Raw genomic sequence first — 144,179 nt, 5'->3', positions numbered from 1 at the left:
CACAACAAGCCATCTGCAAGGATGAACCAACCACAGGCCGTCCCAAAACTCTTCTGGAGACTGAAAAAAGTGAATAAACGAAACATGCGGATTTATATTTTGTACAACACAAAAAACTTAACAAAATTATGAACAATGTCACATAAGCTAATTATAGCAGAAAAGCGAAATTTGATATGATAGATAACGAAAATTATCGTGATACCTGAGCAAACATCAATCCTTACACTATTTCCACAATCAGTTCAGAACACGATAAAGCAGAAAGTTATGCAGTTAGTGAGAAAACCACTAAATCTTCATTAATCCTCAATAATTTAAATACTCGCAGCTTGAGCTCTTTCGAGATTTGGCCGTACGTGATAAGTGATTTAGGATTCCCCGCATAATTTTCTGGATGAACCGCCACTTGCTCAGCGTAACTGACTCAATGTTTCTCAAATAAGCACTAAAACCCTAGGTTTATTTTTTTGGGAGATTTTCCTACAAAATTTTAAGCTAAGTTTTGTCCGGGACTTCCCGTTCGGAATTTTATTTCGCTGACGTGTACTTTAATTGTTGTGGTTCATTTTCTTCTACATAAAATTAAACCACATTAATTAAAGTTCACAGCAGGAGCTGAAAATTAAGAATGCAATGTCCGAGATGTAATAGATGAGTAAGGTGATCAAGGGGAGTGCTTGGCTGACCCCTTGTTTTAAGATACGTCATGAATTTCCGGTCAGCCAAGAAATAAAATAAAATTGGATATTAAGTCCACCTTGAATTACGATAGAAAATAGAATTGACAAGGTTTCATGGTTCGAGCAATGGTAAGAGAAAGGTATGAAAAAAGTTATTTTTTTTGTTTTTGCGTAGCAATTTGTAGTTTTTTGGAAAATTTTTTGACGCGCGTTAATTGGTAAAAATCAATAGTGTAATACTAGTAGAATGGTGCTGTCTTGTTTTTTGAGTTTATGGTAAGTCAGTGGTAATAGTGATTGCACGAAAATTGAGATTTGAAAAAAAATGTTTCCAAAAATTTGGGTTTCTGATAAAAAAAATCATCAAAAAACAACCCTGATGTAATTTGGGTTTTGACTTGTTTCATAAGGTTTTTAAATTTCTTTTATTCTATCTAATTGAAACCTGGTGAAACATCGAGATATATTCAGTTTTTATGAGAAAAAAAATAAATTACAGAGAGTATTTAAATCACTGTATTGTGTATTAAGATTAGCGCAATTTTTAAGAAAAAAAAACTCAAAATAACTACGAATTCATACAAAATTCAACAAGATCAGAACCTGTTTTTCACTTTCAATGGTTTTGTTTGACTTCCATCATCTTGATTTTGTTGTTTTTTAAGCTTTTATGATTGTTCATATGTAGCAACAAAATGTTTTACAGTTCTGACCCCTCTGTTTGCAGAGGTAAGATTTACTGCTTCATCCAGAACTCTTCTAATTTTTTGTCATAAGCCCGGCTCCAGAATCTTCTAGAATCCGATTGATTAATCCCTTTCTGCTGATTTTGACTTGTTTCGACGTGTTTTCATAGAAGCAATAAGTCTTGCAACATAAATATAGCATCTTGGTACACCTAAACCTGTCTTTAAACATTCCAAGTTTCCATTTATTGTGTTTTTTTTTACCAGTGCTGCAACTAGCTCGAGGAAAGGTGTTAGATTTTCTGCCTTCAAAAATTCTCTGCAATCTTTTTTTCTCAGTTCTTGCCAAATTGCTCTCTTTTCTGATTGAACAAAATTGTACAATTTTTATGAAGAGCTAAATAGAGTAAGTCTGTAACCATTTCCTTTTTCTCAAACGTATATGCATCACAGATTTTGTCAAAGATTTTTTATTAACGCTCCAACAATCTCTGTTTTGCATACTGCAGTATAGAGAGTCCAACAGGGGTTGGTTTTCAGTGCTTAAGTAAAGATTTAGCAATTCCACCTCGTATAAGTCTTTCTCAAATGTATTTAGTCTTCTGAGTAGTGTTCATTAAAAAATTTTGAGTATTCTCGTCATTCATTTAGTTGGTAATTCAGTGTCTAGTTCGATCTATTATTTGATGACTTTAAGAAGAGTCACCTAATAGCTTCATGGTTTTGACTATTACCCCTGAAAAGTTTTTTCATCTCCTTTTTTTTGTAGCGTTAATCAGTGAAGTTATTGAAGCCTTTTGAGGAGATTACTGATCAAATTGGTGGATTTTCAGGCACTGCAAATCGAGTATCATATAAAAAAGAAAATTAGAGTTTTTTTGTTCCAATTTCCAGCTTGAATATAGGTATTAGCATTCTCTGAGGAAGTTTTAACCTTTTTATTCTCCATTGCATAGTTTTTTGTGTATTCTACAAAATCATTTTTTCCAACTTGAGGGTTTTCGAGAATTGCAGAAAAATATTCAGTTTCCGATTTCAGTTTATCTGGAAAAACTAAATCGCAGTGAAATAACCAAAAAACCCAAGTTATATTTTCTAAAAGGTAGTCTGTAGAAAGATGTCTTTTGTACCGAAAATGGGTTGTGACATGAGTTTTGTTTTTTTCCGTTGTTTTTAAAGTTTCCCACCACTCACGCTATCCAATTTTTTCAATTTTGTACCCTTCCGCTTTATTGTAATCTCGTCTCATGTCATCTATCTCTATCTTCTTTTTACCTCGCTCAATATCCTGATCTGTACAGGAGACGCGAAATTCTTGACAGGAGCAGATGTGATGATAGCATCCCTTTGCTTCGAATACTTTTCACAGTGATCACAATAACCAATCACATTAAAACAGTCGATTGTCTTCTGTTTACCAGATGTGAAAAGATCTCAATTTTGCAATCTGGTCTTGTTTCCTGGTAAAAAGACATGAGCATATTCTCAAATATGCAAGTACTGTTATGTCTAGCTTGGAACTTCTGCATATTAGTGTCACGTTCTCATATCTCTTACAGTTCTGATGGCTAGCTTTGGAAGTTAACCACCAAGGTTTAACATATCTATCCCCTTGAAAAGATAAAACTGAACAAATTTTTTTGCCTTTTATTGAGAGCAACCCAAAAATTGAGATTTGGATCAATTTTGGAGATGTTTGGATAGATTTCTTAAGCTACCAAAGTCCATCCATGCATATTTAAGTCAATTTTTCTGACAGTTAAATCGTCTTAATTTTTTTGTTGATTCAAATAAAACTGTTCTTTTTTAAGTTCTTTTTAGTTTCTAAATGAGCATGGTTCACCAATTTGGATTGATTTAAGTCGTTTCAAAATGAATTTATTTTGATCCGGAACAATTTTTGCAGCGCACGAAGGGTACCTTGGTAAAGACAATTTAGTTTCATTTGCATCTTTTTCAATTGTTTTGCTTTTTAGCATAAGAAGAACAAAAACTAATATTGTGAATGCAAGGGTTATTTAAATCCTAGTTAGGCAGCCTTTATATTTCAGACCTATAAAGCATAAATTATCACAAAATGAGTTGTATACATAAACACTTCCTTGCCAAGGCTAGAAGGCTATACATCAAGCTTTAAATTGGTTATAAGTTTTGAATGTTTTTAGCAAACCTTTTAAGGAGCTTTTTAGAAAATATTTTTAAAGGTTCCTTTGGAAAGTTTTTGTACTGGACAAGTCAAACCTGATGATAATGTGAGGAAAGAAGCTGAACACCACTGGAATGTTTTCTCCCCATTCAATGGCAAGCTATCTCGTGAAAGCAGGAAAATGGATAATTTTTACACGGAGGCATGTTTCTAAAGCATTCCTGAAAACATTTTTCTATATTCAAGAAACTGGTTTTGGATTTTGGATATATATATTTATATGATTCTTCATTTTGGTTCAGCAGGCAAATCAACTCCTTGTTCAATGAAGAAGAATTCTTATTTTGTGAAGTTGTCATGGTTATAAATAGATTTGAATTCTACAACAAAATGAGGAGGAACTCTGATAGTGCTTGAACTAAATGTATTTCCTCGACGTTATCACTTTTGACTAATTCTTTCAGTTCAGGTGGAAGCTGTTGGTCAAGCAAATGGATTTGTCTTCTCTCTCCTAGCTGAGGTTACAGCCCTTCCAGGTTGAGATTGAACAGCTGAATTGACTGGCGAAATTCCTGGAGTCTGGACATTGTACAGGTGAGAGTAGTCAAGAACTGTGAAGAGTTTCCGTAAATTATCGATTTCGATATCGCTCAGTGTAATTTGCTTGAGTTTCTGCAGAAGAGGTTTTCCTCGACAATCTAATATGTCTGTCCGCTTAAGAGTAACTTTAATTCTTGGTGTTAAATTGTTTTCAGGACTCTGATTGGTCATCGAAGCGTAAACCATCAAATTTGACGATAAGGTTGTTTGCATCAATGGACAGTTCATTTGGTATCCAATCTACAAAAAACTTTGAATTTTCCACGGGTACAATGCTTTGATAAGTGATGCGAGGGAAGTAAAAGAGAATGTCGTTTGCAAATATATTTTTCTTGACCCAATAACTGTTTAATCTTTGGACAGCAAAAATCTTCCAAATTTGTCACGGGTTATTTCAAGTATTCAGCTAATAAAACAGATTTTGTAACTTTCATTAAAAAATTGGCAGCTTGGTTTCCTCAAACGAATGCTGTTACAAATTTGAACCAAATAAGAGTAAGCGTATTCACCTTTGTCCCAACGAATCCCCTGCAGAGTTTTAGATACCAGTTGTATGCTTTTTCTCTTCTTTCGATAATTTGTTGAATTGAACTGGTGGAAGAAAATGAATTGTATCAATTGTATAAGCAGAGCAAACAGAAAATTTCTTGACTATGAAAGGTTTCTTGCCGCATTTAAATCCCTCAATATCTACAATAATGGGACGGCTAAAAAACAAATTTTTGGTTTTCTTTCTTTGGGTTAATATTAATTGCACTCAACATTCCAACAAATGAAACAACTTTTGTTTGAATGCTTTAAGAAATGATCAAAACGCAATACCTGTGATCACAATAACCAATCACATTAAAACAGTCGATTGTCTTCTGTTTACCAGATGTGAAAAGATCTCAATTTTGCAATCTGGTCTTGTTTCCTGGTAAAAAGACATGAGCATATTCTCAAATATGCAAGTACTGTTATGTCTAGCTTGGAACTTCTGCATATTAGTGTCACGTTCTCATATCTCTTACAGTTCTGATGGCTAGCTTTGGAAGTTAACCACCAAGGTTTAACATATCTATCCCCTTGAAAAGATAAAACTGAACAAATTTTTTTGCCTTTTATTGAGAGCAACCCAAAAATTGAGATTTGGATCAATTTTGGAGATGTTTGGATAGATTTCTTAAGCTACCAAAGTCCATCCATGCATATTTAAGTCAATTTTTCTGACAGTTAAATCGTCTTAATTTTTTTGTTGATTCAAATAAAACTGTTCTTTTTTAAGTTCTTTTTAGTTTCTAAATGAGCATGGTTCACCAATTTGGATTGATTTAAGTCGTTTCAAAATGAATTTATTTTGATCCGGAACAATTTTTGCAGCGCACGAAGGGTACCTTGGTAAAGACAATTTAGTTTCATTTGCATCTTTTTCAATTGTTTTGCTTTTTAGCATAAGAAGAACAAAAACTAATATTGTGAATGCAAGGGTTATTTAAATCCTAGTTAGGCAGCCTTTATATTTCAGACCTATAAAGCATAAATTATCACAAAATGAGTTGTATACATAAACACTTCCTTGCCAAGGCTAGAAGGCTATACATCAAGCTTTAAATTGGTTATAAGTTTTGAATGTTTTTAGCAAACCTTTTAAGGAGCTTTTTAGAAAATATTTTTAAAGGTTCCTTTGGAAAGTTTTTGTACTGGACAAGTCAAACCTGATGATAATGTGAGGAAAGAAGCTGAACACCACTGGAATGTTTTCTCCCCATTCAATGGCAAGCTATCTCGTGAAAGCAGGAAAATGGATAATTTTTACACGGAGGCATGTTTCTAAAGCATTCCTGAAAACATTTTTCTATATTCAAGAAACTGGTTTTGGATTTTGGATATATATATTTATATGATTCTTCATTTTGGTTCAGCAGGCAAATCAACTCCTTGTTCAATGAAGAAGAATTCTTATTTTGTGAAGTTGTCATGGTTATAAATAGATTTGAATTCTACAACAAAATGAGGAGGAACTCTGATAGTGCTTGAACTAAATGTATTTCCTCGACGTTATCACTTTTGACTAATTCTTTCAGTTCAGGTGGAAGCTGTTGGTCAAGCAAATGGATTTGTCTTCTCTCTCCTAGCTGAGGTTACAGCCCTTCCAGGTTGAGATTGAACAGCTGAATTGACTGGCGAAATTCCTGGAGTCTGGACATTGTACAGGTGAGAGTAGTCAAGAACTGTGAAGAGTTTCCGTAAATTATCGATTTCGATATCGCTCAGTGTAATTTGCTTGAGTTTCTGCAGAAGAGGTTTTCCTCGACAATCTAATATGTCTGTCCGCTTAAGAGTAACTTTAATTCTTGGTGTTAAATTGTTTTCAGGACTCTGATTGGTCATCGAAGCGTAAACCATCAAATTTGACGATAAGGTTGTTTGCATCAATGGACAGTTCATTTGGTATCCAATCTACAAAAAACTTTGAATTTTCCACGGGTACAATGCTTTGATAAGTGATGCGAGGGAAGTAAAAGAGAATGTCGTTTGCAAATATATTTTTCTTGACCCAATAACTGTTTAATCTTTGGACAGCAAAAATCTTCCAAATTTGTCACGGGTTATTTCAAGTATTCAGCTAATAAAACAGATTTTGTAACTTTCATTAAAAAATTGGCAGCTTGGTTTCCTCAAACGAATGCTGTTACAAATTTGAACCAAATAAGAGTAAGCGTATTCACCTTTGTCCCAACGAATCCCCTGCAGAGTTTTAGATACCAGTTGTATGCTTTTTCTCTTCTTTCGATAATTTGTTGAATTGAACTGGTGGAAGAAAATGAATTGTATCAATTGTATAAGCAGAGCAAACAGAAAATTTCTTGACTATGAAAGGTTTCTTGCCGCATTTAAATCCCTCAATATCTACAATAATGGGACGGCTAAAAAACAAATTTTTGGTTTTCTTTCTTTGGGTTAATATTAATTGCACTCAACATTCCAACAAATGAAACAACTTTTGTTTGAATGCTTTAAGAAATGATCAAAACGCAATACCTGTCACCTTACCTAGATAACAACTTTTTATTGGACAAGTCAAAACATTTTTGTACCCAGGTCCGGTTTTTTTCTTGAAAACACCCTGTTTCGTCATGCAATATAGCATATAGTCTAGGAAATTTGAATTGTTTCAAGATTTTGTCAAGCGACGAACTGTCTATTCCAATTAAACCACAAAACGGTCTGTTTTTTATAACAAAATCCAAATTAATATTGGCATCCAAATACAAGCAAGTGGCTAGAAAAAACTAAAATCTGACTGGTTTGTCTGAATACTGAGTTTTTATGTTGTTACAAATTTCATGAAAAAGTTTCAAACCGAAAGTTGAAATCATGTCTACTGAACTCAGCATAACAAAACAGGTGAAATGAAGAGTATCAATTAAATTTTAACTTTCTCTTCAACAGTAAATTTAACAAACAAAACATTATTATCTGAATCAAGTTTTCCAAGTCCATTTGTCAATATGTCCATTATTTTACAAAAAGCGGCAAAAGGAAATCCAATAATTAAACTTTCAAATCTTTTCAAAATTTTTGTATTCATTTCATCTGTTTGAACATGTCTGCTTTCTGTGTGTTTCTTTGAAACTGCAGTCGAAGTTCTTGCGGATTTTTTTGACGTCGATGATGCAGCAGGCGTAACTGTACTATCAATTCGTTTCTGGACCCCAACTGCAGGATTTTTTTTTGCTTGCGTTTTGCTTTTTTGGAGAAGTTTGTTTATTAGTTGATGTTGCAGAAAGCAATAAATTGGGTAAACGTTTTTTGATTGCCGTGAAATCTAACAAATCGAGATTGGCTGCAACAGGTTGTGCTGAATACGTGAGAGCTAGTTTAAGCTTGTCAAATAACTCACCGTTTCTTTTGACATCTTTAGCAGAGGAAACTAAGTATTTGAAGCAAGTGAAAATACAAGGAACAATGAAACATTTTTGAGAAAAAAAATTGGTTTAATTGTTCCTCTGAATCTACTTGAATCAATAGATGGTAGTGAGATTTTTTCAATTTCAACTGCGAAAAGGGCAAAACTCAGATTTGAAGTGGCTTCCAAAAGCATAACTTCTGAAAGTAGATAAAATAAAAAAAAACTTTTTCAGTAAAAAAAATTTGAATTTTGGTTGTAATTTTTTGAAATAATTAGGTAACACAACTTCAAAGTTAGCTTCTGCCATTTTCTGAAGAAAAATTATTTCGAGTCGTGCTGAAATCGTTTGTGTTTGAGGAAAATTGAGATTTCCTGGCACGTATACAATTAGACTGTGGTTTGTCGTTGTTTTCAGCAGTATCAAAATTTTCACCCGTTTGCGCTCGGATTGTCTTTTCCGATTTTAGTAATTTTGAAAATTCTTCGTTGGTTAAGGAAAGTTGTTGTACGCATTCGAATTCAGCGTCATCAGTTGCTTTTTTTGAACATTTTCAAGAATACATAAGTTACAGTTTGGCCATATGTTTTCAATGAAGCACGCACTAATCTTTTGCTGTTTTCCTAATTATCGAAATGGCAATCGCCAAAATCTTTATCTGCAGTTGCTGTGGTGTTTGTTTTTGTTTTATTCATAGTAACGAGTAAAATTTCTAAATTTGATTTTGAAATTGATTGATATGAAATGGTTTGAATTGATTGTATATGTTTGCAAAAGAAAGCGTTGTATCTATTTTAACATAAACACACATGTACTTGATATTGCAAAAACGTATTTGGTTGCAATTTGCTTAAAGTTGATTAGTATTTTGAGCATGTGCAACTGATAAAAAATCTAATGGCCGTCAAAGGTCACAATGTTTAAAGGTAGTGTTTCAAACTAGCCATTTGTTTGAAAGCAAAGTAGATTTACAAGGAATAAAGTGCAATGTACAAATTTTTTATTTATTCAGTAAACTTTCTTTAAAACTTTCAAAGGAAGACGAAGAATTGAATATGAAGTATTTGATTTACCTCACAGATTTTGGTAATTATACGAATCCTGACGAGCTTCTTGCTCTTCAGATTGATAATTCAACTTTATCAAAACCAGTAAAAAAAACTTTTGTGTAAAAACGGTTGTGATGTTACTCCGATGTGTGAAAACCAGGTACAATACTTTGAAAAAATTGAATTTTTTTGATAGTTTAAGGGGAATGGAATAGATTGACTCACCTTTTTTAGTTATCCCTAAAGCTGATCCGTCTCCTAGAGTGTCGCCATGGCTTGATGAACCAGAATCTTCAACTCCAACGCACACCCCCGAGGCGACAAGGAGTAATCACATGGAAAACTTGACTCCTTCTCTATGCCTTGCACCAAAGAAAAAGCGAAAGCTAACAACACTAGAAAAAAACTCAGGAGTATTTAGATCTTATTTAACTTTAAAATCGTGATTGTGTTTGCTTCATTTTCTTTTGGTTTTATTGTGTAAAAAGATTTATATTTGAAACTCAGACTGAAATTTAAGAGCTTTCAATTGGTGTTTTTACTTATAAACAAAAGTAAATTAAAATTCTCTGCCTATCAATGCTTCACTCGTCGTCAAGTTGCTAGGAAAAGGAGAGCATAATGAACCACTTTATAAGCGATTGTTGGACAAGTCGTTAACCAAAATACAAAAAAAAACTAAAATTTTTAAATCTCGGATAAAATTGTGGTAATTGATCTCGTAAACTTGAGGTTCTTTGTCTTTAGACTTCCGTACAAAAGTGATTAACTTGTTGAGAGAAGCATTTTGATATATCGCACGACTATGTTCAGAGACCGTCGATTCAAGAGATACAGACTTGACTTTTTGAAAAAGCCTCATCCCATGCCAAGTTTCTAATTTTTTGTTACAAGGTCCGAATATAGGCCTCCGACCACTCAACGATGTGCGGTTAAATGTGTCCTGTACCAAAAAGGAGACTTGTTGCTTGTACGAGCCTGCAACACTTTTGCGGAGGCCAAGACTTCAACCACAAAAAAATAGCCTTTTTAAGATTTTTTTGTCTACAAGTAAAGAACATTGGAGGTTTCTAATAGAAAAATGGTAGGTAGTTGAACGTCTAAAGCAAACAAAAGTTAACTGACTTAACGAATCTATCTGTAATTGAATAACTCTTTTGACATTTTCAATCGGTTTTCAAACAAGTCACTACACTAGTTTGTTCAGACATTACATGTAAGACTAGATGCTCAGTACATGAAATAAGACATGCTCAGTTTGGATTTGAAATTTCAAAATAATCCGTACTTCGTGACGTACAATTTGAAATGTGAAACTCAAGACTATGTAGACGGTTTTGAAACAATTCCCTATATCGCGTAACTCTGATCCAGTCATTTTTAATTGAAATTGATCGTTGTTAGTAAGATTGCTTAAAGCATTCACGTTAATCAAGCTATGCCAACCAATAGTATTTCAGCAGGTACATTAATGCGGAAAATTTGAATATAAATTGAATTTTGGCGAAAAGTTAGTTCGAATTCAATTTTATGCGCCCAAAATACAAACCGTTTTGTCTGCAATTGGTAGAGGAACAGTTATTTTTTCCTACTTTTTGTTGTACATGATTATATGTTGAGATCACTCGTCTCTGCTTCTTTCTAGTAATCAATTGCTTTAAAAATTTCAAAAATTGTTCAAATGCAATTTTTGTTCGCTAACATATGCAAACAAGAGCAATAGAAGTTGCCATGAGCGTGACAAACATTTTGTTAAAAAGGGTCTGATTGTTTATCGATGCAATGAGCGTTCATTCACACCTCAAATGCTTTCAAATTTACAAAAACATCTTCTTCATACTCATGGTCAATTGAAGGTGTTTGTGATTTTTGTCATTTGGACTTTCGTTTGCCAAAAAACTTATCAATTCATTTACTAACAACACATGTTCTACCTGTTATGAGAGCTGCCTCTGCTGACTTAGCTTTTACAAGTGCCGCTGTGGATGCTGCTCTGATTGATGTGAATGCTGCTGATGGAGACGAAATCAACGTCACAAGCCTTCAAAAAAGTGAGTTTGCATTTTTGGTGTTCTTGAGACATACGTGATTGGCGGAAACCAACCAGCGGATGAAAATCAGTCGATTGATCTTTTGCAATTTATGCAAGACAAAAAAAGATCAGCTTCAAAAAATCATAATGGAGCGTGCTGCAGAAGGACCTAGAAAACTCAGGTCATTGCTAATTTGGGTTTTGTCAAACCCAAAGCAATAATCGATTCTACTACTAAAGAACCCGACAAGCGGATTGACATTTATGCAAACTCCGACATGAAACCAGTGATGAGCTTGGGATTAGAAGATGACGAGTTTTTGAAATGGTAGAAAAAATGCCAGCAGTTTTGGAGACTTTTGCATCTTATGGAAGAGGTTGGGTTTTGCAACAGGTAATTCAACATTTGTTAAACTTGCAAAATTTTCTACAATCCGTGGATCATCTTTTAATGACTTGCCTTTTCGAATTCGAGAATCCCAGAACTTGATAAACATTAGAAATCACCACGATCATAATTGCTTCGAACTTTGCCTTACGGCAGCTTATAGTCTGAAGCATGGTATTGACCTACTTCTGACTGATCAACAAAAAGCAAACCCAGCGGCTGGGCTAGCGCAACGTGACACATACACTGCTGCAAGTGCACACAAAGCCCAAGGTACCTTTCATTTGCCCATTAGTTTCGCATCAATTGGAAATTTTGGAACAACTCAACGATGTGCGGTTAAATGTGTTCCAGTACCAAAAGGGAGACTCGTTGCTTATGTATATATCAAAACGACCAAACAAGGATAGCAACATTGAAAAAGATATATTTGACATGGATCTCCTTCTCGTGTACGAGCCTGCAAGGCATCACTATGCACTTATAACCGATTTACTAAAATTCATCTATGAAATCAAAGGATATAGGCATCGTCCATGCACGCGCCTACGTAGAAACTGTTTTCACATTAGCTGGAGTGAAGAACCTCATGAGCAACACATCCAGTCTTGTAAGGATCATGAGCCTGCCCTAGTAGTCATCATGCCTTCAGAAGAAAAAGGTACAAACCGATACGAGTTCAAAAACTTTCCGTCCATGTGGTTCGTACCACTTGTGATTTACTTCGACTTTGAATCGTCTCTAAAACTGGTACATTCTTGCCCTGATAATCCTTCGCGATCATCAACCCAGGTGGTACAAAAATATGAAACTTGTGGAGACTCATTAGCTATAATTGACCACGGAAACTCACAGCCCTACTTCTTTGACTATGACAGTCTGATTAATGCATGAAAACGTTACTCATCCAGTTGTATCAATTAGCCAGAGAGATATATGATCAAAAGCGACGGTTTCCTCATTTCCTTGGAACCAAGAATCGTTGAACAAAAAAAACACATCAACATGTTGGATTTGCTGTATACATTTTACCAATGAGCACGAAAATTGTCTTTTCCATTGTCTTTTTTCCGGAAAATGTCCGGGATGGTCACATGAAAAATGCAATCTAGCAAAACCAACTGTGATTTTTACTCCAGTCATTTGACATAACATCCAGAATTATGACCTTCACCATATTTGTCTCGCATTGCATGAATGCGAGCCAACCAGTACAATGAGTCTTATACCCAGTACCGACAAAATATATATATCGATAAGCACTGGAGTCCTAATTAAAACTATAAAAAGGAAGAACGGGACTGATCAAAGCGTTTTCGAGTACCTCAGGTTTATTGACTCATGAAAGTTCTTCAATTCTTCCTTGCAAAAAATTGGTTGATATTAAACGAGTTTAAACGAATTTTCTGCAAAAGAGGCGGACGAGCAATGACGTCTGATACGAAAAAAAAAATTCTACCCTTATTCGTACATGACTAATAGAGAAACATTTGCAGAAAAAAAACTGCCTTCCTTGCAACATTGGTCCAATGTTTTGAATGGAGGAAAAGTAGCAGTTACAGAAGCGATTCTGGAACATGCACGGAAATTTTTTGGAGAATTTAAATGTCAGAACTTGGAGGATTATCACAACTTGTATCTTATGTGTGATACACTCCTGCTTGCTTGGTCTTTGAAGAGTTTGGTCAAATAAGTCACCAAACTTATGGCCTGGACTGTGCGCACATCTTTAGTGCTTCCAACCTGGCTGGAGACGCCTTCAAACGTATCTGCAAACGTTCAAATGTTCAGCTCATATCAGACCGCAGGCATCTCGAAATGGTCGAGAATATGATGCGAGGTGGCACTGCATCTGTGTTCCATTGTCACTTTTTCAGAGCAAACAACAAAGATTGCCCTGACTTCAACCCAGATCAAGCTAGCACCTACGGGTTTATGATCAACGCGAACAACCTCTATAGCGGCGTGCAAACGGAAAAACTACCGGTGCGTAACTTTGAGTTAATAGAGCATATCGAAGACGAGGTAATTTTGAACCAAATCCTCGAAACGTCTGAAGAATCTCTGATTGGACTTATTCTAGAAGTTGATCTAGAGTACCCAGAACAACTACATGACACTCATTGAGATTACTTTTTGGCTCCTACCAAAAAAACAGTACCCCATGATTGGTTGAGTCCCTACCAAACAAATTTACTTGGGCAGATGAGAAATCATGAAAACTGCAAGACGTTCAATTGGTAAGTTCAAGAAGTTACTACAGACGTTGCATTACAAGTCGAACTATACAGTGCCTTACAGGCTTTTACAATTTGCAATTGTATCTTCGGTTAGGAATAAAAGTTAAAAAGTGCACCGTGTGCTGAAGTTTGACCAAGAAGCATGGTTGAAACCTTATATCACTCTGAACACGACTAAACGCCAACAAGCCAGAAACAAATTTGAGGAGGATTTGTGCAAACTTTTAAACAACTGTGCTTATGGGCAAACATGCGAGTCAAAGCGCAAACGGATGCTTGTTCTCTTAGTTAGAGATTATCAAGCCGCCTTGCGGGAAAATAGTGCAGTCCAGTTCAAATCCTGCAAAAAATTTTTGAGCAAAATTTGGCAGCGATCACTTCGAATCCAACAAAAAATTATTGGGATGTGCCGACAATTGTGTGAGCTAGTGTTTTTGAATTATCAAAGTTTCACATGTTTAAATTTCATAATGATATCATGAAAACAAATTTAAAATGTCAACTTCTCTATTTTGATACGGACAGTCTCCTGTACGAATTCAAAAGTGAAGATTTATACCGCAAAATTTCCGAAAAAAAAACAATTTGAATGAACTTGACCTGTCAAATTACCCGAAGAACTACCCTCTCTGCGGTTTAAAAAACAAAATGGTTGTTTTAAAATTCAAGGAAGAGTTTCCAGGGGACATAATAACCGAGTTTATATCCCTCAAACCCAAGCTTTTTTCAATTTTGTCCAGAGGTAATCATTTTCATCTGATTTTATTTCTTTGATCTTCTTTTTCGAGAAAATAGTTTTTTTGAAAGTTTTTTCATTTTGGCAGAATTTTTTTCGGTCGGTGAAAAAAATGTTTTGTTTGAAAGAAAAACTTTTTTTTTGTTTAAACAACTGTGCTTATGGGAAAACATGCGCGTAAAAGCGCAAACGGATGCTTGTTCGCTTAGTTCGAGATTATCAAGCCGCCTTGCGGGAAATTAGTGCAGTTCAGTTCAAATCCTGCAAAACTTTTGTGGAAAATTTGGCAGCGATCACTTCGAATCCAACAAAAATTTATTGGGATGTGCCGACAATTGTGTGAGCTAGTGTTCTTGAATTATTAAAGTTTCACATGTTTAAATTTCATTATGATATCATGAAAACCAACTTTAAATGTCAACTTCTCTATTCTGATACGGACAGTCTCCTGTACGAATTCAAAAGTGAAGATTTATACCGCAAAATTTCCGAAAAAAAAACAATTTGAATGAACTTGACCTGTCAAATTACCCGAAGAACCACCCTCTCTACGGTTTAAAAAACAAAATGTTTGTTTTAAAATTCAAGAACGAGTTTCCAGGGGACATAATAACCGAGTTTATATCCCTCAAACCCAAGTTTTTTCAATTCTGTCTAGAGGTAATCATTATCATCTGATTTTATTTCTTTAATCTTCTTTTTGGAGAAAATATTTTTTTGAAAGTTTTTTATTTTGGCAGAATTTTTTTTGGTCGGTGAAAAAATTGTTTTGTTTGAAAGAAAAACTTTTTTTGTTTATACAACTGTGATTATTGGAAAACATGCGAGTCAAAGCGCAAACGGATGCTTGTTCGCTTAGTTAGAGATTATCAAGCCGCCTTGCGGGAAATTAGTGTACTCCAGTTCAAATCCTACAAAATTTTTGAGGAAAACTTGGCAGCGGTCACTTCGAATCCAACAAAGTTTTATTGGGATGTGCCGACAATTGTGTGAGCTATTGTTTTTGAATTATCAAAGTTTCACATGTTTAAATTTCATAATGATATCATGAAAACAAACTTTAAATGTCAAATTCTCTATTCTGATACGGACAGTCTCCCGTACGAGTTCAAAAGTGAAGATTTATACCATGAAATTTCCAAAAAAAAGAAACATTTTGAATGAACTTGACCTGTCAAATTACCCAAAGAACCACCCTCTCTACGGTTTAAAAAACAAAATGGTTGTTTTAAAATTCAAGGACGAGTTTCCAGGGGACATAATAACCGAGTTTATATCCCTCAAACCCAAGCTTTTTTCAATTCTGTCCAGAGGTAATCATTGTCATCTGATTTTATTTCTTTAATCTTCTTTTTGGAGAAAATATTTTTTTTGAAAGTTTTTTATTTAGGCATAAATTTTTTTGGTCGGTGAAAAATTAGTTTTGTTTGAAAGAAAAACTTTTTTTTGTTCGGAGATTTTTTTTTGTGAAAAAAAAATATTTTGACGGCGAATTTTTTTTGTAAAAAAAATATTTTTTGGGCGGGGAAAAAATTTTGTTTTTGAAAACAAAAAATTTTTTGGTCCGCAAAAAATTGGACGGAGATTTTTTTTTTGGAAGGAGATTTTTTTTTTGGAAAAAAAAAACATTTTTTTTGTCGGCGAAGTTTTTTTGTGATGACCGATTTTTGATTTTTTGGAAAATTTTTCGTTAAATGGGTATGTTATCACTTAGTTATAGGTTTAGACTGCAGAAAACTGTCAGCCAAAGATGTATTAAAAGCTGCTCAGAAAATGTTGACTCATCAGCGATATCGAGACACCTTGACCTCTGGCTCGTTATTCAAAACTGAGAACAGTCGAATCGCATCCGAATCACTCAATCTGCAAACTGTGGCTTCGACAAAAACATCGTTATCAGCATTTGATGATAAACGCTAGATACTCGATGATGGCCAGCGGACTCTTCCATACGGTCACAAAATCATCGTGGATCAAACTGCGATTGGCATTGATGATAGCGATGACAACGCCGCCGCTGCAAATTCGGGCCCAACTGATGATGACGACTTGGAAAAATGGATGGCATTTTTTGAAGATGGTCAACAGCCAGTGTCGTGGGACTGTGACGATTTCCTAGATGGGATGTCTGAAGAATTCGCCAACACTGAAAACGTTAATTGGGATCATCCGGAAATTGATGATGACTACTCTGAGGATAGTTTTGCTGTTGAAAATATACAATCACATCGTTATGAAACTGTTTGCGGTAATTTTGTTGCAATATTTAACGAAGAAAAAATTTTTAATTCTGATGAGTGGACTTGTATTAATCATATTATATATAAAAATTTTTTTTAATTTATTCAGTAAACTTTCTTTAAAACTTTCAAAGGAAGACGATGAACTGAATATGAAGTATTTGAGTTACCTCTCAAATTCTGGTAATTATACGGATCCTGACAAGCTTCTTGCTCTTCAGATTGATAATTCAATTTTATCAAAACCAGTAAAAAAAAATTTTGTATAAATACGGTTGTGATGTTACTCCGATGTGTGAAAACCAGGTACAATACTTTGAAAAAATTGAATTTTTTTGATAGTTTAAGGGGAATGGAATAGATTGACTCACCTTTTTTAGTTATCCCTAAAGCTGATCCGTCTCCTAGAGTGTCGCCATGGCTTGATGAACCAGAATCTTCAACTCCAACGCACACCCCCGAGGCGACAAGGAGTAATCACATGGAAAACTTGACTCCTTCTCTATGCCTTGCACCAAAGAAAAAGCGAAAGCTAACAACACTAGAAAAAAACTCAGGAGTATTTAGATCTTATTTAACTTTAAAATCGTGATTGTGTTTGCTTCATTTTCTTTTGGTTTTATTGTGTAAAAAGATTTATATTTGAAACTCAGACTGAAATTTAAGAGCTTTCAATTGGTGTTTTTACTTATAAACAAAAGTAAATTAAAATTCTCTGCCTATCAATGCTTCACTCGTCGTCAAGTTGCTAGGAAAAGGAGAGCATAATGAACCACTTTAGAAGCGGTTGTTGGACAAGTCGTTAATCAAAATACAAAAAAAAAACTTGAAATTTTCAAATCTCGGATAAAAAACTGATAATTTATCTCCTAAACTTGAACTTCTATTGTCTTTAGGCTTCCGTACAAAAGTGATAAAATGGTTGAGAGAAGCATTTTGATATGTCGCACGACTATGTTCAGAGACCGTCCATTCAAGTGATACAGACTTGACTTTTTGAAAAAGCCTCATCCCATGCCAATTTTCTAACTTTTTGTTACAAGCTCCGAATATAGGCTTCCGACCACTCAACGATGTGCGGTTAAACGTGTTCCAGTACCAAAAGGAAGACTTGTTGCTTGTACGAGCCTGCAACACTTTTGCTGAGACCAAGACTTCAACCACAAAAAAATAGCCTTTTCAAGATTTATTTTTGTCTACAAGTAAAGAACATTGGAGGTTTCTAATGGAAAAATGGTAGCTAGTTGAACATCTAAAGCAAACAACAATTAATTGACTTAACGAATCTATCTGTAATTGAATAAGTTTTTTGACATTTTCAATCGGTGTTCAAACAAGTCACTACACTAGTTTGTTCAGACATTACATGTAAGACCACATGCTCAGTACATTAATTAAGACATGCTATGTCTGGATTTGAAATTTCAAAGTATTCCGTACTTCTTGACGTACATTTTGAAATGTGAAACTCAAGACTATATAGACGTTTTTGAAACAATTTCCTATATCGCGTAACTGTGATCTAGTCATTTTTAATTGAAATTGATTGTCTTTAGTAAGATTGCTTAAAACATTCACGTTATTCAAGCTATGCCAACCAATAGTATTTCAGCAGGTACATTAATGCGGGAAATTTGAATATAAATTGAATTTTGGCGGAAAAGTTAGTTCAAATTCAATTTTGCGCGCCCAAAATACAAACCGTTTTGTCTGCAATTGGTAGAGGAACAGTTATTTTTTCCTACTTTTTGTTGTACATGATTATATGTTGAGATCACTCGTCTCTGCTTCTTTCTAGTAATCAATTGCTTTACAAATTACAAAAATTGTTCAAATGCAATTTTTGTTCGCTAACATATGCAAACAAGAGCAATAGAAGTTGCCATGAGCGTGACAAACATTTTGTTAAAAAGGGTCTGATTGTTTATCGATGCAATGAGCATTCATTCACACCTCAAATGCTTTCAAATTTACAGAAACATCTTCTTCATATTCATGGTCAATTGAAGGTGTTTGTGACTTTTGTCATTTGGACTTTCGTTTGCCAAAAAATTTATCAACTCATTTACTAACAACACGTGGTCTACCTGTTATGAGAGCTGCCTCTGCTGACTTAACTATAACAAGTGCCGCTGTGGATGCTGCTCTGGTTGATGTGCATGCTGCTGATGGAGACGAAATCAACGGCACACGCCTTCAAAAAAGTGATTCTGCTTTTTTGGTGCTCTTGAGACATACGTGATTGGCGGGAACCAACCAACGGATGAAAATCAGTCGATTGATCTTTTGCATTTTATGCAAGACGAAAAAGATCAAATTCAAAAAATCATAATGGAGCGTGTTGCAGAAGGACCTAGAAAACTCAATTCATAGCTAATTTGGGTTTTGTCGAACCCAGAGCAATAATCGATTCTAGTACTATAGAACCCGACGAGCGGATTGACATTTATGCAAACTCCGACATGAAACAAGTGATGAGCTTGGGTTTAGAAGATGACGAGTTTTTTGAAATGGTAGAAAAAATGCAAGCAGTTTTGAAAACTTTTGCATCTTATGGAAGCGGTTGGGTTTTGCAACAGGTAATTCAAGTTAAACTTGCAACTTTTTCTCCAATCCGTCGATCATCTTTTATTGACTTGCCTTTTCGAATTCGAGAAACCCAGAACTTGATAAACATGAGAAATCATCACGATCATAATTGCTTCAAACTTTGCTTTACGGCTGCTTATTAAAGAAAATTTTTACTGAAAGTTTTTTTTATTATGGCAGAATTCTGTTTGGTCCGCAAAAAATTTTTTGTTTTGAAAAAAAAAAATTATTTGGACGGAGATTTTTTTTCTGGAAAAACAATTTTTTCTTGTCGGCTAAGTTTTTTGTGATGACCGATTTTCGATTTTTTGGAAAATTTTTAATGATTACTGTTTTTTAAGGTCACACTTGACCTTCAGGTCATCGTTTGTTGCACCTGGACTTCAAGTTGATGTAGCAGCCACAAAAAAAAAGAATCATTTTTTCACCACACATTAAATATCATCGTTAAATGCGTAAGTAATCATTTAATTATATGTTTAGACTGCAGAAAACTGTCAGCCAAAGGTGTATCAAAAGCTGCTCAGAAAATGTTGACTCATCAGCGATATCGAGACACCTTGACCTCTGGCTCGTTATTCAAAACTGAAAACAGTCGAATCGCATCCGATTCACTCAATCTGCAAAATGTGGCTTCGACAAAAACATCGTTATCAGCATTTGATGATAAACGCTACATACTCGATGATGGCCAGCGGACTCTTCCATACGGTCACTAAATCATCGTGGGTCAAACTGCGATTGGCATTGATGATAGCGATGACAACGCCGCCGCTGCGAACTCGGGCCCAACTGATGATGACGATTTGGAAAACTGGATTCCATTTTTTGAAGATGGTCAACAGCCAGTGTCGTGGGATTGTGACGATTTCCTAGATGGGGTGTCTGAAGAATTCACCAACACTCAAAACGTTGATTGGGACCATCCGGAAATTGATGATGACTACTCTGAGGATAATTTTGTTGTTGAAAATACACAATCACATCGTTATGAATCTTTTTACGGTAATTCTGTTGCAATATTTAACGAAGAAAAAATTTTTAATTCTGATGAGTGGACTTGTATAAATCACATTATATGTAAAAAAAAATTTACAATTTCTTCAGTAAATTTTCTTTAAAACTTTCAAAGGAAGACGAAGAACTGAATATGAAGTATTTGAGTTACTTCTCAAATTCAGGTAACTATACGGATCCTGACGAGCTTCTCGCTCTTCAGATTGATAATTCAACTTTATCAAAACCAGTTTAAAAAATTTGTATAAATACGGTTGTGATGTTACTCCGATGTGTGAAAACCAGTTACAATACTTTGAAGAAATTGAATTTTTTGATCGTTTAAGGGGAATGGAACAGAGTGAGTCACCATTTTTAGTTACCCCGAAAGCTGAGCCTTCTCCTACAGTGTCACCATGGCTTGATGAACCAGAATCTTCAACTCCAACGCACACCCCCGAGGCGACAGTGAGTAATCACATGGAAAATTTGACTCCTTCTTTACGCCTTGCACCAAAGAAAAAGCGAAAGCTAACAACACTAGAAAAAAACTCAGGAGTATTTAGATCTTATTTAACTTTAAAACCGTGATTGTTTTTGCTTCATTTTCTTTTGGTTTTATTGTGTAAAAAGATTTATATTTGAAACTCAGACTGAAATTTAAGAGCTTTCAATTGGTGTTTTTAATTATAAACAAAAGTAAATTAAAATTCTCTGCCTATCAATGCTTCACTCGTCAAGTTGCTAGGAAAAGGAGAGCATAATGAACCACTTTAGAAGCGGTTGTTGGACAAGTCGTTAATCAAAATACAAAAAAAAAACTTGAAATTTTCAAATCTCGGATAAAAAACTGATAATTTATCTCCTAAACTTGAACTTCTATTGTCTTTAGGCTTCCGTACAAAAGTGATAAAATGGTTGAGAGAAGCATTTTGATATGTCGCACGACTATGTTCAGAGACCGTCCATTCAAGTGATACAGACTTGACTTTTTGAAAAAGCCTCATCCCATGCCAATTTTCTAACTTTTTGTTACAAGCTCCGAATATAGGCTTCCGACCACTCAACGATGTGCGGTTAAACGTGTTCCAGTACCAAAAGGAAGACTTGTTGCTTGTACGAGCCTGCAACACTTTTGCTGAGACCAAGACTTCAACCACAAAAAAATAGCCTTTTCAAGATTTATTTTTGTCTACAAGTAAAGAACATTGGAGGTTTCTAATGGAAAAATGGTAGCTAGTTGAACATCTAAAGCAAACAACAATTAATTGACTTAACGAATCTATCTGTAATTGAATAAGTTTTTTGACATTTTCAATCGGTGTTCAAACAAGTCACTACACTAGTTTGTTCAGACATTACATGTAAGACCACATGCTCAGTACATTAATTAAGACATGCTATGTCTGGATTTGAAATTTCAAAGTATTCCGTACTTCTTGACGTACATTTTGAAATGTGAAACTCAAGACTATGTAGACGTTTTTGAAACAATTTCCTATATCGCGTAACTGTGATCTAGTCATTTTTAATTGAAATTGATTGTCTTTAGTAAGATTGCTTAAAACATTCACGTTAATCAAGCTATGCCAACCAATAGTATTTCAGCAGGTACATCAATGCGGGAAATTTGAATATAAATTGAATTTTGGCGGAAAAGTTAGTTCAAATTCAATTTTGCGCGCCCAAAATACAAACCGTTTTGTCTGCAATTGGTAGAGAAACAGTTATTTTTTCCTACTTTATGTTGTACATGATTATATGTTGAGATCACTCGTCTCTGCTTCTTTCTAGTAATCAATTGCTTTACAAATTACAAAAATTGTTCAAATGCAATTTTTGTTCGCTAACATATGCAAACAAGAGCAATAGAAGTTGCCATGAGCGTGACAAACATTTTGTTAAAAAGGGTCTGATTGTTTATCGATGCAATGAGCGTTCATTCACACCTCAAATGCTTTCAAATTTACAAAAACATCTTCTTCATATTCATGGTCAATTGAAGGTGTTTGTGACTTTTGTCATTTGGACTTTCGTTTGCCAAAAAATTTATCAACTCATTTACTAACAACACGTGGTCTACCTGTTATGAGAGCTGCCTCTGCTGACTTAACTATAACAAGTGCCGCTGTGGATGCTGCTCTGGTTGATGTGCATGCTGCTGATGGAGACGAAATCAACGGCACACGCCTTCAAAAAAGTGATTCTGCTTTTTTGGTGCTCTTGAGACATACGTGATTGGCGGGAACCAACCAACGGATGAAAATCAGTCGATTGATCTTTTGCATTTTATGCAAGACGAAAAGGATCAAATTCAAAAAATCATAATGGAGCGTGTTGCAGAAGGACCTAGAAAACTCAGTTCATAGCTAATTTGGGCTTTGTCGAACCCAGAGCAATAATCGATTCTAGTACTATAGAACCCGACGAGCGGATTGACATTTATGCAAACTCCGACATGAAACAAGTGATGAGCTTGGGCTTAGAAGATGACGAGTTTTTTGAAATGGTAGAAAAAATGCAAGCAGTTTTGAAAACTTTTGCATCTTATGGAAGCGGTTGGGTTTTGCAACAGGTAATTCAAGTTAAACTTGCAAATTTTTCTCCAATCCGTCGATCATCTTTTATTGACTTGCCTTTTCGAATTCGAGAAACCCAGAACTTGATAAACATGAGAAGTCATCACGATCATAATTGCTTCAAATTTTGCTTTACGGCTGCTTATTAAAGAAAAGTTTTACTGAAAGTTTTTTTTATTATGGCAGAATTTTGTTTGGTCCGCAAAAAATTTTTTGTTTTGAAAAAAAAAAATTGTTTGGACGGAGATTTTTTTTCTGGAAAAACAATTTTTTCTTGTCGGCTAAGTTTTTTTTGTGATGAACGATTTTCGATTTTTTGGAAAATTTTTAATGATTACTGTTTTTTAAGGTCACACTTGACCTTCAGGTCATCGTTTGTTGCACCTGGACTTCAAGTTGATGTAGCAGCCACAAAAAAAAAAAGAATCATTTTTTCACCACACATTAAATATCATCGTTAAATGCGTAAGTAATCATTTAATTATATGTTTAGACTGCAGAAAACTGTCAGCCAAAAGTGTATCAAAAGCTGCTCAGAAAATGTTGACTCATCAGCGATATCGAGACACCTTGACCTCTGGCTCGTTATTCAAAACTGAAAACAGTCGAATCGCATCCGAGTCAATCAATCTGCAAAATGTGGCTTCGACAAAAACATCGTTATCAGCATTTGATGATAAACGCTACATACTCGATGATGGCCAGCGGACTCTTCCATACGGTCACTAAATCATCGTGGGTCAAACTGCGATTGGCATTGATGATAGCGATGACAACGCCGCCGCTGCGAACTCGGGCCCAACTGATGATGACGATTTGGAAAACTGGATTCCATTTTTTGAAGATGGTCAACAGCCAGTGTCGTGGGATTGTGACGATTTCCTAGATGGGGTGTCTGAAGAATTCGCCAACACTCAAAACGTTGATTGGGACCATCCGGAAATTGATGATGACTACTCTGAGGATAATTTTGTTGTTGAAAAAACACAATCACATCGTTATGAATCTGTTTACGGTAATTCTGTTGAAATATTTAACAAAGAAAAAATTTTTAATTCTGATGAGTGGACTTGTATAAATCACATTATATGTAAAAAAAAATTTACAATTTCTTCAGTAAATTTTCTTTAAAACTTTCAAAGGAAGACGAAGAACTGAATATGAAGTATTTGAGTTACTTCTCAAATTCAGGTATTTATACGGATCCTGACGAGCTTCTCGCTCTTCAGATTGATAATTCAACTGTATCAAAACCAGTAAAAAAAATTTGTATAAATACGGTTGTGATGTTACTCCGATGTGTGAAAACCAGTTACAATACTTTGAAGGAATTGAATTTTTTGATCGTTTAAGGGGAATGGAACAGAGTGAGTCGCCATTTTTAGTTACCCCGAAAGCTGATCCTTCTCCTACAGTGTCACCATGGCTTGATGAACCAGAATATTCAACTCCAACGCACACCCCCGAGGCGACAGTGAGTAATCACATGGAAAACTTGACTCCTTCTTTATGCCTTGCACCAAAGAAAAAGCGAAAGCTAACAACACTAGAAAAAAACTCAGGAGTATTTAGATCTTATTTAACTTTGAAACCGCGATTGTGTTTGCTTCATTTTCTTTTGGTTTTATTGTGTAAAAAGATTTATATTTGAAACTCAGACTGAAATTTAATAGCTTTCAATTGGTGTTTTTACTTATAAACAAAAGTAAATTAAAATTCTCTGCCTATCAATGCTTCACTCGTCAAGTTGCTAGGAAAAGGAGAGCATAATGAACCACTTTAGAAGCGATTGTTGGACAAGTCGTTAATCAAAATACAAAAAAAACTTGAAATTTTCAAATCTCGGATAAAAAACTGATAATTTATCTCCTAAACTTGAACTTCTTTTGTCTTTAGGCTTCCGTACAAAAGTGATAAACTGGTTGAGAGAAGCATTTTGATATGTCGCACGACTATGTTCAGAGACCGTCCATTCAAGTGATACAGACTTGACTTTTTGAAAAAGCCTCATCCCATGCCAATTTTCTAACTTTTTGTTACAAGCTCCGAATATAGGCTTCCGACCACTCAACGATGTGCGGTTAAACGTGTTCCAGTACCAAAAGGAAGACTTGTTGCTTGTACGAGCCTGCAACACTTTTGCTGAGACCAAGACTTCAACCACAAAAAAATAGCCTTTTCAAGATTTATTTTTGTCTACAAGTAAAGAACATTGGAGGTTTCTAATGGAAAAATGGTAGCTAGTTGAACATCTAAAGCAAACAACAATTAATTGACTTAACGATCTATCTGTAATTGAATAAGTTTTTTGACATTTTCAATCGGTGTTCAAACAAGTCACTACACTAGTTTGTTCAGACATTACATGTAAGACCACATGCTCAGTACATTAATTAAGACATGATGTCTGGATTTGAAATTTCTGGATTTGAAATCTACAAGTAAAGAACATTGGAGGTGTCTAATGGAAAAATGGTAGCTAGTTGAACATCTAAAGCAAACAACAATTAATTGACTTAACGAATCTATCTGTAATTGAATAAGTTTTTTGACATTTTCAATCGGTGTTCAAACAAGTCACTACACTAGTTTGTTCAGACATTACATGTAAGACCACATGCTCAGTACATTAATTAAGACATGCTATGTCTGGATTTGAAATTTCAAAGTATTCCGTACTTCTTGACGTACATTTTGAAATGTGAAACTCAAGACTATTAAGACGTTTTTGAAACAATTTCCTATATCGCGTAACTCTGAGCTAGTCATTTTTCATTGAAATTGATTGTCTTTAGTAAGATTGCTTAAAACATTCACGTTAATCAAGCTATGCCAACCAATAGTATTTCAGCAGGTACATTAATGCGGGAAATTTGAATATAAATTGAATTTTGGCGGAAAAGTTAGTTCAATTTCAAAGTCCATTTTGCGCGCCCGAAATACAAACCGTTTTGTCTGCAATTGGTAGAGGAACAGTTATGTTTTTCTACTTTTTGTTGTTCATGATTATATGTTGAGATAACTCGTCTCTGCTTCTTTTAGTAATCAGTTGCTTTACAAATTTCAAAAAATGTTCAAGTGCAATTTTTGTTCGCTAACATATGCAAACAAGAGCAATAGAAGTCGCCATGACCGTGACAAACATTTTGTTGAAAAGGGTCTGATTGTTTATCGATGCAATGAGTGTTCATTCACAGCTCAAATGCTTTCAAATTTACAAATCATATTTTTGAGACTCATGGTCAATTGGAGGTGTTTGTGACTTTTGTCATTTGGACTTTCGTTTGCCAAAAAACTCATCAACTCATTTACTAACAACACGTGGTATACCTGTTATGAGAGCTGCCTCTGCTGACTTAGCTATAACAAGTGCCGCTGTGGATGCTGCTCTGATTGATGTGCATGCTGCTGATGGAGACGAAATCAACGGCACAGGCCTTCAAAAAAGTGAGTCTGCTTTTTTGGTGTTCTTGAGACATACGTGATCGGCGGGAACCAACCAACGGATGAAAATCAGTCGATTGATCTTTTGCAATTTATGCAAGACGAAAAAGATCAAAATCAAAAACTCATAATGGAGCGTGTTGCAGAAGGACCTAGAAAATTCAATCCAGTGCCAATTTGGGTTTTGTCAAACCCAGAGCAATAATCGATTCTAGTACTATAGAACCCGACGAGCGGGTTGACATTTATGCAAACTCCGACATGAAACCAGTGATGAACTTGGGTTTAGAAGATGGCGAGTTTTTTGAAATGGTAGAAAAAATGCAAGCAGTTTTGAAGACTTTTGCATCTTATGGAAGCGGTTGGGTTTTGCAACAGGTAATTCAAGTTAAACTTACAAAATTTTCTCCAATCCGTCGATCATCTTTTATTGACTTGCCTTTTTGAAATCGAGAATCCCAGAACTTGATAAACATTAATAATCACCACGATCATAATTGCTTCGAACTTTGCTTTACGGGTGCTTATAAAAGAAAAAAAAATTTTTGAAAGTTTTTTTATTTTGGCAGAATTTTGTTCGGTCGGTGAAAACTTTGCTTTGTTTGAAAAAAAAACTTTTTTTTGTTCGGAGATTTTTTTTTGTGAAAAAAAAATTTATTTTGGCGGCAAACTTTTTCTGTAAAAAAAACTTTTTTGGGCGGAGAAAAAATTTTTTTATTGAAAAAAAAATTTTTTCGGTCCGCAAAAAATTACTTTGTTTTTAAAAAAAAAATTTTTTTGGACGGAGATTTTTTTTTGGAAAAACAATTTTTTTGTCGGCGAAAATTTTTTTGTGATCACCGATTTTTGATTTTTGGAAAGTTTTTAATGATGACTGATTTTTAAGGTCACACTTGACCTTCAGGTCATCTTTTATTGCACCTGGACTTCAAGTTGATGTAGCAGCCACAAAAAAAAGATTCCTTTTTTCACCACACATTAAATATCATCGTTAAATGCGTAAGTAATCATTTAATTATATGTTTAGACTGCAAAAAACTGTCAGCCAAAGGTGTATCAAAAGCTGCTCAGAAAATGTTGACTCATCAGCGATATCGAGACACCTTGACCTCTGGCTCGTTATTTAAAACTGAAAACAGTCGAATCGCATCCGAGTCACTCAATGTGCAAACTGTGGCTTCGACAAAAACATCGTTATCAGCGTTTGATGATAAACGCTACATACTCGATGATGGCCAGCGGACTCTTCCATACGGTCACAAAATCATCGTGGGTCAAACTGCGATTGGCATTGATGATAGCGATGACAACGCCGCCGCTGCAAATTCGGACCCAACTGATGATGACGATTCGGAAAACTGGATTCCATTTTTTGAAGATGGTCAACAGCCAGTGTCGTGGGATTGTGACGATTTCCTAGATGGGTTGTCTGAAGAATTCGCCAACACTCAAAACGTTGATTGGGACCATCCGGAAACTGATGATGTCTACTCTGAGGATAGTTTTGCTGTTGAAAATACACAACCACATCGTTCGCTTCGACAATTGATGGACGAGGTCAACAGCAGTTGGCAAATTCCAGACCCTGGTCTGATTCGGGCAGCAGAAACCAACGACAGTGACATAGATAGCGGTGATATCGCCGATCTGGAGGCGAAAACTTCCGACGATGACGAGTCGTCATTTTTCAACGATTCACTTTTCGTTTATTAAGCAGTTGAACCACGGTCAAGAAAACGACGAATAGATTAAAACAAAAAAAACCATAATAATTTTCGTACAGTAAAAAAAATCAGTAATTTGATAAGTGATTTTTGTGTAAATAAAATTTTACCTACCGCTATTCCGTGTTTTTTGCGTATTTAAGTGCGAGATTTTGTTCCAGTTTTGGAACTCAGGTAATTGTGGATATAATCATTTTCAATTAAACGAAAGAGTTTTCAGCATATTTTTGTATCTATTTGTACCTCAATTTAAATTGAATCAAAGTGTTATGAAGAATTGAGCAAACTGGAAAAAGCGCAGTGAAACATATCAGTTATTATTGGAACGAAGTTTTAGCAAATCCTTTCCAACACCAAACATGTAAACACAACTTCAGTGGGAATACTCAATAAAATATCGAAACTTTACATCAGGACTATTAGTTATAAAAAACACGTGGTGACTATTTGGATTTTTCAATGGTGACCATTGGTCGTCAGATAATACATAGTGACCATTATGATCTATACCTAATTGTCATACATGTATGACAACCCACCCCGATCCTAATGCACTATATACTGATGCACTATATACTACTGCTGGTTGAAAAATCTAATAGCGAAGTTAAAACATCTTTATATCAAAACAAGACTGCTCGTATCAGGGCGAGGCCCTGAATGTTCCGACTGCCTCTTAAGGTCTATGGAGCAGTAATAATATGGAAAAATTATTGAAACAAAGTGAAAAAAAATTCCTAATAGTTGCAATTTTTTAATAAAATCATCCCCCCACACAGCATATAAAGTACAAAAGGGTAGATCTCGCTCCTTGTAACAAAACAATTATGGCAAATAAGCTATTTTCAACCAATTTGGAACAATTTCTAACACGGATTAACTCTCCGCTTACGCGTTAGTAGCGCGAAATATATCGCCTGTTAATTGTCCCAAATTGGTCAAAATATCAATCTTCACCCCCGTGTCTTTACGAAAAAAGATCACAGGTGAAATATCTTTTTAATTTTGAGCTCAGGACAGCAATACTTTTCGAATGATATAAAAAAGTTCCGTTAAAAATGGCTAATTAAAAAGTCGAAATTTGTCTGAAGAAAAAAAAACCCACCCGGAGCACAAATAATCCGTTACTTTTGTATCAAAAGTCGGAACAATTAAAGAAACACTAATTCCTATTACTGATTCAAATAAATTAGCTAAGCTATTTTGTTTTGAATTTATTATGATTTTGCTCATTCATGATCTTGATTATGGCAGAGTGTATAGTCAAAGATTGGTCGAGCAGTGTGAAACAAATATATAAAGCACCTAAAAAGACTAATCTATTTTAAAGCGAGATTTTTTGAGTTTTGATTTAATCGTGAACAAGAAAACTGGTCTTTAGAGCTTCAATAAAATCAGACAAAAAAACTTGAGATGTGGTCAAATGACAAATTCCAAGAAATCGTTTCAGTTGAATTTCAGGCTAAAGTGATACATTTCTGAGGACTACCTCAAAGTAAAAAAAAAACCAACGAAAAAAGTGGCCTACTAAATTCTTATTGGAACTCTGATAACTGAACGAACGCAATTTTAACTGACAGTAAAATTCAATTTTAGTAAATTGTTCTGTTCTCATGGAAATCGCAAAATTAGCGCAAGAAATCAGGGCGACTAATTTCAAAAAAGGAAACAAAATACTCGCACAGATGTCACGTTGAGCATTATAGATTATAGTCGATTTGCATATTTAAAACTGTTGTCATTATAAACGCTTATAATTACCATGTGATCAGTTATAATCCATTATGTTTTATTACTTTTAAAAGTTTTAATAACCAATTAAACGTCCATTTCAGTTGATTATATCCCATTTGAAAACTAATGTCTCTGACACGTTTGACATTTTTAGCATCCAAATTGAACAATCATATACTAATCCCCTCCATACTTACCCCTTCTAGCAATTTTCCCGACACCTAACCTCTCATTCCCATCAACTAAATCATCCCCAACCCACACCCTCATCCCCAAATCTTGTTGAGGGACAGGTGGTTGTAAGTGAGTGAAGTAAGAATGGTGGGGATACGTGTGAGACAGTCGAGGGGGTATACTTGACCGGGATGTCTTAAGCTCAATTCATGCTTGTTTTTTTTCTTGTCTTCATTTTCTGCATGGAGGTTTGAAAAAGCCAATTAGGATTATTAATTTTGGATTTGTTTCGCGCTATTGACGCGTGAGCAGCTATTTAATCATGTGCAGAAATTATTTCAGTTTGGTCTGAGGCAAACTAATTGAGAAGTACAAATTTGGAAGCTGAGAAGTGACCCTTTTTTCAAATAATTACCGTTATTTCCGAACATAAGATTTCTGCATTCAGTAATTTCGTCCTCATCTATGTCTACTATATGCAACACCTGCATAAAAAGTGTTTACAAATGTATTTTTTTACTGTCCAGTATTTTTCCTTAATCAGATTGTTTCATATTTAAAAGACCATTTAAACAGTTTTTGACCCTAAACTTGCATTTCTTGTCGTGTTTTCCCAAAATCACTACACATTGGCTAATTCGAATTAGTTTTATGCAGAATTTTTTTCTGAATTTGAAGACGCAGAAATAATTGCACTTCCAAATCAGACCAAAACCTTAGACCAGTCTAGGTCTTGCTCAATCTCATTCTTTGATTTCGTTGAAAAGTTCCTAAGATTCTGAAAAATTCCATTTTGGATTTTTTTTATTAGAAAAGTTTCAAAGTTCTAGGTGTAAGAATTTAAATAAGATCTTATTTAAACAAGAACTTAACCGAATTTTTTTCGGTTGAGATCAAATGATTGCTTACCTAAACTTCGACAGAAGAGACGAACTATTATTGCTCGGGTGATTTTTCTCCCGTCCAGGTTCCGACAAAATTCAATTTTTTAATCAGATACCTCTGTGCAGTTTTTATACGACTTGAAATAAATTTGTACACAGCTCGATATAAAAAGCAATTCCACCTAAGACCATTTGTGTTCAAGTTATGTGGAATTGGTAGTTAGACTACTACAACCACTACAAATCATTTTTGTGATAATTAAAAGGCGCGAAATGTTTCGTCCTATCAAAGCGCAAAGGGTACTGTAAATTATTCCAAAATGAACAAGACGGCTCGTATCAGGGTGAGGCCCTGAATGTTTCGACTGCCTTTTAAGGTCTATGGACCATTAATAACGTGAAAAATATAATAAAAGAATTTAAAATAACATGAAAAATTAAATGTAAAAAAAGTATAATATTTTTTGAACTTAAAATTTTTGCAAAAATCATCCCCCCCGCACGCCGTATAAAGTACAAAGTGATAGATTTCGCTCCTAGCAACAAATCAACTGTGGCAAAAAAAGCTTTCTTCAACCAATTCGGAACGATTTCTAAGACGGATTAAATCTCCGCTTACGCGTTAATAGCTCTTTAAATTGTTCAAAAAGGCTATCTTTAAACCCCCACAACTTTACAAAAAACAATCACAAGTTAAATATCTTTTCAAATTTAAGCTCAGGAAAGCAATACCTTTCGAATGATGCACTACAAACATTCCGTTTCTTTCGTTTCAAAAGACAAAACCATAATTGCATAATGTTGGATCTAATTTATACGTTGCTGTGTGTTTAAAAGTTTGTTGGACTGTAAAACACTTTTGGGGAATGAATTAATGAAACTCCTAAACTTTTTTGGTGATATATTACAATAGGTGGTAGGTTCGATTTGAATAGCTGAATCGCTTTTTTGTTTTATTTCGAACATCGTTTATAATTTGTTTCAAAAGCCAAATTTTTTGGCAAAAGAAGTATAAATTTTGAATTTTTCAATAGCATTTCAAGTGGCAGAGTAATGTATTTACAAAAACTATCTTAGTAGTAGAATATCTGATTGAAAATGAAATGACTACCTTATGCATTATTGTTCTCAAATTCAATACATGCACAACACTCAAAATTACCACCTATTGTAACAAATCACTCTTCTTTAATCAAGAATTTCATCTATTTTTAAACCCAGCCAAGTTTTGGCAGTCGAGTTTTGCAAAGAACTGTTTTGAAGCGAGCAGTCTTGTTCATTTCTAATTTCTTTTGCTAGCGTCAAAAAAAGGAAAGTCTTAGTCTTGCTTGAAAATTTTTTCAGGAAGTTTTTTTTAGCTAAACGGAGAAAACATGAGTAATTCTGTAGAAGAAGTTGAAAGAAACCATTGTTAAACTCTGTTGACTCTGCCATCAACTTTGTTTCACGCTGACTCGAAGACTTTTTGTTGGCATGTGCATGTATTTAGCTTCACCTGAATGTTTTAAGCAATTTTTTTTCAAAGTTGAATACACTTGAAAACAAACCTGAATACAAGCCTTTCATTGAACGTTGGTACAAAAATCATTAAAAAAAATTGTCTCGGGTTAAAATTGCATTGCTGAACAGATACCTGGCTCAATGTGATTCAATAACTGTAGAAGTAGAAAAGTTGCTCCTAAAATTCAGACTTGCACGAGGTTTGCTTTTTGTTGATAAAATTTTATTCCTGAGAACCACATGACTTTCATTTTGTGATTCAGTTAGTTTTATTGCAACCCAATCTTGTTGCTTTTTAAAATCTAGATTTGGAATTGAAAGTTTTTTATTTACTATTTTATACTAATTCGCATAAATTTTCACCAAAATTACTTGATCAGATTTGATGAGATAAGCGGTATGATTGGCAAAAAAGCAAGTAAAACCTCGCCTGGTGGATGGGGAGGTGGAAAAAGCCAAAACTTGACCCATGTCAGGAGAAAGCAAAAATCAGCAAATTTGAGACCCCGAGATGCCGGTAATTCAATTGACACTTTGAGCTTCAAAAAATATTTTTATAGACAGATATTGTGTGCTGCTCAGAGCTTTAGATGAGTGTTCAAAATTATTAGCAATCAGTTTTCTTTTATTAATTGCATCATAAGTAATTGCTGACGTTGAGAAGCGCAGCTTTGAGTGAATGTGTTATGCTTTTTTGTGTTATTTCAAGTCTTATACCGTGAGCTCACCTGTACAATTCGATTTTTGAAAACAGCAGGTAAATGCATGGCTGCGAAAACCGCTGAGGTCTTAATAAAGTTTCTAAGCGAAGCTAAGAAAACTATAAATGTTCGGTGTGTTTTCAAAACTGCGCTTAATTTTTCTGTAGTGATTACGTTTTCATTGTTGAACTCGCGTGCTTTTTTAACTAATTTGTGTAAATCAATCTGAGCATCATTACAATCAGCCAGAAACAAAGAGTTACGCAAACAGGTATGAATTTTTTTATTTGAGGGGATTGGAATTCTTCCATTCTTCAAAATGCAAAAAATTAGTCTCGAAAAAAAAATAAATAATTTGTTCAAATGCACCCTCGTTTTTTTGTGTAATTTATTCGTATAAGACTGATATCAAAAAATGTCTTTCCTGTCAAAATCAAATTCCTCTTCATTTTACTCATTTTAGATGGAAGGAAGAAACATTTTTTAAAAAAATCAGAGTGTAATCTGTATATAAATAGCATATGGTCTGTATGTAACCTGATTACAATCTGTATATAATGTATATATGACCTGTACACTCTGCAAAAAATTTGTATAAAATATGTATGTAAAAAAATAAAAATGTAATAAGTATATAGTCAGTATAAAATTTATAAAAATATAAGCAAACAGTGTTTAGAAACTTCAAATAAAGTTTAGTTTGTATGTACGAAACTTTTTCGACAATAAAATGGTTTTGTTCAGGCCATTTGAAAAAGGTGGAGGAACTTTGTATTCGAGTGTGTTTTAGTTTTTTTTGCTTTTTGTTTTCAAGCAAAATTAGGTACCACAAACAATCAGTGGGCTGGGTTGAGTGATACAACATATTAAAGTAGTTTCAGTTGCAATTGGAACCACATTAAAAAACGTACCAAAAATTTTCTCAGTGTCGAGCAAAACCGGTTTGAATTTTTTTATTTTTCGCCCTAATTCGAGCAAACTAAGCAAGCGAGCAGACTTACAACAACTGAATAATGCCTAACTTAAGACCTTGGAATTTAAAACGAGAAACTAGCAAGTAAAGCTAGTTTTTGAAAATTTTTACTTTCATTTTGGGAACCAATAACTTCAAAAAATTGAAAATTTACTGCAAAAAAAAATTGAAATATTTTTTTAAATTTTTTTTATTTTCTTTTGAAAATTTTGATAGAATTTGCCTTTAATACTATTTTTGTCTAATATGCCTAATTATTACACCAAAACCTTTTGATCACATCGAGTAGAAAAAAACTACACTAGTTTGGAAAAAAAACTTTCAAACCTAGTTTTCCAAAGGTCATGGTCGGAACATTTTTGGCTGCTCGCACAGAAATGGGCTATCCTTTTTAACTATTGATTCAAATGACTCGGTTGCAAAACGCAAATAATTGAAATTAATTTAGATTATTAAAGAAAAATTTCACACCTTTGTTTTTGCTTGCGATTAATGTTGCAATTTTTGTTTTGCCATTGCGGGATAACTTAAAGCGCTAGTCATCAAAGCGATGAATGCCATGCAGAAAACTGGACATCAAAACACGCGCTTTGTTGTTCAAATTTATTAATTTTTATAGTTTTTACTTCTGTGCAAAAAATTTTAGAATGTTTATAAAGAACGACAAGGAAAGCACAACTAACAAAAACCCAAAAAAAATTACGAATTGGTTTTTTAATGTTGTGTTCGTTCCTCAAAACACAGTATCTTAACATTGGGTACCGCTGTTCGAACGATCAAATTATTGCTTGTACAAACTGATGGCCTTCTTATTTAGCTTTTTCTGGATTTATTCCCTATTTATGAACACACTTTTATTTGGATTTTAGTTTAAATCTAAATCATAACTATTGCAACGCAATTTCACAAAATTTAACAGCTCATTTCCAGAAAAACAATACATTTCTTAAGACGTTCAAGACTAATTATTATCGTTAGTCTTTTTAAGAAATTGCTCGACGAACTTCGTGTCTATTGCGACTCACTTTTAAAAATCAATTGCGTTTCAGATCCTTTAAAAAATGTTTTGCAGCCTATTTAATTGCAGCCTATTTTCAGTCAAAGTAGCTTGTTTAGAGACCATCTAGTCATGTCACAGAAATGAATCGGGCTAGTTTAAAAGATTTGATAAGAACTTCATCAGCTTGTTATCAATCTCACACTGAAGTTTCTTTTGAAGCGTATACTTGTCCTTAAAATTATCCGCCGTTTTCTTGTTCTACATGGAGTAGTAGCATTAAACAAAGCAAAAGTTTAGGTTACCCGTACCAAATCTTCTTAGATAAATATCGATTATAATGAATTTGTTGAACAAAAGTTTGTCCTAATAAATATTCTGTTAAATGCCAAACAAAGCGACCAAATTTCTTCATGCAAGAAGGAAAATTTTTATTGGCATATATCATTCAGTTTCAACTGAAGCTTATTAGGTACCTATTTTGCAATGTTAAAAGCATTTGAAAATAAACTTGATCAAAAAATTTTCATTAACTTTTGTTGTTGAATTCCATAAAAAAAACGGTCTCGGAGTAAATCGCCATTGCTTAGTAGGTATCTGGCTTATTACGTTTCAATAACTCAAGTAATTCTATAGTTTGCTGCATTTTTTTTTCATCCTGTAGTGATGAAGCAACTATTTAGTATACCAGCACTGAAATTTCATGGGCAATTGTTATCCTTTTTGGTGTTTCGAGAAAACAAGTTGTTTAGGTTACCGTTAATCATGGCAAATTTAGACCAAATTATGGACTGTCCCTGCCATTAAAATCAAACTGTTCAACATAGCTATATTTTATATTAAAATTTGTTCAATCCACGATAAATTTTAAGATCAAAAATAATTTTTGACTTATGAAGTCCATAGTATTCGAATACGAACATCCCCTGCCCAACTCCACACCCCAACGCTTCCAAAAACACACACACACACACAAACATCCTGTCCCTGTCCCCCTACTTTATCCCCTCCCCTCATGTCAGTAATAAATCTTGGAGCCAAATTGCCCCGGGCTCCAGACCCCCATGTATTAAGATAGGCTATAGAGTATCCGTTCAGCACCCTGTGTAATAAGATAGGCTATAAATTTCCCATGGTTTAAGATAAGTAATTTACTTGTCCTATAGTGATGAAGCAAATATTTAGTATACCAGCACTGAAATTTCATGGGCAATTGTTATCCTTTTTGGTGTTTCGAGAAAACAAGTTGTTTAGGTTAACGTTAATCATGCCAAATTTAGACCAAATTATGGACTGTCCCTGCCATTAAAATCAAACTGTTCAACATAGCTATATTTTATATTAAAATTTGTTCAATCCACGATAAATTTTAAGATCAAAAATAATTTTTGACTTATGAAGTCCATAGTATTCGAATACGAACATCCCCTGCCCAACTCCACACCCCAACGCTTCCAAACACACACACACACACACACAAACATCCTGTCCCTGTCCCCCTACTTTATCCCCTCCCCTCATGTCAGTAATAAATCTTGGAGCCAAATTGCCCCGGGCTGCAGACCCACATGTATTAAGATAGGCTATAGAGTATCCGTTCAGCACCCTGTGTAAAAAGATAGGCTATAAATTTCCCATGGTTTAAGATAAGTAATTTACTTCAGATATTTATACCCTTTCAGATGGTAAGATGGTAAGTTTCGAAAAAAAACTTTGTTTTTCGAAAAAATTTTGGCGCCTGATTTTGCCAATACAGCAATGTTTAAGATCATAAACGTTTTCTGAAACGAAAAAAAACACAATATTGTTTACCCAAGCGCGGCGTTGAGGAAAATTGTTTTGGGAATTTTGTTTACAGAGAAAATGTTTTAATTTACAGCGTCGTATAAATTTTACTACATAATCTCTTACAATTTTAGAGGTTTAGTATGTATTCAATCAGATTCAACTTCATGTTTAAAGTAAAAACAGCTCAGTCCACTTTTAGTTTGTCCATAAAGTGCTACTGAATGTCAAATCGTTTTAAATCCTTTATTAGTTGACTTTAACTCACTGCCTCATCCAGTACTTATCAAAATTTTGTCATCGAGCCACCTCCAGAATATTCCAATACACATTTGTTCAGTCCTATTGAAGAACAATTTCCCAGCAAATTCAATGTGTCATCTACCAGATCGGATAAGGGATTTTCATCACAGCTCGCCTAGCATCAACAACAGATTGAACGAAACTTTTGAAAATTCTTAGCGGTGTTTCTAGTACAAATCGATGAATTTTTGTACACTGCAACCCAGGAGCTGAACAGAAGGTGAAGAGTGGTGTAACAAATGTGCCGTTGGTTACGTTGAAGCTCGATATCTCCATTCATTGTGTTTATTTTAACAAAATGTGCTCTTACGCATATATCTTTATTTATTACCGAGTATCTTTTCTGGTAACAAGGTTGTTTTTGAAAATAGGCAGAAAACTGGAGAGCTTTGCTTTTAGCTCATCTGGTATAAAAAGATCAAGTTGCATATAGCCAGACATAGTTTCATCTTTAGTTTTTTGCAGTAGTTAGTTGGAGAAAAGAGGTATTTTGAAGGGAAATTGAGTTGTAACGTAATTTTTTACATCTACACTGTCTTTAGATTGATCCCACCAACTACACTATCTTATTTATTTTATCGAGTATCTTTTTTCTCGAATGTCATCTTTTCTAAGATCATCTATTTTTCTTCTCCTGGTTTCTCGTTTGATATCATCAACAGTAAGGCTAGACCTAGCTTCTTGAAGAGGACAGAATAGGGAATAACCAACCATTGCTTAGAAAACAGTTTAACAATGGTTGCAATACCTATCAACAATGAAGTAATCACTTCATCCTCCATATGTTCGTCTTCGTATTCTCTGGTTTTACTTTTATGGAAACTGACACTTTCATTAGGGATGCTAAATATTGTCTGTTGTCGCTGTTGATGATATCTTCAATTTCCAGACACTCAGATAGCATCTCCGCTTTTTTCCAGACACTTAGATAGCATCTCCGTTAAAAAATTTCAACATTGTCAAAATTTCAATGATAAGGGACTTTGGATCTTTGTCACACAAAAAATGGGGTAGTTAAGCAAATTGGATGAAACTGACACTGATTGGGGTTCATCATTCTCATTCCAGGTTAATGTTTCTGTAGGTTCTAACTATTCACTCGGTACGCAAATTGATTTAAAGTCAAAAATTGCGATATTTTTGAATAAAGACGGTTCTTTAATAAATTCATTTTTGTGCCCATCCAGTTTCTCAATCAACCTCGATAGTAGATTATAAATATTTTCCAGTTTGAGTTTTCGATTCGATCTTTGCATCTTAAAATATGCCTTTTGAACTGGTCTGCTCTGTGAAAAAAAATCGCAAAATGGGCATCGAACCATTCGAAGAAAATGTCGATGTTTTTTGGCTTGAATAATGTGGTAGTTGTATCGTAGAAGCTTCACTGTGTTCTCGTAATTACGATACTTCTTCGAGCTAATTCTCCAAGTAAAAATCCATTTCCAATATTGATCTAGGTGAGAAGACGTTTTTCTCTACTAAATCTTCAACTATCGATAATTTATCCATCAAAACTTCAAGAAACTGTTTCGGTTCACAACGCGAAATTTCCAAAAAAAACTATTTCAGATCTTGATGGTGAATGTTTCAAGATTAATTGTTCCATGCAAATGAAATGTATGTGCTCGAAACAAAAACAAATTGTCAGTGTATGGTTGTTTTGGGTGCTCATCCGAAATGAAAACAACTTGAAATTTTCAGAAGCGGTTTGGTAATCTTTAAATCTGGAAATTCCAGAGGTACATTTTTGAGCAGTGCTGCAAAAAATTTTACATTAGTAATCAACTTGAATTGTCATTTTGTATTTTGTCTTTTTTATGTACAAACTTCATTGATATCTTGATTGTTGACCTTGTCAAAAAAGAAACAGGGGTTTATCAAAGAGTGCGTTATTCTCATGAGCATACGAATAACGATGTTCACCGATTTCTAGTTTAAGTAACACGAATCCCAAGGCAATGTATATTTTTCATGCGCCATCAAATTTTTAAAAGACTTGATCCAGTTTTCCATTAACTAGATAATGATCTAGTTTGAAAAAAGGAAATTTGAGCACTTTAGCATGTCCATTTTCCGTCTCGGTATCTGTCAAGAAGTGCTGGGAGGCATTCAACTCAACTTGTAGCTGATCAATCTCCTTGTTTTCCAATTTTTTATTCGAATCAGTTTAGACAAATCACTCAGTTTTCTCTCATTCAACCCGTGATCTTTTTTGCGATGTTGTTCAACTGAATATTAGCTTGTTTATAGACCATATTGTAAAAAAACAATGAATCTAAGGGAATTGGTAAGCATTTGAACAATTGATAGGAGTTTCAACCTGACTATCAACCTTACTTGATAAAAAATTCAATCTGTTATCAAGCGCGCATTGAAGTTTCTTTCAAAGGTTGTACTTGTCCTGAAAATAATTGGAAGTTTCTTGTGCTACATGAAGTAGTAGCACTAAAAAAGGCAACAATTTAGATTACCTGTGCCAAACCTTCCTTGGGTAAAAATCGAATATAATGAGTTTTCGTTGACTAAAACTTTGTCTAGTTTTTTGTTCATTATGGCAATTCCAAACGACTTAAAACTTCTTAAAGTCAATGTTAATATAAGTTTTCAAAATCTAGTTTAATTCTTTTGATTTTACTGATCTTTTGTATGAAATATTATCATTTTCCATACAATTCGAATGGTGGTCAAAGCATTCAGGGTTTTGCCTTGATGTGATTTGTCTTGTTCATTTTTTATTTTTTTTTGTAGCAGAAAACAAAACTTGTTTTAGAAAATCTTGAAAGTTTTTCCAGCAAAACAAAAAAAAAGATTTTTGACAAACATAGATTTGCCAAACAAAACCGACCAATTATCTTCATGTTAGTAGAAAAACTGTTTTTGGCTTAAATCATTCAGTGTCATACTTTGAAATGTTGAAAGCAGTTAAAACTGAAGTGGATCAAAAGCTTTTCGTCAAACCTTGTTGCTGAATTCAATAAAAAACGGTTTCGGACTAAATCTTCATTGCTTAGCAGGTATCTGGTTGATTAAATTTCAGTAGCACCATTGATTGAAAATTTTGCTCATCATGTAGTATTATTAGTATGTAAGGAACTATAATAGTTTAGTGCTAGAAATCATTTTCCATGAAAATCATTGTTTCATCTATCACTCCAACAATATCACTATATTTTATCATTGATTGTTTTTTCATAATCCCCTAAGTTTATTTTAATAATGTGGTAATATGGTTCTTTTTTCATTCGTTATAACTAAAGTCAGAACTTTATTAAATAAACAGTGATGGATCCTCAGGTAAATGAACGGCTTTTTTTTGTGTAATTTTATCTACTGATACATACGTATTCCGTTATACTCAAAAATTCTCGCACCTAGATGTTTTCGGATTTTGTTGTTCGTGGTTACAAAAATATTAATAATACTTGAAGACAATTCTGGTTCAACAAAAATCGGTTCAACCGTTATTTTCTCGTCAGTTCAACCGTTTATTTTCAGTTCAACCGGGTACAAAGTTTAGAAAAGGACTCAAACTTTTAATTGTGTAACAATTAGAAATAGCGTTGGAAACTAACTAAATACTAAAAAAATCCATGACTACTGATCGAGAGAAATTCATTTTAAAAAAAGATTTACCTATAATCTGAAAATTTTCTCAGCTTGTTTTCGTAAGCTTTTTCCAGAACTTTTTCCTTGTCGACGTCTTTAATGATGTATTTAAGAGACTTTTGTAGACATGCATAAGTTTTTAAACTTTCACCTGTAAATGGTGTTTTCTATCTATTTCGGAAAGGAAAATTAATCTTTGAAATTTTCACACAATCTCCAACTTGAGCATTGGTTTCTTATAGGTTGTTATACAGAGCTGAGAGCAAATCAGTGATCTTTACATCTCCCAATGAGTTTTCTCAATAGATTTAGGTGATTTCCCAAGAGATCTATTAAGGCGACAATTCATTGTAGACTCAAATTAAGGTACCTTGTGAACGATTTTTTTAAAATGTTATCTATGTAGCGGTGAATTATGTGTTTTTTTGATTGAAAGGCTCTCTCTGGAAAGAGAGCTTTTGTTTCGTTCAATGTTGAGTAAATTTGATTTTTTTTCTCCTAGCCAAAAGTTTTTTGGAAATTCTCCCCTATTTTGTTCCTTCATCAATTCCAAGTTTTTCAGGGGAGCTTTTTTGCAAAAAAAATTGAAAGCTTGCAAAGTGTCGTTTTTGTTTTGATAATTTGAACTCTGACAAATTACAAGAAACATCAACAGCAACCAACAAATATTTGACTCCATTGTTTTGACACGCTAGTTTATCCGCAAAAGCCAAGGCCATACACCGAAGTTCTTCGGTGTCTATTGAAAAAGCTTGAAGCCTTCAAGTCTTTGGAAGCATCTGATTGGAGGATCAAGTTTTTGTTACAATGTCTTGGTATGTGAAAACTGTTCTTCTTTCTTTTTTGATAAATCGCTTGCTTAATCAAGTTTCGCTTAGAACCATACTCCGCTCAACTACTGGAATACAGTCTTGTTAAGACTTGCTTTTCAGATTTTGAAAACGAGTCAAGTTCCTCTGTCTTTTCCTGAGGCATTCTTAATAAAAACAGGTTTAGGTGGAAATCGGGTTGCTTCCAAAATCATAATTGAAATAGCCGGAAAACCGACTTTTTTTGTTTTAGTGCAAACTCAAACACCTACAAAAGATCCTTCTGCATCAAAAATGTTTTTCTCTGACTGGCTCAGTTTATTTCTGAGAAAATCTAAAATTAACTCAATAAGTTGCCTATTGAAACGTGTTCTCAATCTTGCGTTTAAAGCGCTGTAATTATAACCAAAGTCTCTTTGGTACAGTTTCTTCTTTTCCTTGTAATTGTTTCAATTTCGTTTTTCGTCCCTGTGATTGAAAAACTCAGTAATAAATTAAAATTAACTGATCCATACTATGTCAACCGCTTATTGACATAAGGTAGAAAAAAAGATTTTTTTCGTAAGCCTTGAAGCGAGCCTAAAATAGTTGTCTTTTATGCAAACAAAATCTTCTTCTTGGGAGTTCTGATTTTTCTCTTTCACGTCTTTTTTCCGGAGGTCCTGTAGCTCCCCTTGCAGTAAATTTCTTAGACATTCGCTGAGGAATTGATTGAAACTTTTTGGGCAATGGATATGAATTGGTTTTGAAGTTTTTGGGAAAATTTCTAAAACATTGTGAGCATAGAGACGTATTGTACTCATTGTCCAGAAACTTACTTTTTTTCGTACTGGTAAATAAAATTTTGATAAAAGTGAACAGCTATTTGGGCAACATCTTAACGAATCAACTCTTTTTGAAGTTAAATCAATGATAAATTGCCCATAATGAATAGATGTTGCATCTTTATACTACTCTTTCAATTGAGATCCAGGACTTAATTGCTGACTCACTGTTTTGATTTGTATTACATCTCTCCGTAGTTGGACTACAAGTTTTTTTTCATTTTGCATATCTTCTCAATTTGCTTGAGTGAAACAAGTTATGCTAAATACACCTTGTTTTCAGTCCGCGGTGTCTTCCAATAGCAGCAGCTTTCATAATCTGCTTAGAATTTGAAGTTTCTTCACATGAGTCAACAAATAAAAACGGGTATTTTGTTCTTTAATGGTATTGGTTATCAATCAACTCAAAGTTAACTCTCTGGATAAATTCAAGGTGTTCTTTTTTTTGTCCATAATTAGGTTGATAGCGTTGGTCAAAATAAAAATTTCTGCCCAAATTGGGTTGTATTGTACCAGTCTTTAACCGTACAAAAATTTTTGAGTCGTTTTTCCAGATCCACTTGGACCACATAGCGAAATGAAAACACGTTCTTTGGCAGATTTTATTTTTATTCATAATTTTGGAGACCGTTTCAGGTTTTCTATGCCATTTTTTTGTAATAGTTTTGATACTAGCAAGTGCTATCGTTTGAATAATATTTTACACAAAATAGAAACAGGAGTAGTTGATAGAATTGCTATCCAAACTGTTGTTTCTTCACCTTTAATGGATACCTTATTCGAACGATTGCACATGCTAGTATCAAGACTACGACAAAAAATTACACACAAAAACTAAAAGATATCTGTTACAGGCATATCCTAAAAACTTCCAAGGTTTTCGTTCATGGTCCTCTTCGTCAAAAACAAATTTTTCCAAAAAAAGTTGCTTGTCACATTTATCAATCGTTTTATTTTCGGAAACTAAAAATTGATAACGATTAAAAATTAAACTGTTAAATCAACAGGTAAAACAAAATGATTTATTTGGTTTACTTTTTATTTAAAATCCAACGAGTCCAAATTTTGTATGCAAAGTTTTTTTTCTGCACAAGGAACCATCTACACCTCCAATCATGAACTTTAAATTCAAAATCTAATTCAGCACTTAGGGGCTTGCGTAGTTATCGATGTTTATAACCATTGTTTCTGAGAGAATTTCCGTTTTTCATAAGCTTTTGCAAAAAGCATCGGATTCTGAAGTTTTTAGTTTTTTAATATTACTTCAAGCTGAATATAATTTTTATAACCATTTTTCCAAATGATTCTATGAAGATTTTTTGTACATCAAGCAGATATAGATGTTGCCTTGATTTTTTTGGGAGGAAGAAAAGAATACACCTCAATTTTTTAAACTCCTAATTCTTTCACTATTTTGTTTTCATTACACTCATGATTCAAAACAACCAGAATCCTGTGTTAATTTTTTTAGCTGAAGTTTTTGTTAACAGGACAAGGAATATACTGTTGAAGCTAAAAATTTAAAATAAAAACAGAAAAACAATCTAGTCACGTGACCACGAAAACAAGAATTAGGAAATCTAGGTTCATCATAACAATAACCAGATACCTAATGCGAAGTGAAACTCAAAATCCAGCAGCATCATTTATAACTGCATTCAATTTCTGAACACTCATTTTCTACAGTGCATTCGTCAATAATTTTACATTTTTTTGTATACCTCTACATAAGACAAGGGAGGGGAGAAAATCAATCAGTTTATCATACTCCTATTTGATTGTTTTTCAAAGTATTTTTTTCCTACGGTATTCTACAAGATCTAGTTTTTTTTAAATCTCTGAACGTTAAATTTTTTTTCAAAATTTCCGACTAGCATGATGCAAAACCCACTCAAATTGAAAAATTTGTGATTCTGTGTCCAAATTTTACTATTTTGTAAGTTTTGATATACGAAAACTTTTTTTGTAACACGATATGGATAAATCCGACGTTCATTCGAGGCTGTAAAATAAAATATAGACAAGTCAATGTACCAACTCATACTGACCAGCTCAAAGCAAAATTAAAAACGGTTCAAGAAGATGAATATTTGAATTACAAGAATGTAATAACCTTACTCAAAACAATTATTGAACATTACAGCTCTCAACAAAAAGTCATTCACTTAGGCAACTTGCTTCTAGTCTTTGTTCTCCTTTGCCGTGAAGACTCCAATCTGATGTAGGGTGATATGTTCACACTGTACTTTTTGACTGTGACACGCACCCTCCTCCTCTTGCATGATGCTATGTCATACACTGTAAGATCCTGCTCCATGGCTGAGTCCTTGTCAGAGTAGGGTTTCAATATGAGAACGAGTCCAACGTTTTCAGCATCGTAAATGATAGTATTCCGTTTTGATCAAATCCTTTCTCATACTTTCTTACCAATATCGACTTGCTGAGATTTTTGAACTATTCCGATTCACTTTTCTTTAGCAAATGGAAGCAAGGTTCACAGTAAGTTTCTCCGTTGCAGGGTTTTTGAAACCAAAAAATCTCCCAATTCCCAATCCTAGTTTGATTTTCAGAAATTTTAATTTAGTTGGTAAGGATATTTTTTTTCGTAAACACATTTTCGATTTGATACTTGTAGCTAAATGATCAGTAGTAGAGATTTAGAAGAATTGAAAGCTGGAAACTGACAGAGAATAAGACTTGTAGATGAATCACCGTAGAATCTAAATAAGGTGTTTTTACCTTATATGGCATGGTAGTACATGATGATCCAGATACGGACAAGGCCTAGGTCCTAGAACTACTATGTAAGCAATTCATTGTAGATATGAATCATTTTCAACAAGTAACCGAGGATGAAATCTGATATGTGTCAAGCATATCCCACTTTTTATTCGGAATACAATGCAATTCTTTTTTATCTTTATCTCTTTTTTATGAAGAAAGTTTTTATGAAGAATTCATTGTTACTCAAGACTACTGTATGTCTAACCATTCGTCATTCTCCTCAGTCAACATTTGCAAGTTTCAAATAGTTTTAATTGGTTTATCACTTGATCAAATTTTGCAAGGATTAGATGAAAATCCTTTCACTTACCAAATTGTTGACTGTAATTATAATTCGTAATACAGATTGTAAGATTTAGAAAAATTAAAAACTCCACGTATGAGCCTGACTTTTTGAAAAATGTTGATTATTTTATGGTTATAGCTCTGTAAAAAGTGAGCTTGTCAGTTTTTCTATTGATAAATGGGTACTTGTTTATAAACATCTTGCCAATTCTTTTTTTCCAATTCGACAGCTTTTTCAACAAATGTGTTTTGGTAATTTCTAAAACGTATGCAAAAAAACTCTTGTTTTTTTTGCAAGCAGCAAACTTGATTGCATTTTTCAACTTGTTTGCATATATTATATTAAGTTTTTTCTAAGATACGAAAGTCATTTTTTCGACAAATGTGCAAAATTTTTTCTGAAAGAAGCACTTTTTTTTGAAATTTTCAAAATAAATTTAGCAAAAACCTAACTTGTTTGTCTTTAACCCATAAGAAAAAAACGCAAAACTTTATTCAAAAAACACTTGGTGAATTATTGCTACATAGTCTTGATAATGCTGACTTCGAGTGCTATTCCCTATTTTACAACTTTGTTTTTCTGATATTTTTCAGAAACATACCGGCAAAAAATTAATTTCTCAACGATCAAACAAAGAATAAAGAAAAGATGAAAATTTTTTCAACATGTTTGCTGATAATAATTTGTTAACCTTCTGCAAGATGCAAAAATGTAATGGTATTTTTCTTGTGTGTGCAAAACACACAGCACAAGACAACTACCAAAAAATTTACAAACCAAAAAGCTTTCGAGCAGCTGAAGTTTCCAATGGTGTGGAAATTGGTCTTACCGCTATCACCGGTGAATAACTTGGTGGTTCGCTCACTGGAGTCCTTGGTTCATAGAAGCCCTGATCATCTCCGATTGTAATTGGGTTCCCACAGATCCTTCTTCTTCTTCTTCTTCTTCTTCTCACTTAAAGAGGAAATCATTCACAGGTGAGCCACATATCTGGAGTTAGGAACCTCGCAATAATCCAAATCAATTTTTTTGCAATCTGTCACATTATTCCCATCGTTTCAAATTGGCTCTCGGTAATGGGAACCTGCATCTGGTAACCTTCACTGAAGTCTCTCCTCATGATATCGATCATGTGCCACGCTTGAATTGGGTCATCAGTTTGAGCCAAAAAATCCCAGAGACTGACTCGAGCACCTTGATTGTCTTCAGTTCTGGTAAAAAATCAAACGAGTAAGTAAGATCGTTATTCTGAACCGAGAAGATCATACTGAGAATTAACTTGAAAAAACTGATTGAAAACAAAGATCATGTCTGGCTTAGAGCTGAGACAGGAGCTAGTTGACTGTAGTTGAGTTGGAAAAAGAATGATTTTTACTTAAGTGTAAGGGTATCTTCAAATGCATGGGTTATTCGATCAGATTAGATTTTCCGTATACGGACTAGTCGAGTTCAGTAAGAACGTAGCTTACTTCTAGGGATATTCTGATAAAAAGTCCTATCTAATTAGAAAAAAGGCTCCATTTATGGCATTTTTTTCAATTTGATGTTTCCAATCACGAAAAATGTTCTTTATCGCAGCTTGTGGTATTCAATCAGAGAAAACTTTGAAAGAATAAAAACTTCCAAATAAATAGTTTTGTACACACAAGAAATTGCAAAATTAAATAACTGGAAATTTTTTGCCAAACCTAACCAGTCAAGAATTTGAACTTTGAAAACCACTTAAAATGTTTTGACACACTTGGGACAATTTGACAGTTTTGGGAATCGAGTGTGGGTTAAACAAATCTTTGAAATTTTATCCAAAGACTTTTTGATGAATTTCAAACTCTCTAAATTCAACAAACTTTCTTTCATTGTCGGGTGTAACTCAGCAGTAAGTTTAAAGCTTTGCTACTCAGTACTCGGTTCAAAAACAAACCTCTTCCTTGAGTAAGTGTCCCTAAATAGGTCTCTACTTAGTTGTATAACTCTATTTTGGACAACATAAAAAACCAAAAACTCTGAACAGTTAAGAGTCTACATACTTTTCATCAATAAAGAAATCACACGGAATTTTTTTTTTGTTCCTGTAGAGTGAATCGAGAAAATTGAAATGTTTTTTAATTGATAGTTTTCAAAGAATGATTACTTTTCATTCAAAGTTTTTTGAATAAACTGCTGAGTTCCTATTGGTTGAATATTTTTCGAAAAACTCCATAATTTTTGTCATAAAACCATAGATTTTCTAGGCGATGACGTCATTACCATGTAAGGAAAGTCACTTGAGCAATGACGTCCCTTCTGTTTAAAGAATGACGTCATTAACATAAAACGAAATTTGAGTAGGTGTTGACCTGATTTTTGTAGAAGAGATGACGTTATAACCATAAAAGGCAATTGGCTCTCGGTAATGGGAACCTACATTTGGTGACGTTCACAGAAGTCTCTCCTCATGATCTCGATCATGTGTCACACTTGAATTGGGTCATCCATTTGAGACAAGAAAATCCCAGAGACTGACTCAAGCACCTTGATTGTCTTCAGTTCTGGTAAAAAATCAAACGAGTAAGTAAGATCGTTTTTCTGAACCGAGAAGATCTTACTGAGAAATAAGTTAAAAAAACTGATTGAAAACAAGCATTATGTCTGGCTTGGAGCTGAGAGAGGAGCTAGTTGACTGTAGTTGAGTTGGAAAAAGAATGTTTTTTACTTAAGAGTAAGGGTATCTTCAAATGTGTGGGTTATTCGATCAGATTAGATTTTCCGTATACGGACTAGCCGTGTTCAGTCAGAACTTAGCTTTCTTCTAGGGATATTCTGATGAAAAGTCGTATCTAATTAGAAAAAAGGCTCCGTTTATGGCATTTTTTCCAATTTGATGTTTCCAAAAAACGAAAAAAGTTCTTTATCGCAGCTTGTCGTATTCAATCAGAGAAAACTTTAAAGAATCAAAATTTCCAAATAAGTAGTTTTGTACACACGAGTAATTGCAAAATTAAATAACCACAGGTTTTTGCTGCAAAAATAAAAAGTTCATTCCCACACACTCAGACACTTCCTCCATCATTTGCATTGATGCAAGTTGGTTTTCTGTGATGCTTGCAAGTTGGTTTCCTGTGAAGTTGGTTTCATATGATGTTCATCGAAACCCCTTCACATCACTTCCGCCATGTGCCAGACTTGAATTGGGTTAGCCAATTGTGCCAAAAATAAATCAGAGAGTAATTTTCGCACTTGGGTAAGCACTAGATCAAGTGAAAATTCTACCGTTGCTGTTTTGCAGTGAGAAAATGAATTGAAACATTAAGTTGGTAAGAAGAAAAAAACTGAATAGAAACAAGAATTCTTAATGATTTAGAGCTGCGAGAGGAGGTAGTTATTGGTAATTAAATTGAAAAAAAAAAACATTTTTAGTTTAGAGCGGGGCTACCTTCAACTGAATTGTGAAGGTTTGACCAATTGAAAAGATTTTCTTTTTTTGGTCTGTACCCGTGTCTAATCAGATTTCAGCTTTCTTTTAAGGAACTTTTACATAAAAGTCGTGTTTAATCAGAAACAAAGTTCCATTGATGTTTTCAATTCCAAGAAAAGACCATTTATGTTGTGTTGGTGTACCTAATAAGAGAAAGTTTGCCTTTATTGGAACTAAGTCTTTCAAATGAGTAAAAGTATCCAATGACTTTTTGATGAATTTCAAACTTTCTAAATTCAACAAACTTTCTTTCATTGTCGGGTGTAACTCAGCAGTAAGTTTAATGCTTTGCTACTAGTATTCGGTTCAAAAACAAGCTCTTTCCTTTAGTAAGTGTCCCTAAATAGGCCTCTACTTAGTTGTATAACGCTATTTTGGAAAACATAAAAAACCAAAAACTCTGAACAGTTAAGAACCTACATACTTTTCATAAATAAGGAAATCACACGGAATTTTTTCTTTTCTTCCTGTAGAGTGAATCGAGAAAATTGAAATATTTTGTAATTGATAAATTTCAAAGAATGTTTACTTTTTATTCAAAGTTTTTTGTAGAAACTGCTGAGTTTCTCTTGGTTGAAATTTCTTCGAAAAATTCCATAATTATAGATGTTGTAGATTTATACACCAAGCAGATATAGACGTTGCCTTGAACTTTTTGGGAGGAAGAAAAGAATACACCTCAGTTTGATCAATTTTTTAAACTCCTAATTCTTTCACTATTTTGTTTTCATTACACTCATTATTCAAAACAACCAGAATCATGTGTTAATTTTTTTGCTGAAGTTTTTTTTAACAGGACAAGGAATATACTGTTGAAGCTAAAAATTTAAAATAAAAACAGAAAAACAATCTAGTCACGTGGCCACGAAAACAAGAATTAGGAAATCTAGGTTCATCATAACAATAACCAGATACCTAATGCGAAGTGAAACTCAAAATCCAGCAGCATCATTTATAACTGCATTCAATTTCTGAACGCTCATTTTTTACAGTGCATTCGTCAATAATTTTACATTTTTTTTGTATACCTCTACATAAGACAAGGGAGGCGAGAAAATCAATCAGTTTATCATACTCCTATTTGATTGTTTTCCAAAGTATTTTTTTCCTACGGTATTCTACAAGATCTAGTTTTTTTAAAATCTCTGAACGTTAAATTTTTTTTCAAAATTTCCGACTAGCATGATGCAAAACCCACTCAAATTGAAAAATTTGTGATTCTGTGTCCAAATTCTACTATTCTGTAAGTTTTGACATACGAAGATTGCAGAATAGTGTCAGGAATATCCCATTTTTTATTCGGATTACAATGCAATTCTTTTTTATCTTTATCTCTTTTTTATGAAGAAAGTTTTTATGATGAATTCATTGCTACTCAAGACTACTGTATGTCTAACCATTCGTCATTCTCCTCAGTCATTATTTGCAAGTTTCGTTTAGTTTCAATTGGTTTATCGCTTGATCAAATTTTGCAAGGATTAGGTGAAAATCCTTTCACTTACCAAATTGTTGACTGTAATTATAATTGGCAATACAGATTGTAAGGTTTAGAAAATTGAAAACGCCACGTATGAGCCTGATTTGTTGAAAATTGTTGATTATTTTATGGTTTTAGCTCTGTAAAAAGTGAGCGTGTCAGTTTTTCTATTGATAAATGGGTATTTGTTTATAAACATCTTGCCAATTCTTTTTTTTTCCACTCGATTGCTTTTTCAACAATTATGTTTAGGTAATTTCTAAAAAGTATGCAAAAAAACTCAGATTTTTTTTGCAAGCAGCAAACTTGATTGGATTTTTCAACATGTTTGCATATATTTAATTAAGTTTTTTTTAAGATACGAAAGTCATTTTTTCTGAAAGATGTAATTTTTTTTGACATTTTCGAAATAAATTTAGCAAAAACCTAACTTGTTTGTCTTTAACCCATAAGAAAAAAACGCAAAACTTTATTCAAAAAACACTTGGTGAATTATTGCTACATAATCTTGATAATGCTGACTTCGAGTGCTAATCCCTATCTTAATACTTTGTTTTTCTGATATTTTTCATAAACATTAATTAATTTCTCAACAATCAAACAAAGAATAAAAAAATCAAAAAACTTCTTCAACATGTGTGCTAATAATATTTTGTTAACCTTCTGCAAGATGCAAAAATGTAATGATATTTTTCTCGTGTATGCAAAAAATGTTTCTAAATTTTTAAAAGATCTCAAACTTATTTCAATATTTTCACCATGTTTGCTAGATTTTTGTGAAAAATTTTGCAAATTGCAAAATTAGGATGATTTTTTAACCAGTTTGCAAATTGTTTTCACGAATTTTTTTAGGAAAACTTCTAACAATTACATAATTTTTTAATTTTTTTGTTTTAAACACTTGCAGGTAAAAAAATAGATGAAAAAAACACACAGCACAAGACAACTACCAAAAAATTTTTAAATCAAAAAGCTTTCGAGCAGCTGAAGTTTCCAATGGTGCGGAAATTTGGTCTTGCCGCCATCACCGGTGAATCACTTGGTGGTTCGCTCACTGGAGTCCTTGGTTCATAGAAGCCCTGATCATCTTCGTTTGTAATTGGGTTCTCCACAGATCCTTCTTCTCCTTCTCACTGAAAGAAGAAATCTTTCACAGGTGAGCCACATATCTGGCATTAGGAACGTCGGAATAATCCAAATCAATTTTTTTGCAATCTGTCACATTATTCCCATCGTTTCAAATTGGCTCTCGGTAATGGGAACCTGCATCTGGTAACGTTCACTGAAGTCTCTCCTCATGATATCGATCATGTGTCACACTTGAATTGGGTCATCCGTTTGAGCCAAAAAATCACAGAGACTGACTCGAGCACCTTGATTGTCTTCAGTTCTGGTAAAAAATCAAACGAGTAGGTAAGATCGTTATTCTGAACCGAAAAGATCATACTGAGAATTAAATTGAAAAAACTGATTGAAAACAAGGATTATGTCTGGCTTAGAGCTGAGAGAGGAGCTAGTTGACTGTAGTTGAGTTGGAAAAAGAATGATTTTTACTTAAGTGTAAGGGTATCTTCAAATGTGTTGGTTATTCGATCAGATTAGATTTTCCGTATACGGACTAGTCGAGTTCAGTAAGGACTTAGCTTACTTCTAGGGATATTCTGATAAAAAGTCCTATCTAATTAGAAAAAAGGCTCCATTTATGGCATTTTTTTTCAGTTTGATGTTTCCAATCACGAAAAATGTTCTTTATCGCAGCTTGTCGTATTCAATCAGAGAAAACTTTAAAAGAATCAAAACTTCCAAAATAAATAGTTTTGTACACACAAAAAATTGCAAAATTAAATAACCACAGGTTTTTGCTGCAAAAATAAAAAGTTCATTCCCACACACTCAGACACTTCCTCCATCATTTGCATTGATGCAAGTTGGTTTTCTGTGATGCTCGCAAGTTAGTTTCCTGTGAAGTTGATTTCATATGATGTTCATCGAAACCCCTTTACATCACTTCCGCCATGTGCCAGACTTGGATTGGGTTAGCCAATTGTGCCAAAAATAAATAAGAGAGTAATTTTCGCACTTGGGTAAGCACTAGATCAAGTGAAAATTCTATCGTTGCTGTTTTGCACTGAGAAAATGAATTGGAACAATAAGTTGGTAAAAAGAAAAAAACTGAATAGAAACAAAAATTCTTAATGATTTAGAGCTGCGATAGGTATTGGTAGGTAAATCGGATAAAAAAAAGATTTTTAGTTTAAAACGTGAAGGTTTGACCCATAGAAGAGATTTTCTTTATTTGGTCTGTATCCGTGTCTACTCAGATTTTAGCTTTCTTTTAAGGAACTTTTACATAAAAGTCGTCTCTAATCAGAAACAAAGTTCCATTGATGTTTCCAATTCCAAGAAAAGACCATTTATGTTATGGTGGTGTACCCAATAAGAGAAAGTTTGCCTTTATTGGAATTAAGTCTTCCAAATGAGTAAAAGTATACACAAAAGCAATCGCAAAAACGAATGATCAAAAAATGTTTGCTGTAAACATAAGAAATTTTGCCGTGATAAGAGTAAAAAAGTAAAACAAGGAAGTTTTCTCCAAATTTTTTCATAAAGTCAGTTGACTTTTAGGTTTATAATCATTGAAATAATTCAAATTTTGAATTGATAGTCAAATTATTTGATTTTGATGTAAATTTGAGAGGATAGCTCAAAGTTGAAGAATTTTTTTAAAGCGATTCTCTGGAAATTGTTTGCCAAACCTAACCAGGAATTTGAACTTTGAAAACCACTTAAAATGTTTTGACACATTTGGGAAAATTTGACAGTTTTGGGAATCGAGTGTCGGTTAAAAAAGTCTTTTTAATATTATCCAAAGGCTTTTTGATGAATTTCAAACTTTCTAAATTCAACAAACTTTCTTTCATTGTCGGGTGTAACTCAGCAGTAAGTTGAAAGCTTTGGTACTCAGTACTCGGTTCAAAAACAAACTCCTTCCTTGAGTAAGTGTCCCTAAATAGGCCTCTATTTAGTTTTATAACTCTATTTTGGACAACATAAAAAACCCAAAAACTCTTAAAAAACAATCAGTTAAGAACTTACATACTTTTCTTTCCTTGTTTTGTAAAAATTAAATGATACATTGTAGCTTAGTATCAAACAAAATATTTTTACGCTCTCAGATAAATCCTGTGCATGATTTTCGAAAAGAAAATCACACGGAATTTGTTTTTTTGTTCCTGTAGAGTGAATCGAAAAAAATTGAAATGTTTTTTAATTGATAATTTTCAAAGAATGATTACTTTTCATTCAAAGTTTTTTTTAGAAACTGCTGAGTTCCTATTGATTGAATTTTTTTCAAAAAATTCCATATTTTTTGTCATAAAACCATAGATTTTCTAGGCGATGACGTCATTACCAAGTCAGGAAAGTCACTTGAGCAATGACACATCTTCTGTTTAAAGAATGACGTCATTAACATAAAACAAAATTTGAGTAGGTGTTGACCTGATTTATGTAGAAGAAATGACGTCATGACCATAAAAGGCAATTGCCTCTCGGTAATGGGAACCTGCATCTGGTGACGTTCACTGAAGTCTCTCCTCATGATCTCGATCATTTGCCACACTTGAATTGGGTCGTCCATTTGAGCCAAGAAAATCCCAGAGACTGACTCGAGCACCTTGATTGTATTCAGGTCTGGTAAAAAATCAAAGGAGTAAGTAAGATCGTTATTCTGAACCGAGAAGTTCATACTAAGAAATAAGATGAAAAAACTGATTGAAAACAAGGACTATGTCTGGCTTGGAGCTGAGAGAGGAGCTAGTTGACTGTAGTTGAGTTAGAAAAAGAATGATTTTTACTTAAGTGAAAGGGTATTTTCAAATGTGTGGGTTATTCGATCAGATTAGATTTTCCGTATACGGACTAGTCGTGTTCAGTGAGAACTTAGCTTTCTTCTAGGGATATTCTGATAAAAAGTCTTATCTAATTAGACAAAAAGGCTCCACTTATGGCATTTTTTTCAATTTGATGTTTCCAATCACGAAAAATGTTCTTTATCGCAGCTTGTCGTATTCACTCAGAGAAAACTTTGAAAGAATCAAAACTTCCAAAATAGGTAAGTTGTACACACAAGAAATTGCAAAATTAAATAACCACAGGTTTTTGCTGCAAAAATAAAAAATTCATCGCCACACACATAGACACTTCCTCCATCATTTGCATTGATGCAAGTTGGTTTTCTGTGATGCTCGCAAGTTGGTTTCCTGTGAAGTTGGTTTCATATGATGTTCATCGAAACCCTTCACATCACTTCCGCCTTGTGCCAGACTTGGATTGGGTAGGCCAATTGTGCCAAAAATAAGTCAGAGAGTAATTTTCGCACTTGGGTAAGCACTAGATCAAGTGAAAAATCTACCGCTGCTGTTTTGCACTGAGCAAATGAATTGGAACAATAAGTTGGTAAAAAGAATAAAAACGAATAGAAACAAGAATTCTTAATGATTTAGAGCTGCGAGAGGAGGTAGTTATTGGTACTTAAATTGGAAAAAAAAAGATTTTTAGTTTAGAGCGGGGCTACCTTCAACTGAAACGTGAAGGTTTCACCAATAGAAGATATTTCATTTATTTGGTCCGTACCCGTGTCTAATCAGATTTTAGCTTTCTTTTAAGGAACTTTTACATAAAAGTCGTGTCTAATCAGAAACAAAGTTCCATTGATGTTTCCAATTCCAAGAAAAGACCATTTATATTTTTGTGGTGTACCCAATAAGAGAAAGTTTGCCTTTATTGGAATTAATTCTTCCAAATGAGTAAAATTATACACAAAAGCAATCGCAAAAACTAATGATCAAAAAATCTTTGCTGTTAACATAAGAAATATTGCCGTGCTAAGAGAAAAAAAGTAAAACAAGTGAGTTTTCTCAAAATTTTTTCCTCAAGTCAGTTGAATTTTTGGTTTATAATCATTGAAATAATGCAAATTTTGAATTGATAGTCAAACTATTTGATTTTGATGTAAATTTGAGAGGATAGCTCAAAGTTGAAGAATTTTTCTTACAGCGATTCTCTGGAAATTTTTTGCCAAATCTAACCAATCAGGAATTTTAACTTTGAAAACCACTTAAAATGTTTTGACACATTTGGGACAATTTGACAGTTTTGGGAATCGAGTGTGGGTTAAAAATTTTTTTGAAGTATTATCCAAAGACTTTTTGATGATTTTCAAACTTTCTAAATTCAACAAACTTTCTTTCATTGTCGGGTGTAACTCAGCAGTAAGTTTAGAGCTTTGCTACTCAGTACTCGGTTCAAAAACAAACTCCTTCCTTGAGTAGGTGTCCCTAAATAGGCCTCTACTTAGTTGTATAACTCTATTTTGGACAACATAAAAAACCAAAAACTCTGAACAGTTAAGAACCTACATACTTTTCATCAATAAGGAAATCACACGTTATTTTTTCTCTTGTTCCTGTAGAGTGAATCGAGAAAGTTGAAATGTTTTTTAACTGATAATTTTCAAAGAATGATTACTTTTCAATCAAAGTTTTTTGTATAAACTGCTGAATTCATATTGGTTGAATTTTTTTCAAAAAATTCCATAATTTTTGTCATAAAACCATAGATTTTCTAGGCGATGACGTCATTACCATGTAAGGAAATTCACTTGAACAATGACGTCCCTTCTGTTTAAAGAATGACTTCTTTAACATATAACAAAATTTGAGTAGGTGTTGACCTGGTTTATGTAGAAGAGATGACGTCATGACCATAAAAGGCAATTGGCTCTCGGTAATGGGAACCTGCATCTGGTGACGTTCACTGAAGTCTCTCCTCATGATCTCGATTATTTGCCACACTTGAATTGGGTCGTCCATTTGAGCCAAGAAAATCCCAGAGACTGACTCGAGCACCTTGATTGTCTTCAATTCTGGTAAAAAAAATCAAACGAGTAAGTAAGATCGTTATTCTGAACCGAGAAGATCATACTGAGAAATAAGTTGAAAAAACTGATTGAAAACAAGGATTATGTCTGGCTTGGAGCTGAGAGAGGAGCTAGTTGACTGTAGTTGAGTTGGAAAAAGAATGATTTTTACTTAAGAGTAAGGGTATCTTCAAATATGTGGGTTATTCGATCAGATTAGATTTTCCGTATACGGACTAGTCGTGTTCAGTCAGAACTTAGCTTTCTTCTAGGGATATTCTGATGAAAAGTCGTATCTAATTAGAAAAAAGGCTCCGTTTATGGCATTTTTTTCAATTTGATGTTTCCAATCACGAAAAATGTTCTTTATCGCAGCTTGTCTGTTCAATCAGAGAAAACTTTAAAAAATCAAAATTTCCAAATAAGTAGTTTTGTACACACAAGAAATTGCAAAATTAAATAACCACAGGTTTTTGCTGCAAAAATAAAAAACTCATTCCCACACACTCAGACACTTCCTCCATCAATTGCATTGATGCAAGTTGGTTTTCTGTGATGCTTGCAAGTTGGCTTCCTGTGAAGTTGGTTTCATATGATGTTCATCGAAACCCCTTCACATCACTTCCGCCATGTGCCAGACTTGAATTGGGTTAGCCAATTGTGCCAAAAATAAATCAGAGAGTAATTTTCGCACTTGGGTAAGCACTAGATCAAGTGAAAATTCTACCGTTGCTGTTTTGCAGTGAGAAAATGAATTGAAACAATAAGTTGGTAAGAAGAAAAAAACTGAATAGAAACAAGAATTCTTAATGATTTAGAGCTGCGAGAGGAGGTAGTTATTGGTAATTAAATTGGAAAAAAAAACATTTTTAGTTTAGAGCGGGGCTACCTTCAACTGAATTGTGAAGGTGTGACCAATTGAAAAGATTTTCTTTTTTTGGTCTGTACCCGTGTCTAATCAGATTTTAGCTTTCTTTTAAGGAACTTTTACATAAAAGTCGTGTTTAATCAGAAACAAAGTTCCATTGATGATTTCAATTCCAAGAAAAGACCATTTATGTTGTGTTGGTGTACCTAATAAGAGAAAGTTTGCCTTTATTGGAACTAAGTCTTCCAAATGAGTAAAAGTATACACAAAAGCAATCGCAAAAACGAATGATCAAAAAATGTTTGCCGTGAACATAAGAAAAATTGCCGTGATAAGAGAAAAAAGTAAAACAAGTGAGTTTTCTCCAAATTTTTTCATCAAGTCAATTGAATTTTTGGTATATAATCATTGAAATAATGCAAATTTTGAATTGATAGTCAATTTATTTGATTTTGATTTAAATTTCAGAGGATAGCTCAAAAATGAAGTTTTTTTTCTGTTGTTCCTGTAGAGTAAATCGAGAAAATTGAAATGTTTTTTAATTGATAATTTTTAAAGAAATTTCTTAAAAGTGCTGAGCTCCTATTGGTTGAAAATTTTTCGAAAAATTCCATAATTTTTGTCATAAAACCATAGATTTTCTAGGCCATGACGTCATTACCATATACGTAAAGTCACGTGAGCAATGACGTCCCTTCTGTTTAAAGAATAATGTCATTAACATAAAACGCAATTTGAGTAAGTGTTGACCTGATTTAAGTAGAAGAGATGACATCATGACCATAAAAGGCTATTTGCGTAGTTGATGACGTCGTTGTTTGTACAAATACGCTCATTTGATCGAATTAAATCTTTAATTATGTTTCCAAATCAGAAACAGTCAATTGAATTTTACTTTAAGTTTTACTTATCTCGATCATTTGCCACACTTGAATTGGGTCGTCCATTTGAGCCAAGAAAATCCCAGAGACTGACTCGAGCACCTTGATTGTATTCAGTTCTGGTAAAAAATCAAAGGAGTAAGTAAGATCGTTATTCTGAACCGAGAAGTTCATACTAAGAAATAAGATGAAAAAACTGATTGAAAACAAGGACTATGTCTGGCTTGGAGCTGAGAGAGGAGCTAGTTGACTGTAGTTGAGTTAGAAAAAGAATGATTTTTACTTAAGTGAAAGGGTATTTTCAAATGTGTGGGTTATTCGATCAGATTAGATTTTCCGTATACGGACTAGTCGTGTTCAGTGAGAACTTAGCTTTCTTCTAGGGATATTCTGATAAAAAGTCTTATCTAATTAGACAAAAAGGCTCCACTTATGGCATTTTTTTCAATTTGATGTTTCCAATCACGAAAAATGTTCTTTATCGCAGCTTGTCGTATTCACTCAGAGAAAACTTTGAAAGAATCAAAACTTCCAAAATAGGTAAGTTGTACACACAAGAAATTGCAAAATTAAATAACCACAGGTTTTTGCTGCAAAAATAAAAAATTCATCGCCACACACATAGACACTTCCTCCATCATTTGCATTGATGCAAGTTGGTTTTCTGTGATGCTCGCAAGTTGGTTTCCTGTGAAGTTGGTTTCATATGATGTTCATCGAAACCCTTCACATCACTTCCGCCTTGTGCCAGACTTGGATTGGGTAAGCCAATTGTGCCAAAAATAAGTCAGAGAGTAATTTTCGCACTTGGGTAAGCACTAGATCAAGTGAAAAATCTACCGCTGCTGTTTTGCACTGAGCAAATGAATTGGAACAATAAGTTGGTAAAAAGAATAAAAACGAATAGAAACAAGAATTCTTAATGATTTAGAGCTGCGAGAGGAGGTAGTTATTGGTACTTAAATTGGAAAAAAAAAGATTTTTAGTTTAGAGCGGGGCTACCTTCAACTGAAACGTGAAGGTTTCACCAATAGAAGATATTTCATTTATTTGGTCCGTACCCGTGTCTAATCAGATTTTAGCTTTCTTTTAAGGAACTTTTACATAAAAGTCGTGTCTAATCAGAAACAAAGTTCCATTGATGTTTCCAATTCCAAGAAAAGACCATTTATATTTTTGTGGTGTACCCAATAAGAGAAAGTTTGCCTTTATTGGAATTAATTCTTCCAAATGAGTAAAATTATACACAAAAGCAATCGCAAAAACTAATGATCAAAAAATCTTTGCTGTTAACATAAGAAATATTGCCGTGCTAAGAGAAAAAAAGTAAAACAAGTGAGTTTTCTCAAAATTTTTTCCTCAAGTCAGTTGAATTTTTGGTTTATAATCATTGAAATAATGCAAATTTTGAATTGATAGTCAAACTATTTGATTTTGATGTAAATTTGAGAGGATAGCTCAAAGTTGAAGAATTTTTCTTACAGCGATTCTCTGGAAATTTTTTGCCAAATCTAACCAATCAGGAATTTTAACTTTGAAAACCACTTAAAATGTTTTGACACATTTGGGACAATTTGACAGTTTTGGGAATCGAGTGTGGGTTAAAAATTTTTTTGAAGTATTATCCAAAGACTTTTTGATGATTTTCAAACTTTCTAAATTCAACAAACTTTCTTTCATTGTCGGGTGTAACTCAGCAGTAAGTTTAGAGCTTTGCTACTCAGTACTCGGTTCAAAAACAAACTCCTTCCTTGAGTAGGTGTCCCTAAATAGGCCTCTACTTAGTTGTATAACTCTATTTTGGACAACATAAAAAACCAAAAACTCTGAACAGTTAAGAACCTACATACTTTTCATCAATAAGGAAATCACACGTTATTTTTTCTCTTGTTCCTGTAGAGTGAATCGAGAAAGTTGAAATGTTTTTTAACTGATAATTTTCAAAGAATGATTACTTTTCAATCAAAGTTTTTTGTATAAACTGCTGAATTCATATTGGTTGAATTTTTTTCAAAAAATTCCATAATTTTTGTCATAAAACCATAGATTTTCTAGGCGATGACGTCATTACCATGTAAGGAAATTCACTTGAACAATGACGTCCCTTCTGTTTAAAGAATGACTTCTTTAACATATAACAAAATTTGAGTAGGTGTTGACCTGGTTTATGTAGAAGAGATGACGTCATGACCATAAAAGGCAATTGGCTCTCGGTAATGGGAACCTGCATCTGGTGACGTTCACTGAAGTCTCTCCTCATGATCTCGATCATTTGCCACACTTGAATTGGGTCGTCCATTTGAGCCAAGAAAATCCCAGAGACTGACTCGAGCACTTTGATTGTCTTCAATTCTGGTAAAAAAAATCAAACGAGTAAGTAAGATCGTTATTCTGAACCGAGAAGATCATACTGAGAAATAAGTTGAAAAAACTGATTGAAAACAAGGATTATGTCTGGCTTGGAGCTGAGAGAGGAGCTAGTTGACTGTAGTTGAGTTGGAAAAAGAATGATTTTTACTTAAGAGTAAGGGTATCTTCAAATATGTGGGTTATTCGATCAGATTAGATTTTCCGTATACGGACTAGTCGTGTTCAGTCAGAACTTAGCTTTCTTCTAGGGATATTCTGATGAAAAGTCGTATCTAATTAGAAAAAAGGCTCCGTTTATGGCATTTTTTTCAATTTGATGTTTCCAATCACGAAAAATGTTCTTTATCGCAGCTTGTCTGTTCAATCAGAGAAAACTTTAAAAAATCAAAATTTCCAAATAAGTAGTTTTGTACACACAAGAAATTGCAAAATTAAATAACCACAGGTTTTTGCTGCAAAAATAAAAAACTCATTCCCACACACTCAGACACTTCCTCCATCAATTGCATTGATGCAAGTTGGTTTTCTGTGATGCTTGCAAGTTGGCTTCCTGTGAAGTTGGTTTCATATGATGTTCATCGAAACCCCTTCACATCACTTCCGCCATGTGCCAGACTTGAATTGGGTTAGCCAATTGTGCCAAAAATAAATCAGAGAGTAATTTTCGCACTTGGGTAAGCACTAGATCAAGTGAAAATTCTACCGTTGCTGTTTTGCAGTGAGAAAATGAATTGAAACAATAAGTTGGTAAGAAGAAAAAAACTGAATAGAAACAAGAATTCTTAATGATTTAGAGCTGCGAGAGGAGGTAGTTATTGGTAATTAAATTGGAAAAAAAAAACATTTTTAGTTTAGAGCGGGGCTACCTTCAACTGAATTGTGAAGGTGTGACCAATTGAAAAGATTTTCTTTTTTTGGTCTGTACCCGTGTCTAATCAGATTTTAGCTTTCTTTTAAGGAACTTTTACATAAAAGTCGTGTTTAATCAGAAACAAAGTTCCATTGATGATTTCAATTCCAAGAAAAGACCATTTATGTTGTGTTGGTGTACCTAATAAGAGAAAGTTTGCCTTTATTGGAACTAAGTCTTCCAAATGAGTAAAAGTATACACAAAAGCAATCGCAAAAACGAATGATCAAAAAATGTTTGCCGTGAACATAAGAAAAATTGCCGTGATAAGAGAAAAAAGTAAAACAAGTGAGTTTTCTCCAAATTTTTTCATCAAGTTCATTGAATTTTTGGTATATAATCATTGAAATAATGCAAATTTTGAATTGATAGTCAATTTATTTGATTTTGATTTAAATTTCAGAGGATAGCTCAAAAATGAAGTTTTTTTTCTGTTGTTCCTGTAGAGTAAATCGAGAAAATTGAAATGTTTTTTAATTGATAATTTTTAAAGAAATTTCTTAAAAGTGCTGAGCTCCTATTGGTTGAAAATTTTTCGAAAAATTCCATAATTTTTGTCATAAAACCATAGATTTTCTAGGCCATGAGGTCATTACCATATACGTAAAGTCACGTGAGCAATGACGTCCCTTCTGTTTAAAGAATAATGTCATTAACATAAAACGCAATTTGAGTAAGTGTTGACCTGATTTAAGTAGAAGAGATGACATCATGACCATAAAAGGCTATTTGCGTAGTTGATGACGTCGTTGTTTGTACAAATACGCTCATTTGATCGAATTAAATCTTTAATTATGTTTCCAAATCAGAAACAGTCAATTGAATTTTACTTTAAGTTTTACAGTTTGTTTTTTCGCGAAAAGGAAAAAGTAAGTAAGTTTTTTCAATTATTCAATTGGTAATTTAATTTATCATTTTTGGATCATTTGCGAAATCAGTTTGATTGTTTCCGTCGTTTTAGATAAAGCCTGTTTTAAATTGAACTGAGAAAATTAAGTGCAAGAGCTGTGGTAAGGAACACAGGAAATCTGATGCTGCGAGACTTCGCAATACATGTGAAAAGAAAAAAAATGTAGGTTTCCGAATTGTCCTTTTCATACGAAAAGCAAAGAAGGGATGGACTACAGTGTTGCCAAAAAGCAAGCCAAACCAATTTCTAAGCAGTCAACGGTTTGTTCTTCTTGTGAGCAACAGTTCCCATTTACTACTCTGTTCAACAAAATCGAAGGATGGAACATGGAGCTAAGAAACAGGAACCTTGTGATACGTTGGCTGACTTGATTAAGAATGTGGAGGAAGAAGGGGGGATGAAGAAAAATTGAAAGAGTAATAAAGTGATTTCTAAAAAGTTCTGGTGGATACGGAGATGGATAATAGGAGACATAAGACATTTAATTTCCAAAAGCCCACGTTAGATACTAAAATAATCTACGAGAAATTTGAAAAAGTCTTCAGTCTTCAACAAGCTCGATTCTGCCGCTAAAATTAAAATTGCTCTATGTTCTTCAAAATTTTGAGACCGGTGAATATCGATAGTTTTTCCCCATAAAAACAATACTTTGTTTGAAAAATTCCATTTGCCGGGTACTGAAGTAGACTTAATAGCAATCCAAGGAAAGTAGAAAAGTTTGATATGGTTGAACATTGTGCCCAGTAATGTCAAAATACGAAATGGAGATTCAAGTTGATTACTAACAAAACAATGTTGGCTGCTTTGCTCAAAAACATTCCAATGGGATGTCCGGACTCTTTATTACCTAAGTTTTTTCTATGACATACGCAAGTTAACTATCTTTTATCTAACGGAGACAGGGAACCATACAGAGGTCATTTTTTTTTGCGCATTGTCTAGGTTCAAGAATGGAAATAATGATCTCCACTATCAGACTTCTAGATATTTTACAGAATTCATAACAAAGTCTGGTCATGGTCTTAAAAATTTTAGCGGAGTTTGCATGAAGACTTACCTGTTGTCGAGAGTATTGAGCGAAGAAACATTTTTATTTACGATTTTGATATTCAATAAGGAGAATATGTAGGAGAACTAGCTCGACGAAGAATGGGAAGATTTGATAGAACAGTTAAACTACTGAGGTTTAAGAGTCAAATCATTCACACAAATGATAATGGCGGCTTCTTCAAGTTTTTACGGTGTACCGGTTGTTGCAGTTCCTTCAACAGATCAGAGAACTTCGAGAAGCATACTCTTACTAGTAAGGATCGAGTGCGACAAATTTACCCAATGCCCTGTTTCGCAAATCATTTCTTTCTGTTTCTGAAGATCAATTTTTTTTAAATTAAATAGCAATTTTCGATTTTGAATCGATTTCAGTTCCTGCAGAAAAACTAAGAAAGACGCAAACTACAGACTGGATTGGAAAAAAACTCCAATTTCAGTCTCTAATTTATCGAAGCTGATTGTTGAACATTTTTTGCACACTAAGTATCCACAAAACTTGTTTTTGATTTTGCAAACAACCTCCTTACGTGGGCTGAGAAAATTAAGCTGAAGATGATAAAAATTTCCAAGATATTGAAGCAGCTGTCAATGAACGAATGAAAAAAATCTTTGAGCAAGCGAGCGAAGGAGGTGAAAAATTTTTACCTAAAAAATTTGAGCGCGAAGACGAATGCCATAAAGATTTGGAAGAAGTAGATATGCCAACCCAGTTTTTGAGAATTCAGCAAAATCAGCTCATTGATTTGAACGAATATCTGGAGAGATATGTTAAGAATTTAATTGTTTTTGGATGTGCCATTAGCAGATAATACTTGAGTCTGATCAAATCCTACTTAATCTCCTATCTGATTCATAAAAAAGAACAAGAAACATCAGTTATCAAAAAACGAACGTTTTCATTTCCCTCAAGAATTTTTTGAGAGGAGCAACAACTCTAAACTCTTTTCTCAAAGTCTAGAAAGCCAGCGAAAACAAAGAAAACTTCCGATATGAGTGGTTTATAACCAAGAAAAATTTGATTTTTTTTTCGAATTGCCAGCGTGTGAAACTTTTTCGGGAAACTTAGAATCCTGGACAAAGACATTTAGGATACCTTTAGGACTATGAGAAGCTGAAAAAGAGCGGGCTTGATGTGTAACAAGCACTGAAAAACATTCGAATCAGGACTCTTCTGGTATGGATAATTAAAATTACTTACAGAGACTTTGCAGAAAAACGAAATGACTGTGCAAAGAATTTTTGAAGGGGTACAACAACAAGGATGTTGTTTCAATTCTGGAAGCACGACAAAAAAATCGGTTTCGTCATAGCAAAGAGGAAGATACGTTGAAACTTGGATGTACACTTCGGAATCTAGCAAAACATGTCCACACAAATCTACAATTTTAAAATATGTTTTTTTTTGCAAAAAAGATAAAGATTCGAGTGAAAAAATAAGAGAAGACATGACAGGTGGTCCTTCGATTGTGTTCACCCGAAAAGCTGTAGATCATGAGATGTTCTTCAGAAAATCGTCAAAAAATATAAATCGATCGTTGGAATTGATGCAAGCTAGCTTAGCTTTACCCATTTTCAAGATGTCAAGATATGCCAATAGGACTGCACACCAGATGGGAACTTGACACCGATAGAGAGACATTTGAAGCTAAACGTAAAGCTTCACGTAAAATTGAGAATTTGGTCAAATCATTCTACCAGGAATGAAAACCAGAATGCAAAATAGAGCTTCTCACATTTGAAGAACAGAAGATAATCGACTGTTTTAGTGTGAACGGTTATTGTGACTTTTGTGAATTAGTATTTGAAGCAATGTGTTGTTATTTGAAGCAAATGATTTTTTGAAATTTCAATAGATTTGAGCTAGGTCAAGCGTAAGAATCTCCTACTAAACAATTCATTATCGTGTTTTGGTAGTTTTTAGAAAAAACTTTATTTTTTTTTTGACAGAAACTCTCAATTTTTGCGCAAAAACTTTTAGCATTGACTTACCATGAACCTTGAAACAAAATAAAAACCTGCATTACACACTCTACAAGTAATACACCAACAATTTTCTCCAATTAGAAAACGAGCCCCGATATTTTTGCGAAAGATTTAGGGAAAAACCAAAAAAAAAATCCATTTTTCTTACCATTCTCTCACCATTACACTGAAACGTTACCAATTATATTCTCTTTCTTAATACATTGTAGTTTCTAAACCCAGCGATAAAACATAGCATGGCTGACTGGAAACTTATAACGTATCTTAAGACATATAGTCAGCCAGGCAACCCCCCTTGGTTGATATCAAAACTTCTAATAGTTTCAAGATAAGAAATTTTTGATTTTGATTGGTTTATATCAAAACTTATGTCCATTCTGATTGGTTAGTTTTTATTTCAAAAAACTATTCTGTTTTTTTGTTTTTTTTCTTACAAGCAATTAGTTTATTAAATTGCATTACTGTTTGTATTTACTTTTTGCCTTTCTGACTCTACTCAAAATTGGGGTAAGTCTGTAAAAAATATGAGACTTCGAAATGTCCCATACGTTCTTTTTTTCCTTACTTATTGAGATGTCATCATTGAGGTTACACAACTCAAAATACATCAAAAAATCGTAAGAATTGTGGATTTTTGAGGTGTCCAATTTGTAATTTTCCTACTTATAGCATCAAGGTACTGAACATTCGTTTCAAGAAAGAGAAAACAAAAATATTTCAGAATAATATTAATTAAGTTGATGGAAAACAGGCTCAGCTGTTTCCAAGCACACTTCAATAAACGGTAAATTTTAAAATATACATTAAAGACATATCAAACTTATGAGAAATTACTATAAATAAAAATTTTACAGAAAAATTGTAGCTTGAAAAAATTTTAAAAGACATACAATTTTTATAAAAATTGATTTATTTTTGTAAATAATGTGAAATAGTATCAACAAATTTCATAATCGTTCTTTTATGTTTTTTTTTTCAAAGTTCTGGTTGGTGATAAAACCTACTCGAGCAGCACAGAATCAAATTATTGTGTAAGTCTCAAAGGAAATCAATACAAAAATCTTTAATCTACAAAAATAACTAATTTGTTAGAAAGCTTAGAGAGATTCTGTTGAGTTAAATTTCATTTATAGTACATTTTATGAGTTAATAACGGAATACGTATTTAAAAAAATTGTAAAAAATCACTGGATGATTATAAAGCAACGACTAATTGAATCGGTTTGCCTGTCTATTTTTTTTTAAATTTGAAGCTGGTTGTCTTGGGACCAGTTTATAGATTAGCGCGTTTTCAAGCAGAAAAATGGTCGTTTGTTTATCGAAATTTTTCTCTGTTTTTGATAGCAAACATGGAAAAAAAACGAAAATTTGTATAGACTATGGACACATCCAGAAAAAAAATATACATAATTCTGCACAAAAAATTATCATCAAAATTAAATGTTAAGATGGAAACAAGAGCAAACGCCTATCTGTTCCGATTTTTTGGCAGGATCTTCGCAAATGAAAAATGGAATCAATCTGAGACTGATAGATCAAGCCGAAAATAAGAACGACTTAAGCGGTAAATTAAAAAAAAAAAAAATTAGAATATAATTCTGTATGTGTTTTCAGATCAAACAGAATACACATCATACACATCATACACATCATTATTGAAAACAAGCAAAAAGAGTTTTTATTTAGGATAAAAGGTGAAGCATAAATCACAAACCTGCTTTCAAGATCTACAATTACTTAATTTTAGTCAAAAAAATTTAATTACTGTTGTTGTGAAAAAGTTTTTGGAAAAAACATTAAGGATTTTGCTTGGAAATAGACAAACTCTGAAACTCGTTTTTTTTTGCTCTGGTTAGCTTCAGTTTCATTTCAGTTTAAAAACTAGGCGGAACTGTGGAACTTTTGTTGAAACAATTTTACTTTAGTTTCAAAAATTGCTCAATTGATACAATTCATAGCTGGATTTCGTTTTCTGAGAAAAATTGTTTTTTGGACGCTTTCACGTAGCTTATAATTTAAGAACTGGGTTTCGTTGCTTATTTCTTCTTGGGTTTCAGTGAATTAAATTATTAGAAACTTCTACTGTAGAAAAAAAAACATCGAAATTTTTCAGTTAAAAACCAGCAAATTTGTTCTAATTTCGTTCACAAGATTTTTCTTAGAAATACACGTATGTTTTCTAAATTCTACCATCAGCTTACGTATCTCATTTTGAATGCTTCAAATGTTTCCAATTCTCTCTCACTTTAACATTTTTGAGATACTTCTGACAAAACTTCAGAGCAAAACAGTTTTCAACACTATTTTGCGAGAAAATTGATAGTCGAATTTTGCAAAAATTGTGTTGGCTAAAAAATCTTACAGTAATTACTGGAAAGAAAGTTGATCTGTGCTTAAGGTTAGCATGTTCAAAACACATACCAATATTTAGACAGTTGCATTTCTAAATTTATCTGAGCAATCAAATTATTGTTCGATACTACTTTTTAACAAAAATTCCCCGGTGCTGCCTAAAATTCATTCAAAATGAGATCAAAAGCGAGAAATTATATAAAACAGAAAATAGAAACAAACCTAAAAAGTCTCTACGGAAATTCCATGATAAACTATGATGTAGAAGCAAGAAGAGAGATAGTGATCAGTTAGGAAGAAGTTTTGGTTTCATTCCATTTACACTCTAATAAACTTTTTAAAAAGTTTTAACCATTTTAATGTTTATTCTAGCAATAATAAAATTATTTTCATCAGTAATTTTGAATTTAGTATAAATAACGTAGAAAACTTCACAGTAATTGTAGTTTTATTTAAATTTGGATTGGTCATTGACAAAAAAACTGAGTAAGAGTTGAATCATATAGTTTGCTCAAGAAATGTCAACTAGTATTTCTATGATTGGTCATTTGAAGTGAGTCTTTTAACAAAAAGGTTATTTACCGGGAAGAAAATCTAGTTAAGATTTCATATAAAGATGTAAAATGGGAAAAATTGAATAGACGCTGAGTCTAATATGAAACACTTTACTTAACTTGATAATTTTCACCGTTTTTCCGAGAGTTTGGAAGTGTAAGCATAGGTTCAGCAGATCTGAGCATTGTTTCTGGTATTCATAACACTTTGTATATCACGCGTCATAGCCTAAATTAGATCAAGTTTAAAGTTTTTCTATTTTTGAAAAAAAAATGGAAAAAAACTCATTTTTAATAAAAGCTTTCTGTTATTGTCTTAACAGGAAACCAATTACTGATTTTTTTTCAAGTTTTCCACGATATAGTATCGGTTTATTGTAATCAAAAACAACCTAAAATTATTTCGAGTTTTTTTACAAAAAATGGTTAACGTGAGTTTTTTGCATGTGATTTTTGCAACAAAATTGTTACCATTTGAAACTAACCATCCGAAGCTCTGAAACCTATTGTTAAGAACTTTTTTCCCAATCTCATTGCATGAATCTTAAACATTGCTTTATCGGCAAAATCGTGCGTCAAATTTTTTTTGAACATCAAAGTTTTTTTTCGAAATTTACTGTATTACCATCTAAAACTCTGAATCCTATAACATATATTATTACATGGGAAATATATACCCTTTCTTAATACAGAGAGTGCGGACCGGATACTCTATAGCCTATATTAATAAATGGGCGTCCGCTACTCATCATGTCCCTCCATACCGCCAAGCCCCCTTGTTTATCCCTCTCCACCGCACACACCCATCCTCCAAACAAAACAAAAAAAACTTAAAATTATACAAATGTGATTGAAGTTGCAAATCAATTTTAAAAAGGTTATTTTGTTTTCAGTGAAAAAAAAAACAATTTGAAAATTATCGGTCATATTACAATTTGCCTAAAAAGTGTAATATTATCATTCATTTTTCAACGATTTTAATCGACTTTTTTAAAAATCTGTGAGACAAACTAGGAAACAAAAAAATTTTAGACTGATACCCATGAAACTCCGCTGCAGTGAGGACCCTAGTGTCGGTGATTCAATATCATTTTGTATTTTATAAATTAAAAGCAAGCAAACTCCACAAGTCTGGCTCTGTTTTTCTTAAAAAAGAGATCAAAAGTAATTCCAACCAAAAATCTGTTTTTTGAATCTTTAAAATGGCGAAAAATATCCTGCTTAGCACAAAAACATTTTGGGTCTTAAATACAAACATATCAAACATATCTTAAACAAAACATATCAATTGTCGTTATTTTGAAATCACACTAATGTGGTTGAAACTCATTGGCTAATTTTAACATTTCAAGCAGATGAAATTTTTGACTAAAAATCTGTATGAAAAAAAATGAACAAACCTTTCAGTTCACATTTTCTAGCTCAAAGGCAAAGCAGAGCTTCGGACCCTTTCAAATACTGCATAAAAATAGCTGTGTAAGCTGACAGACAAAAAAAGAGACCAGTTAAGTCCAAAAATTAATCTGAGATTTTGAAAAAAATTACGCCAAAAAAACATCACAACGATATCTGAACTGATAATAATTTTGCAGAATACTCGTCCAAAATCAAAATCATTGACTTTTGAAAATTAAAAAAAATCAACTCAAAAGCGAAACTGAACTTTAAACACTTGCGACACAAATACTCAAAACCGCAAAATCGAAAAAAATCATAAATTCGGCTTAAAACTCTCGTCATCTGTTTTTTCGACTGAACTCCCAATCTCAGATTTGGCAGAGTAGTTTTTGAAAAAAGTCTAAAAAAATCCAAAAAAGGGTACAAAAAACATTTTTTCTGAAGGCTATACCTTTTCTAAATAAAAAAGGGCATACCAGCTTATCCAGCAAAATGTTCTGAAATCTGTTAATCCAATTCAACCATCAATATTGATACGGGAAGGGTTAACCTTTCGAGAACAATCAAAAATTTCCAAAAAAGATCAAAGTTTCAAAAGCTTGACTTTTCTTTAGGCGACTACTTTTTTCTGTACTGCAGATTAATAGATTCAGCAGGGAAGTTTTTGATAAAAGTAACAAAGTTTCCAAAAAAAAGATCGAGAACCCAAAAAATTTGAGATTTCCGAGAAATAAGCAGTTTTTCTACTGAAAATGGAGCGTATTCGCTTACGCCGGGAGGATTTTTGCGTTCTGATTTTTTTCGATTGAACCCTTAATTTAAAACATGAGAGGGTAAATTCTGAGCCAAATGGGGAAAATTTCAAAAAATACAAAACTATTAAAAATGGCATTTTTTGATGCCACAATTTTTTAAATTAGAGGACATAGCGACTGATGTAGAAGGGATCAGCACTACCTATTTTTGCCATCAAAATCCACATCTCAGATTTGGCTCGGTAGTCTCTGAGAGAGAAAAAAAACAAAAACTCTAAACACTGAATCAAACATTGACCATGTTTATATTTTCGCAGGCCTTTGAAGGTGGAGTAATCTTAAAAAAGACTATTATTTGTGCCCATTTCTTGCAAATTAGTGACGAAATTGTAAAGAAACAAAAAAACTTCAACCAAAAAGATTATTCGATAAAACAAGCCAAAACCATTCAGTCGAAAAAAAAATTTAAAATCAAAATAGAGAAAATCAGACTTGGAAAACCGTCAAATTTAATAGAAAACTCTAAAATCAAAAAATAATCAATTCATTATAGTAAAGCCGATAGACAACAGTACTAGAAATTCTGAATTCAATTTAAACCAACGGAAATTGAACCGACCGTAAATATTCCGTAAACCAAGAACCCCGAGAAATCTTTTTTTTTTCCGAGAAAAACATTTGAAAAAAATTAACCCCGCAATCGGTCTACACCTATTTACTACCCAATCAAAAATATTTATTCTTGATTTATCAAGAAATTGGGAATGTCTTGAAATTAACCCTTCCTACAAATTAAACCATTCTGGTACGAAGTTTTCCTCGGGAAGAGCATAGTACTTGATTACATATACACGCTTTTCCCATGGGTAGAAACAATTATTGAGCGGCAACTGGGCTGACAATTTTTGGGTTAAATCCCATAGAAACGAGAACAATGTTGTTGTTTTTGAACTATAAATTGTATTCTGAGACTTTTAGCGTTTCGTGCGATCCGGAGATGACCATAAACATTATTTTTCTTTGAAACTATCCCAACTTTAGGTTACCAAGCCCAATGAGTTTTTTAAGCAAATAAAAACAAAAAAAATTACCAAATCCATACTAGTACAAAATTTGTCAGCGCTTATCCTAAATTGCAAATAGCGGGAGATAGTCAAAACACTCAAAGCAACTGAAAATTGCGTACAACCAAAAAATCCAAGATATGGCAATTAAGCTGACAAAACATATGCAGAAAATCTCTTGGCCGAAAACTTTGACTAAACCGAGAAGTTTCACGTTTGAAAAAAGGTCTTCTTGAGATTCAATCACAGGACAACTGCCGTCACGAGCATATTTTTTACCTCCAGTCAAAGTGTACCGGAGATGACAGGAAAATTGATTTCGTTATAAACCAAGATAAAATCTGACTCAAATGGTTCTGTTACACAAGTTTTTGAACCAAAAAATTCTATTTTCCGATTTGATAACGCCTGCTAATTGCACGCGTAATCTTATCTTATATTTTAAAAGAAAGACGGAATGCGCTATGGTTGCAATGTTTGACTGAACGCATTGTTTTAATGATGTCGAGCGGAATGCTTAAGAAATTTCTATAGGCTCAACGCTTAAGAGTATCGAAGAATATTCCAGATTTTGAAGCTCTTTTTGAATAGCTCTTTTGAACAACTCGAACTTCTTGCAAAGCAGTCTAGCTACTTTTGCTTTTTTGAAGTGTCATCGCTTCAGTCAATCGCTGGAAAAATTTTAATTTTTTGCGAAGCATTCTAAGCTATAAACCGCTCTGAATTTGTTCGTTGCTTTATTAGCTTTCCTAGAAAAACTTTCAAAGGAGCCGGGTCGTTCTATGAATTAGAGAAAAAATTAAAAAATTTCACCGCTAAAATGGCTTCGAAGAAAAAGTTTCGCCATCCAAGTAAATTGGTTTCCGATTCGATTTATAAAATAACTTGAGTTAATTCCAAAGTCTCACATATTGTCTCACATATTAAAAAGCTTGCGAGGAAAAGTTTTTAGAAGACCGAGTTGGTCCAAAAATTAACTTGGAATATTTTGAAATTTCGTCAGAATGGCCTCATTAGAAATACCTAAACAATTCGCCATCCAATTTGCTTCGTTTGAAAGTTTCATAGCTAGATTTTGTTTCATAGAAAAGCTCGTTTGCTGCGGGTTGATTCGCTCTATGAAATAAGTTGAAATGTTTCTAATTTTTTTGCTCAATAGCTTTCAAAGAAAAACATGAAACTTTTGCGAACGAGTTCGCTCTATGAATTAACTTGAATATATTCAAAGTTTCGTCGCTTGAATAGCTTACTTAAAAAATTTTCGTCAACTGATCTGCTCTTTAAAACAACCTTCAAGTTTTCAACGTTTCCTCGCTCAATTAGGTCGCTTGAAAAAATATAAAGTTTTTGTGAGACGACTGGTCTAAAAATCGCCTTGAATTGTTTCAAAGCTTCGTCGCTTGAATGGCTTTTATAAAAAAACTTTAACTTCATGTCATCAAATTTGCTTCGCCTGAAAGTTTCATATCACTAATAGCTTGCTTAGAAAAATTTATTTCTTTGCGGGTTGATTCGCTCCATGAAATAAGTTGAAATGTTTCTAAGTGTTTCGCTCAATAGCTTGCATAGAAAAATGAATCTTTTGCGAATGAGTCTGTTCTATGAATGAACTTGAATATATTTAACATTTTTTCGCTTGAATAGCTTACTAAGAAAAATTTTTCGTCCTCTGATTCGCTCTATGGAACAACCTGAATAATTTGCTAACGGAACAACTTGACTCTTATCAAATTTTGATAGCTTGATTAACTTGCTTAGAAAATATTAAAAATGCGAGCCGATTTAATCTGAAATAACTTGAAATTTTTCAAAACTTGTAAGTTTTGTTACTTGTGAAAGCTTTGATTTTTGTAGACCGATTTGCTCTCAAAAACCACTTTAAATATTTAAAAGCTTCACCTTTCAAATGACTTCAATATATAAACTTAATTTTTTCACCGCCTAAATCGTTTCATGATATAACTAAAATCATTTCAAAATTCTTTTCTTGATAGCTTGCTTAAAAAATAAAATTGAGATTGGTTCTTAAAAAGTAAAATTTTATCAAACCAATTTACAGTATGACCTAAATTGAAATTGTTCAAGTTTTTTTCTGCTTGATTAGCTTGATCAAAAGAACAACTAAGTTTTGACTATTGAATAATGGAGATGGGCTTGCTAGTAATCATTTTAAATCATGTTTTGTGTCAATGAGATTTCAAAAAAAATTATGAAGGTTGATTATGATTCAAAATATGGTAGTCATTGAGAAACTTTTGCAAATAAAAACAGTTTGCTTTGATATGTTTATTTTACACGCGCAATACGTTTCTTCGTGTTTTTTTTTGTTTTATTCAAAAGAACTGACACAAATATCAGCGGCATGTACAATTTTCTATCTGTTATTTGACTATATAAGTAATTGGTTATTTTTCCATTAGTTTGAAATGGAGGAAACTGCCAATTTGAAAAAACAGTTTCACGAAGAACTTGATACATTGAAAATTCGGTGGCCAGGTGGCGACGAAATTTCTTTCGGAGACGACCAAAACCTGCGAGAAATGTTGAGGTGCCAATACCCTGATTGGAAAACGAAAGGTAAAGTTACTTCAGTCCCAACAGCACGAGTTCCAGCAATGTTTTTGAGCCCGGAAATGGTAAGTGAAAAACTGAAAAACCATTATGAGCGAATACAGAAAGGAGATGAAGGCGAGTTGAAAGTCTACAAAAAAATACTTGATGGTTTCGGACCTGACCATGATGGCATAATAATTCTTCCAAACTTAGACAATAATCAGTTGTTCAAATCGAAAATTGGTTGTGTAGAAATTGACATGATAATTCTACACCCTACCAAAGGCGTTTTCGTTGTCAGTGTGAAAAACAAAGATTTGGGTGGACAGGATGAAATAAAAGAAAAAGAAAAACTGCAGACCGATCTGATCAAACATACTGACTTTGTTTGGCATCTGTCAAGTTACCGGGATATTGATCAGCCGTGTAGTTCAAGCAGTGCAATGCCTTTCATTCCAATCCATGCTGTTTTCTTCCATCTTCGGGCAGATTCCGTGAATATCCAAGATCTTGAAACAAACCAGGCATGGTACTCGTACAAAAAACTTGGAAACGTTATTGTGTTCCAGCAGCCACAGTTTGACATCTTCCAGAAGAATTGGTGTCAAAAGATGTCAAAAATTCCAGATGTTCAGCTAGGAGAACCCTTTGAAACTCTCGTTTCGCGCTTAGTCGCAATTAGTTCGATGGAAGGAGCAGTTGCTCTGATACATAACAAAATAGTTTCCAATGATTTGCAATCGATGCAAATTAAGAAGAAAGATGCAGACGAGTGGACTGAGAAGCAGCTAGATGACGTCAGAGATAAGCTACCTAAAACTACGAAGGAGCATCTGAAAAAGTGCATGCAATCCAGCTACGTTCCCACGAAAAGAGGAAAAACAAAAGTAATTCTTTGGACCAAAGAACAGTTAGAAATAATAGTAGAAGTATTTGATGCCTTAGCAAACAAAAAAAAGAAACCGATGCGTCTGCTAGTAGAAGGCCCAAAAGGTTCAGGGAAAACGATGTTGTTGGTTTACTTGGCAAAACTAGCAAAAACTGTTTTGGGTGATAAAGGTACCGTTATTGTCTGTGATGGATCTTTTGGGAAGCCTCGCATATTGCTCTCGCAGATTAGACAAAAACTGGGGTCGTTAAAAATCGAAGTTGTGGCAGGAACAGAACTTAAAAAAATTAGTCAAATCAAAAAGGGGCTGATACTTTTCGACGAAGAGATGATGTTGTCCGCCATTAAGTCTGACGATTTGCTTAACAGTTTAACAGACGAAGTTGTCGTATGCAGTTTTACGTCCGCTATATACTCCTATCATTTTAAACAATATTATAGCGACTTCCGATTCTTAACTCAAATTCTCCGATCGACGTCAAAACTGTCTCAATTTACCAACAATCTTCTTTCTGCATTCGTCGGCATACCTGATTTGAAAGGTAAAATTGCACACAATCTTGCAGGCGATGGGCCAGATATTGTGACAGTGCCTGCTGGTCAAATGAAAGCTATATGTATAGACACTGTTTCCAAGTACTTGCATCTATCCAATCATTTGGATTCGATCCTTATCGTGACACACTGTTTGACCCTGACTTCTGAAATAGCAATTTTTGAAGAGTTGACCCATAAATACTTGAAAATTTACACTGATTGGGAAGCCTATCAACTAAGCTCAACAGGAGAATCAACACAAATCTGGTTTTTGGAAAATTGTTACAATGGTTTGGAATTTGGCACGGTCATTATACCCTTTGAAGAAGAAAACCGAACACCAATAGTAGACCCGCACTGACAAAATGAGATTGATATCGATTTATATCTTTACAGAAAATACACTGTGCGAAGTCAATTTGCGATAGCTCATTTAAATGCATTGATGGATTTAGAATGGATTTGAACGGTCGGAAAAAAAATCCAATTCATTGACAAAAAACTCGGTTAGAATTATTTTTCTTATTTGTTTTTTTTTTTTCGAAAATTTAGCAAAATCCTGTACTCAAGGAACATCTTCATCCGATATACAGAACACAAAAGCCAAGCGAGGATTTTTTTCCCAGAAACTACTGCATTTAAGGGAATTTGCAACTTTAAGGGTTCTCGGGACAATTGAAGGTAAAATTATGCCTTAGTGTTCTTCAAATATACTTTTCGATTTCAGCATTTTATGAGCATACGGCATATAATTACAGAAAAATGCTGAACAATTACGTATCAGTTATGCGCATATTTTGTTTTCAGGCCAATCATCAACACAAAAAGTCAGTTAAACAGCATAAGTTAAAGTCTTATTTCCCATGTTCTCTATTGTTTGATAGCCGGAAAAGTGATAATAAGAAAATTAAATTAAAAAAATTGGATTTAAATTGATTTAGAATCAGTTGAAATTGATATTTAAGCTAAAATTTTGGGTCAAACTAAATAGACATCTTATGTGCTACAATATCTGTATAAAATTGATTGCAGCCCTTTTTTGTCAGTTCGGTGAAAACCTCATATCTGCCATGACTCGAGCTACAACGCGATTAGTTATATTAGTCGACACGCCGTCAGACCATTTTTCACCAAAAGTACCGACACATCGACAGATCCTCGATTATCGAAGAAAAAAGTGAGTTTATGTGAACAATTTTTGACAAAAAAAAGCGCAGCTCTTTTCTTAGTTTGAATCCATTCACGTGGGGTCTAAATTTGTGTAATCAATCATGAAAAATATTACTATCTTGAAAAATAAAACTAAACAATAATATACTAAAGAAATCGAGGGAGATGTCTCTCGACTTTCCTATCATATAATATTTCACAGCGATTTTTTTTTCATTAATGATTAGAATAGTACGACCCCACTAAGACTCATGTATTGACTCTGGTCGGCTTATGCATCAACCCTGGTGGACTCATGTAACGACTCTTGTCGAATCGTGTATCGACTCTGGCCGACTGGTGTATGGACTCTGGTCGACCATGATTGACATTTGCCGACTCATGTATCCACCCTGGTGGACTTATGTATCGCAATTTTTCGACCTTCAGTTTTGTTGACCTATACAACTTGATTCGATAATCAGAAATCGTTCGAGCCATACGGTCGATGCATAATTCGATCACCTCAAACCGGCTTTTAGTATTTGTACCATCAGGTAGAAATTTTCGAGAGATGGGAGGCCGAAGCTCTCATTGAGATAACTTCGACACCCTTGCCAAGCTTAAGTTCGCCTATGGTTTTGTTTTGCGTCAATGAAATAGCTTGACCCTGAATTTTTCGAATAATGCCTTTGGTGCATACGTAAAAAACCTGAATGCTTCCCATAGTAAGTCAGAAAAAAATATAAGGAATAAAGGCCCAATCATATTTCGGAACGGAGAAGGAGCCGACTTTCCTCTGATTCTCTATTAAGTCAATCGGTTAAACGTAATTGTGTATCATGTCCTTTTCTAAAGTTCCCACTTAGTATCTCGAGTAAGTATCTTAAGAGAAATTAAATATCTCGCTCGTCGCATAAAATAACACTGTCCAGTAATTGAAATTGAATTCAAAAAAGACTCATTCACAATCTAGATCGAGCGACAAAAAACAACACTTTCGAAGTAAGAAATTTCTTTGAACGTGACCAGTTATTTGGCCCTGACACTAAAGATTGAATAATTTGAATTGCACTATAAAAAACTACCGTAGTCAAGACTAGCCAGATGGAGTGAACAATAGCAAAAATGTAACATGTTGCCCTATCCGGCTAGTGAGGTTAAGTCAACAATCCAATAATAACACCAAAAAAAGTTGGAAAAAATTTTTTTTTCTGACTCCGAAGCAACAAAAAAGCAAGTCTGAAAATCTGACTGGTAAAAATTTGATTTTTTTCTGAAACTTATCTTCTGAAACCATCAAGAAAACTATCACATCTTAAAACATAGGATTTTTTGAACGTTCCCTTTAAAGTCTTAAACATAGCAGCATCGGTAAAATTGGGCGCCGATAATTTTTGTTAATTGGACGCCGAAAAAAGCCTAGCATCTAAAACTTACCATACTATTATCTGAAACTCTGAAAATTTTAGCCTATCTTAATACCTGGGAAATCTATACCCTATCTTAATACATGGGGTGCTGACCGGGTACTCTTTAGCCTATCCTACAACATGGGGGTCAGCACCTATACTTGCTGAATGAATCCACCACACACTATAATTGTTATTGAAAAACTTGAAAATTTGCCAGTAAATTTAGTTTTAATTTTGTGTAACTTGTTTGAAACTGATCATCCGAGAAATAAATGATGGTTGATGTTTCATTTTTTCGATCACTTGTTTTACGTTATGGCAATTTCTTTGTGATTGATAGTTTTTGATTTAGTTTTATGCTCCAATTATGGTCCGAGGAGCTTCTTCTTTTATCATGTGGTTAACATCATTATTATGTGGTTAACATATCTGCGTTTTTTTGGTTGTCTTTTTCTGTTGATTTTTTGATTTGTGGCATAAAATTAGTATTCTATGCACGGTGATCTGAGCAGTTTGTGTCATTTGGCTAATTTTTTTATGCAGTTTACTGTATGTAGTGCCGGAGTAACAAAACTTTCAAGTTTGTTAGAAATTTGGCTGCAGGCCGTGACCTTTTAGTTGCTAAATTAGTTTGTTGTATGGGGTTTCATGATAAAAAAGAGATGTTTTTTTTGTGAGATTGCATCGTTGGAGGTTCAACTGCGTAATAGTTTGTTTGATTCCTATTGGCTGAGATTTGATCAGCATGAAATGAAAGGTTTTGCAGGTTGGCTGATAAAAATGGAATTTTTGAATATTAACTACACAGTTGAGAACATGTTTTGCTATGGGTCTTGATTGAACTATGAAAAGTCTCTTTTTGATGCTTGGAACCATTGCCAGTCAAATACAGATCTACAAACATATTTATCGATTTTGAAAATTCTACTCGTTACAGCCTGAAAAAAATATCCTCAGTATGAATATTTGTTCGTCATTTTACAAAAAAATGAGGCAGAAGCCACTAACACTGTGGAAAATATTGATTTAAGAAAAATTCTCGAATGATCTTTAATTTGAAGAAATATGCCAACAAATTCAATCACTGGCATTTAAAAAGCAATCAAAATATTTTTAACGAGCGACTACTATTCCGCTTAAGTTTGGGTAGACGACAGTTGAGCCGAAAACAAAAATTGTCGTAATAAATTTTGTTCTACATTATTGCTAATTTCAAAGTTTGCACGCCCCGTTTTTTGAAAGACGCAAAAGCATTTTACGAACAGAATAAAAAATATAATTTAAAACATCAGAGTTGGTAAACTTGCACACTACATAACGAATTTCATTTACATTTGAAATTGCCGAAAGGAAAAAAAACATTGACGCTTTGCAGAATTCCATATTTTGGCAGATATATCGATAGAATTCCAAAAGTCAAGTTTTTCAAAAAAAAACTACTTTCCAAGTCTTGAAACAAAAATAACGTCGGAACATATTGTTGATGGAGATTTTTAGTCGCGAAGTTTTGTATCCAAAAAATGGGAAACTGAACTTTTTAGGAGGAAGTATTAGTTTCCAAACCAAATTTTCGTTTTTTTAATGCCGAATGATACCCCTTCTTACAAATTTAAAATAAACACGAAACATAACATCTACAAACAAAAGCTCAAAAGCTGCTGCAAGCATGTAAGCGAAAGAATTTCAAAATTCCTTCGCGGACACAGAAAAGAAGCGGATTTTGAAACGAAGTTTGATTTTTTTCGCACTATTTAGGTTCTGATTGAGATAAATATGATCAAACAATCCATTGCCCTGCACTTTTAGTTTGGTTTATGTTGTCCTGTTGAGATGTTTTTGCTCTGATGCTTCAGGAGGAAGTAAAGCTATTCCAAATGCTGTCTTGTTTAAGGCGTAAGCATACTTTTCCCTAAATAGTTGATATCATAACAAAACAAGACTGCTCGTATCAGGGCGAATCCTTGAATGTTCCGACTACCTTTTGAGGTTTATGGAGCAGTAAGCAGTAATAAACTCAAAAAATTAAATGAAAAAAAAATGAAAAAATTTCTAAATTTTGAAATTTTTTATGAAAATCATCTCCCCACACCCCATATAAAGTACAAAAGGATAAACTTCGCTCCTTGTAACAAATCGACTATGACAAATAAACTTCTTTCAACCAATATGGAACGACTTCTAAGACGGATTAATTCTCCGCTTACGCGTTATTAGCGCGAAAAACATCGCGTGTTAATTGTCCCAAATTGGCCAAAATGGCCAAAGTAGTATATGTGGGAGCAGTTCAGCCGGGGGTGCTGACAGCCATGTTTTATCTAGTATGGAGGAAATGGGTTTTTATCGATACAGTTCTGGCCTTACTCACGTTGGTGGCAATGAACTAGATTTGATATTCTTCAAACACAGGGTTACAAATTTTGACGCACTCGACAGAACACTAGCTTCAGACCATTACTGTGTTACATTGATTATTAATTCTTCTGCAGTTACTAGTGCACCCTCCAACGTCAATTTAAAAGCGAAATGGCTTTGGGATCAAGCTGATCGTGTTTCTATTTTTAATTCTATTTTAACTGAGACTTCTGCAATTGCTAAGTCTGATTTTATTTTACAATCAAACTGTCCTTCAATGAGTGTTAACTCGTTATTTAATACCTTTCATGATGCATCTGTCCTGAAAAGAAGTGAAATTGTAACTGTTAAAAAGAAGATCAGTCGTGATGGTAAACCCCGTTACTACGATGCCGAATGCGAAAGGGAAAAAAGGAAAAAACGAAAGTTGGAACGCGAAATTAGGAAACATGACACCCCGGAAAACCGTGAAGCGTACCGAGCACAAGTCGCTTACTACAGATCTGTACTTTCGATAAAACGTAATGATTTCTATTCTCTCAATTTTTCTTCTAAGAGCTCGAAAATGATTTTTTATTGCCTTAATGAACTGATGAATCACACGAATGATACACTTCCTGTGAACTCATCTACTTTCGACCTAGCAAACAGGTTCAACATTTTCTTTAAGAAAAAGGTAAACGACATAGTTGATGAACTGCCAAAAACTAATAGTAGCCTCAAATGATCTAGTCGTATGGTCTGAGTTCGCTAGTATTTTTCCAATAGATCTACTCGACGTATTAGATGATTTACGGACCTCAGAGTCACCTGTGGACATTATTCCTACTCGGTTCTTAAAAGATTTTACTGCCGAGAATATACAATTTTTTACAGATCTTTTTAATTGCATTCTGTTATCTGGCGTTTTTCCTGATGTTTTTAAACAAGGAGTCATCAGACCACTTCTAAAACATGGCTTAAGCCAAGAAACTATGTCAAGTTATCGCCCGATTACTAATTTGTCAGCATTGTCAAAAATTACTGAAAAGCTTGTACTTTCACAGATGAGTGAACATGTAACCTCAAATCGGCTTTGGCCTCAATTTCGGTCGGCTTACCGTAAAGGTTATTCAACAGAGAGTGGTCTCTTGCTCTGTTTTCTTTATATATATTCTACAATTGTTTCGGAAAAGTGTTTTTACGATGTTCAAATGGATTTTTCTGCTGCGTTTGATACAATTGACCATTCATTGTTATTAAAGATTCTTGAAAACAAAATTGGTATTGCGCACACAGTTGAACAATTCTTAGAAACTTATCTTAGTAACCGCTTTGTACAAGTTTTGGTAAATAGTAGTCTGTCAGACAAAATTCAGGTCGAAACTGGAGTCCCACAAGGCTCTGTTTTGGGGCCGATTTTATTCATCCTTTATTTACAACCTCTTCTTGATTACCTTATTGATAGCAACATTACGTACCACTTTTATGCCGATGATTCTCAACTGTTTTTGGAGATTAATCTCATGCAAAATAACCACAAACTAGAAAACATTGAAAAATTATGCACCCAATTGCACTTAAGTCTTAATAAAAACGATGGAAAAACAGAAGTAGTGTTTTTCGGTAGACTACTGCATCACGATTATTTAAAGCCAGTGAAAAGTTTCAATAAGAAAAGGTTCCTAAATGCTTTACCAAACTTTTGGGGTTCTACCTTGATTACAACATGTCCTTTGAGAAGCAAATAAACCATTGTTGCAAGTTATGTTATCTAGAATTGCGCAAATTATATTCCATTCGACGTTTTCTGACTTTAGAGCAAAGAAAAATGTTTGTTACTAGCTATATTCTGTCAAGGCTTGACTATTGCAATGCGTTATATATGAAAGTGAATAAAATTTTACTTATTAAACTACAGAAAGTTCAAAACGCTGCCGCCAGGTTTGTTTTAGGTGAAACGAGGAGAACAGCATCAACAAACGAGTTACTGAAGAAATTGCACTGGCTCCCAGTTTACCAAAGAATTAGGTTCAAAATATGCTGCTTCATGTTTCGCGTGTTTCACAATTGGAACTGTGCCGATTATTTATACAATCTTTTCAAAAAGAATTCTGCTTCTGTCAACCCTTCGTGCAGACAAAAGTTTATCCTTCCGAAATGCAGAACAGAATTTACCAAAAAGAGCATTGCCTACCAAGGAGCTGTTATTTGGAACTCACTGCCTGTTCTCTTAACAGATATTATTGATTTTACGCTGTTTAAACGAACCCTGAAAACTGTTTTATTCTGTGAGGCTTTGTGAGCCTTCTACCACCCTTGTGTTCAAGAAAGAGTGGTAAAGCCAATCATCATCATCATGTTGTAACATAGGCTATAGAGCATCTGGTCAGCACCCTATGTTTCAATTTAGGCTATAGATTTCCCAATGTATTAAGATAGGGAATAGGTTTCCCAATGTATTAAGATAGCAGGTTTCAGATGGTAAGTTTCAGATGGTACGTTTTTTTTTGGCGCACGAATTTCTCAAGTGTTGCTCATAGATTTCCTTGTGTATAAGAAATTCAATTTAGGCAATTAAGAACTCATTAGGATAGGGAACAGGATTCCTAATATATTAAGATAGGAAATAAGTTTCCTAATTAAGATGGTAAGGTTTCAGATGGTTAGTTTCAGAAAAAAAAAAATTGGCGCCCGATCTTACCATGTTTTAAGATAGGGAATAGGTTTCCCAATGTATTAAGATAGGGAATGGTAAGTTTTCAGAGTCATGCTAAGAAAATGGTAAGAAAAACGGTATTTTTTGGATTTTGTGTAGAAATGTCTAGATTTTTCGCAAAAATCTCAGCACGCTTTATGTAATTAGTGAGTATTACGTGTAGATTGTGTAATGAAAGTCTTATGTTTTTTTTGGTTCAAGGTAAGTCAAGGATAATATGGGCAAAAATTTAAAACTTTTACCAAAAAAAATGAAAGTTTTTTCAAAAAACTTCAAAACACGATAAGATTTGATATAATTTGACTTAAAAACTGTTTTATTAGATGATCCTATTTTTTAAAACAGTTCTCAATCCAGCTGAAACTATGCCGAAAACTGTAACCTATGCTGAAACTATGCTGAAAACTTTAAAGTATCGTCGTGAACTATCGTCAACAAGACCCCTATTTAACCAAACGTTGCAAAAATTTTCCAAATTTTCAAAGTCCAAAATGGTTGGTCTAGTTTCAGTGCATTAGATCTTCAGGGAGTCTTTTGAGGGGATTTTTGACGTGAGTTTTGAAGGAGCCTTACTTCAATGTGAAAATAATTTAATTAGCCGATAACGATGCACTTAATTTTTTCTATCGGTCTAATGAAATGATCTTATAGAAGTCACTGAGTTCCAAATCTAGCCATTTTTCTCCACAATTATTTGATCAAATTAAAAATGGTCATCCATTACGCTCCTCGTATTCATCTGCATATACAAAAACTTTTGTGATATTTTGCTTGGAGTTTTTTGGTACACACACATACACAAATACACTCAAAAAAAATTTTGAAGTCAAACTCAAATGTATTGATGTCTATGATTATGTCTATGATGCATTTTGTTATTCGTATATGTTCTAAAGACTAAACCCTTGATGCGTTATTTTCAAATCTAGCTTGTTCCAAAAGATTCATTTTGTATGTTATTTTAAGGGGCGGATTTAGGGGGGGCGGGAGGGGGCGGATCTACCTTCCCTTCTTAGGGATTCGACCCCCTACCGACCCATAGGGTCCCCCCGTTGATACTTTTTCAGAAATCCATTTTTGGCCGACGGACCCTAAAATTTTTCTAAAGGCGCCTTAGGCGCCAAAATATACTAACTTTGAGGGGGAGCGCGCGCCAAAAATAAAGCGATTTTTTTGTCAAAAATTTTCAAAAAGTGCCCAAAACGGCTTTTTTGACTGTTTTTACAAAAATTTGCCTGCGGCGCAGAAAATTTAGCCAAAACAGGGGCAAAACAGGGCTTTGGGAGAGCTCGAAAAATCAATTTGGTCGACCTACAAAAAAGGTCGTCGAAATTTTCGAATTTTTTTTTTGAAAATCCGCCCCCCCCCCTCGAGAAAATCCTAGATCCGCCCCTGACTGCACATAATAAAATATTGGTTGCTTTAGATGAAGGACGGTTTATTGCGTTTCGCTATTACCTCCATGTTCTGGTGTAATTTTTGCATACGGACTACAAATGTATCAACTATTACCATCTCACATTTTAAAAACTATAAAAATTTGAACAAATTTTGGTGACCTTTATTATTCTGTGAAAACAAGGTCAATCACATACATAAGTTTACAACCAAAAAATAGAACTTCTCTCATTCTCAGAAAAAAAATTCTTTCAACCAAAAAACAAGGATGACAAGTTCATTGAATTTTTTATGAGGCATCTAGGAAATGATTTCAGTATACCATCAAATACTGATGACTGACCGTTTTTTTTTCCAGCCCATCTCCTCGATTATGGGTCTCAGAGCTTGAGTTGGCACCGTTATTTGAAGTCGAGGTCGTATCTCTATTGTGTGACCGGGGAAGCAGTGTCATATATGTTGTCGGCGAAGTTCCCAAAGTATCAAGTTTGATTGAAAAGGAAAAAAAGCCCAATTACATAACGTATATATACAATTATAGCCAGATAGTGCTTGTGTTTCCAACTATGATCTGTTTTTTGAATCAAATGTCAAACGATTCCAGTTTTGAGCGGCTAAATGTTATATCAATTGAGCGAACAATGAGCGAGGTATTCTTTACAGGCCGATTTTTGTCTCTATGGTCAACTCAGCGTGCTGGGCAGCGTTTGAATACCAGTTTTACTAGCTTCTGTTGCGTTCCTCCTAATGACGAGAGACACCAACGGCTCCTGGAGTTCTTTCGATATCAAAAAGCTAGTAATTTTGAACCATCGGAGAAAATATATTGTTCAAGAAATGAGATAATAGATTTGTTTAAAACTGTTCAAGAAGATGACAGAGTTTCTGGCAAAGACTGCAAGGATTTCGCTCATTTACATTTTGAATATGAGGGAAGACTGTCGGATAATTCTGCCGAATTGTACGATATGAGCGAGTGGAAGCTTTCAAAGCAGTACTACCAGTTTAGCGAGTCCCTAGATCAGTTAAAGGTGCTTCGATTAGACCTGTCCAAAGTGTGCACTAACCAGTCAAAGTATATGGAAATGCTGCTAAACGATATCATAGATATAAGAATGGGAACGCAACTATTGTTTTGGCTTCATAGTCTTATAAAGGCAGTAACTTCTTTCTATTGGAATCCGAAATGGGTGAAATGTTATTACAGAATTGAAAAAGCCTGCAAGGCAGTATGTGATATCATAACACCATATTGGGTTAACGGATCAAAGACAGGCGAGTTGCTGCCAGTTTTTGTTGATTATGAGACGGAAGGCCTTCCGCGTTTTGACCTTCTCTACTGTCAGCCAGATCACGTGAAACTATTGCTGGAAAATATGGTTGACACGTATAAACACTTTTCAGTCGGGGGAGCCGTAGAACAACAAAATGTTTTCAGGGAGGAGTTTTTTAGAAAAAGATTTGAAACCGCAAAAAACAGCGACACCTTAAGCAGCTGTGTAAAAGAGGCTGCGTTGTCTTTATACGTGATATTGAAGTTTCCAACCACCAACGGAGACTGCTACAAACATTTTATTGCGACCGTCAGCGAAGTCATCAAACGGGCGAACGAGCGAAAGCAAGTTTTCGAGAGCTTCAGCGAAGATAAAGTACTTTCTGATCTCGTTTTGTATGACATCGGATACAAACTTCTGGAGTTAAAAGAGGCAACGAAACAAAAATAATTTCAACTTTAATCACTCATAATTTCTATATTTCACTGCGAACAAGTTTAAGAATAACGCATCTCTCTCAATAGTATTTTATCTTCAACAAATTAAATGTTGTTTTTCTTAGAGTACTGCTATAATTTTGTGGTGATGACATGACTTATTAACGTAGTTTTGTATATCAACCAATATCAAGATTCTGTGCAGCTTCCAAGCACTGAATGAAAAATTTGTTACGTTCACTAACTTATCGCTAACATCACTAAAACCCTGTCCCTGAAACTTTTGAAACCCTGTTTGTTACTAACTATTTTGGCTTCTGTTGAATAAAGTTTGAAAAATATCAAGTTTTTTTAGGCGTAAGAAATCAGATCAGAACTAAATCAATTTGAATTACTGATTCCGGATTAATAAAAATTAAGACGACGATTCGCATAAAAATTGGGGGAAATTTATACCTCGATGCAATTAAATTCTCACCATAGATAAATTCAGCTGATGAAACCATTCAAAAGAGTTCATTTAGAGCAAGTTAACTGGTTGAAACTCACTGTTCCGAATGTCGAATGGCAGCAATGTGAATTTGTTTTTTGGTTGCTTTGATATACAATCAACATTTCTGACAATTTACAAGTTTTTCTTCCATTGCGTGGTTTCAAAACGGTTTTGATTGATTTATCGCACGTGTTGATAAGAAGCCCAAAAAAGAAAAATCAAATTTTGATTTTGTGACAGTTATTTATATTAAAATTCCGGCTATTTTTCCTTTCTCCCCGGCTTAATCAAGCATCATTAAAGGATTTAACGAGAAGTTTTACCAGGTTAAGTATGAAGAACAATTCTGTTTTAGTGGTCTATTTCGTCAGCATGCGAATTTTTGTAACAATTGCAACATGTGAACAACGAACTACTTGAAAAAATTCTCATGTGGCGGGGGGAGAGGATATAAAGGGGGAAGCGGTAGGGAGGGGTTTCAAGGTTTAATTGAGATAAAATTGTTTTTTTTTAAATTATTTCAGATGATACACGAAAATCGACTAGATGATACAGGAAAAAGATAGACGAATAATAATCAATGAAACTATTGAAAAATAATTCTGTGAACATTTTCTGAAGAATCTGTGAAAGAAGAGTAAGTAGGGGTAAAAAAGGGAAGCATATTTAAAATCCGCAAAAAATCCTTGATGAGTTTACATAACAATGACCAATTGTGTATTTCCCAATTGTCTGCTGATTCCGATCTAGTTAAATCCACAGACAAATGGCTAGAAAACAGCGCAGCTCAAAAGCTTATCTAATTTATTTTCTCGTCGATTTAATCTTTCCGTTCGTTGCGGGTTCACAATTTGATCAAGTTTGCGCTAAGATAACATAATCAGAGCATTCATTTTTTATCAAACTCAATTCGTTTTCACTATTCTGTTAAACCATTTGAACAAATTGCGCTTCGCAAACAAAAGCAAGGAAAAAAGCAACTGGAAGAGGGAAACAAATAAGAAAAGGAAAAAAGCTTTGATTAAAAAATCTTACTTTTCCTGTGTCGGATTAGATCCTACGCCCAGAAGACCATGAGCCTCACGCTCTTGAATCTGAGCCGTGTGCTTTGGAAAAAAATTTAACACTATCCATTAAAAAATCAGGCATAGATGCTAATGAATTGCCAATGCTATGATCTATGCCAAGAGAAATGCCACTGAACCTAAAAAGCTTAAAAAGCTATTATGTATGATTGGAGTCACACGCCACTCACACTGTACCAAAACGGTTGCTTGACAATTGGTAAACACTAGTCACCATTAGTGTAGAGAGCAGATACATTGAAACTTCCAACGGTACCCAATGAAATTGCATTAAATGTGCCGCCAAACAAGGAGTTTCTTTTAGGTTTTAAAAAAATGCTCATAGCACCACACTCAACTCGCTAGCTTGCTAGTGTAATCAATCAATCAGTGTTCTAATAAAAACATGATTTTGATAATACATTAAGCATTGATGAGAAAATTGCCATAAAAATGATGTTGGACCAAAATTGGCTCACTTACAAAAAAAATCAAGCTTTTAATGAGGAGATGTAAAAAAAGTTTAGCTATATCCTATGCCGAGAAAAAACGCAAAAACCTTAACCGAAGCTATTTAACATTTATCGCACACTTTGATATGCACGAAAGAACTTTTCCCAAGTGTTGCTTCTTATTTTTTTGGTGTTTTAACACATGCGGGCTCTCGTGTGTAATAATATATGATAAAGAAATTTGTTTTGGAATTTGTTTCGAACCACATTGCTTGATCTGCTAAAAATACACTCATGGTCTCGAATGTGTAAGAAACACCAAGATAGATCAAAATTTGAAGCGATTCCTGTGGAGTGTTGTTTTTGTTCCGACTATTGAAAATGGGGAGGAACTTTCTATTTGGGTGTGTATAACGTTTGTTGTTTTCTATACAAAACTATAAAACCCAAACAATAATCAAATGGTTCGAGTAATCTATCATAGTGAAGACTTTTCAGTCGTGATTCGATTGACAAAAATCATCTTTTACAAAATTGTCCCCAGTCTTAGGAAAATATGCTTAGAGTTTTTTGAGTTTTAGTCTAGTTTCTAGCGAGTTAAGTTATCGAGCAGAAAAACGTTCGTGTAACAAAAAAAGAAAATCAGGTTTGAAAAAAAAATTAAATTCAAATAAGAAAAATAGTTTTACCAGCTTCACTAAAAGCTGCCTACGCAATAAACTTTTTTTTCTAGAAAAAAAGAAAAAAAACTATATTTTAGAAAAAGATAGACAAATTTTAGAAAGTTGAGTTTTTTTTTAATTTTCGAAAACAACTTTTGTCATATATGCTTCACTCATTAGTCTTTCACGAACTTAAACAGGTTTCCCATTACACCACGCACAACAACACACTTGATGCTGAGGAAAGAGAGAAAAATTTTCATAGCTTCTCCATAAACCTGGGCGGACTAGTCCTGCTACTTGTCTATAACCTGATAATCACAAAAATCATATCTCAAGACCAAGTTTTTACGACTCATCCAAAGTAAAACACTAAGTCCCAAGCGGATATATTTTACCCTCGAAACTACGCAAAAAATAAATTGACTGAGTCGATATACCATTAAACGAAACAGGTTCAATTGTAGTAAAAACTGTTCATATTGGAACAAAACCCTTGCTTTATAAAAGCAACCAATAAAACCCTAAAAGATTTTAAAAAAATGGCGTTTAATCTAAATATTAACCGACAGAAACTAAGACGAAATCCAGGAACCCGAAAAACTGAATTTAATTGCAACCTGAAACTGCAACCTGAATATGTTAGATGCAAGATCCTCTAAAAGTGAAGATCCTCTAGAAGTGGAGATCCTGTGAACGAACAATTTTGGTAAAAGGAAGTGTCTAGTACCCAATTGCAATACCCTTGCTCATCGCAAGGGTAATAACATTAACCATTTAGGGTTAGTGCTAGTGCAGTATCATAGGGGGATGCTTTTTATCATTATCTTTTGCAATTGAGCACTACTCTATCTACGTTAAAGGGCAGTCGCAACAATTACGGCGTCGCCCTGTTACAAGCAGTCGTGCTGAGTTCTGTGGAAGCGCAATTCAATTACTTATTTGATCATTGAATTATACGATGAAGTACAGTCTCAAATTGTTTTAAAACCCTAGATTTCAAGAGATTTTAATGACATTGCCCAGAACTGAAAATCATTGCAACAACGGAACAATATATAGCCATTCATGTGCGAAATAAAACATCGGATACTCGCCTAGCTACCACCAGGGTTGGTAAAGTCAGTTAATTGGTAGGCAAAAATATTCAATTTCCTGGGATTTCTGCCAGTTAATTCAATAATTTTCTCAATCTTCGTCAATTATCATTTTCATGTTTATCGTTCATTTTTGCAGAAGCGCTTCGACCAAAATTGGCCTTCAGAAAAAATGTCTTTCAAGATTCATCGGAGAATTCCTGTTGTCCACAAAAACAAATCTGCTTTGCTTAAGAATTTACTGCAAAACTGCGGGGCTTTCGCTGTCCTCCAGATGCCTCTTCTGCATGGATTTTGTAACAAATAAAAGCTAAGGAATTCTTTAAAATTGAATGGATGTTGAACTATTTTATTTGCACAGCAAAATATCAATTATGTATTGCCATTATTCAGTGCTTTTATCATCATTATTTTATATTTATAGTACGTTAGTTATCACCAAAACATGCTTTAAAGAAACTAAAACTACGCTAATCTATTACCATTTTGAAAATAACCAAGTTCATCTGGCACATCTCAATATTATTGGTCTTGTATATTTCCACAATAGACCGAACACGTTTTAGAGCAAGACGTCAAAATTATGTAAACTCAAACAATAACTGACGTGAATAAACCAACTTCGTTTTCAATCGACTTGAACAAGTTTTTACGAGACATGTGATTTGAAGTTCATAATATTAAAGTGAGATCAAGTTTAAAACTCACAAATGGCACCAACATAAATCGAAGGATTTTAAATCAATCAATTGAAGCAGGGCATTTGATCTAATTTAGGGTTAATTTCGAGAATGAACTAAACAGACATTGATTGCTCACAAGCGGTTTCAATAACTAATATTGATTCATATTACTTAGTGCATTATATTCACAGAATTTATATGTTTAGCTAAGGAGTGGAGTGCGTTTAACTTGAAGTTTAAGTGGTGCTACACCAACATGAGTTTATTATACCAATCAGTTTTCTAGGGCCCAATACTTGGGTGCTTTGCTACGAGTCCTTCTCTCCCTTTTCCGTGGTTTCATCTTTGATGACTAATCCACTGATTTTAGGGAGGTACTCTGAGAGCAACAGTTTAGGCGGATGGAAGGTGTCTAGGTTGTTTTGCACGTAAGTCTTGCGTGCTCCAGAACTATTCACCGATTTCATTTCTCCATTCGCCACTGAAATATATTCAGCCTATCGGAACTTAGTTAACATCTCACATAGTTAACGCGTATTATGCGACTTCTACGCTAATTTTAAAGCATAAAATGACAATAATTCTGGCATTGATTTCATAGTGTTTCTAAGCTTTTAATAATCTCAACAAGTTCAGTTTGTTATCGGTTCCCTAATTTTGCAGTTTATTTCAGAAAAGCAAAAAATACGAAAACTGAAAGTCTGGTACAAATTGTTGTGAGCTAACCACTGTATGATGAGAGGTGCATGTAGCGACATACAGAGTGGAACAGAAGTCTTTCGTACCTACATACAAAAATACCCAAGTTAAAACCACGATCATGACGAGTATTGTCGGTGAATTCACCGGGGTTAGGAGTCATGCAGTAGTTTAAAGCAATGAGTAATGAAACCTATATACATTCCTTTTTTCAAAACAGTTGTGGCATCATATATTCACAAAATGATTTGCAACACCTTTGTTGACCGAGTTGGTATATTGGGATATGAAAACTAGATTAAGTTTCGTTTGATTGTAACTCACCCCGAGTGCATGCACTTGATCATGACTGAGTCTGGGAAGGCAGAGAACCAGTCCACCAGCTCCTGCTCAATACTCACCAACGCTTCCTAGAAATACAAGTGCTCGTACCGGGGCGAAGCCCTGAATGATTCGACTCTGCTTAAACTGTTCAGTGTAGCTTTTGTTGAAATAAATATATCAAAAGAAAATAATCTTCTTTTTTCAAAAATCATCCCCTCACATCCAATGTCAAGTTCAAAGTGATGTCTCGCATAAATTATCATATCAATTAGAACCATTTGCAGGCCTAAAATCAATTTGTAATGATTTCTGAGATGTATGAACTTGCCACTAACGCGTTAATAGGATGGAATATATCGCGTGATAATTATCATGAGCCAAATCGGCTATTTTGAACCGTCATAACCTTACAAAAACTCTTCAGAGGTTGAATATCTTTCTCAACGCATCAACTTCTTTCTGACCAAACTTTTAAAACCCGTCTAAAATTATCAATTAAAAATCGAAATAATATATCAATTTGTTTTCAAGAAATGAACAAATTGTTTACACGGAGGTGAAGAGGAGCTTCGCTACACTTGCGATACAAATGCAAGATAATGAAAATAAAAAAGACGGAAATCAGAAATTTCGGCAGAAAAATTACTCGAAAATTACAGTTATCTTAAATTGGATTAATTTTTATCTAAAAACTGTCAGTACCCGAAATTTCATGTTTTTTTTTCATAAAAAACAAGTCAGATTTTCCTGTTTTCTCAAGTTCATTGACGTCAATGAACTTGAGAAAACAGGAAAATCTGACTTGTTTTTTATGAAAAAAAACATGAAATTTCGGGTTTCAGGAAAAATTTATTACTGACAGTTTTTAGATAAAAATTAATCCAATTTAAGATAACTGGATCAAAACGTAAATTTTTTATTCCGCAGCGAATTCCAAAAATTAAAATCCGTTTTCGAACTTATAAGTCGATCACAATCTACACGTGATATTTACACTTTTACTGTGGAGTCACCTTCTTTTTAACAAAAATGAAGTGAACTTAAAACGAAACCAAACCGCGAAACCTCAAATTTGAGCGTGATCTTTATAAAGGAATAAACAAAAAACCACCAAGATATGTAAAAGACTATTCTTGGCGTTCATCACTCTCAACACAGATGCTAAGCTGCAACTTCGCAAACACGAGCTAGAAAGCGGCAAAGATTCGGTAGCTTTAGAATCCACAAAAAGTCCATGTTTGCATGTAATAATTTGGAATGAAATTAACTTAAGGCAGCCACCCTACTTTGCTCGAGATAACTTGAAATGTATTACACCAAACTGCGACACAGATGCAAAAATTCGCTTTGCAAACACTAGCCAGAACACGACAAAAAGCAGCTCTATAAAAGGCACAAAAAAGTAGAAATAAGCCTCGAATCAGTAAGCCACGAACTATGTCTCGGATTCGATCTCCGACCAAAAGATAATGAGTCTCACGCAATAACCACTCAGCTACGGACGCTTAAAAAATCACAAACACTGGCCAAGAATAAAGCAGGAACAGATGCCATGAAATTTCCAATGCTACAAATCGTGATTATAGCAAAAGTGTCACCAAATAACTGAACATTTTTATTTGCGAGCCAGTTAAGAAAAAAAGAAGGTTCGTACTACAACGGTACGCTCGCAAAGTCACTAGTGTAAATCAATAAAGCATTTCAAAAATCTCGTGAAATATATTGAGTGGGAAAATTCTGAAACGAGATTTTAATTATTATGCTGTTGAATGAAACAAATAGCTTGTTTTGGCTCAATTGGTGAATTAACAAAGCATCAACTGAGTTAACTTATTAGTGATCAAATGTTAAAGCACATGGTTATATAAGGCTAATGCAGCCTACTGCTTCAAAAAAAAACTTTTATTTGTGGCTTAGGTTGGAAAAAAAAGTTGCCTCGTACTATCACTCTGCGCTCCGTCGTGTAGTCACAGCTCGTATATTTGTCATATCAGATGAAAAAATGGTCTAAAGCAAAATCAATAACTAAGTATTGGCTATCTCTAGCAGCCTAGTCTGATTGATTCCAATTTAAAAGAGCTTAATATTGGTGATTTTCCAGAAAAATTTCCAGACAAAACTTTGTGAACGGAAATATTTCGATTGTTTCCACAGACGCGAAGTTGCACTTCACATACACAAGCAGCCTCGAAGATCCTGGAGAAGTGCATCCAACCTCTCATCACCGAACACCTCCACTTCGCCAGTCACCAACACGGCTTCCGGTCCAAGCACTCAACGGTCACCGCTCTTTGTGACATCACGACAGCCATCTCCAACGGCTTCAACAGAAAGAAACCAGCCGACAGGACTCTGCTTGTCGCGATTGACCTGTCGAAAGCCTTCGACACGGTTAAGCATTCCAAGCTCCTCGACCTCATCAACAAGACCAGTCTGCCCAATGCTCTGAAAAGATGGCTCGCGAACTTCCTACAAGGACGACAAGCAAGAACACTGTTTCGCGACTCTCTCTCAAAAGCACGGATAGTTCGGTTTGGAGTGCCACAAGGATCAGTTTTGTCGCCACTCCTTTTCAACTACTACGTCGCAGACGCACCTAGCCCTCCGGACGAAATCGAGATCAAGTCCTACGCAGACGACTTCACGTCCCTCATTCTCGGCACCGACATACCAGCAATGGCAGGAAAACAAACGGAGTACCTCGCAGAACTAGTGAACTTCTTCGAAGAGCGAAACCTCCAGATCTCCATTGACAAGAGTTTTGTCACGCTGATGACACCACAGACAGCCCAATACAAAACCGTTCCTGAAGTGAAGATAAACAATGAACAAATAAGAATGAACAACCAAGCGAAGATCCTCGGCATCACTTTCGACACCATGCACACTTTCGGGGCCCATTGCAGAGACACTGCGAAGAAATGCTCTCAACGCAACAACGCCCTGAAAGCGCTTGCCGGCACTGACTGGGGAAGCGACAAGGAAACACTCCTCATGACCTACAAAGCCGTTGTTCGCTCTAAACTTGAGTACGGCGCCGCTGTGGTAACGCCCACACTCTCCGAAAGCAACATCGAGAAACTACAGAAGGTCCAAAACAGCGCCCTGAGAACAATCACCGGATGCCACGCCATGACTCACATAGACCACCTTCACCAAGAAACATCCGTTCTACCAGTTAGACGACACCTCAGAATGCGAACGATACAACATCATCTCGCCAACCACTTGCCAGATCACCCAGGAAACCAACTCACGAAAGAACCCAAGAACCCACCAAGACTCATGAAAGAAACCCTCCAAACACGATATGAAGAAAGATACATTGAACCTCTACTCGACAGCAATAGACCTCTAACCGAAAAGAAGTACAGAAACCTGCTAAAAACGATCCACATAAATGAGGTACGCGACGCCTTACAAACCTACGAATACCCAGCAGTCCTTGGACACAATCCACCAAAAATTGCCAAAGAAGAAACCGAATTACCAAGAACAACAAGAAGAACACTGGCACAGCTCAGATCCGGCTACTCAAAGTTCCTGAACTCGTACATGAACAGAATTGACCCGACAGTAAGCGAACTTTGCCCGGACTGCCAGCAAACAAGCCACACAACTATACACCTGTTCGACTGCATCGCAAATCCTACGAACTTAACCCCAGCCGATCTCTGGAAGCAACCGAAGAAGACAGCAATATTCCTGAAACTCCCCACAACCCTGGACCCAACAACGAGCGACGAATAGATCTCAGAAGGGCAACAACAACAACAACATACAAAAGCAAAAGTATGACCGATAACGCTTCTAGAAAAACTGAACGAGTCAAACTCTGAGTCTACAAAATTTCAAGTGACGCACGCCAATTATGACGCATTAGCAGTAAATTTGAAAAAAAAAATTACCAACTAACTTGCCTCAATTTATCGAGCGGACGAACTTTACCTACTATACGAAAATGTTCATTTAAAACATCCGACCCAGCCCAGGTTCGAACCCTCTTATTCTGTTGCGGGTCTCCTTCCCTACCACTACGCTACAGATCTATGATACCTTGAAGCTAAAATGCTATTTATAATATAATAGTCTATGTTAATATCCTTAGGCTTGGCTGTAATTAATAGCTGGTTATTGATCAAAATGAACATTTTATATATGAACACATTTTGTCGCAACAATATTTGCGTCACAACAATATTTGCGACTTAGGTTAGAAAAAAAGAGAGTTCATACTATCACACAAGCTATCATCACGCAAAAAAAATGATGCTTACATGATGCTTGTGAGGCATTCGCAACTGAGTCCTCGCAGATTTGCCAATTCGTCTATAGCACAACTCTGGGTTCAATTCCAGATTGTGTTCTAGAGCAACGAACAGATATTTAATGAAAAAGCCGTATCATAATAGAGGTGAGCAAATAAGAACCTGAGCTAGTGACGAAGTCTGTGCAGAAATCAAACGACTCCTCCTCTTCGTCTAACATTTTCTGCTGAACGGCATGTTGCAGTTTCTCATGCCAATCCTGGAGAACAATTATTATAAGTCCTATTTTTTTAGTGTTTTACTCAATGCTGGTTACATACGTCCTAAAATGCTAAAATGCTTATCGAAAACGTTCGTGAGCTTTGAGGTGTTAACAGAATTTTTTCCAATATGAACTTGATATTAGCAGAACAACAATTCAGGACCTTAAAACTAAACTTGAATTAAACCTCTCATTTTATACATTAGTTCTTAAAACTAAACTTGAATTAAACCTCTCATTTTATACATTAGTTTGCCAAATTTACCTGAAGTAATTTTTGGTCTGAGACTACAGATGTGAAAGCAGATGCAGTTGAGTCTACAAAAGAGTATATGTCTAATGGCTTGGCCTCTCCCCCGTGCTCTGCTTCCTCGGTCACTTCTGCTAGACAGGACAATTGACCTAAGCACAACCAATTTTTCCTAGTTTAATTCCCCGTGAACGCTTAAGATTCTTTTGTACACCCCATTAACACCTTATAGGTCCAGAAATTGATACCAGCACACAATATGCCGTTCAAAACGGAAAGTATTAAACTTCATCTACATGATAAAGAAAATGTTTATACCTCTTTTAGGCTGATTCATATATAATCTTGAACATAGTAAATGAAACGACCAACCCTTCAGTCTTCCCGCTCTTCTGCTATTTTTGAAACTAGAAGCTTTCATATGAGACTCAGCAGTAGGAGCTGTTGCCCTCTTGCTCTTTCGAAGCCACCCTCGCAAATTCCTTCTAGCTGCCTTTTGCTTGTCCAGCTCATTTTTTTTATTACTATTTGAGTTGAGCGACTCCTGAGATGAATAGCTGGAGATTGAAGAAACCCTTGAACAAATTTAATTGCATTAATTATATCTAAAAAGATCCAAGTTGCTTAAATTGAGCTTGAAGGTCCTGCAGTGGGTGGGGCTTAAGGAAACAGTTTAAAAACGATTGAAAAGGAGAAATTCAGTGGCAAATTTGAAATCGAGAATCAAAATTTTAGCTAGGCCTTACAAATAGGTTGATAAATTAAAACCCAGCCTAGAACGTCCAAAATTCAGCAACTTTGATCTCAACAACATAAGACAGCCTCAAAGTTATTCTTTTTTGTTTTGAAAATAAAACCATCAGCACAGGAAAAATAAAAAAAAACATACTCGATAACTTCCGGAGGTTCTGATTGAACAAGTCTTGCACGCTCTCTGACACCCATTATGCGCCAACAAATATTCTAACTACAAGCTTTACCTGAAAACATATATCATTACGCTGACCTTTTTCTTCTTCATAACAATGAATAGAAAGTCAAAAATACTAATGGTGACTGAAGTTACATCACTCGTCCTTCATCGTACGGCCCAGCCAAAAAAAATGAAAGACCAGCGAAATAACAAATAACGATAAGTCGAAGTTAGATTCGCTTTTGATTTTAACTGGGAAAATTGCAGAGCTTCTTTATCTTGCGACACAATATAAATAAAACAAAAACAAAATAAACAAAGATCTCGACATTTAGTCATTTTCAAGTAATTTGAGATAACACGAAAAATCAAAAATGTCACACCGGTTTTTCTCGACACTCGGGAATTTTTTTTAAAAAAATTTTTGAATCTCATTTAAATTACAAATGTAAGGACTTCAATATGGTCCTATAGTCAGTTTTACCAGCATTAGGCCCTTGAAAAGTTTATGTGAGCAAAATTTTTGGTTCCAAGCTACTAGAACAGCAAATCGCTTACCTGATGACATTGATATTTTCTCCTCCACCCTGAAATCAGACTTGTTGAAATGGTTCTGGGAATACTTCCATGCGTTTTACAATGAAAGCAATTCTTGCTCCTGGGTTACCTTTTGTGACTGCAATCGAAACAACTGTAGACTCGTTTTTAACAGAAATACCTTTGGGGGAAACCCCTTGTGATTTATCACTAAATCCAATATAATAATAATAATAATAATATGATATATCACTCAAACATGTCTGATCAGTATTTGTGGTACTTGATTTTGCCTCAAGAGTTTGAAAAAAAAAGAAAATAAAACGCAAGTTCCTCCCGATTTTAGTAGGGTTTCGTTGTGGGAGAGCTTCCCAAACAATTTAATTTTTACAGCCCAAAACAAAGTGAAAGGATTTCCTCTATAACCCGCTATTCAGATTTCGAGTCCGTGTTATTTTCTCGGACAAAATGGTCGTTAAAATACAAAGCGCGAAAAAAAGCTGAAACAACATTTTGGAAGCATTCAAGGTAAAATCAGAAACCCGAATTCTAGTTACTACTCAAAAACAGTTGCTGAAATGTCACCGTCTAAGACTGTAGTTCGTTTTTTGGTTTTAGTTTTATCGAAACCTTCTACTCTACAATGGACGAGCAATATACGGAAGAAGACCTCCCATAGTGTTGCTACCCATGGTGAACATGCTAAGTCCCCCTAGACGGACTTGTGTTTTTCAACAGATTGATGATTCGCCCCATGTCGCAAATGTGACAATAAAATCTTTACAGAAAGCTTGACAATAAAAAAAGCAGAATTCCTTTTCTCGAGTGGCCTTCTTATAGCCCCGACATCAACTCGATCAAAAATGATTGGTAAAGGATTATAAAAAAAGACAATGGGTCCGCCAAATCTCCTGAAGAATCCACCACAAAAAATCGGGACATTTGACTCAGATTGCAGATATGCTACGCAAAAAATCTTGCTCTTAATGTTCCTGGTCGACTTCGAAATGAGATTACATCAAAAACTTCATTATGTAAACTTTCGATTTCATGTTTGTTACTTCAGTTTTTGAATCTGTCTGTTTCAACTTTTTGCAACATTTATTTTCATGAAACAATGTAACATTTGTGCCAGTCGGTCATATTTGGAAGTTTGACCTTGAGGAATACGAACTACGTAATTTTGGGGTGAAACGTAATTTTTCAAAAATTCGAATTGGACATGTCATGCTCAAGTATCTCGCGACAACTGAAAATATCAGAAAAAAAAGATCAGAACGACCTTATTTGATCTGATAGAGGTAACAATTGTTCGATTAGAACTTATTGAACCAAACTTAATTCCCCAATTATTGTCAAGTTTGCTACCCACTATAATTTTTATGTCAGCTCCCTGCTCCTGAACTCCTCGCGCGTGTTAATTCTGGGTCGTTCTTTCCAAATATGTAAGGCCTCCAGAGTGAGGAGTTTCTGGAGGCCAAATATGTAAGGCCTCCAGAAACTCCTCACTCTGGAGGCCTTACATATTTGGAAAGAACGCCCCAGAATTAACACGCGCGAGGAGTTCAGGAGCAGGGAGCTGACATTAAAATTATAGTACATGTTTATTTAAACATGACTAAAATTGCAATTTTTGAAAAAATAAACTGACATGTCAGTTTGGATAAAACATCAAATCGAAAAATTATGACTCAAGTAACAAAAAAGTATGGAAATTGTCATAATCGATGAAATAATGATTACGTAATAACAGATGTAAGAGTGTGATTGGTTAAAAATGTCTAACATGTTCTTTTTGAATTTCATACATGATCTTTGATCATTTTATTGTAAATAAAAAATTTTATCCTGACGATGCACAAAATGTGCGAAAACGTTTGAATTAACAATTTTAAAAAAATTCTTATTCTACTTTTTCTTAAATTTTGGAAAAAAAATAACCTCGGTGAAGAGTGAATGATAGAATAAAAAATTTGTTGTAAAAATACAAACAAAAAATTTTCAGATCATTTTTATTTTTCTCAGAAAAGTCTTAATTTTTATTATTTTTTTCTCATCTTAACAATGAGTTTTCTTACATTTGAGTTAAAATGGCATGGGTTGTAGCTGCAAGCTCTCTATTTCATAGCTTGAATACCTTACGACCAGCAGAGAAAGCGGAACTGGACGAACTGGTATACGCTGAATCGGGATTATCGCTGTGAATCCTCATACCGTGAGGAAGAGACAAAATTTACAGACTCTTCTGGAAGAGCATCCTCTGGTGGACAAGGAGATAATTCTTTGGCACGACGTATTGAATAACAGTTTGTCGAAACACCGAACCAATGCCAACACGCTTTATCCTCTGGACGATTTAATTTCGTATTTGCAATCAAAGCGACATCGGTTTAAGGCGATTATATATTGCAGAAGAACCAGAACGACAGATATCTTTGATTCTCTGATGCGTACAGGGATCTTAATAGTCCCAACAACGAAATTGATCTCGAGAGACAAGAGGCAGGATCCCGCTTTGGTGAGACAATACCTGGAAGTTCATCAATCGAGCGAATTTGAGTTGAAGTCATTGCGAGTTGTGCTGACACATAGAGAGAACTTGCCCGGGATATTCTCAAAGATAAGAGCGCGGACTCAGAAACCATCACAAGGACGACGCAAGGCGAAGGCACGCAGAGAGGAAACAACGACTGACGTCTCTCTACCATCGGCTGAAAGGGCGCGGATTGGGTAAGTGAATCTACTGTGTGAATTATCCAGCTGAGAGCCGCTTGAGTTTAAGTGCTCGTGGCCTGCAGGATAATGACCGCCGTAGTTTTGCCCCCACCGATGCTGAGATGGATACTCAGGAAAAAACAAACTTGGAAATTAGTTTTGAATTACCTGAAGTATTCAAATAAATTAAACAACAATTTCCATCGATTGAAGTTTTTACGGAAATGTCAAAGCAATGACATAATACCAGATTTTTTGAGATTTCGGGTGCCAGAAAATGGGTTTTTTCGGACCAAGCGGTGCATAGCTTTCAATTAAAACTCCTAAGAACAGAGATAAATCAGGCAAGGTCAGAAGAGAAGAAGATAGACGATGATCTAGCTAAGGCAAGAGAGGTAGTGCGGAGAGGGATAGATGAACAATGGTGGCCCTCAATAGCATTTTATCTAAAGCTCCAGGCTAGAATTGCTATCCATGACATCAAGGATAGACATGAAAAGAAGTTAAAAAAGCTAGCAGAGCGGCAGGACAGACCGTTAATGAAAGTGAACGACAAATCGGTCAGAGCACTAGATGGCATTGAGCTACCCAAGTGGGTTCATGAAGTGTTAGGTTTTGGCCCAAAGCACCCGGTGAGGGATCGTTTCAATGAACTTCACTTTCTTGCGGACATTGATAATTTTTTATCTGAGCTTAAATCGCAAAGGGTACCAGGTGAAAAATTATGTGAAATTGAAGCTGCTGTAAAATCATACGCTAAACGTGTGCGGCAAACACCGTCGGATAGAGGGATTGAGAAAGCCAGGAAGTATTTGAAGGACAATGGTCTCTTGGCAGTCCCATTCGATAAAGGTGTTGGCATCTGTGTAATGAAGAAAACGACATATGAGGCTAAACTAACTGAGCTGCTGCAATCGGAACAATTTAGCGAAAAACCAGGTTTAACTGATAGTATTGTTATGAAAATTGAGAAAGACATCAACAAAGAACTGTTGGCCATGAAAAAGAAAGATGAGATCGATGAGGCACTGTATAGTAGGCTTAGGTCCACGGGAGGGCAGCCAGCTCGATTATATGGATTGGCTAAAGTACATAAGAAAGGAACCCCTCTCCGTCCCGTACTGTCACTGCCAGGGAGCTAATATGAACATCTAAATAAAACTTTGGCCAAATTTTTTGACAACATTGAGGGGGCAAACATTGAGACAAACACACAAATGGCTCGGGAGATCATAGAGAACATAGATCTAGACTATAATGAGAGTATTATCTCCCTGGATGTCAAAAGTTTGTACACTAATGTCCCACTAAAAGAGGCAATAGATATAGCACTGAGGAAACTGTACGAACAAACTAGTCCTCCTAAACTGGCACGCGGAACTATGAAGAAATTGTTGAACATGGCTGTAAGTAAGGTGCACTTCAAATGCAATGGTTTATGGTACGTACAAAAGGATGGGTTGGCAATGGGTGCATCCCTTGCTGTCATTCTTGCCAATTTATGGCTAAAGGAGTACGAATATGCATTAATGAAGGAAGTACCTGCGATGACACAGCTAAATGAAAACCGGAATGGCCTATGCCCTGATTGCGAGCGGAGGGTAACATACAGAAGTAAAGGGATCGAATGCGAAGCTTGTTTAAATTGGTACCATTTAAAGTGTAGTAATGTATCCGACAAAGAATATGAGCAAATCTCAGAAATGGTTTGGTATTGTAAGAGATGTAAAGAGCAGCGAGATCAAGAAAAACCAACAGAAAATGTCAAAGCGTTCCTAAGATATGTAGATGATATTGTGAGGACGGTAAAGGGGGATCCAGATATAGTGTTAAAAGCAGCTAATGAGCTCCACCCCAACTTACAATTCACTATCGAAAATCCGGATTCGAACGGAGACTTAGCCTTTCTAGATTTGAACATTAATGTGGACTCACGAAAAAAGGTAACATGTGGATGGTATCAAAAACCAACGGATACTGGGACTATCCTTAACTTCAGAAGCTGCGCTCCATTGCAATATAAACGCAATGTAGTTGAGGGTACTGTTCATCGGATTTTTAGAAGTACATCAACATGGGAAAACTTTGACAAGGCAATGAAGATCAATAAAGAAAAAAATGGTGGATAATCAATACCCTGAAAAATGGTCAGATGGTGTCGTATTAAGAACGTTGAATAAGATCATCGACCGAAAAACTGACACACGAACAACGGTAACATCAGTCAAGGAAGATCCTTTAAAGGTCAGTGCACCCATTATAACATTACAATACCGGGGTAATTCATCAGAGTGGTTTGCTGCCAAACTGCGTCAAAAAGCCGGAGCCCAAGTGATATTTACTACGAGAAAGCTCAAGACTTGCCTACCCTCCCTTAAATCTCCCTTTGCGAAAGATTTGAAATCCAGAGTGGTCTACAAGCTCACATGTAGTGGAGGTAATTCCACCTATGTTGGACAAACGGTCCGGCATTTGACAACGCGGATTGAAGAGCATCACAAGGAAGATTCGCCAGTAGGGCAACATTTGAGAGAATGTGACAGGGATGGTAAGAGCGCTGAGCTTAAGTCTGAGATTATAGATCAATCAAGTAACATACAGAAACTCCTCACTCTGGAGGCCTTACATATTTGGAAAGAACGCCCCAGAATTAACACGCGCGAGGAGTTCAGGAGCAGGGAGCTGACATTAAAATTATAGTACATGTTTAAACATGACTAAAATTGCAATTTTTGAAAAAATAAACTGACATGTCAGTTTGGATAAAACATCAAATCGAAAAATTATGACTCAAGTAACAAAAAAGTATGGAAATTGTCATAATCGATGAAATAATGATTACGTAATAACAGATGTAAGAATGTGATTGGTTAAAAATTTCTAACATGTTCTTTTTGAATTTCATACATAATCTTTGATCATTTTATTGTATAAAAAACTTTATATCCTGACGATGCACAAAATGTGCGAAAACGTTTGAATTAACAATTTTAAAAAATTCTTATTCTCAAGTTGCTTACTAATTTAGTTACCTCTAATTCTCGAGTGTGCTGGTATATGAGTACCCAATTTAATTTTCTTGAGTGTGTTTTATGATTGTTATGTTGAGGTAAGGAGAGTTTTAGGTTGATCCATCTGAAATGTTTACTAAAAAGCAACTGTACGGATTATTGTAACAGTCGCCTACTTCAGTCACATATGAGGCTTAAGAAAAATAGGCCCTATAACCATTGGCTCAAGAGTCAGGGACACTATATCTTGTGTTTTTCTACCTCAAGAACGGTCGGAGCCAATTCGGTTCGCTTGCGACATGAGACTAGAACCCGTTACAGCTTAAAGGCTACTACCAAAATATCCCTCCACTCTAGAAAATAAGAACGTCCCCATACTTAGGTCTCAAAATACCCAAAATACGCGAACGCCGTTAAAAACAGGGTCGGAACAATCCGTTAAGTTACTTTTTATTGGACAGTGGAACTTTGATCCATTTCAGATGGATCAACCTAAAACTCGCCTTATCTCAACATAACAATCATAAAACACACTCGAGAAATTTAAATTGGGGACTCACGTGTTGATGTACTCGAGTACAAGGAGCAATTAAATTGGTGAGCAACTCAAGAATTAGGTAATATAACTAAATAAGTTTGATACTGGTCAGTTTTGGTAACAGAAGTAAGTTCTGGCTCTAGAATTTGAGTTTTTGTATGAACCATTGGGACACTCAAGCTGTCCACCTTTCCATTGAAGGTTCACTCTAGTTCGTTCCGAATAGTCGTTCTTTCTTCTATTTATCGTCTCTCCTCCTATTTCGGGATAAGACAGCACTACTCGTGTCCTATTTTTTGTATCTGGAAATTGCGAATAGCAATTTCCCGCTGTTTTTCTTGAGTAATTTCCCGCAATTGTAAATTCGGATGTTCTGATTTTTCACCTTGTGTTTTCATTTGGTACGAGAAAACTGAGCATGACAGGCTCCATTCGAAATTTTGAAAATTAAAATTCCACTCCAAAATTACGTGTTTTCGTGTCTCTCAAGGTCAAACTTCCAGACTTGACCGACTGGCACATACTCCCCGGACTCAAGATCGATGTCCTCATCGCGTGCTGTCTCTGTCAGTGAATCCCCAGAAGCCCGAATGTCACTCAAGATACAGTGCCAGTGGTCATTTACAGAAGTTTGCAGCAGACTTAAGTTTATCTACCTTCCAAAATTTACCACCATATAAAATTTTCACATTATCGCTAAACAGCAATCAAAATATGCACACACCTGCACCTTATGAATTCCCGCTTTTTAAGCTGGTGATTTAAAATTTCTTTTGTCCTATTCAATCAGGAAATTGTCATGCAGCATTTCGATTTATATAATAGATCTAGCATATTAATAACAATATCTTATTCGTTAAATTTTCTTTTTCGTGAACCCAGATTTCATCCGAGTTCACCCTCAAGCCCCCTCCCTCTCAAGACTCAAGACTCTAGAATTTTCCTTTTGAGCCACCGGCTCACCTTGTGTTCTTCGCTCTCGAGGTAGCCAATCCAGATATTTTTGGCACTGTGATCTGTTCCAATAGTGCCTCTTCGTCATCGGAGCTGATCACAATCTCCCCCCAAGCCTTCAGCTGTTCATAGGATCGCATCCACTCCCTTTGCTCTTGCAATCTCTTCGCCTGATTTGGCAAGCTCTTCACCTTCGACTCCCGGTTCAAACAGAAGGAATTGTGAAGACTCAGGCTTACATTCTTCGCCAGGTCCTCCTCCAGTATTGACTCCCTCGCTCTAGTGTTGTCTCTGGATACTCTACCCACTCTTTTCCAGCCCGTCGTGATCGCATTTCGATGGGTCAGCAGAGGTCTCTTGAAGGCATCTGGTCCTATCTCGGCCTGGAATTGTCGATATTCCTTTTGATGTTTCCTCATGTGATCCTTCGTCGCTACATATAACCAGGATGTTAACGTCACGCGAAACCAAGGAAAGAATCTCAAGCGGCTCCACACGTGTCTGACTTCCATTGGTATGGCGAACACCTTGCATGCTGTCTCGAACAACTCAAGTCTCCTGCTGTAATCTATCGCGTGAATCGACTCTGCTGTTGGCGTCTTCGATTCTCGATACTTTGCTATGTTTTCTTCCATCCATCGTAGAGCCAGCATTGTGCTCACCACCAATATGGTCACTTTTTGTTGATGCTCGGGTAGTCCCAACGACCTGATTTCTTCTACATCCCAGATCAGGCAGAGATTGGCTTGGTCTGGGTACCACACTGTCTGCGCCAGACAGTGGCACGGACAATCCCTGTGTGTGAGGTCGATGCTCCTAAGATTGCGTTCTCCCGAGGCTTCTAGGAGAGGCTCAAGTTCCATCATCTTCTCGTGTATCACGTCGACTTCTTCCAAGTTTGGGGCACTTACCATGGGCTTCCCCATCACGTTTTATCTCTCGAGGTCACTGGTATTTTCGCTCTCTAAGCCTAGAAGTTCTTCACCCCAGATTTCACTCAAGTCGTCCCTTTGTTCTTTAGGCACTGTTCCTCGGATCTTCCTCAACAGCTTGTGTGAATGACGTGACATCCGAGCCAGTCTTACACATTTGGGCACTGAGAAGGCTTTGTCTATCAATACCCTCTGGCTGGATACTTCTACCATCACCATGTGCAATGGATAGTGGCTGCCACACAGATTGGCCATCACTGACCCCACTAGGGACATCGCATTTAGAGGCAGTCCATAGGCTTCGCTCATGGGAAATCCCATCTCCGCTTCGAGTCCAACCTTCCAACTCTTGATGTGTTTCTGGGTCACCTGCAACACTCCGGGCCATGACTCCACGCTCAACGCGGTCACCAAGTGGTGTTCTGACTCTAGCCCTCCAGTGACTGGAGACTACACATTCTCGAGAAGAACCCCAGAGCTGTTGCTAGGTTCACAGTGGTACTCGCGTAACACTCAGCTACTATCTGTATCTCACTTTTCTCCCTTTCGGTGATATCTTCAAACCAGGTGACTAGGTCTTTTTTCTGGAAAGACTGTATCCTGATGCACGATCGTCCATCACAGGTGTGCTCGCCATTCCCACACGTCGAGTCAAGACAACTGCCCGGCTCCATCTTCTTTACCGACCCTGTTCCGCTCGTCATCTCACTTGTCTCCTTCATCTGAGGCAGGATCAGTCTATGTACTATACTCAAGATCGCTAAATCTTCATCCTCTGTCGGCGCCAATCTCACTCGCTCAGTGACTTCCTTGATCAGGCTCGCATGGGGATGTGGACACCAAGAGGGCCTGAGCAACTTCCACACCACTCCTAGATTCGTGGTCAAGGATCATTCCCGTTACCCATTCTTAGTTCTACTCTTTTACTTGAGCGTGGCACACTTATCACTTCCGGTGTTCTCTCGAGAATCAAACCCAGACTGGGTCTCTCTCTTTCCACGGGGTCTATCTCCATTATCCTTTCTGTCCAGAACTTCAGCAGCTCCGCCACCTCATAGTTTCTATGGGCACCTCCAGCTTCTAAGTCTAGGAAAGGGTTGTATGCCATCCCCATCACTCCAGACACATACTGATACTCTCCCTTCTTGTTGGGTTTCGAGTACTCTCCTGGAGGAGCCAGGTTACGGTGAACGTCGTGTTTCTCCTCGAACTTCTTGTTGTAGAATCTCCGTATCTCATCTAACTTCCTGTGGCTCTCCAGAGATTGCCTAGAACCATCTTCCTTTTCTATCCCAGTACTCTGGTACACATTCAAGATTACTGTGGAGACCCTCCTCTCCAGCGTCTTGCTTCCAATTGCTCTCTGGTGACATGCTAGGATGGTACTGTCAGTCATCATCGACATTGTCCATCTCAAGAAGCAGGTAGCATCCTTCCTCCTTACCAGGCTCAAGCCTGAGTTGTCCCTAGCAATATGCTGCATCAGCATTCGATATACCTCTAGGTTCTTGCCTCCCAACTTCAACTTGTCGTACGAAGATAGTGTCTCTAACTCTATTCCCAACAGGCTCCACGCAAACATCAGTTTCCTGCGGTCCTAATAAAGGGATTCGCCATCAACGGCGATGCCGATGATGATGTTCTCATCGCTTCTTCAAAATGATCCTTTAACAAGCTCTGCCAAGTTCTCTTCAGCTGGCTCCCCAATTCTAACTTATTGATACTAGCTCTCTGCTGGGTAGCCCAGTTGCGTCGTTTGCGTGACACTCCACTGTCGAGCTTCTTCAGGCAGTCTTCCAATTCCTGCAATGTTTCCAGGGCCACCCACCACGGTCGGGCGGTGTTGCTCGTTTTATTCTTCTCAAGAGGATCGCTAGTCACTTGCTTCCCGGTAGCCTGGTGTTCATTTGAGACCCATTCGTTACCGACATCCACTTCCCAGGTCTGCCCACTCGTTGAACCTCGCTTCATTTTTATCCTCTGAGGTTTGAAGTCTTCTTCCGTTGCTGAACTGGTGGGGATCTCCATCTCCTTTTCTACGTCGAGCAGTTTCCTCGGCTCGTAGCTACTCTTGTAGGCTGCTGTCTTCCATCGTGCCAGAACCATGGGGGCCGTCTCTCTCAAGTTTTTCTCCGAGACCGCATCCGCCGAAGGACTTCCCAATCCCTCCAAGTCTCTCTTCCTTTTGCGAGACCTCACGTCTTTACTCGGGGGCGTTGTCGTAACCATCACTGATTCGACTTCCTTGTCTCCCCCAACCCTTCCAACTCTTGCCTCCCCCTGCTCGAGCCTTAAGGATATTAGTACTTTTAATTATATTACTAGTTCCGACCTTATCCCCCTTACATGTTCAATTATTTTACCGTCAGTTTTTTGTTTCGGAGTAGAGCTGTCTTTACATTTGTCTTCTCTGGTCTTTCGTGGTGCCTTCCTCAACTCGACCATCTTGCTCAGCAGCTCTTCTCTAGCTTTCTCCTCCAGACCTGTCCCCACCAGGATAGGTTCTCCGAACTTCACCACCGTGTCCCACAGCTCATCCTTGAAATCGTCCAATGTGGTGTCGTCGTCCACTTCTCGATTAAAATCGCTCAAGAATTTTCGCCAAGCATCCGCATCCAAGGTACCTAGGAAGGCATCCTTGTTTCCCTCGAAGGTGTTTTTCTCCCTTTTGTCCGCACTCAAGAAGATCATTCCCATGTTGGGATTCTCACTCGTCAGTGGCAACTCTAGGTTCTTGCGAGGAGATGAGGTCAAAGGTGGCGTAGGGGTGTCTGCCCAATTTTCTCCACTCAGATCTTTCAACAGCTCTTGCGTGGTGAACTCTTCCTCTGATGGCTTCTGCTCCGGGGTATTTCCCACCACCATATCCTCTCCTGCCTCACTGAGAGTCTCATCCATGCTCTCCTCCCCCGATTCTGCTTCTCTTCTCTCAAGAATCCTTCTGAATCGATCCTCTACGGGACCACTCCTTTTATACCCAGGGGTATCCACTGATAGGGGTGCTGGCGTAGCTGGACCCGTCTCCTTGTACTCTGTCAGGGCCACATGCAATGGGCCTGCTGCATCCACCTTTTTTCCTTCCTGATTCCTTTCCACCTGCTCTAGTCCGTAAGGTGCCCGGTATCTCCTTGTGGCAAACAGCACCTCGTCTGCTTTCAGTGCGATATGCCCTTCATTCACTATCATCCTGCCGTCATCCCACACCGGCAACTGGTTCTCTAGACCTGCCCGCTCAAGTATTCTCAAGGCATTTCGCACCTCGAATTTCGGGGGCATCGACCCTCTCATTTTCTTGGCTTGAGTTGTCCATGAATTTATCCTCGCATCGCTGGTGTGAAAATAGATCGCTGCAGTGTAGCCGATGAAAAGAGGATCCCAGCCGTCGATGAACTCCTTCTGCTGTTCTTCGGTTGCTGCTCTTGCGAAAAGGGATGGGACCACCAGGGAGCTGTTCATCCCCAGGGTCATTCTCCTCACTGTCGGGAATTCGGGAATGCTTGCTGGCAGGACTTCCTTCTCCAATATCGCTTCTAACTCCCTTTTCACCAGCTCAAAGCTCTTCTTCCATGCGAGAATTCTCAAGATCTCTTGCCCACTTGCTGTCAGGGGGTTTAGGTTCCAGAACTTGGGATAAGTTTCGATGGGGCCTTCGCGCTTGCCTCCCATCCTGCACTGCAGTTGTCCTCGAAAACTGTATGCCACCAACTCCGGATCCTTCACCTTTCCGAAGAGCACCGTGTTGCTCATTTGCGCCGTTAGCACCTCCTGTTGACACCAATTAAGTGTCGTTCCATCTAGTATGCTTATGAGGCTCACGTGGGTCACGGAGTGTCGATAAGCTTCCACCAGAGGATCTGGAAACGCGAACGTGACTGCCGGTCCATAGATACAGGTTACGACTTCCTTTAGCCCCCGGATCATCCCCATGGGGTCCGATCTCATGGCCAGGCATAGATCCGTCAATAGAGGCATGCCCCCATTCACTTTCCTCCATTCTTCTCTTGTCTTCGGGCTCTTTTCTTCTCCAGTTAGGTGCCGGTTCTGCATCAGTAGGTACTGTACCAGCAGCGTCTTTAGCCAGGCAGCACACTTATACGAGTAGGTGTCAATGCTCGAGTGTGCTCTCCCCATCGACAGAGGCTCTCCGTATTTCATCAGTCGGTGAAATGACTCCAGTTCCCCGTGGGTTAGAAGCACCAATGTCAAGTATCCGTCTATCCGGAGGGTGTCCACGCCCCGACTGAACATGTATGCTGGGCCCATATTAAACAGTACCTTGGGTAAACCAAGTACAGTGCCAGCAACAGACTGATGGGCATATTCAACATTTCCTGTATGAAGGCTTTAAAGATGGTATCTTTCGCGCTATACACTTCGGCCAGGAACTCCTTTCCCCAACAAGGACTCAAGAACTCAAGAATTTTGTGATCCCTCCTCGTCCTCAGCTCACCCCTTGCGTGCTCCCTCCAGAATCCTCCAATCGTGACTTCGTTGGCTGCCGTGACGAACCTGCCAACCGTCATTTCCCTCTTTTCAGCCACTCCCAGCTGCTCCTCAAGAAAATCCCAGATCTGCTTCACCAGAAGCGGTGCATCTTCTCTTGTCTTCTCGGTGGCGTTCTCCAGCCTTGGTGCCAGGAAGGGCCACCTGCCTCCCTCTTGTGTCAGTCGATACACCATCGACTCCAGCTGCTTCTCTGATGCGGCCACGTTCTTCCTCTCCTTGCTCGGCCCTCTAGATTTACTGGTGGAGCTTGTGATGGTCACCTCCATGTTTCGAAACCACAGACTGGCCGTCAGGTGAGCCACCACTGGATGATCGTCCCCTATAATCGGACTGAGCTTGAGTTGCCTAGCAAAGTTAGATATCTCCAGCAAGAGGACCTCGTCCAACACGATGAGGATGTCTGCTAACTCGTGAAAGCCCCTCAACGCGTGGGACATATCCGCCCACGCCGCCGCAAGCTCTGACCTACGAAGTCTCAAGTTTGTAGGTTCCAATTCCCGATTGGGAGCTGCCATCAAAATACGCCATCCATTCCCTTCTGCTATCAAGATCAAGATTGCATACATAAATTGTAGATCGGGAGGCATGCTCGCGTAGCCGGGGGACGTCGTGAACCCCACTTTCGTCTTGGAGCCAAATCGTGAGGCAACGTTCTCTTGTGCTTCATTCATGGCTGCAAATAATGTCTGGATGGCTTCCCAGATTTTCTTCGGCGTAGGTTCATCACCCTTGAGCTGCTCAAGAAACCCCGTCGCATGCAAGTGATCGTTCATCCCTGCAAACAGCAGCAGTTCAGGCTCGCAAGGCATCTCCGACTTTATTGCCACCACCAGGGTTAACATCTGGTTCAGCTCCGCTCCCGGCAATGAGTATATCAGAGTTTCCGGCCAAAACAATTTGGGAGACGTTCCCTCAAAGTCCGATCCCGCTACGATGACCACCCTCGCTGCGGCTGGTTCCGCCCTGTCATAAACAGCTAAGGTTTTGGCCAGCTGCGTATTCCCGCAGGGTTTCCCGTATCTGGGATCGTTGGCCAGTTTCGTGCCTTCGTACGCAGCGTCTGGTAATCCCATCTCCCTCGGATCCATCAGCTTATCCACCACCCTCAACTGTGCTGGAGTGGCCACCCTAATCCTGGCAATGCTAGTTCGGTGTTTGGGAGGCTCTACTACGAATCCCGGACTCCCTAATGACTTGAGAAGGTCTATAGTTAATGGGTCCCATCACCAATTTTGTGGGAATCCCAGTCAGATCCGCCGTCTCTACTATCTTTGCTCTCGAGAAGTGTGTCTCGTGAGCCTTCAGCCAGTCCACACACTGGAGTCTGCCCAAGTCTTCGTGCGACACCTGCTCAAGACCCAAAGCTTTCGCCAACTCTAGCCTGCACTCGAGGTCCTCCAGGTCCAGCTCTTTGACCTTCTCCTCATATTTCAACCTGTTGGTCTCCACTGGTTTCTCCGGCTTCTTCTTCTCCGCCACCACCACCGAGGATATTATCGATCCCTGGGGGCGTTGATGACGTCGCCTCATCAGCCTCCATGGGCGCACCGCTATCCCTCGAACTGGGCGCAGCGCTATCCATGGGCGCAGCGCAATTTGGTTCGGCTATCCCTCGAACTGTCTCTAGAATCAGCCATCGCCCCCAAGCGGCTGAACAAAGCTCTCGAGTTGAAGAAAGGTGGATTTGGGGGTGGTCCGAACGTGACCTGTGCCGTCTCTAGTAACTCTGTCTCCAACGTTTATGTGCCTTTGGAAGACGTCGTTCAACCACTCCACCCCTCTGGGCCTATCAAAATGAATCCCATCCGCAGATGCGTCGTCAGGGAAAGCAGATAGCTCCATTGGCTCGGCCACATCCAACAGCCCAACGGGGAGGACGCTTCTTTTGCGTATCAGCCTGATTATTTCATTCAGGTTTCGCACCTTTGTGCTCAACTCCATTGCATGTTGATCCGCTTTCATGTTGTACGGGACGGTGCACACCGTAAGAATGCCCGGATCCATTTGATTTCGCAATTCCTCGAGAATGCAGCTCATCTTGTCGTGCAGCCTCATCACCTTCCTTGCTTCCCCCCTAGACACGTCATTCTTCCCGATCATCAGTGTCACCGTATAAACTCTTGCCATACCTAGCATCTCAAGTGTCGCTAACATCTGCGGCGTCGCGGCTCCAGCGAAGCTCAAGATTCCCGTTTGCCAATGGGACTGGATCCGGGTCAACGCCCGCAGCAAGCTGTCCCCTATGATCAAGTGGACCGCTCCTTCGGGCACACATAGCTGCGTGAAGTATTCCACCCAAGCCGCGTTATGGAAGCAATCCCTCCTGTCCATCTGCGCCGTGCTCCAGTCCATCCGATTGTGCCTGTGGTATCTACCTTCCGTATTCTTTTTGTAACTCGAGATTACCACACTCCTGACAGGTTGTTCCCCCCACGTCGATGGCAAGTCCACTCTTGCTGGACTCTCGCGATTCCTTAGTTGTAGCCGCTCGTGCAATTCTTTCAGTCGTGACGAGCTACCACTCACCTGACTACTACCCGGGGTCGAACTTGGCGTATATCCAGGCAGCGCGACGTCCATCAACGGGCGTATTGCTTGTATCTCTAGACCACGCAGGGAGGACGCTGATTCAGACGGTATCCACACCTCCAGCCCTTCGCTCATATGTTCTTGAGCAGCACGATCGAGGTTGAATCGTCCCTTCGACCTAGGAGCCTCATCCACCTCCATGCGTGACTCTGGCCTTGAGCCGGTCACTACCCGCTCTTTGGGCCTAGCCCCCTTCTGCATGTCGAGCTCGCGCTGTCGTTGTTGGATCCTTTCAAGCTCTGACTTCAGCTGCTAGCAATTGGCGGCATTCTCCCGCACCCTTTCTGCCTGTAGCTGTTCAGCTCTCATCATGTCCAGTTCCCTCCGCGCTTGATCCCTCTCAACTTTTGCCTGGTCTCTCTCGAGCACCGCTTGATCCCGGTCGAAGTTCGCCTTGTTTCTCTCCCGCTGAGTCCTCTCAAGCTCTCTCTTCATGATGCTGAAGTTCGGATATGCTTCCCCCGTCTGCTGTGCTCGAGACATCAATGGTGTCTTGCTCGTGCTCTGGCCCGTGGATCTGGCTGATGGTCTGGCCGGTAGTGGGAATTCCCCTGCTCCATACTCAGTGTTATTACTCAAGCCAGGGTTCCTTGCCAAATCGAACCCCCTTATTGCTCCATCCACGTTCCAAGACAGCCACCTGGTTTGCTCTTGATTAGATATCCCATCGGTGGTGTAGCCCACCATCAAAACTGCTTCTGTCGCAGACTCCCGACACTCGCCCTCATCCTCCAACTAGAGGATGGCGTTCAACATCACTGCCATTCTCTCATCCACTTGAGTATAATCCAGGTCCCTCAGACGTCTGTATAATTCGTCAAGTGTGGGTTTTTTCAAAGCCGTTGGCATGGACTTCCAGAATCGATCTGCCATTTCCGTAATTTCCAAATGATCTTGAGTATTGAGTTCTACCTGAGCAACTTGAGTATTACCTGAGCAACTTGAGTATTACTTCTTGAGGTGTCGTTCAACTTGTGTTCTCTTTCTTCAATTGAATACAGTTGAGTAGTCAATTTGACTTTACCAAATCAATCTGAAAATAACACTCCATTTTTAGACTAGCTCGTCCTCTTTAAAATAGTTCAATTGGAAATTTTCTAAAAACATGCAGATTCATTTTATGTTTTAGCACCATCAATCATTTAAAATGTTAATTGTCATACCAATCACCTCTAAAATTCTCTACCTGTCTTGTACTCCCACACCTAACTCGAGATTCTCCCCTCATGTCCCACTCAAGACCCCCGCGTACCCGACTCAGGCGATGCTCAAGTAGTATTTCTTGTGAAGATACACCATTATCTCAGTTTCTGCGAAGACCACGTGTAGGATAGCGTACAATTCCCTTGGGCTCAATTTTCCCCTGTCTGGGTCATACACCGGCATTGAGACCTCCGTTATCCCTCTTTCAATCATGAAGTCTCGTAGTCTCGTTAGTGCCAACATCACGTGTTCAGGGTCGATCGTGTTTCTGTAATTGACCCTCGTCACTAGGAAGTACAGATATTTGCCCGGGACTTGTGCTACTGATGGTGGAAGCGCGGACATTCCTCCCAGTCCCGGTCTCTGTCTAAACAGAAACTCCACGTTCTGGTATTTTCTCTTGAAGTCTGCTTCCAGTCTTGATTTGAAACTCATGTCCGCCGTGATACAGATTGCGCTAGTCCTGTCTGACAGAACGAAGTCACTATCCGTTATCAGGATATTCTCTGAGTATTCGTTTGGTATTTCAAACTTCGTTTTGAAATTCCGTCCTATGGTAGGCTCGGCCTCCTCCCCTTCCAGCTCCAGTCCGCACTTTTCTCTCACTTCTCTGATTTTCTTTATCATCAAATTTTTGGTGTGGGTAAGTCCTACCCCCACTCCCCGGACAAAAATATTTATCGACGTCCCTGTCGATGATGCTGGGTCTGAGTTATCTGGCGGAATGTCGAGCGGGCTGTCTGTTGCCGTCCAGCCGAAAAGAGGATCCTCCGTTTTCATGTACTTCCCCGCTAATATGTCAACTTGCTGTATGCTCTGTCCTTCCTCGCTTTCGTTCTTGACATCGCGCATCCATTCTATTATCCTCAGGTTCGTATTTTCCCTCCTCTGTATCTCGCTCTGTTCTAAATCCGTCTCCCGCTCCGGCGTCGAGTAGTCTTCTTGTGGATAGTGTTCATTATCATTGATGATCTGCCATTCACCATCTGCCGCCAGCTCGCCCACATTTGTTAGTTCTCTGCTTAGGTCATCGGGCTTTATCTTGTCGATCAGGAAATCGTCCCCGTACCTTTTGTACCTCATGCCTGTGCGTTTGCGATTGCCACTCCTTGTCCCCGCTGGTATTGACAAGTCTGGTTCTGTCCACTTCGGCACCTCACCTTGATCCGGATCATTCCAATCATCCTCCACAAAAGATTCCGCTTCAGAGTCCGCGTCTATTTTTTCATTGTCATCCAAACTCAAGTTTTCATTGCCATCATTTTTATCTCTGGTGCCTTTCTCGTTCACTTCACATGCTGGTTCTACCAGTAGGTACTCTAGTCCCTCCTTGTCTTTTGGTACACACCAGTCCTCTGGGGATGGGATATGAGGCTTCAGGTTCTCATAATGTGCAGCTCGCCCAGTACTCAAACGGTAGAACCGTCCTTGTTGATGTACTTCAGGTATCATGAATGGTCCTCTCCATTTCTTGAGTAGTTTCTTCGTCCCTTTGGGCGGTATCACATTCTGGAAAACCCACACATACTGGCCCACTTCATATGGCTTCGCCTGTAATATTTTTTCATCATATTTCTTGCGCTGTCTCATTTGTGCCAGCGCAGTGTTCCTCCTGCACAGCTCGTTAATTTCCTGCTGTCTCCTGATCGCCTCTTTCACGTAAGCTTGAGGCGACGTCCTCTTTCCTTCATACTCCGGGTAAAAGAACGTCAGGGGCATTGCTCTCTCTTTGCCTGTCAACATCATGAACGGGCTGATTCCCGTCGTTGAGTCTTGAGTACTGTTGTATGCCCCTACGACTTGAGGCAGATACTTATCCCAGTCCGTCATGTATCTAGAGCAGTATACCCTCAGCATGTTCACCAACGTTCTATTCTGTCTCTCTACCAGTCCGTTGGTCTGAGGGTGGTAGGTAGTTGAGTGTGCTTGAGCTATGTGTGACCTCTTCATTAATTCCTTAGTCAAGTCCCCCACAAAGGCTTTGCCGTTGTCTGACTGAAAAGTCATTGGACAACCATACCTTGATATCCAATGGGTTATCAAGTGGTCACAGGTCTCCTCTGCTGAAGCTGTTTGACACGGCACCGCCTCTGCCAGCTTTGTGAAGTGATCAATTATCACCAGTATCTGGTTATACCCTGAGTCCGTCATACAGATCTTCTGATGGTCTATTTGCACCACTTCTTTAAATTCCGAGCTTTCCACCGACCACCGACTTGAGTGGGAATTTCATCTTCCTAGGGTCTTTCACTTGCAAACATGCCAGGCATGCATTCACCCACCTCTCACAGGCTTTCCTCAATCCTGGCCAATCGAACCTGTGAAGTATTCTTTGTTGCACTTTGTCTATCCCCTGGTGCCCCATTTGATCATGTGATCTGAACAGCACCTCTGTCTGATATAATTGTGGTAGTATGATGAGGTTGTGCTTGTGTAATATCTTGTCTTCTTCTTTTCTCTTGCATGCTACAACCCCATCAGCCGTGTGATAGAGTAACTCTTTCCTCTCTTTGTAGAACTGGATCAGGATCTTGTAGCTGTCTTCCTCAAGTTCCCCTTTCTCCTTAGACCCCGTTCGGATCCATTTGGAGAGATTGCTTGTCATCTTGTCATTCTTCTGGGCTCTTACCAGGTCCGACAGCCTATATCTCGCTCTGACATGTTCCTTCAGCGCCATGATCTGCCCATTCATCTCCCCAGGGTTGTGGACATCGTCGTTCAGCTTCACGCATACTATCCTCTTTACTACCTTCATGTCATCTTCTGGCACCAGATTTGTTCTCACATTTGAATTGCATGATAGTTCCCTGAATGGCTTCCTTGAAACTGCAATCCTCTCAAGTTCTTCACCACCTCGTATTTCCTGCACGTCCAAGTTGAAGGTTCCTGAGGACGGATCTGTTTGTAATTCCCTGTCCTGGTGTCTAATTTTTTCTTCTGCCAATATCATGCAGAGACTATGTTGATTGTCACTGCTCGCTTCCGAATCCACATCCCACATTTCACGCTCCCCGGACAAATTTTCTCCTTCAGTGTTTTCTTCTTCTGTGGACGTGGACCGCTCCCCGGACTCTTGACCTGGTCCCAGGTATTCAGCTTCTTCCTTGAATTCCACTCTCTTTCTCCTGACTCTAGTCTGTTCAAGTAATTCAGCTGGGATCTTTTCAACCAGTGACTGCACCACTTCCTTCCCATCTAGATTAGTTACCTTCGAGGTGTTTCTATCACTAGCTATCCCGTTCTTCCGCAGTATTGTGACCTCAGGTTCCTCTCTACAGTTTTCTTGAATCACGGGCTTATCATCTGCTAGTCTCTCGAGTAACCCCTTTAAGTCCTCGTCTATTTGTGCTTCCCCCGTTTCTACTTGGTTGAGATCGTAGCCTTTTGCTTTGAGCGTCTCCCTCACGATCTTTGACTTAAGCATTATTCCTATAGGCATCCCTCGGTTCTTTCTTAAGATTGTTTTTTTCGTGGTTTCCTTTGGTAACTCGGGGTGATCTTCTATCGGTTTGCCTGATTTGTCCAACCATCTCGTGAGAGGAAGACTGTCATACATTTCCTTATCCATGAAGGAGAAGCCATCTTTGATTTCAGGTCTATCTGCCTCCCTCTGTTCTTGTCTCTCGTAGAACTCCGTCTTCTTGCTCAAGCTGTCAGCATTTTGATGTTTGTCTCGTGTTCTGTGCTCAATTATCATAGTGTATCCGTCCAGGCGAACTATCCACCTCCCAATGTAACTTTGGTCCATTGAGTACGTTTTCAGCCAGCTCAGTGCTCGGTTGTCGACTCGCAATTTGAATGGCTCGCTGCCTAGGTATGCCCTATATTTCTCGACAAAGGTAACCACCGCAAACATCTCTGCCTTCGGTGCTCCGTACTTCATTTCCGTGTCACTTAGGATTTTGCTCCCGTACGCTATCGGTCTCAAGACTGTCTTCCCGTTCCACTCTTGTTCTTGGTGGAGAATTCCAGATATCGCTACTACCGACGCGTCCGTATCCATTACGTACATCCCCTTCTCTGTTGGCATCCCTAGTACTGGTGCCTCGCACAACTCTTTCTTTATTCTCTGGAATGACTCTTCTGCTGCGTTATTCCACGTGAACTTCTTGCCCTTGTGCCTCATTAACTGTTGCATCGGGTAAACCTTGTCTGCGTAGCCTTTGACAAATTTCCTATAGTAGTTTGCAAAACCCAGAAAGCTCATCAATTGGTGTTCCGTTTTCGGCGATTTCCAAGTTAGGACTGCCTCCACCGCGTCTGGATCTGGTCTGATGCCGTGTTTGTCCACCATCCTGCCCAAGTATTTTATCGAGTCCTTGAGTATCTCACACTTTGATGGTTTGCACTTCAGCCCCGACCTCCTCATACACGCAAATACTTCGTCGAGTCTCTCAATGTGGTCCTCTAGTGTGGGTGTCGCTATTACCACGTCATCCACATAGCACATTACCAGATTGCCGTACTTCTTCGTCACGCCTATCAGCGCGTGTGCCATCAACCGCTGAAACGTGGCTGTGGCATTGCAAAGTCCAAACGGCATCCGTTTCCATTGAAACAGACCCAACTCGCAGGCAAACCCTGTTTTGTCACTGTCCTGCTTCCTCAGCGGTACCTGCCAAAAAGCCGAGCCTGAATCAAGAGTCGTAAAAAATTTTGCATCACCTAACTTCGAGAGGCTCTCATCAATCCTAGGTATGGGATAGGCATCCTTCACCGTGACGGAGTCGCAATCGGATACCAGACATTTTTTCGGACAAAGATTGACATCAGTCAACCTTGAATTTCAGGAGGATTCACCCATCTGTTTTTGAAATTTTTTCCAGTTTAAAATTTTATGTTTTGGTAAAAAATTGTTGTTGGTATTTTAACGAACAGGTGATCAAAAGACACCTGCGGGGAATTTAGAGTTTCAAATAGCCTGAAAAGACTGGATCAATATTTGGGTTTCGACCATTTCTTTTTCGTGAACCCAGATTTCATCCGAGTTCACCCTCAAGCCCCCTCCCTCTCAAGACTCAAGACTCTAGAATTTTCCTTTTGAGCCACCGGCTCACCTTGTGTTCTTCGCTCTCGAGGTAACCAAACCAGATATTTTTGGCACTGTGATCTGTTCCAATAGTGCCTCTTCGTCATCGGAGCTGATCACAATCTCCTCCCAAGCCTTCAGCTGTACCATGACGACCTCTGTGGCTGACTTCCCCCTTGTGTCTTCCTGTTGTCTGAGTACGAGTGTTTCTTGGGTTTCATCAGCATGTACTCTCTTGATTTCTGCCTCATCTCTTCTGGAGTTGGTGCACTGTCTTTCGACAATGTGTAGTACGTTGCTAACATCGTTCTCAAGTCATCACTCTTCACCCCATCAATTAACTTTGAGGCGATACTGAAGTTCCTTCGATTGGTAGATTCTTCCGGGTCACTCCTTCTTCTCAAGCTCTCAAGATCATCTAGGAACCTGTCAATCGATTAATCGTCCTTTTGTCTCCTCTTCTCAATTCGCATCATCGCTTGATGACCCTTCATGCCTGAGCCGAATCTATTTAACAATATTTCAAAGATTTTGCCCGCTGTGTCGCGTTCCTCTTCTTTCTTCGCAACCACGCATTTCAATGCCGTGCCTTCCAGATTGCTCAGTATCGCTGTGCATGCTTGCCTCTCATCGTTCAAGTTGTTTTGTTCTAAGTGCAACCTCATGACTTCTACCCAAGTGTCAATGCATCCATCTGAATCATCTTTGAACTCCTTCGGTTTCTTGAAGGTTTTCCTGGATTTGTTGCCTCCTCTGTCACTCGAGTCGGTGTTCCTCGTGGCGAAGGCTTCTAGCGTCCTGTTCATCATTTCCCAGGTGCTTGCCCAAGTCATGGCATCCGGTCCCACGTTGTTTTGAGTCGTGGAGTCCCCTGGACCACTGGTTGTGTTCACTGTTCCATTCTTTATAATGGCCCTGGCCCCCACCGGTGCCGTAATCGCGGCCTCCCGGGTTGTTGGTAACGGTGTTGACTGTCGTTTGTTCCTTTGAGGCTCCACGAAGTCCACTCTATTACCTTGTGTCCTCTCTGCAGCTGGCCTGTCTTGTTGTGTTGAATTTCTAAGAATAGCGTCTAGCTTTGTCTGTATTGCGCTTGAGCTCTCAGCCTGTTCCCTACTCATCGTATCCATTCTCGTTTCCAAACTCCCTAACTGGCAATTCACTGCGTCATATCGCTGCTTCATTTCCTGCATGTCCTTTCTGATGTTCTTCTCTCGCTCTTCATCAGTGGTTTCTACTTTGTCAGACATCTTCTGAAGCTTTTCCTCCGTCGCTCTCGCTAGATGGAAATAGTTGTCCAAGTACTCATGTTTGTTGTGTCTCATTTCCTTCTTTATCACATTTCTATCCTCTTCGCTGTGCTTCAGTTTCTCATCTATCTGTTCTAGTTTCGCCATCAAGTCGCTTAGCTCAAGAGTTGTCGTTCCATGGTCCGTTGTTGTCCTGTAGTTGATCGCTGGTCCCGATTTTCTCTGACCCTCGTTCTGATCGGTCTCTGTCGTTCTCGTGGATACTGTTCCGAATGTTTTGCTTTTCTCAACTTTCGTCTCCTCCACTGCTGCGTCCTTCGATCTCATTCCGACCATCATTGCTAATCTTTCAGTAAAAGACGTTCTCTTTTGAGACTCATCCTTCACTGTTTCTTGCGTGTTGCCTGTTGTGTCTTCCGCGTTGTCTATCGGTGAGAACTCTATGGGATTCGGGTTAGGTTCTTCCGCATTAGGCATTGGAGTTGACTCTGTCGTCTTCTTTCCTGCTTCATCCACACTTTGATCAGGTGTCTCCAGATCAATCTCGATGGTGGGTTCTACTCGTTCCTCTTCTGTGCACTCTTTTGCTTTGTTCTCCGTGGTACTCCTCGTGCTGACCATACTAACTGAAAAGTTCTTCTTTGTTACCTTCGGACCCATTGATGTTGTTTTACGTAGCGACGAGTTATACTTTGTCTTCGCTTCGGTAGACCTCTTTTCAGCTACCGGTACCCTGCTTCGCCTCATTATTTACAATTGTTACTATTTACAGTATTACTATCTACAAAAATCTACTCTAAAGTTAAAACCTCTTTTGAAAAATTTTTTGTAAAATGAAATCAACGATTTGCTGAAAAGAACTTTTCTCAAGCTCTTGAAAATTTTATGTGTTAGGATAGGATAGAGAATATGATCGTATAATTGGTTACTTCAACCTGACTTAGTACTCGTTTAGTACCCCCCTCCTAATGCTGTTCCAAGACTTTCTTTCTACCGTCTCAAGACTATTCAGTGTTGTCCCAGTACTTCCTGTTAGTATCCCCAAACTAGTGTCCCAAGACCAATGTCCCAAGACCAACGTCCCAAGAATAACGTCCCAAGACCAATGGCCCAAGACCAACGTCCCAAGAGTATTGTCCCAATGCTAATGTCCCAAGACTAATTCCCAAGACCAATGTCCCAAGACCAATGGCCCAAGACCAACGTCCCAAGACTATTGTCCCAAAGCTAATGTCCCAAGACTAATGTCCCAAGACCAATGGCCCAAGACCAATGTCCCAAGACCACTGTCACAAGACCAATGGCCCAAGACCAACGTCCCAAGACTACCGTCCCAAGACCAATGGCCCAAGACCAATGTCCCAAGACCTTTGTCCCAAGACCAATGGCCCAAGACCAATGTCCCAAGACCAATGTCCCAAGACCAATGGCCCAAGACCAACGTCCCAAGACTACCGTCCCAAGACCAATGGCCCAAGACCAATGTCCCAAGACCACTGTCCCAAGACCACTGTCCCAAGACCAATGTCCCAAGACCAATGTCCCAAGACCACTGTCCCAAGACCAATGTCCCAAGACCAATGTCCAAGACTGTTTCGTACCAAGACTGCTTTGGTCCAAGACTGTTCCAAGGCTGCACTGTCCCAAGACTATCCCAAGACTGTGTTGCCCCAAGACTGTCCCCAGGCTGCAATGTCCCTGGACTCCTTCGGTACTGTCCCAAGACTCGTCACTGAGTGTCTGAATATCGGGTCTCTTCTTCTTCGTTGTAGGGACTATTGAACCACTGTACCTTTTACTACCACCTGAGCTCTTGTAAAAATTTTCCCAAAATCCCTATCTTAATGGTCGAAACCCAAATATTGATCCAGTCTTTTCAGGCTATTTGAAAATCTAAATTCCCCGCAGGTGTCTTGTGGTCACCTGTTCGTTAAAATACCAACAACAATTTTTTACCAAAACATAAAATTTTAAACTGGAAAAAATTTCAAAAACAGATGGGTGAATCCTCCTGAAATTCAAAGTTGACTGATGTCAATCTTTGTCCGAAAAATGTCTGGTACCCGATTGCCACGCGTTTTCCTCCCCCCTGCTAGCGATCTCATGGGGTATCACAAAAACTGTCTATGTCCGTTCCCCCCTACCGATCCGACCAGGGTACCTACCTTAACCTGATTCTAATTTTGGATATCCGCTTCCTGTAACCAACGCGTGTAAAAATCTAATGTAACTAAGTCGACGATGCCGAGCAATTAGTTACTCTAACGTCCCCCCTTTTTACAATTTATAACCGCTAACCTCTAACTTAACCAGCCCCCCTTCTAACCTCCCCCTCTTTAGCCCCCCTCTTAAGCCGAGAAATCCCTTAAGCGCCGGGTGCTAAACCTCTCGAGAGAAAACCGTAGACCTGTTTCCAGGCCTGCTTGTGCAAAAACTTCCTCAAAACAATGGGACTCCGCTTACCCAATTTTACACTTATCTCCTATAATGTAATGTGGATTCTAACGATACCCGTTGCCCAACTTGAGAACACCCCCTGTGCGTCCTCTTGTGGTGATCCTGTGCTGATTGTCTCTGTTCCGCACTTGACAGCAGCACCACTTTCCCACTTGGCTGGTCACCTTTTCCAGTCAAGTCTCCTAGTGGTCCGGTTCGATCCTTGTGAACCACTTTCCCACTCGACTGATCACCTTTTCCAGTCAAGTCTCCTAGTGGTCCGGTTCGATCCTTGTGAACCACTTTCCCACTCGACTGATCATCCTTTCCAGTCAAGTCTCCTAGTGGTCCGGTTCGATCCTTGTGAACCACTTTCCCACTCGACTGATCACCTCTTCCAGTCAAGTCTCCTTGACTAGGTTGCAATCTCTCTGAAAACCCTTAACAACGCCCCCCACACGGGCACCTTATTGAAGTCACTGGTTTAAATTGCTAGATTGATCGAAACGATCGGTCTTATAAAACAGTATGGGTATACTATTTAATTAATATAAAGGTTTGATCCAAATGATCCGGTATCAAAGTCACTGTCTTCTCGTTTTATGGTTTTTGTTCCTTTTTCTATACTTTTTTCTTGTTTTTGTTTCGCTTTTTGTCTTTTTGCTCTTGTTTTTGTCCCCCTAGTTACTTCCCTTTACTCGGTTAGCTAGGCCTCGTTCGGAGAGCGTACCAGGAAGTTTTCTCAAGTTTTCTTAAAAAGCTATCACGGTACAACCGGAAGGTTTACACGTTCCCGCTGAACCGTACGACCGGTACTCTAGAATGGGCATGCAGCCCGGAGATGTGTCAAGTGGGTTCGACTCCGTAGTCATGATGTCGTAAAAACACCCACGAGCGCATAAAAACACTATGTAACAGTCGCCTACTTCAGTCACATATGAGGCTTAAGAAAAATAAGCCCTATAACCATTGGCTCAAGAGTCAGGGACACTATCTCTTGTGTTTTTCTACCTCAAGAACGGTCGGAGCCAATTCGGTTCGCTTGCGACATGAGACTAGAACCCGTTACAGCTTAAAGGCTACTACCAAAATATCCCCCCACTCTAGAAAATAAGAACGTCCCCATACTTAGGTCTCAAAATACCCAAAATACGCGAACGCCGTTAAAAACAGGGTCGGAACAATCCGTTAAGTTACTTTTTATTGGACAGTGGAACTTTGATCCATTTCAGATGGATCAACCTAAAACTCGCCTTATCTCAACATAACAATCATAAAACACACTCGAGAAATTTAAATTGGGGACTCACGTGTTGATGTACTCGAGTACAAGGAGCAATTAAATTGGTGAGCAAATCAAGAATTAGGTAATATAACTAAATAAGTTTGATACTGGTCAGTTTTGCTAACAGAAGTAAGTTCTGGCTCTAGAATTTGAGTTTTTGTACGAATCATTGGGACACTCAAGCTGTCCACCTTTCCATTGAAGGTTCACTCTAGTTCGTTCCGAATAGTCGTTCTTTCTTCTATTTATCGTCTCTCCTCCTATTTCGGGATAAGGCAGCTCTACTCGTGTCCTATTTTTTGTGTCTGGAAATTGCGAATAGCAATTTCCCGCTGTTTTTCTTGAGTAATTTCCCGCAATTGTAAATTCGGATGTTCTGATTTTTCACCTTGTGTTTTCAGTTGGTACGAGAAAACTGAGCATGACAGGCTCCATTCGAAATTTTGAAAATTAAAATTCCACTCCAAAATTACGTGTTTTCGTGTCTCTCAAGGTCAAACTTCCTGACATGACCGACTGGCACATCTTTCTAAAATTTCGATCGAAGACGGCCATTTTGACTGAAAAGGACGAAAATACAGAACAACGACAAATATAGTGGAAAACGGTCGCACAAGATACGAGAAATACGAAGCCTCTTATCGTGGCAACAACACACGATAAGACTCTTAGCAGTGGAAATTGGTGGAGAAGGAAGCTTCAGTGGGGAAGGAATATTCCACGGAACCCTCCCGGGCCGCAAATTGGAAGAGATAAGAACGTTATCTCAGGAAGATTACGGGAGCGGAGGCTTGGTCCCCAGAGACTGTTGTATGTAAAGGGACTAATTAAAACCTACTTTATAGCTACTTGGATGTCGTGAAACTTTGAATTAACGCCGGTATTATTTGATATTTTAGAATATGAGTAGATAGAAAGAGGAAAGGGTCAATCCTTCTCCAATGGATTTAATATAGAACTGTCACACAAAAACATATTAAAATAGGTATTCGAGCCGTGTTTTTAATAGCAATCACGTAGTCTGAGGATCCGAGACTCAGATATGTGGTTGTGTTCGCATGTAAACGAAAGCTGATCAAAAGTCGTTTGACTGATGGCCTAAAAATAGTAACTTTTTACTTAGCCCTAAACAGACCAGAAACTCAACTGGCAAGGTCGAGACGGTGAAAAACGAGTAGGATTAAGGTAACTGACGCCTGCCAGTCGTTAATAGGTACTTTATCTACGCTCCGTTGCTGTGTAGTATTTGGGCGAATGTTACATAGACGTTTTTATGGCGCTCCTGGGTGGGCCTGTTAAAGGCATGAGACCATCATGATCAGCAAGCGTTTCAGCGACGAACCCTCCGCTCCGGGCGTATGGCCGAGTTAGAGGCCTTAGTGATCGTTATTGTACTAGGGGGAAGGTGCGTACCCTCCGTCTAGTACTATTTAGCTTTTTAACTTAGTTAACACCGAAAATTCCGGGGGCCGGAGGGTTAGGTGGGAAATCTAGAGCCCGCTTGTCCCGAGGTCCCAGGACCAAAAACAATTAAAGAGAAAGCGTAAAACCAAACAAAAATAGTGTATAATCAAGAAAAAGCAAAAAATAAATTTATTTGAAAACAAAAAAGTACAAAAAACAGTAAAAAATCCAAAAAAGACCAAAAACAGTAAAAAACATAGTGACAGTTTATATTATATTTCTGGACAAGATGTGATCTGACCTTCCTAATTGTTGTTCTTTCAGATTGATTTTCATCGTTTCTGATAGAAAGATTGCGTGTTTTGGTGAAGGGTTGGATACCCTCCCTTGAGTGTAATTTGAGTATTTAAGCACGTTAATAGTGATTTTGCCGGTGGCCGGAGGGTAGAGTGGCAAGCTGACCGACATGTTCCACACTCAACAAGGAAATCGGGGACAACATCCACAACGACTGTTGGGTATCGTTGAAACAATTTTGGTATCGTTCGGGTCCGATTGTACCCTCCATCGATTACAAATTTCCGAGTTAAGGGTCTTAATTCGGGTAATTTGGTGCAAAGGAGGGTATAGTACTATTCATTAACGACTACTAATAGGTTATTATCCTTATTACATATTACTTATCTCCTAACTAGACCCAGGAAACACCCAAGTTTTGTCGAAAATTATTGATTTTCGACCAAACTGTAGACCCCCAAATTTTTGGATATCCGAGCTTTTCCGAACAGCAAAAAGCTTTTACATAGGGAGTAGCTACGTAGTTCGATCCTCCTAACTAAAGAAATCGCGTGAGAAAAGACTCAGTAAAAGTTGTTTCTGAAATTTGTCAATCTGTTTTGGGGATCGAGTTTTTGAGTTTTTAGAGTTAGAGCAAAAAATTTTTTTGTGTTAGGAGCGTGCTAGCATAACGTGCTCGGCTGCCAGAAAAATTCTTGAGTAACCCTCCGATTAGCTCCGTGGATAGAGCTAACGCCTTAAGAATTGGAAAAGGAAGGAATCGGAGGGTCTAATATTGATAGTTATTGGCCAAATTTTTGTCTCCAAACCAATTTTGGTCCGGTTTTTTGCATAATTCCAGTGCCGTACAGGTCTACTACGCTCGTTTCAATTATTTTTAAGCACTTTCAATAGGAATTGCGGAAAAAGTTTCTCAGAACCTATATAGGTGGTGGAAAAAGGCCATTTGGACAAACACGTTTTTGGCAATTTCTCAAAGACTAGCCAACCGATCGGGATGATTTTGGTACCATAAGTCGACGTTTTAGACCACTTTTCCGGACCGCAACCGTTTTTAGGTTGATAATCTCGGAAAAGAAAATTTTTTTAGAATTTGTTGGTTCGGAGGGTCCAAATCACAGGTAACCCTCCGAGCGGCAGAAAATTTTATCAAAACACCTTTTTGTTCTGCTGGGAAGGTTGACCGTGTCAACCAACCTGGTTTTAAGCAAGTTGCACCGCTTTCAGAGGCTTTTTTGCGCTAAATTGACCCTTTTTTCTGATTTTTGCGGAACCCTCCGAGGTAACCTTCCGGAGTGACTTGAGCCCTTTTGCAACCCTCCTTAGTGGGGATTTTCCACGAGACCCTCCGAAGGAGTTAAAAACAACACCCCATAGGGAGTTTAGCTTGTTTTGACGCTTTCTTAAGCTAGTTGAAGGCCCTTTGCAAAACCTTGAAAATTTTGGAAGGACCCTCCGAGGTAACCCTCCGGAGCATATTAAGCCTCTTGTTGAGCCTACTTAGTAAGTTAAGGGGGACCCTCCGAAGTCTCTTGGGTGACTAAGGTACCCTCTGAAGTGACCCTCCGGAGTAGACTAAGTGCCTTAACAACCCTGCGAAGTAACCCTCCGGAGTGTCTTAAACTTTCTAACAACTTTCCTTGTTAGAAACTTGAGGAAACCTTCTGTGGCAATTTGGGAGACGGGAAATATCCATTTAAAAAAGATCATATTAGGATATTAGGCGTGCTTAATAGGATCATAGGAGCCCATTTTGACCCGGAAATTCGTGATCAACTTTGGATTCTAGATCGGGTGTATCAGAAGTACCCAAACAATTTTTTTTAATTGTGATTTTGGTTGTGTGGTTGCCTTGAGCTACTTAATAGGAAAGTTCGGGCAGTCGCAGGACACCTAAAAGAAGACCTCGGTGGGTGTATTAGGCAAATACACACCCACTTGAGAAGACTGTGTCCTGGGCTTCGTTCTTTCGGATCGTTCCGATTGAGGGAATTCTTTTTCTTTGAGATTAAGTTTTATTGATCTGTTTCTGAATCAGCACTGCTTTTACCAAAGATTGTTTGATTTTAACAAAGCAGTGACTTGATAAATTGTGTGGCAATAAATTGATACTGACGAAAGGTCGCTGTCACCTATAGGATATTCTTATCTGATTATCAATTGTGTTTTGTGTGTTGATTATATCTTGTGAAAATTTTGTGATACTGTTATACTATACAACAGGGTCGAGTTAGCATGATATCAATACTGAGTAGAACCTGTGTGTAACTTTAGCTGAATCTCTAATTGTCATTGAGAAATCTAAGAGGCATTTTTGATACCAACGAGATCGAAGAGGCAGCTTTAAGTAATTTAACTTGAACTTGTTGCGGTACGTGTGCATCGCCATTAAACTATAGGAATATTGTTTTTGTCACAAAGTATGCAGCGCAGGGACTCGTTAGGATCGACTACTAAGATTCCCAGGCTGAGCAAGGGCAGCACGCAAAAAATTAAAACTAGGCGTAGCCAGTCCTCGTTTAGCAGCGCCTCCGACGTGTTTGCCGAAACCGAATCGACTAAAGGTCAACCTGATCTTTCAGTGTGCGAAATGAAACTAAGGAGCGAGAAAAACCTCGATGGCGACCAAGGGCGGAGCGCCGAGGCCGGAACCGCGAGCTAAACGCTCGTGGACCCCTTTGACGAAGGAGAACGGACGCTCATTCGACCCGACTTTGAGCCGAGCGAGGACCTCGAGCGGGAGGAAGTTGAGAGGACAAAGGAGACCTCGGAGCGTTCCGAGGTCGAGCCGCGAGAGGAAGTGTTTTTCAAGGGAATGTTCAAATCCGAGATCAAGAGTCATAGGTGGAGGAGAGAAAATTCACATTCAGCTAATACCCACTCATCTCTGGCCAAGCAGAGCAACAACGCGATGATGTCGAGTATAAGCCCGAGTGAAGAACAACCGGGTTCGAAGGCCAAGAAGAGCTGGAAGTCTTTGTACGATGAGCACATGGCGTCACTACGAACTGAAGATTTATCTTCCAGTTATGACTACCCGGAGATAACCCATCCGGATGTGAACTTCACACCGTGCCCAAGGAACGACATGAGCAGGAAGGCGTCGTCCGCCTCGCCGACCAGGCCCATGTCAGATGGGATAACGATGGGAGCGTCATCAACGTTCGACAGATTGATGACGTCGATGAGCAAGCAAAAAGGCGGTGCGTCATCAAGCACCAGGCTGTAGCCGCAGTTGACCTCATCTTTTTTGGGGCTAACCCCGTCATTTGGGGCCACTGGTGACATAAGTGACATGTTCGCTGGCGTAATGAATGGTCTGGATGAACTGAGACGGGACATGACTAAGAGAATAGATCAAGTTGACGAGAGAGCTCACCAGGGTCGAGAGAATCTGAGAGATGAGCAAACGCACGTGAAGTCGCAGGCGAGGGTTGATCAGGCTCAATTGATTCGCAACACCGATCAATGCCTGGCGGAGAGCCTGGCACAGGCAAACAAGGAGTCACAGGAAAGAGAGGCTAGGATGACGAGAGAGATCGAGCGATTGTTGAACGATCATGGTAGCACCTACGCCCACACGATGACTAGCCTGGAGAAAAGGTTAGATGCCAAGTCTGACTTAATGATGCGGAAGCTTGGCGCGATCCTGAATGGGAGCAATTGGCAGGAGCGTTCCAACCCAAGGGAGCGCTCACGCCATGCGAATGATGGAGATGGTACGGGCAGCAATGCCAGAGCCCAGCAAAGCTCGAGAACGAACTATGAACCTAGGAATAAGGAGCGGCCAAAGGCAGCCCCGTTGAGGCCTGGCTGGACGAATCCAGTCCCGCCGGAGGCAGATGCTGCCCCGGAGACAAGGTTGCCAACTGTGCCACAAGTCAGTTTAGTACCAGATCTGACTACAGTCTCAAAGGACACAACGATGTATGCCTCGATGTTTGAGCCTCTGAACAGATCTCTTGAAACATTCATCACCAAGTTCTCGAAGTCAACCGAGAGAGGAGAGAGGTCAAGAAGGACACTGAAAAAGCCGAAGTCATACAAAGACGAGTCAAACGGCTGCATTGATACTTGGATAGAGGTGATGAAGTTACACTTTGAGGAAGAGAGTCTCTCCAAGAAACAAGAATGCAGCGCGCTAACGAGCAACCTGGAGGATACTGCACTAAATTGTGTAATGACGAAAATAGCCAATGAGAGAGACAGCGCTCGCAAGATATTCGACATCCTGCTGAATCGTTTCGGCTCTGGAGTACAAGGGCACCAGGTTATGGTGAAGTTCGAAAAGAGGCGTCAAAGAGATGACGAATCCATAGACAAATTTTTGGACGACCTTGAATTGCTTAGGAGGAGAAGCAATCCCGATGAGAGAATATCCGAGCGAAACTTGGCGATTGCTTCGAAGTTCATGGACGGAGTAAAGAGTGAGGAGTTGAAGACGACGTTGGCCACAAACTTCACCCTGTCACTTGACCAGGTACCTACGTCCGATGATTTGCGTATGAAGTTACGCGAGTATTTACTCATAAAACCGAGGGCGCAGAACAGCACAAACCTCGCGATGACATGGATAAGAGGAGGTCGTGTGCGAATTGTGGTTCGATGGACCATCACGTTTCCGTGTGTTCTGCATACAAACAGAACATGAAGGCAATAGGCTACTTTCTCGAGGACGTCGACGCGACCGACGAGGATCACGAAGAGTACGTCAAAGTGCTCATCATGAAATATGGTCCGAGGTGTTTCTTCTGTAATTTGGAGGGACACTTCAAGTCGGATTGCACTCAATTTTGGCATGCAGTGGCGGACGCAAAACATCCCCGCCACGAAGAAGCGCTTTCGGGTGTCAAAGCCAGTCGAGCACGTCTGACCGAGCACCTTTACGACTAAGAAGGTAAAGACACTGCCTGACGAGGTGGTAGCCTTGAACCTGGAGGCAGAGTCGTTTAGCCCACTCAAGGTGGATTACGGTCTGGCGGTAAGGACAGCGCTGCAGAATGTCAAACAGGACCTAGTCACGAAAGAAGTGGAGCAATGGGTAAGGTCGGAGCTGGAGAGCACAGATCTTTGCGAAAGTTTTAATGTTCTGAATTAAACGACGAAAACAGAAGACAAAGAGGAACCCAGGAAACAGGGACTAAAACTGAACGTTATATCTGGGAGAACATTCGGCATGACGAAGGAGGGGACGAAAATAATGTCCATTATCTCAGTCGCAGGGCACCAGGTGGTCAAGAACTTGTGTGAACCATCTGAGATTACACTAGTCCTCCTGGACATTTATGCAGACTACCTGAGGGAGAAAGATCCCAAACTGGACTCCAGGGCAGTGCGAGCGCTGCTCACAACAGGAGGTCCGAGGCTGATGAAAGTGGATGGACATTACATCGATGTCCATGGCCCATACCCGATTCTAACGAATGTGGATGGCATCAATATCTACACAAAAGCTCACATAACTGATGCGAACGATCAGATTGGCCGGATATACATTGGTCAAGAGGAGCTGAAGGTTAGACGAATCGGACACAACGCCATGCTCGAAGAAGATGCGGTGCTCATAAATTGCGAGGCCCATCTGGCCGCACACGTGCTGGACGTGCAAGGCAGACAACTTTCAGTAAAGGGACTGCTAGACACGGGAGCAGTGGTTAGTGTCATGCCAGTCAAAACTTGGACCAACTTGGGTTTTGAGAGGTCGGATCTCATACCGACTAACATCAGGTTGGCAGCTGCCAATCAGGGAGCAATCTATGTGAATGGACGAACCCCGATCATTTCACTGCAGCTTGGAGGAAGACATCTTTGGATGAGCTTCCTAGTAGTGGAGAATTTGGACGAATCCGATCAGTTCATCTTAGGAAGGGATTTCGTACGCAACTTTGATGTCACGATCGATCTTAATGACGGGTTGATTGGGATCAAGGATCCTGAGAGAAAGTATGAAAAGAAACCCCTTATTAAGATCTTAATTAACCAGGCCAAGGTGCCGATTTTTCTGGATCGTAAAGTTAGATTAAAACCGAACCAAGCCGTAGTAGCGACGTTTAGGATGAGGAACTTGAATGAACTTAGCAATGACAGACAGGTGTGTCTGGTACCAAATCCAAACTGTAAAAGCTCTGCTATTTTAGGAAGAAGCTTCTCACTCACTCAGAGCGGACTGTGTGTGAGTGTGTTATTGAACACAGAAGCAACAACAGTGACAATACAGAGGGGAAAGAAACTTGGCTATGCTTTGCCTCTGAACGCTGACTTTCAGAGTGTGGAGAACATTAAAAAGTTTGATGTAACTAAATGTCCAGTGCATGCGAACCAAGAATGTATAATGAAGAGGGTGAATGAATTGAAATCTTCTAGGAAATTGTTTTCAATGAAATCGGAAACAGATGATGGGCTGTCTAGTTGTTCCAACTTTCCTGAGAGGCCGACAGAAACAGAGTTAGCAGCGAATAAACCAGTCCTACCTGAGATAGAACATTTGAAGGGTAAAATATCAGACAAGGAACTAGATTCGCTCAGAGCGGTGCTAAGTCGGAACGCAGACGTTTTTTCGAAACATAAGGCCGACATAGGTTGCTGTAATTTTGTAGAACACGAGATTGAGATAGAAGAGGGCTCGGAACCTCATAGGGAAGGGGCGAGAAGAATGACCCCTCACAAGTCAGAAGCGTGTAGGAAGGAAATCGAGATATTATTGGAGTACGACATGATCGAGCCATCGAAGTCCCCGTGGGCTTGTGGCGTGGTCATGGCGAAAAATAAAGGGGGACAACTCAGATTTTGTTGTGATTTCCGTTATCTGAACGCAGTGACTATAAGGACGCATACCCGATTCCCCGCATCGATGAGAGCCTATCCAAGGTGGGAGACGCGAAGTTCTTCGCGACGTTGGATTTGGGCTCTGCGTTCTGGCAAGTGCCACTCCGAAAGCAAGATCGAGAAAAAACAGGCTTCGCGTGCGAGCTGGGATTGTTCCAGTGGAAGAGGATGCCGTTCGGTTTGTGCAACGCGACGGCCACATTCCAGCGACTGATGGCCCAGGCACTCACGAGCGTCACTAAGAAATACGGGAATCTCATCATGTGTTATGTCGATGATGTCGTGATTGCAACACCAACCTTAGAAGACCATATAGAGAGGTTGGAGGAGGTGTTTTCTTGCATGAAACAGGCGGGTCTGAAATGTAAACCCTCTAAGTGTGAAATCCTCAGAGATTCCATAAAGTATCTGGGCCGCCTGGTAGATAAACATGGAGTGAGACCAGATCCTGAAGCGGTTGAAGCGGTGCTGACCTGGAAGGCACCTAAAACAGATACACAGCTGATGAGTTTTTTGGGATTCGCTAATTAATATCGAGAGTTCATCAAGGGGTATGTTGACAAAATATACCCCATGTAGCGGTTGATGAGAAACAAGGGCAAAAAGTTCACTTGGACTGATGAGGCACAAGTTTCATTTGAGAAAATCAAACGTGAACTTTGCGAGGCACCGGTCCTCGGCATGCCAACAGAGAAGGGGATGTTCATGCTGGACACGGATGCATCAGTGGTTGCGATATCGGGCATACTTCGACAGGAGCAGGAGTGGAACGGGAGAACGGTTCTTCGTCCGATAGCCTACGGGAGTAAAGTCCTGAGTGATACTGAGATGAAGTACGGCGTACAAAAAGCGGAGATGTTTGCGGTGATCACTTTCGTGGAAAAATACAGGGCCTACTTGGGGAGTGCTCCCTTCAAGTTACGTGTGGATAATCGTGCCCTTGCCTGGCTGAAAACCTATTCGATGGACCAAAGTTATATTGGTCGTTGGATCGTGCGCCTGGATGGATACCACATGATCATAGAGCACCGTACCCGTGACAAGCACCAGAACGCAGATAGCCTCAGTAAAAAGACAGAATTCTATGAGCGCCTCGAGGAGAAGCAGGCTAACCAATCGGAAATCAAAGACGGGCTTTCATTTCTGGACAAGGAAACCTACGACAAACTGCCACTTACTAGGTGGTTAGACAAGTCAGGGCATCCTATACCCGGAAACCCTGACCTTCCAGTGGAGACGGCCGCGAAGATGAAGCTTTTAGCCAGAGGCGAGCCCGTTCCGTTGGATCTGCTAGTACGATCCAATTTGGTACAGCAAGAACTTACCAGGCTGGGTATAAACAGCATGGCTCTATTGAACAGGACGGTGAACGTGGCGCCGGACGTCATGGGAAAAATCCGTGACTTGTTGGACAGGGAAGTGGATAGGCATGATCGTGAGTGGATGGAGACCATGCAGCGGTTGACTGTCAATGAGAGAACAGAGAAGAGGCCAGTGTCCATTCGCAGCCGAGGCGTTGAACGGGATTGCAGGTCGATAGTCAACCAGCTGGTGAGCTCGATGCCGAAGGAGGTCTTGTTGAGAACTTCGTTAACTGAACATGGAACACTGAATCGGACCCAAGCCACTGAGGAAGTCAGGATCAAGTCGAACTCTAGCTTCATGAGGAGAGTGCATTTCACGGATGCAAGAGAAGAATACGAGCCGAGCCCAGATTGTTCGTCCGGGGACGAGACAATGTCCGGGGAGTCTGATACCTTCGAGCCCGTCAAGGACGAATTGTCTCAGCAGTCAGACACTTTTGAGCCCGTGCAGGACGACTCGTCCGGGGAGAGGTTGACGAGACCGCCTAGGGGCAGAACTTTGTCCGGGGAGTCGGATTCAAAGCGACCAATGGACAGAGTTTTGTCCGGGGAGTCGAGAAACATCTCACACAACTTGGATAATGATGTTGGGGAATCAGTCGGCTCAAGTGTTGACTCGAGGCCCCAGTCCTGGGACAACACATCTGAAACAACTTCCAATTCCGATATGTCGGAGATCGAGATCCACTCCTTATTGGTAGACTGGAAGCAGCGCGGGCTGGACCGAGAAACACATCAGGATCCAGACAGGGAAAGTACACCTCAGATGAAAAGGGCACTGTGATAGACAATGCCGCAGATGAGCTCGAGCTGATAGCAGTTTCGAAACGCCCAACCAGATTGCTGCCACATGGTACGGTCGTCCGTACCAATCTGGAACCATCTGTGCAGGAAGCGACGCCTTTGAAAAAGATATGATGTGTCAAGTTGATGGACGATGCTCATGCTCCGGAAATCATGAGTGGTCAAATGAACGTGGTAAAGACGTATTTGAAAGCCAGGTACAGGCTGTCGACGCCTTTGAAAAAGATATGATGTGTCAAGTTGATGGACGATGCTCATGCTCCGGAAATCATGAGTGGTCAAATGAACGTGGTAAAGACGTATTTGAAAGCCAGGTACAGGCTGTCGGAACCATCTGTGCAGGAAGCGACGCCTTTGAAAAAGATATGATGTGTCAAGTTGATGGACGATGCTCATGCTCCGGAAATCATGAGTGGTCAAATGAACGTGGTAAAGACGTATTTGAAAGCCAGGTACAGGCTGTCGGATAGAATGACGAGCAGTTTGAAGAGATGGATCGAGAATGGAGCACCTGACAAGAGAGACTTGGAAGAAAACAGCTACAAGATCTTGAAGCAATTCTACCTGAAGAGAAAAGACTTGTTGTACCTGAACAAGGACGGAATTGTAGCCTGTAAACGTAAGGAGAAGGGCAAGGTCCTTTACAAATACAATTCAATAGTGTTACCACAGTTGTACCAGACCAAATTGCTCTTTCGCTCACATGATCAGATGGGCCATCAAGGCGTGGACAAAGTGTACAACAGGATACAGAAACGATTCGAATGGCCGGGATTGAGGAAGGCTTGTGAAAAGTGGATTGCCGCGTGCCTGTCATGTCAGCAGGCGAAGGATTCCGCGAAACTAAGGTTCCCCTTACAGTCAATAGAGTCGTCGGGATTCAACGAAGTGGTGCAAATTGATCATCAGAAAATCTGCATGACAGCAACGGGCTATAATCAGGTGCTGGTAATGATCGACCATTTTACGAAGTATGCGGAGGCAGCACCCTGCATGACAGCATCGGCGGAACAAACATGCGATCATTTGATAAATGTGTGGATAGCGAGGCATGGCTGCCCCATCACATTCCAATCGGACAATGGCAAAGCCTTCGTGGGTGATCTCACGAAGAAGTTAATGAAAAGGTCGCAGGTAGCGCAGGCCCACTCGACCACTTATCACCCGCAAACGAATGGCCTAGTCGAGAGGCAAAATCGCGCACTGGTGTCCATGCTGAGAGTCTATTGCTCACGTTACATGGATGACTGGGACAAGCACTTGCCGCAAAGGATGGGTGCTTACCACGGGAATAAGTCCGCACATGATGCTAACGGGTCACGAAAAAGCGCTTCCATTGACGTTTTTCTACCCTGAATATGAGGGGAAGAGAACAGCACCGCAAATGTACGTGCGGGATGTTATTAGAAGAGAGCAGGACCTCAATGACTTATGCATGAGGAACACACAACATGCGCAAATTAGACAAAAAAGGAGGTTTCATAAAAAAACAGCCAATGCAAAAGCCTACTCAGTTGGCGACTATATCTGGGTGTTCCAGGAAGTGGTTCCACCAAAAGGAACCAAGAAAATTATTAAAGAAATGGCGTGGTCCATTTCAGATAACAGAGGTGCACCAAGGAGGTCGCTTTTATCGACTGAGCACTGGAAGAGCAGCTCATTAGGAAAATATCAAACCACACAATGCCTCGTCAGAGGACTGGTGCATCCCAGCGGACATGCAGGAGGGAGACTATTTGATAGTGGATCCTCCTTGCGAAGTGAATGAAAGGGGTACTCAAGACAAAAACGACGGGAATGAGGTGGTGGACGATTGCGACCTACCACTGGATCTGGAGTTGACAGAGCGAGTAGAGGTGGACGATGAAACTCTACCTTATGCCGAGGAAGACTGGGACTGCCCGGAACAAATTGAAATTGACAAAAGAATACAGCCTGACTTTCCTCTCACCATGGAAACACGCCAGAGCAAGAGAGGAAAAAACAAGAAGAAATACAATCCGTACGGCGAGGATTTCGTTGTAGACAGGATAGTTGTAAGTGATGTCATGGACTCGCTAGTAGGACTGGACGAAGTGGCGGTGCTAGAAGAAATCTACTTGGTGAATGACATGGATCAGGATTGGATCGACGATCGATCAGAACTGGAAGTGGAGTTCGAACCAGAAGCGGAACAGACTCATGAGCAACAACTAACGAACTACCGCGTGCTCGAATGGCTCCATGATCTGCCGACAGATCCAAAAGAGACGATCCTGACGATTCAGGACGTCGATAAAGACGGCATCAAATACAGCAGTCATCACAATACCGAGTCCAGCTGGGTCGCCCCAGATGGTCCTCTACGTGTTCCACAATCCAACCTCGATCTCCTAGACTTTGGGCGATCGACGGGGACGTCGATGGATATTTTTGTCCGGGGAGTGGGGGTAGGACTCACCCACACCAAAAATCTGATAATAAAAAAATTGAATTCGGCAAGATAAACCGGAGAACTAGAGACAGAGGGCGAGAATGCTAAAAAACCACCTTTTGGCCGATTTTTTGAATCGTATTTTGACCTACCGAACCATTATTCAAACAATATCGTCATAACGGACAGCGATTTCATACTCACGGAACGCACGTGCGCTTTAGCGATAACCGCGGACGTAAGCTTCAAAACAGCACTAGCGGCTGATTTCAAAAGAGAGTATAAGAACATCGAATTTTTATGGAAACAGAGGCCTGGTGTGGGAGGAATGATAGCGCTGCCCCCTGTGGCATCACAGATACCAGGGAAATATTTGTGTTTCCTGGTTAGCAAGGCCACTGATAGGTAACACGTAGATCCAGAGAGCGAGAGCTTGGTATTGGCCTTGACTCGACTTAGGGATTTTCTGGTTGAGAGAGGAGTGACCTGTATATGATCCTAATAGGGGAAACTACATCCGAGAGAGTTGTACGCACTTGTACATGTGATATTTTCAGAAACTGACATAGAGGTTTACTTACATAAAAATACTATCTGAGCATATGCTAGGAATTGCATTTGGCGATAAGTGATTTTTTTTGTTAAGTTCACTTGATAAGAATTAGTGTCAAGTCTTAGATTAGGATTAGATTTTAGGTACAATATTAGGGATTATGTTTTTATGTGATAATGTAGATGTGTGATGTTTATGTGTTATGTTATTGTTATGATATGTTTTATGTTTTGTGTCTTAGAAGACCTAGAATAATCCAGGTCATCAAGGTGACAGCGCTCATTTGTGCTACCCTGACACAGATACAGGTGGACGATCCACCTTGGTGCTAAAATTTTAAATCAGAATTGAGAAGAGAATTTCAATGAAGAGTTTTAAAGAGATGAATGATGTTTTATCCAAAAATGATGGTTTTAAGTCGCGACTTGTTTTTTTAGATCTTGATTGATCAGAAATTGTTTATTGAATTAATTGAATCGAACGAAACAGGAAGAAACTACACGACAGCAAGAATCAACACGATAAGAAATGGGTGACACGAACGAACTAATGGAATTCCTCTCAGCGAGTCTAGGAGCGACTCTAGACGAGATCTATCAGCGGCTGATCGATTGTGATTTTCAACGAGAAGACCCGGGGCTGGCGATGTTTGTGGTCGCGCTCCTCAATGCATTGGGACGAGAGGGTCGAGGGAATCGCCCTACAGAAGTCGTGTTGATGTTGGCCTTCGGTGAGTCAGGGACCGCCGAGAGAGGTCGAAACCGACTGATGAGATGGCGGCGTAGAGAAATGTCTGGCCACGACCTGGCTCGTGAGCCAGGACTAGGTGAACAGAGGGACCATCAGCTAGGTGAGATGCCCTTACCCGTCCAACCTGCGCAGCTGCTCATCGGAGCGAAAAGAGTGAGGGTGAGCGAAATAGAAATCCAGACGTCGGAGACGATTGAGACGTTGGAGAAGAAAGAGAGATCAGAGCGAGCTGTGTGCCAAACTCCAGGAGTATAGAGCGATAGCTCGAGAAAGAGACGAATGGAAGAAGAATTATAAAGATCTGCAGGTGGCCTACAAGGAGGATGAAATAAAGCACCTGAAGGAGCTGTATATGGTAAAGGTGAGCCAAGTGTCACAGGAAGTTCTAGCGACGATGAAATCCTCGGAGGGATCCAGCGACACACGCCCCAAGACAAGAGTACAGGAGCTGTGTGCATCGAGAGGGCCCGAGGCTCCTCAGCAGACACAACAGTCGGCTTCCAGTCAGAGGAACACGATACCAGACCCTTCTGACACCTATCTCGCTCCTCAGTTCCAAGAATCATTCAATCAAGTGGCCAGAGCAACAATGGATGAGATCAACAGAACCACTGGGCGGACATTGGGTAGGATCGTTCCTTCCCAACGTCGTGATCATTCATCCAATAGCTCGGAGCGAGCACCCCGCACGGTAGCGACCTCGGGGACTACGCATGGCGGAACCTTTCAAAAGTCCAGCGTGGTAGACATTAGGAAGAATCTGATGGCACGTCACCAGATCACGCAAGTCGCCCCAGGGAGTCGCCACTTGATCATAGGAGACAGTTTGGTGAGGGATATGAATGAGATCTTCGTCTATGGTCAGACTACCACTCTGTCCTTTGGCGGAGCCTCAGTGTCTCAGGTCATCAAGATGATGGAATTCCAGAGTGGCAGATTTCATGAATGGCAACGTGACACGGTGGAACGAAATGATCCGTAATCTGGTGAGAAACAACCCTGGCGAGCTGCGACTTCTCGATCTCGAAAACATGCTGTGCATGATTGATCACATCGCGCTTACCAGAGATGGAATACAGGGAGGGAGACACTGGGTTAATGATATATTTCAGACGCAGTTGGGGGAAGTGGAGCAGGAGTCGAGGGCGACCAGTTCTCTGGCTCGGACCAGCTCTACCGGAGGAAGTAGAATAAGGGCAAGCGTGCCCGAATCCCTCGTCAACCGCCTAGGGCACTTGGCAATGGAGACGGCTGCAGCTATACCCATCGCTCCGAGCTCAAACGTAAGAGAGAGGCTAGGGACTGCTCCTCCTCCCAGAACACAACCGCTTGAAAGCCGACTCGGGAGATCAGTGGATCAGAACAGGAATAACTCCCAGACCGTGTCTAGGAGGAGCGATCCACCCGCCACGGCAAATCCTGCTTCAGCAGCAGGACCGTCTACGAGCGCCGTGCCAGCGGAGGGAGTTGAACCAGGGAGCTTGCTGCTTTGGAACCAATCAGACCCTAGTCATTGGGGACAGTACAAGACGGACATGTCAACGAAGTTGAACATGAATACCCTGACGTGTCGGGAGGACGCAATGAAAATGATTGGTGGAGAAAGTCCCACAGTGTCGCGACTATATCGGATACCGGGCGTGGATTGGCTGCTAGCAGAGTAGGACCAGTTCAGCTCCACGACTACGCTCCGGCACGCAGACTTGAATGGGTTGCCTCAGGACAATACCTTTGGACCTTTGAATGCCCGGTCTCTTACGGACGTCCGACAGAGAGCCCGGGAACTGACGCCACCTGCTCGCAAGGTCAAGTTTCAGGCAGATAACAAGCCTTATAACAAGCATCACAAGATGTACAGGCAGTTTGCTAAACCACCCGGTCAGACGCCTGGCGATTATTCAAGGGACTACCCCCGAACGACCACGGTGGATGGAGATGACCAGAGATATGGGAAACTGAAGGCCCCAGTAGGCGACGGCCTGTTTGCCGCTTATGATCCCTTAGATATGAAAGCTGCCAAGTAACTGATTGTGGCCAGTTCCGATTATCTCTATACGCCCCGTTCTCTCTTTTGGCCCGACGTGATTTTCTTGACGGCGCCTAAATTGGACTGGGGACAGGCAATAGGCATGATTTTAAGTGTGCGAAGGGTGGTCAGCATGGAGCCGCAGGTGATGGTGGTTGCAGGCTCAAATGATCATCTGCAAAGCAGGGGCTTTTTGACAAGTCTGACGGATGGGTCGATCCCGAGCAACGAGGTCATAGGGGAGGCGATAATGACATTACTCTCGGCGATGGCTGAGGTAGAAACAGCAGCAAAACAACGTTTCACCCAAAAGGTAGTGAAGGTGGTCTTTGTGTTGTCACCAGGGTACGCTGCATTGCCAGAACCCCTTCAGTTTGCGTACACGATGGTCACAACGATAGCAGTGGGACGGTTCAACGTGATAATTCCTGCCCCGAACAGAGTGGTAGACCCAGACAATTATTACCCATCCCGATCTGAGCTTCCTGCCGTTTGGGCTGACATTTCCAATGCCATACAGGGACTCAAGGATTGTAGCACAACTCGGTTGGTGCTAGATGAGGTTCTGGGGTTGGAGCTGTTTCTCTGGTTCAGACAGATGGATCATGCAGAGAATGAGCAGGGAAGGACAGTCAGGAAAAACATGACATCAACGGAAGAAGATCTCATGGCAATGGCTTTGCGCACGAAGCCGCACAACAACTTATGGTTGTACTTGTCACCAAGACTGTGCACCTTGGGTGAGGACGCGTTCGAGCATGCGCCGGTAGTGATCAAAGAGATACACGTGTATCTGAAGAACTTGTTTGATGCCCGGGAGTTAGCTGGGGGTATGATGTTGAGGTTGATGCAGGACGTAAACACGATGTCGTTGGACAAGTTCCAAGCTGACGTACTAGCCACGAGGGCACAGTATGAACGATCGGATGCCATCTTGGGTGGAATGGGAGTGGGATGGACGCCATCCTTCCTGTCGACGTGCTACCCGAGGGCATCTCGGAACCTGATCGCGAGCTTTGTCAAGGATATCAGGAAGCTGTCGCTGTCGATTGGCCTGATATTAGCCCTGTACGTGACATTTGGTCATGAGAATTTCGTGAAGGGACCGGCGAACCTCTTCACCCAAGCGTTGGCAGATTTGAGATTGGATGGCTTCCGTACTCTGATTGCCATGACCTACGGTCGACTGGGTGATTTGCTTGTGCTGTTGCGTTACCCTGAACAACTCCAGGGAGCAAGTCGTGAGTTCAACGCGCAGTTGGAAACCGCCTCGCTCAGATATATGAAAGACTGGAGGTTCTCCTGCTCCAATATCTCTTGCAACAGAACAGAAGCGTCACGGGAGAAGATAAGGTGGCGACGGATGCGGGTGAGTGTAAGCAGTATTGTGGCATGCCCTTGCTGACAGATTTGGCTGTCATGATGCGGATCGATCCGTTGGCTCTGATTCACGGACTGCGGGAATTCGTCACGGTGGTGTATGGACCGGTGATGTCTTTCGCGTTCCCGGACGTGCAAGTCAAGGCATACAGGAATTCTGTGTTGTATGTCAACCTGGTCTCAGTCGTGGATTGTTCCGTGCTGAATTGGCAGCGGAGAGGGCAGAGGGAGCTGAGAGGGCTGGCCAGCGACGATAGGCTGTGTAGAGCAGAGGGAGCTGAGAGGGCTGGCCAGCGACGATAGACTGTTCGGAAGAATAGCGGAGCCAGGTTGGGTGTTGATGGATTTCAACAACTACTTCAAGTGCCGAATGGGCCGTGAGGACCTTTCCCACATCCAGTTTAACCCGAAGCTTTGGAATCTGAGACCAGTACTGAAAGATACAGGAGCGGCAATGAGAGTCCCACTCTTGCCAGAAGCCCACGCACCTGCGAAAGAGAACCAGCAAGTGTGGCTTTCCGGGTCCAGGCCGCTGCCGGACCAATGCCCTCGGTATCCACCGATAAGGAGGACGTTTTTGGGAGTCACATCTCCCGTCATTGCCCCTCGCATCGGAGCAGCTCGTGATGCAGAGAAGAGGATGCTGAAAAGGAGTGAAGGGATGGAGCCGCGCTTCATCAGCTGGAATGTTGCAGCCGCGCACACGTTTGGCTTCTCATTTCCTGATGCTTGGAGTAGGAAAAAGATCAAGGCACTACCTTCCAGGAGACCAGAGGTCTCGGCTGAAATGTGGAATGAGGTGTATACTCCCACAGATGACTTATCAAGACTGAAGTGGTCAGGAGAAGGGAAAGTAGTGATGCTGGAAGTGGCAAAGAAGAGCAGAGGAGGCTCATACATAACGATAGAGGACCTGGCACCACGGCACCACATGGCGAGGAGTCTGTAGAATTCCTGGTGAACGATGAATTGTTTTATCACGCAGGAGACATGACCGTACCGGCGCGGCCGGACTCGGGCACAGACACACGACAAGGCCCTTCAGGACCCAAGCCGAAACCTGATGCAGATGACGATGAATTGATGGATCAGGACGATAACGATAACGACATCGAGGGAAAGACGGGAAAACCGGGTGAGATGGATCTAGGAGCGTTGGAGAGAGACTTGCTAGAATACCGGTTCAGTAAAGACGACGATGGGGAAGTCGATGGGAGTCTATTGCTGATGACGCCATCGTCTTTCATGCCCCCTAAAAAGGAGGCGTCGGCCGACTTATCCCCGGTGGACCCAATAAGTCAGGCGAGACAGTGCCGAGATAGGGATCCGCAAAGACTGCTCCATGAGTCACCAAGGAGGAGAAAAGTCGAAGAGTCAATGAGGGTATGCTTCCTGAGTACGCTACGGGAAGAGGAATGGGAGAGATATCAAAGTGAACTAGAAGGCAAGACAGGGGCAACCTGGAGCCGAGTGAATTTCATGGAAAGGTCATGGGACGTGATACGACGATATGGGACGCAGTCCATAATGAAGGTGGGATTGAACCAACCCATCATGCATGAGGTCCTGGAGAAAATAGTGAACTCCATGGAGTCTGATGTTCTGACCGAGTTAGTTACAGAAGACAGTGCCGATGATCAGCAGGTCACAAAGAAATTACCCGTTAGACGAGCCAGAAAGGGGCTGAAGCGACTAAAAGGGAAGACAGGAAGTCGAGCCGTGAACCCGAGAGTGATGAAGTCGAAAGCCAGCGCAGTGGTGGCCTCTCTGACGAGCGCAGGCCGTTCAGGCGAGAGCGGGCAAGGAGATGGTGCGACGCTGACCGGGGGAGAAAAAGAGAATCTGATACCCCCTATGCTCTTGGCAGGTCTGACCACGACAGCCATGAAATCAAAGAAGACAGCACGAACCCTGGCAGACACTAAGCTAGAGTTGGAGATCATCAGTCAGTGTAGATCTGGAGGACTTGAAGATTACAGGCCCTCGCGAACCAACATGGCCTAGTTGAAACTGGAAGGACAACTCGACGTGGTCGAGTACAGTCGAGTCACTGTGCTGGAATCGGTCCACATGGGAGATCCAGCAGGGGTTTATGTGGAAATGTTGAAGGCGAGGAACTCCGTGAGAGGGCACCTGATGGCTTGGAGCGAGAAGCGAGCCATGCAGGAATATCTGAAA

The 144,179-nt window shown here is 38.2% G+C and overlaps 2 protein-coding genes across 2 annotated transcripts; one reads left to right on the top strand and one right to left on the bottom strand.

Annotated features, from left to right (window-relative positions):
• Positions 1–33,169: 33,169 nt before the first annotated feature.
• LOC134846579 (uncharacterized) lies at positions 33,170–86,046 on the top strand. Its single transcript, XM_063863962.1, has 4 exons — positions 33,170–33,289; positions 73,752–74,943; positions 85,193–85,397; positions 85,530–86,046. Exons 2-4 carry the CDS (start codon positions 73,758–73,760, stop codon positions 86,044–86,046), a joined length of 1,908 nt encoding a protein of 635 aa, XP_063720032.1. The 5' UTR covers positions 33,170–33,289; positions 73,752–73,757.
• Positions 86,047–90,116: 4,070 nt separating this feature from the next.
• On the bottom strand, positions 90,117–97,270 carry LOC134846275 (R3H domain-containing protein 4-like). Its single transcript, XM_063863557.1, has 8 exons — positions 97,177–97,270; positions 96,660–96,862; positions 96,303–96,439; positions 95,938–96,034; positions 95,785–95,873; positions 91,508–91,593; positions 91,211–91,269; positions 90,117–90,965 (listed from the first exon to the last, which is right to left on the bottom strand). Exons 1-8 carry the CDS (start codon positions 97,230–97,232, stop codon positions 90,793–90,795), a joined length of 900 nt encoding a protein of 299 aa, XP_063719627.1. The 5' UTR covers positions 97,233–97,270; the 3' UTR covers positions 90,117–90,792.
• Between the last annotated feature and the right edge of the window lie 46,909 nt (positions 97,271–144,179).

This window comes from Symsagittifera roscoffensis, chromosome 5, assembly GCF_963678635.1.
Source record: "Symsagittifera roscoffensis chromosome 5, txSymRosc1.1, whole genome shotgun sequence".
NCBI lineage: Eukaryota > Metazoa > Xenacoelomorpha > Acoela > Convolutidae > Symsagittifera > Symsagittifera roscoffensis.
Note: the sequence above shows the minus strand (reverse complement) of the source record. Positions and strands in the feature narration are given on the sequence as shown.

What these genes read in the sequence shown, in the direction of transcription:
- LOC134846275 (XM_063863557.1), bottom strand. Translation starts at nt 97,232, where the DNA reads ATGGGTGTCAGAGAGCGTGCAAGACTTGTTCAATCAGAACCTCCGGAA. An exon ending in CAGACCAAAAATTACTTCAG is followed by an intron (nt 96,035 to 96,302) that starts GTAAATTTGGCA and finishes ATTGTTCTCCAG; the next exon opens with GATTGGCATGAGAAACTGCA. An exon ending in ATCAAGTGCATGCACTCGGG is followed by an intron (nt 91,270 to 91,507) that starts GTGAGTTACAAT and finishes TTTTGTATGTAG; the next exon opens with GTACGAAAGACTTCTGTTCC.
- LOC134846579 (XM_063863962.1), top strand. Translation starts at nt 73,758, where the DNA reads ATGGAGGAAACTGCCAATTTGAAAAAACAGTTTCACGAAGAACTTGAT. An exon ending in AACTGTTTTGGGTGATAAAG is followed by an intron (nt 74,944 to 85,192) that starts GTACCGTTATTG and finishes AAACTGTTCAAG; the next exon opens with AAGATGACAGAGTTTCTGGC. An exon ending in GTGTGCACTAACCAGTCAAA is followed by an intron (nt 85,398 to 85,529) that starts GTATATGGAAAT and finishes ATGTTATTACAG; the next exon opens with AATTGAAAAAGCCTGCAAGG.